Below are 144,179 nucleotides of genomic sequence, written 5' to 3' on the forward strand. Positions count from 1 at the left end.
ATAAATGCAACTGATTTCATATGGAGTGCTGTAGCTCTGATGAGACTGCTCTCTACAAAAACAGGGTGCCCTTTATCTAGGGCAGTGGTCATCAACCCTGCCCTACAGGGCCCACTAACAGGCCAGGTTTTATGTATTACCATGGGGAGATGCAGTCTAGAATACTGCAATCACTGAGCAGAAAATGATATCACCTGTGATGTATTTCAGTTATCTTGCAAACCTGGCCTGTTAGTGGGCCCTGTAGAGCAGGGTTGATGACCACTGATCTAGGGGACCCAATGTTTAAAGGGTTAGTTCACTTCTTCAGAACAAATAAAAAGGTGAATTAACACCATACCTTCCCCACCCCCCTGGTCCTTGCTGTACTTACCTCCGGTGGGTGATGAGCCATCAGTGCCCACGCAGCCAGTGCAGTGGTCCGTGATTTAAAATTCACACTCTTTTCCCTCTTCTCTGTGCAGCGCTTCTGAGATGGATTAGAGTGATGCTCTGTACCGAGGCTGACCAATCAGAATAGCTCTGATCCACTACGGAGGTGCTACACAGAGAAGAGGCAGAGCAGCACAAATTTCACATCCCTAAACAACTTTACTGGCTGCATGGGCATGGACAGCTTATCACCAATGGGCGGAAAGTACACTGGGGCCTGGGGTGGGGAGTTTTAGGATATTTGTTCACTTTTTAAGACATTAAAAAGTAAACTAACACTTTTAGCTTTACATGTAAAAGGTATAATGAAAACACCAATTCAAAGACTCCAAAAGTGTTGTATATTAGTGTTTGCTCATACCAAGACAACAAGAACAGCCAACCACTCTCCCTCCCTCCCTGCGTATAATAAAGCACAGTATTGCTAGTATCGCAGCCCCCCCCCCCGTTATACTTACCTGACCCCTCGAAAGTCCTGCACGCGTCCATGTGATCCTCTTCGGTTCCCAGCTTGGCCGTTGATTGGCTAGGCTGGACGGATTGATTGGCTGGCGCTGCTGTCAATCACAGCGGATGACGCAGCGCGCCGGGGGCGGGGCCGAGTGATAGAGTCGGCAGCTATGCCCGCCGCTGTATCACGGAAGCGCGCTCGCAAAAGCTTTCCACCATGCCAGCTCGCTCGCATAAAGGTGGAAAGCTTTTGCGAGGAGGAGCCGAGACAGCCGCCGAGGGACCCCAGAAGACAGGGTTAGGGGACACTCTGTGCAAAACGAGCCACACAGTGGAGGTAAGTATAACATGTTTGTTATTAAAAAAAAAAAAAAATGTTTGCCTTTAGTGTTCCCTTAATGCAGCCATGATCACATGGCTTGTCTACATACTTTATTATTGGAGAGAGCAAGCCTTTAACCAGTTTCTTATTGCATCATGCATGGTAGTCTCATACACATGATTTTGACTGAAGTAAAAGACATCACCAACAGTAAAAATGCATATAGTCCTAAATGTTTCCCATAGTACATGTCACTTTGATTTTGCCACAGTGCAGTGCACAGAGGTATAGCTGCTTAAACATCCCTAATATTCCAGTTCATATTCTATTACACAAATTTGCCACTCATACATTATTTTATGTAATCTAGTCAGAAAAAAATAATGGCACATAAATGACATAAGCAATGAAGGCAAAGGGTAGAGGGGTGTCCCTGTTTGCCCCACAGTGGTTGACAGACTGTAGTGTAATGGGTTTGTAGAGCAAAAGGTAGAAATATGGCCTTATCTAAATGCCCTAGGGCAGAAAGTGGTAGAGCAACCCAAAATGCCCACTCAGTTTTCATATAAACTTCAACATTCCAACAGACCAATGACACCGGGTGGCACGAAGCCTTGGCTGGTAAAGTAGAAGCCATGCAAGACTGCCATGTGGTGGCATCTTCATAGTGCAACAATTCACTTTCCTTGGTTTATCATCTTCTCAAAGATTCCAATACACCTTTTAGCTGCCGCATGGTTTACAAAATATTTGTACCGTAGGTATAAACCTTAATGGCAGGATGGCAGCTATCTCTGCCATCTCAATCACCTTTGCTAACTAAGCTCTGGTATATGTCTTCCTACAGTAGCCTGGCAGATTTCTATTTCTAAAGCTGCATTTCCTCCATATATATTCTACCTAATGTTCTTTGTGTGCGCTGCTAGAGAGCAGAAATGAGCAATTCTTCCTGTTTAGCATGTGTAGGCCCTGTGGGCGTGGCAGTCCGTGTTGGATCTGGTGTTAAGCACTCCTGGCTGCTCATCCCTGTGGGTGTCAAGTCCATGAGCTCACCCGAAGAGCTGAGAGGAAAAGAGGCAGACACAGATATGCCCGAGGATGGATCAGCTGAACCAGCAAAGAGACGGGGAGGCTTCGGCACCAGATTTGGCTCAAACTGTGCTCTTAGAAGTATCTCCTGATCGCTTACCGACTTGGCCATTTCGCGGTCTGTTCCTTCTGACACCATCATATTGTAAAGGTCTTGCAAAGACCCACTTTTATTGTCTAAATTGAACAGACTGTCTATAAATTCTGCAAATTCTAATACTTGTGGGCTGGGTACTTCTGTGAGGCGGCCATTTTGTAAAGACAGCTCCTCCTGTGCAGGCGTTTGCACCCTTGTGGTCTCTGCTCCTGCTACGATTTCTTCCTCCCAGTGTGGCAGGTCGCCTGGAGATGACCGACCACTGTTATGAACAATTTCAGTATGTTGGCTTTCCTGTGAGTGTTTAGAAAGGGCATCTGCCCCCAAAAGCTCTGTACGAGAGCTTAGAGATGGGTTTTCCTCTGGAATGGTGGGATCAATGAAAAAACAGTGAGACTCATCACGTTCCAGTACAGCTCTTAAACTGGGGGAACCACGAATGCTTCGGAACCCAGAGGAACGCCTTGAATCAAAACTGTATACAGACTCATTGTCTGACAGGCTCTCCATTGTAGCCAATGGAGCTCTACGGTCCTGCAGGGAAACTGCGAGGCAGTCCTTGGTGCTCATCAACAATAACTCAACAGGATCCTTCAATATTGGGGACAGAAGTCGAGAGTCGTAGAATCCTTCAAGACTAATCTCAGATTGTTTACTCCTACAGTAGTGGAAAAAGAAAAACGAGTCTCTTTTTAATGCAAATGCAAGATTAAGGAACTGAAAAGAATAGCCACCAAAGTCAGTATATACATTACATTGTACATAGCATTGATTGCAATCTAGGCAAAGAGGCTACATGCTAACTTTTTAACAAACCTCCCAGGCCAGGGTTCCACTGCATTTTTTTTTTTAAATTCTAAATGGTTCTATCATTAGAATACCTTAAAACAGCAATGCAAACATGTAACATATAGATACACACACACACACACACACACACACACACACACATATATAATTATATATATATATATATATATATATATATATATATATATATATATATATATATATATATATATATATATATATTTGCGCAATACAGAGCCAAATGCACTTGCATTTATGAATGTACACCTATATAATAAAACTCAAGTGACAATATAATATGTTAAAAATATATCTAAAGCTCTTTTTTTAATTTAAACATTTTGGATAGAGTAGAGAAAAGTTAAAAACGCTTTAATTTTACCATTTGTGCCCCATTTGAGAGAGTTTCATTACTTCCTGTCCTGTGGACAAAACAGGAAGTAAGAAAATCACCCCAAAACTATATAAAAAATTCCACATGTGTTCCCTCATTAGGCCTCATGCACACTGGATGTTTTTACTGCTGCTGTTTTTGGCTTCAGGCGTTTTTTTCTACAGTCAATAAACTCTCCAGCATGTTATCCTACACGTCCATGCACACAAAGGCTGTTATTAACTGTTTTTGGCTGTAAAAAAACAAACAAAACTAGTGGGTTCTGAGAGAAGATGTTTAGCTATAAAAAATGCTCTAATGTCAAAAAATGCAGGAAAACGAGGCTCATCTGCATTTTTTAACATTTTGATCTCCAAAAAAAACAAAACGCTTACAAATACTACAAAATGCTGATTAACGCTAAAAGTGATTGAAAAGCTAACTGCACAGCTACTGGCGTTTTTATAATGTCATTATAACGTCCAGTGTGCGTGAGGCCTGAATGTTTTGGTTTCCTCGCTTTCAGTCCTGGTGACAACCGTCACCAGGATAAACCCTGTGAATCTTCCCAACACATTTCAATAAAAATTAGAAAAGGTTTTTAATTGCTCCCCCCACGCTGTACGAAACAAGCAAAAAAAAAAACCTTTTGGCTTTAGAAACACTTTGGCCCGGATTCACAAAGCACTTGCGCCAACGTATCTCCAGATACGCTGCGTAAGTGCAAATATGCGCCGTCGTATATGTGCGCCGGACCCACATACTAAGATATGCCTAAAAACAGGCTTCATCCCACCAACGTAACTTGCCTATGCCGGCGTAAAGTGGGCGCATATTTACGCTGGACGCATTTGGCGCTCCCATTGATTTTCCATTCAAATATGCAAATGAGGGAGATACGGCGATTCACGAACGTACGTGCGCGTAAGTTATACGCACGTCGTAAAGTTATGCCCCATAAAGGAGGTGTAACTCAGCAGCATCCATGCAAAGGTCTGCACCAGGGAACACAAGCCGGCGTATTTTCCGTTGGACGTGAATATGGCTGAGCGTAGGTTACGTTCACGCCGTAGGCAGTGATTTGACGTATCTTAGGGAGTATTTCCGACGTGATTCTGCGCATGCGCACTGGGATGCATCCACGGGACGGCGCTTGCGCCGTTCATTATACGTATCTGTCTGGCACTCGGCCCATCATTTGCATGGGGTCACGCCTCATTTGCATGGCTCACGCCCACTTCCACCTACGCCGGCTTACGCCTAGGAAACCCAGCGCAGTTTTTGGAGCATTGGATTTGTGAATTCAGTGCTTTCCTCTCTGCGCTGCGTCGGCGGAGCGTACAAGAGATACACTACGGCGGCAAAAATGTGCGCCGCTGTCTGTGAATCCGGGCCTTTGTTTTTATTCTCAGTTGTAAAATTTAGCTCCCATAGGATGTCTTCAGCTATGGGTTTTGCATGCAATCTGTGTAAGAGAATAAGGTACAAAACCATTGCCCAGCTCCTGTAGCATACTAGTTCTGATCTAGCAATTCAGTGGAAATGTTACACACTGCAACTAATAAGCAGTGAACAAGTGCATCAAGGCCTAATAACACGTCTTGCTTTACAACACATTCTCTTTATATGACCAGTTTAGCTGAAATAGTTGATATCCAAGCTAGGAAATGCCATTCATAAATGCAAGTGTCACTCCCTCCAATGAAATAGCTTTTCCTCTGATTGTGAACCAGCAAAAATGATCTCAGGATAACAAAAACTGCCCAGGTACTCTTAGGCCTGGTTCACACCTATGCAGGTTACAGTTTGCATATTCCAGGGGCATTTTGCGTTTTTCAATACACGTTTTTGATCCATTGAAGTCTATGGAACCAAAAAAAAGAAAAAAGTCCCTGGCCCTTTCCATAAATTGCACAGATGTGAACGTGACCCATAGGAAATCATGTTAAATGTGTTTCTGCAAAACTGAAAATGCACTAAAAAATGCATAGGTGTGAACCAGGCCTTATAGCAGAACTCAAGAAAAATAGCGAATTACCCATTTGAAATATTTACGTGAACTGTAAAGGATTTAAGATTCCCTTCAGTAAATTCTGAGATTCACATGCTTCTACCTCTGTTCAGGAAGGAGGGTGAATCTACTATCTACTAGTTCAGCTTTATGGTCCAGGCATCGTTATGTGATACATAGGGGGTTATTTACGAAAGGCAAATCCACTTTGCACTACAAGCGCACTACAAGTACCCTTGAAAGTGCAATCACTGTAGATCTAAGAGGAAGCTCTGAAATGAGGGGAAGCTCTGCTGATTTTATCATCCAATCATGTGCAAGCTAAAAAGCTGTTTTTTATTTTCCTTGCATGTCCTCCTCAGATCTACAGCGAATGCACTTGCAGTGCCTTTATAATGCAAAGTGGATTTGCCTTTCGTAAATAACACCCATAGTTACATTGGTCCTGCTTGTATCAATGTAACTATGTATATGCTATAACTGGGTAATGCCCCTGGAAGCAGGAAATCACGGAAGCAGACATTGCTACTTCAGTGAGATCTCCACTTGCTTCCAGGTCCCTCACCAAATGGCTGCTTTCATGCATTGTGAACACAGGAGGTAGGCCACTCAGAATGGGCACCGTTCAGAGAATGCTTTGCATTCGCCAAACTAATGTAAAGCATTCTTTGATAAGACGAGGTGAAGAGGCAGTGTCTACTTCAGTGATTTCCAGCTTCCAGGGGCATTGGTCCGGTATAGTATATGCATAGTTACATTTGTTCAAGCTGGACCAACATAACTATGGATAACATGCCAATATTTGGAATTATTTTTGTAGTGAAAAATCAGGTCCGATTCAGCCAGCTTTCTGTTTACCAGCTCTGCTTGCCTATTTCTGAGCCCCACTAATGTTTAAGAGAAGTATGGCTTTCGATCCGATCCCAGCTGCAGCTGTCCCCCGCCGTCTCTAAGACCAAGAACTGAGCAATCAAAAAACGCTGCTCACTCAGTTCTCGGTCTTCAGCCTTTAGAAAGCTGGTGACTGCCAGTTACCGGCTCTCTGCTCCTCCAGTGCTCACTGAAGCACCAGGCTGTGGCAGGGGTGAGAGCGGCTGGCTCAGTCTCCCAACGGCTCATTGGGAGGCCGAGCCAGCTTCCGGGTTCAGGCATCTGGGTTGATCCGACTGTAAAGTTGGAATCTTTCTCCAGCCTGGACTGGAAGAGAGACGTCAGCCAACAACGGCTTTAGTCCTCTGTCGGATAAAAACAGGTCACAGGAGTGCAGAACAAACTGCCCTCTTGTGATCCCTAGAAGAAGCGTAGCCAAAACAGCTTTGGCTATACTTGTTCTTTTATGAGGCCGCACAGGACAGTGATGGGCGAATAGCAAGTAAGGCAGAGCTATTAAACTCTGTTCCCTTGGTCTCCAAGATTCTGCTCTATCCTGGTTCTCCTCCTACATATCACAGCACTCCTTCAGTGTTCCCTACAACTCTGTCTCCTCCTCTCCATTTCCTCTTTCTGTAGCAGTCCCTAAAGGCTCTGTTTTTAGACTCCTTCTCGTCTCTATCTACACCTCTTCTTGTAGTCACTTGATAACCTCCCACGGCCTTCAAATACCATGGCTACGTCGATGACACCCAAATTTATCTGTCTACACCTCACCTCACTCCTTCAGCCTCCTCTCTCATTACTAACTTACTACCTGACATCAGCATGGATGTTGTACCACTTCTCCACGACTTTTCCATAAAGGTCAAAACCGCAACCATCAATCCCTCCCCTCACACCAGGGTACTAGGTGTAATCCTAGACTCTGACCTGTCCTTTCAGCCCCAAATTCAATCGTTGTCAAAAGCTTGTAAAATTCACCTCCGTAACAACTCTAAAATTCACCACTTTTTAACTAATGAAACCACCAAGCTCCTCATTCACTCCCTTGTTATCTCTTGCCTTGACTATTGCAACTACCTTCTCATAGGCCTACCTCTCCATAGGCTATCCCTTCTTCAGTCTATCATGAATGCGCCTGCCAGACTCATTAACCTTACCAACCGCTCAGTGTCTGCCACCCCTCTCCGCCAATCCCTACACTGGCTTCCAACCGCCCAGGAAATTAAATTCAAAATACTAACAACAAAATACAAAGCCATTCACAACTCTGCCCCGAGCTACATCACCAATCTTGTCTCCAAATATCACCAAAACCATAATTTTTCTGCTCCTCTCAAGACCTCCTGCTCTCAAGCTCCCTTGTCTCCCTCTCCCATGCTCATCTCCAGGACTTCTCCAGAGCCTCTCCCTCTTTGAAACGCTTTACCTCAGTCTGCCTTTAGGAGATCCCTGAAAACTCATCTCTTCAGGGAACTCTTACATGCCTCCAACTAACATTTTATCACTTCCATCAGCTCAACCCCAAAGTTAAAACCTTTTGTACCACTTGTCCCACCCTATTAGATTATAAACTTCTATTAGCAGGGCCCTCTTAACCCTCTTGTATTTTATTGTATTGTAACTAGATTTTATTGTATTGTAACTATACTCTCTCTTTTATATTGTAAAGCGCAGCTGGCTATAGAAATCCTGTATAATAATAAAAAAACACAAATGGGGGTTTTAGTTTATTATTACATATCTGGGTGCCCCAGAAATCTAGGCTTATGGAGCTACCAGCAGAAAGTTTGATTAGACATTCAGGTCTTTGAAAGTGCCTTCGCTATATAGTAGGTTTGGGTTTCATGGCTTTTATTTAACCACATGATCACTTGAAAGTACTATTATCCCCCTACATTTTCACCATGATAAGCTGGCCATGGAAACATCCAGCATTATGATTCACAATCAGGTGATTCAAGCTGGCATGTTTATTACAATCATTTAAAATTTTTAAGGAGCTGGACCATGTCTTTGCATCTAACTACCCACAAATGTCTTTAGCCATTCTTTCCTGAAAAATAATCAGTGCGTATGGGATCCATACTACACTAGTTCATCTCTGGAGAAAAAGCAATTTCATAGTGTACCAAACTAGATACAACTAGTGAATAAACAATACAAGAAACATTACAAACTGATATGATATGTTTCGGGGGGAAAAAAAGACTGAAAAAACTCACAGATGAGATTACAAATCACGACACAAACAGGCCATGGTAATGCAAGAAAAAGGGACAGAACAGTTGTCCAATACACAGGCGAGCAAAGAGAAATCAGATCACACCACACAGGTTCCTAAATAACAAATACAAGAAACATGCGTAAGGAAATGTGAGACAGATGGACGAAGATTAAGGAGTGGAATACATTGAAGCAATTTCTGGAAAATAACCTGCAATAGGTTCCATACGTCCCAACATTCCCTACATTAAAACCCATTTTAGATCATGCCAGCCAACACCAATTTATCCCTCAACCATGCATTCACATTCACACAACATGACAAGTTATGGATGAAACACAGAAGTTACTTGGGAGTATGTTATTTTTTATGAAATGTAATTCAAGTATTTTGACAGGTGTCAGGGCAGCAATACTGGACAAGTATAAACAATGATGAAATATGGACCCTGCTTGTCTTCAGAGGTAATATGGTAAGTGGCCATGACCAGAAGTATTCTAACTGAAAATCTTCATGGCCACCACTCAACATCCCACTGCTTACTTGGTACTGCTGTTCCTCCTGTTGGCATTTGTCCCGGGCATGATGGCAGGTATCACCTCCAGCATTGGAGGAGACAGATGGGGTGGTTGGTGGAAGATCAGCTCAGGGTTTAGGTCAACTTCTGTTGGACTAACCATCACTTTTGCAGCAGAGAGCAGAGCTGTCTTGCCTTTGTTATAATTCTCCAGAACCTGGTAAGGAAAATAATCATACTAGTAAACTCTAGAAGCACAATAAGAACGAAAAGACATAACACTTGTTTTTGTGGGTGTACAAAACAGGTAAAAATTACTGAACTGTGCAGACCCTCCTGGCCCACTATATGCCAGATAAGGTGAATTTAAAGTTCTAAAGGCTAAAGGTCTTTGAACTTTATGCATTCTGTGTAGTGCCTCCCCTCCAGTCTCCCCCCCCCCCCCCCTCCATCCTTACCTGAGCCCTTGGCTGTATGGGGGCTATCTCTCCTCATTGGTAGAGACAGAAACCCATTGGCTCCCACTGCTGGCAATCACAGTCAGTGAGACAAAGAGGAGAGACTGGGGGGGGGGGGTAGACCCACGGCTGTGTGTCTTATGGACGCATAAAGCGGCAACTCAGGAGCGAGCATGCAGCGGTGCCCCTAGGGCAAGCAGCTTTCTCTATGGGCACTGCGCGAGGGGGAGGAGCCAGGAGTACCATTGGAGGCCCCAAAAGGAAGAGGATCGGGGCTGCTCTGTGCAAAACCACTGCACAGAGCAGGCAAGTATAACATGTTTGTTATTTAAAAAAACAAAACAAAGCTTTAATATCACTTTAAAGCAAAAAAGGCCAAGTTTTCTCATTGATCCTGACTGCTATGAGGATGCACATAGCGGCACAGTGGAACAAGCACCAACATTTAGTGGTCCTCAGAAAGATCAACTGCATCTGAAAAAGGGCATTTAAAAGTGGAAATGAAGGGTGACTCCTTCTCGGGCCCAGCCAATCAAAATGGCCAAAGACTGGACCTCGTAAATAAAAATGGTTGAAGATGTCAGCAGCAGGTGGGGGAGCTCCAGGACACTTCAGCACTGAATTGGAGATATGTATATTTCCACTTTAACTAATGTTTCTTTTGATACCCTGTATCACTTTCGATAATAGGAAAAACTTTCGTCTGGCCTCTGTCAAAGGTGTATGATCAAAAAAGGTTGGCCGATCGTCTGTCTAATGACGGAGAGCGCTGGCCAGTGCGTTCCAGCTGGGACACACACACACAATAGAATACAAACCCATGCACGATCATAAAAGCTTGGTCTATGCATTGGGAGTGCATATATGTGGCACCTTGGAAGAAAGCCCACATTTGCGAAGCTTCTTGTTTGTGTGATGCGGCAAGAACAAGTTAATATTCTGCAAATTTTCTCACTGTGGTTCCCATTACCATAAAAAAAGACATTAGAGCAATGGGCTTAAACATTCTATACACTACATCTATAAGTCACCTGATCCTAAAATGGAAAGCTCTGTAAATCACTTCTTCTTTCCTCACAGTACCTTTTCTTTCATCCTGCCTTCAATGTTCCTACAACATGATTACCTGGTGTGAGACACATGAGATCTGCTCTTTGGGAAATATGTTAATGTTCAAATTATGTCAACTCCTTTATCATTTGTATGATGGTTTGTTTGTGAAACCCCAAAAAACAAAAGTAAAAAAAAAGAACTATAAGGCCTGGTGACATTTCAAATGATTATTTTGCTTAGATTTATGTTCGTGCTTTTACATTTGGGGAGGTGGGTTAATATATTACGAATAATACTGGGAGGATAAGAGGCTTTCTTGATAACCAACAGGGCTGGCACCGTTACTGTGAAAAAATACTGTATCTCAATAGTTTTTAAAGGCTAAGTTTACCTTTAGGAATTTAGGGGGTTATACTGATACGCCGTCGTATCCCTGTTTCTATCTATGGAACTGATCCACAGAATCAGTTTACCATAGATAGGCAGAAGATCCGACATGTGTAATTGAATTACACTGTCGGATCTTAAGGATGCAATTCTAGGCCGGCTGCTAGGTGGCGAGGCCATTGCGGCCGGCCTAGAATATGCAAATGAACACTTACGGCGATCCACGAACGTTCCGACGGGCCCGTCGCGCTAAATCTACGTCGTTTACGTCGAGTTACGCCGTGTAAAAATAGGGCTGAGTCCTATTTGACTAAGCCCTATTAAGTATGGCCGTCGTTCCCGCGTCGAAATTTTAAACTCTACGTCGTTTGCGTAAGACGTTCGTGAATGGCGCTGGACGCCATTTACGTTAACGTCTAAGCAAATGACGTCGGAGCAACGTCTGTTAGCGCAATGCACGTCGGGTAAGTTACCCGACGGAGCATGCGCAGTACGTCCGGCGCGGGAGCGCGCATAATTTAAATGGGACTCGCCCCATTAGATTCGGCACGCCTTGCGCCGGACACATTTAAGTTACACCGCCGCAAATTTCAAGGTAAGTGCTTTGTGGATCAGGCACTTAGGTAGAAATTTTGCGGCGGTGTAACTTAAATCGGAAGATTTAAGTTACGCAGGATATTTGTGGATCTGGCCCTTAGGGTTCAACAGGTAACATATTCCTAAGCACCAGACATCTCTTACCTTATTGAGTCCTTCCATCACAACGTGAGGGAGATGTTCATGCAGCATGGCTGGAGAGATGATCACTTCCTCAAATGCTTTGTTGTCCCCCCAAATGGCAAAGTATGTTGGTTCCTCTTGATCCCAGAAACTTCACAAGGTAAAGGTAAGCCCAGTATTACAGGAAATGTGTGTATGGTAAATATCAGTAATCACAGCTTTTAATAATATTCTGTATGACAATCCCAAAACACTTACCAACATCGTTCCTCAGGATGGTTGTGCACTACATGAATGATCCGTCCAGGTGGGTAGAGAGGTGTGCTGGCAGACAGCGCTATGGTCAGATCACTAGGGTGAGTCCAGAGCCGGTTATTGGGCACAGTTATCCCCTCACACTCATCAGGAAGTTCTGATTTAGGTATACATTTTGTACCCCCCAGGATGATCCGCCACTATACAAACAGCAAGAAAGAAGAGAAGCACTTATGACCAGCTGTAAGGTGAATGTGGTTCTTTTGTTAGGCTGGCGACATCTGGGACTGTTCACCAACTGATCTGTGAACATATTCTCTTAAGCCCTGTACACACGCTTGGTTTTCCTGGTGGTAAAAAGTCCGCCGGGAAAACCGAGGAGAAAGCCGAGAACCCGGCAGGAAAACTACCATGATGGCTTTGGCCGGGCATCCCAGCCGTGTGTATGCTCCATCGGCACTGCCTTGCAGTGTTTCCCATAGGAAAGTATTAGTATATCTGGTGGAAAAAAAACACCTGGAATCCCAACGGGAAAATAGAAAGCAGGTTCTCTATTTTCCCGCTGGGATTCCCGGCTGTTTTCCTGTCGGGAAAACTGCGAGGAAGCATACACACGTCTGGTTTTCCTGGCCAAAAGCTCTCTTGGCAGTTTTCCTGGCAGGAAAACCGGTCATGTGTACGGGGCTTTAGGCTTCATTCACACGAGTGTACCGATCCGTACACCCATACGAAGGGCCATCTTCACCCTGCATGGATCTCCAAGCACACCCCGAGTGTACATCTGTGTGGGACTGATGCATGGATCAGAAAGCAGTCTGTCTGCATTGTAATCTGTGCATTGGTTCAACATGGATGTACATGGAACCCCTGTACATCCCGGGTGGGTGAAGATAGGCTTTCTCATGGTTGTATGGAACAGTATGCCCATGTAAATGAGGCCTTAATATGCAACAATATACTCGGTTATATGATGCAAGTCACATCATTTCTGCCTTCACATGCACAAAAAATGTATAACACCCCTGCAATTTTTTCTCTTCATATTGGTGAATGGCTAATGTGGGTTTATAACATTTTTAATCCTACTTGCAAACCATTTCTATCGAGTTGAGAAAAGCTTTTTTGCTGCTTTGCAATTGCAATTGTTTTGACCAGATTTTTTATAATATATAATATAATATATATATATATATATATATATATTATTTAAAGATTCGCCAGCACTCGTTTTGTTTATAACGGTTTATTGTGCTTTGGGGGGAGTTTTGTTGGAGGTTAAGGGGGGGACTTTGTTCTTTTGTGGAGATGGTTTGTCTTTTTTTGTAAACCATGCTACACCTGAATAAAAAAAAATATTTGATTAAAAAAAAATGTAATTGGTAGAAAAGTGTGATTATCACATGCACAACATTGAAATTACCCACTTGGCTTGCTGACTGCCCTACAGCAGTTTTACTGTTACAGGGTGGCAGCTCTGTGTCGGATTATGTATATATACGCAATTCTGCACTTCCACCTGCAGGGGGCGTGCGCGCCACACCAGCAGGCCGCTTCTGCTGCGATTTTTCACAGCAGAAGCTGATCTGTGAGTGCTGGGCACTCCATGTCCACCGGCACCTGCCTATCATCGGGCAGAGCCTCAGAACGGATCTCTGTCTATGTAAACAAGGCAGATCTCCTTTCTGACAGGGGGGAAAGGATGCATTTTGTTTTCCTGCAAAATCTAAAATCTATCTCTTCCCCTAGTAAAAGCAGAACATACAGTACACAAAAACACTGGCTAGGCACCCAATTAACCCTTTGATCGCCCTAGATGTTTAACCCCCTTCCCAGCCAGTGACAGCGTATATTTTTAGCACTGATCACTGTATTGGTGTCAGTGGTTCCCACAAATAGCCAGTTTGTGTCTGATAGTCCGCTGCAATATCGCAGTCCCACTATAAGTCGCTGATTGTCCGCCATTACTAATATGAAAAAATAAATACATATATAAATATATACCATAGTTTGTAGACGCTATAACTTTTGTGGAAACCAATCAATATAGGCTTATTGATTTGCTTTTGATTTTTTTTTACCAAAAACATGTAGCAAAATATATATTGCCCAAAATTTTTTAAAGAATTTGTTTTACAACATAGAATCTTATGGCTCATAATAAATTTGCTTGGTTAGTTGAAGCCAATAACACAGAGCTTCTCTCCTGCATGGCTTATATCCTTGACTTGCTCCTGAAAAGTGTATATAAGTGTAGTAGTTCCACAAACATGCTTACTACTGGGAAAGAATGATCACTCATTGGAAAATATGCAGCTAGACAGCTAACCTTTGGCTTGTTGCTCCTCTGCAGAACATCTAGAAGATGCCTACGGAAACCTTCGAGCTGAGATAATCCAATCCTATGGAAAATTGAAAACAGCTGTGAGGGCAATGAATCATGTACAAAAACAGACCACACAAAGGCCAAATTGCATATTTTACCTAGGAACCAAGTCCTTTCCAAGCACTACAGATGTCACAAACTCCTTTGAATATTCCATGGCATCCTCACTGAAAAGAAAACATTCAATTAAATTAATCAACATACTTCATAGTCATAACCGACATTTCATGTGCAAATATTTGGCAGGTACCTTAGGAGGCCCCCTGGTGGAGAGTATGCAAAACACTTCAGGGAAGGGTACTGCGGGCGCAGGAGAAATGAAAGAATGGCAGCAGTTCCAGCTCCAAGGGAATGTCCCACCACTATTAGGCCATAGTGTTTTGTGCCACGTCCCTGTTCGTAAAACAGTAATAAGCTATAAACAACCACCAATAAAAATACTGTTTGTAAGACCCCCCACTTCAACATAGAAAAACCAAGACAAAATATGAAATACAATTCGGTAAAGAGAATACCTAGGATTTGTGTATATACTTTATTACAGTGTATATACATCATTTCTTGAATAGGTTAGCGGCTTCAAAAATATAAAAGATTTTAAATAGTAAAGTAAATATTACATAAGAAATTTTATATTTACTTTTTCAGACATTTGGTTGGAGCTTTAAAGCAGTTGTAAACCCCGCTTTGTTATTTTTACCTACAGGTAAGCCTATAATATGGCTTACCGGTAGTTAAAAGGAATATCTCCTAAATGTGCACCGTTTAGGTGATAATCACCCTGTATGCAGCCACTGACATCAGCGTCGCATGCGCTCTGAGGCCAGGTTCACACCTATGCGAATTGAGTGTGGCTTAAACCGCATCCAAATCGCAGAACATTTCAAAATACATTGTTTTCATTGAAGCTGGTTCACATATGTGCGATGCATTCGCACTGCGCATAGGTCTTGCGATGCGGCTCAGGTGCGAATTCAGTCCCATTATCTTCTATGGGTACGCAGCTGAATTCGCAGATGTGTTAATTTCTCTTCAGGATTTGTCTCATTCAGCTCAATACACTTCCCCCCTCCCCCTCCCCTCTCCCAGGTCTCCGAATTCGCAGCTAATCTGCAGCTAAAACGCAATGGATCTGCTGAACACTTCTCTTATCTCTCTGCAGAGATAAGAGAGCTGAAATTCGCACCGCACTAGTGTGAGCCCAGCCTGAAGGTCTGACATACCTTCTTACCAGAACCCAGGGCCCCCGCGCTCATGTGTAGGAGTGACATCATCACGGGTCCGGCCACAGTGCCGAAGCCCGCGATCTTGGAAGAAAGTACGGGAGAAGAAGTCAGCCCTCTCTTCCATGAGCAGGCGCCACTGGAAGCGATTCGTTCTAAGGTATTTTATAATGTGCTAGTATGCCATTGTCTTGCAGATCTTTTTTTTTTTTCAGTGGTTTACTACTGCTTTAAGCGTCCTCTTACACGTTTACGAGGTTAATCTCAAAAGTATACTCAAAAGTGTACAAAGTTCAAAAGCTTAAAGCAGACTTTAAAGCAGAGCTCAATCCACATTTTGCACCTTTGGGGGGGGGGGGTGGAGGAGAGTGAGCGAGTACCTGGTTTTGACAGGTACCCGTTCCCACTTCTGGCTGATTTCACCGCAATGAAGTTCAGCCCCCCACCCTCCTTTCCCTGGTACCAGACCATTCACAAAGCGCAGCGAGTTTCACGCATGCACAGCAGGGAATCGGCTGTGAAGCTTACCCTTACAAGAAACGGTGGTGCATGTGATCGGCACAGGGCCAATCAGAACTGTCCAGACAGAGGGTCAGCCATGGCCGGCATGTGGTAATATTCTTTTAGGGGGGAGGTGGTGTTAAACAGTAACACCCCCCCCCCATTGGTCAGTGGGTGGGTCTGGTGCACTTACCCCATCTATGCAGTGCTTCTCCCGGGCTCTCTGCGGCTCTCCCGTTCTGCTCTCCACAGGCGACGGCTCTGGCTTCCGTTTCCTCCATCCTTCTCGGCAGCCAATCGGGAGTATTCTCTTTTCGACCAATCAGAAAACAGGTCTCACACCACTTCTGATTGGATGGATTGAGGATCAGTGTTACAACAGTAAATATTAATTCGCTGTTGTAACACCTAGGTGGGCACATGGTGCAATGCTCTGCACCACGAACCCACTATTTGAAGCCTATCGGGTGCTTAAAAAAAAAAAAAAACACAGCCGCTGTAATTCAGGCACCGGACACCTGAATAGGGGGTGCCAGCAGCAGCCGTGGATAGATTCATGCTATGCATGAATCTATCCATTAGTCATATAGGGGGTGGCGTGGAGAAAGGGGTGGAAGCCTGGGCGCCCCTAATGGACGGGCCGCCACTGGGGTCAATAGTCATGCAGCCTCATAGGACATCAGGGGAGAATGAAAACTCCACCTACAAGCTTTAACCAGTGCTCGGCCAGACACTGATAGAAGTCACAAGACTGCTATATACTGCTGATGAAAAAAAAAGGTATTTAGTTGTTTATATTTACTAAAATAATTGCATTTCCATGTTCTGTGTACTGTGGGTGATCAGATATAGTGAATGCAGGGTCCTGGGTTTAGTACCACTTTAACAATAACCCAATTTAATAAAATCTGATACAAATTTATTTCCGTACTGGATTTGTAATTTCAAAATCAGTCTACCGTACCAGATCTCGGCCAAATGCTTGGGAAAGAACCATTTCTTGCTCCAACTTCTTCTTAATGTACTCAGCAGAAAGAACCATCCCCTGATGGAAAAACACGCACATGAAATAATTACATAACTTAAAGAGAATAGCACATCATAAATCTCCAATTTACAGTTCACAGGACAATTACCAAGAAATGTACAATGCAATATGCATGACCTCACTCAAATAAGACCGATACAGGGATTGTGAAATGACCCTGCAAATATGATCTGTAGGGATTGTAGGAATATCTGTGTGTACCATCTAATCACACACAAGTGCAACAGCCTGAGGGTGTACAGGTAGTGGGAATTATGGAAAGGAACTTTAACTTTTGTTATCGTGTGTGAAGATAATCAAAGTGGGCCCTTTTTCCTACAAATAATATGCAAACAAGAATCTGGCTAAGCACTTAAACTGGAACATCAGCCACACAAGTAAATATACATTACAATGAAAATACATATACCGTATACACGCGAGTATAAACCGACCCGAATATAAGCAGAGGCACCTAATTTTACCACAAAAAACTGGGAAAATGTATTGACTCGAGTATAAGCGTAGGGTGTCCATATGCATGCCTCACTTTGCCTCACTGTGTCCATGTGCATGCCTCACTGTGCCCATGACTAGACTGACGTTTAACATGGGAGTCTATAGAAGGGGTGCCCGGCTTTGAAAAATCGGTGCTCCCCAGCCGTGGGTCCCCCAGACAACAAATTTTGCATACTTATAGACAGGGCTGTGGAGTCAGTAGATAAATGTTTCGACTCCTAAATGTTCCGACAATCTAAATTTAGTAGGAGTCGGAGTTGGGGTCGGTGCATTGTTTGCTGACTCCGACTCCGACTCCAGGTACCCAAAATTTCCTCCGACTCCGACTCCAGGTACCAAAATTTTCCTCCGACTCCACAGCCCTGCTTATAGAGGAGAAATGGGGCTACATGTGTGCCAAGTTTGGGGTCCCCAAAGTCCGGAAGATCAAGCGCAAAAAGGTGACTCGAGTATAAGCCGAGGGGGGCATTTTCAGCAAATGTGCTGAAAAACTCGGCTTATACTCGAGTATGTACGGTATTTTTAATAAAAAACTGTGTTTACCTCTCACGTGTATATATAAAAAAAAATTATATATATATATATATTATATAAATAAATAAAAGGAAAAACATGTATAAATTGCATATAAAAGTGTATCTGACTATAGTGCTTAAAACAATATACGAATAACCATCAGATAAAGAACACACAGCATATTATATGAAAAATGCATATAAATCATGAAAAATCATAAACATGAGTCCCTGAAGAGAAAAAGTCCATAAAAATCCAATATAGTCGATCTTCGTGACAATCGTGTGCAATCTCATCCACTAGAACAGATCTTGGCTTAAAGTAGATGTAAACCCTCACATACACCCAGTGAAGTGAACAGCCTCAGATGATACACAGGGATGAAACAAATCCCCCTACATAAGCATTACATGTATATCTGCTGTCTTCAGATTTATATACTGTGTAGAAAGTGCAGGTCGTGTTAGAATTTTCTCTTCCTGTTGAAGCAGGGGGAGGGGAGGCTTGCCATACACTGTGAGATAGCTGATTGGAGAAAAGTCCCACACCCCCTCTCCTCATAGACAGAGACTTGCAGAGCTGCGCTGTGAATGGACCAGCTATTTGCTAATCTATTTATAGCACCCGCCCTGACACAAAGTTCAGGCTGGTTTTATCACAGTTGACAGAGAACTTGTCAGAAGTTATCATGCTGATAACAGAAGAACGGAGCAGGAGAAAGACACGGGACACCATGCTTTAGAGAGAAATACAAAAACACTGCAGATATATGTGCCCAGCTCAATTTTCATGAATCAGGTTTACATTCACTTTATTAACAAAAACACACCGCAGTGCCCTTCACCCCACCTATGGGTGTCCTCATACCTGCTTGAATAGCTCCCACTAGCAAGAAGAGGTCAATAGCGCTTTGCAGTAGTGCTGCTTCCATTGGCTAAAAACTCAAAGTCCACACAGGCCTCCTGGAGCATGGGCTGGATTGCTATTGTGACCACTGTAACCCTTCAAGCTCTGCTAGTGGAACAGAAAACAGGTATTTTAAAAATCTGAATCCACAGCAAGTGGCTGGGGATTCGGATTCAGGCTAGGTTCACAGGCTCTGCAAGGCACATTTGCTCAGGTACAGCCCATTCATTTGAATGGGTTGTCTTTTGAATGGGCTGCCGTGTCTGGGTTTCATGCAGGAAAAAGGTAAATGCACCATTTCTAAACCGCAGTGGGCGAGAAATTTTTCCAGCAGCCCCTGCGCCCGCAAACGCGCTACGCTTCTAGTGTGTGGGGTACCATTAAGAATGAATGGCAAACTTGTGCTTCTGTAAAGAGCAGTGCATTTAGGCTGAGGGTGGTTGCAGGTGTAGGAACAACTGTGATTTCCAAACCCGTATAATAGTGCAACACACACACACACACACACCTCTTTCACAGCATTACACTGACAACTACATTACAAGGTGCACTTAAAGTTCAATTTTCCAGCTGGTTACCTTGTGGCCTAACCATGTTCCATGGTGTCCTTCCACTGGTAGGCGCTCGGCATCTCCTGTGAGGTCTGTCAAGGCATCCTAAGTAAACAAACAGTCAATGAATTTCTTTAAGGTCTTATGCCAGAATTTAAAAAAAAAATAAAAAATAATTTCAGGTCATGATGTACTTTTGTTGTTACCTTTGGAGAGAGTGTTCCACGTATGCTTATCACAACTCTCTTCTTGTCATGATCTACAGCCACGAAGAACGGAGTTTCATAAACCTAAAAAAGCAGATTGATGTGACATGACTAATTAAAAGTCTTGCTTCAAAACACTCGTCACTGATTGCAGCTTTTATTGGCAGGGCAAAGTGTAAGAAAACTATGTTGGGAGGCAGCAGCTAGGCAAAGCCCAGGTTACACAAATATATTGGCTCTGGAGAGTAAGCCACGTATTGTCTTGTGATTACGCTTTACATTACTTTGATTTAAAAAAAATGTAGGATCACAAAGTTTTGTAAAAAAAAAAAAAAAAATATATATATTTTAACAGTTTAATAGAGGGTACCTGGGGAGTACAAAAAAGTCATGTTAATTTTTAAAATCTTTTGCGCCCATCATGGGAAGCTATGAATGCTTGAGGCAAGCTATAAGCTACTAAAGCTCCGTGATAGAGAAGCAGCACACAGATTAGCCCCTCATTCTGCTCTCTCCTTATAATAGTTACTTGTTGGCATGTGAACGGACACTGGCTCATTGCATTGCTTCTCACTTTCCCCATTTTGAGTTTTGCTGTACAGGGACTGCAAGAAGCTGATACTAAGCCAAATACAGACTTGAACCTGTCATGCCGCATACACACCATCACTTTATGTGTTGAAAAAAAAAAACATTTTCTGTGAAGTAAAAAACTACGTTTTTGAAACTTCAATTTTCAAAAACGATGTTGCCTACACACGATCGTTTTTTCACAATGCTCTTGCAAAGCGAGGTTACGTTCACCACTTTTTTCCATTGAAGCTCGCTTCATAACTAGCTTCTGGGCATGCGCAGGTGTAAAAACGTTGTTTTAAACGTCGTTTTTTGCTACACACGGTCAATTTCTGTGAAGTGAAAAACAACGTTTTGAAAAACGACACATAAAATTGAAGCTTCAATTTTTTTTGTCGTTTTTCACAAGACATAAAACAACGTTTTCCCCCACACACGGTCATTTAAAGTGACGTTTTTAAAAACGTCGTTTTTTTTCATTACATAAAGTGATAGTGTGTACGCGGCATCATACTTTCAGCAGGTACCGACCAAACTTTGATCCCTATATAGACAGGCTGATTGTATTCAAGTCCATCCATCGAATGACATGGGTAAACCAGCCTGTCAAATATTTTGCATGCGATTACTGCTGGCAACTATGGGCCAGATTCTCGTACAGCGGCGTATCTTTGTGCGGGCGTAACGTATCCGATTTACGTTACGCCTCCGCAACTTAGACGGGCAAGTGCAGTATTCTCAAAGCACTTGCTCTGTAAGTTGCGTAAATCGGCCCACCTAATTCAAATTTGGATCAGGGGGGCGTGTTTTATGTAAATAACTTGTGACCCGACGTGATTGACGTTTTTCACGAACGGCGCATGCGCCGTCCGTGGACATATCCCAGTGTGCATTGCTCCAAATACGCCACAAGGACGTATTGGTTTCGACGTGAACGTAAATTACGTCCAGCCCCATTCACGGACGACTTACGCAAACGACGTAAAATTTACAAATTTCGTCGCGGGAACGACGGCCATACTTAACATTGGTTCGCTGCATGTACGCCTCATATAGCAGGGGTAACTTTACGCCGGGAAAAGCCTAACGTAAACGGCGTATCTGTACTGCGTTGGACGGGCGTACGTTCGTGAATTTGCGTACCTAGCTGATTTACATATTTCGCCGCGTAAATCAGCGTACGCGCCCCTAGCGGCCAGCGTAAATTTGCAGTTACGATCCGACGGCGTAAGAGACTTACGCCGGTCGGATCTAATAGAAATCTATGCGTAACTGATTCTAAGAATCAGGCGCATAGATACGACCGCCCAGACTCAGAGATACGACGGCGTATCTGGAGATACGCCGTCGTATCTCGTTTGTGAATCTGGGCCTATAGCTGTAACAAGTAATTATTGTGTTCTGCTGGCTGGGAAGGCTCCCCGCTGGCATAACACAATATCGTTGCAGGAGGCATTCCCCCCATCAACACTGACAGATGGGGGAATCAAGCGATTTGCTTTCCTCCCACCAGTGGTGGAAGGAAAAAAAATCTATTAATCTATGCGCTACTTTACACTGCTTGCTTTTTAACATGTAATTGTTAAATTGCAATTGTTAAAACTGTACAATTTTCTTTAACTAAATTCCCTCCACCCCTCCGGGTGCATCCTACTAAGATGTATACCTTTAGCTCTGATCCATGATCTCCACCAAAAAAACAGCCTCTTCATACTGTGCATGTGTGCATTGAGTCAGTCATTCCTATGGAAAAGCTGCACTTCAAGCGACCACTGGAGGCCGCCATGAGTACAACTTTCCCATAGGAAGTATTGGGCTTGCGACAGGCATGCAAATTACAAGGCAGCAATTTTCTGGAGAAAGGCTGTGTGGCTCTGAGCGGGGCTGTACTGTAAAGATCACTGGATCTGGGCTAAAGGTAAGTATTTGACCTAGTGGGATGCACTTAGGGGGTGGAAGGAATTTATTTATTGCACAAAGGCACAGTTGTCCATTAATACAGTATTAATGGAGATAAAGCTTAACTAACTTGTGTCTTTTATACCTGCCTTGGATTCAGTCACATGGTACGAAGCACAAAAAGTCAAAGAACTAACCGCATCATGACATGACGTATATACAATGTCCACCATGTTCATGTTCTCATCCAAAAAATGGCGCTTTATTGCAATTGCATTGCAACCGCAGCAATTGTCCTCCTCAATGGTAACTCCAGGGGCAAAGCGAGGACGGGAAGAACAGGGGCAGCAGCAGCTACTAATAGGCGCACGGAGAAAAAAAAACAACAAAGAGGAAACAAAAGCAGATACAAATAGTGTGTACATCAGAAAGGACAATCGTAGTTGACACAAATATATCCAACGTAAAAAAAAAGCTCAATAAGAAATAAAACAAAGAGCAAACGAATATAAAACAAGCAAAGTTACAAATGTTAACAGCAAGAAACACATAAAGGAAGCACAGTCTCAAGAAATGACTGGACTACTCACGAGCATGCACCCGCCAATCGACAGATGCCACATGTTGGCTTTCTAATGAGGTACATGGGCCAGCCATAAGCTGCCAGTGCAAAGAGCATGTAATAACAAACCTCCTTGTAGCGTTGCATCTCTTGCTGAGAGAGGGAAGAGAAAGGCTTCAATGAGTGGAAAAGTCTCTAGAAAAATACATCTATAAAATCAAAGTATCAATACTCACAGTATTTTTTAGATCCAGGTATTTCGTTTTTCTGGTGACTGGCATGCCAGAAAGGAAAGCCAATATGTCATTATTAGCCTGAAAGCGGAGAATGGTGATCGTCAGATGACATGTTTCACTCCACAAACAACAAAAAAATAACAGTACACCACATTAGACCTATTTTGTCAAAAGTGTGTCAGATAACAAATGTTATTAACCACTTAACCCCCGGACCATATTGCTGGTCAAAGACCAGAGAGAGCACTTTTTGCGATTCGGCACTGCGTCGCTTTAACTGACAATTGCACGGTCGTGCGACGTGGCCCTCAAACAAAATTGGCGTCCTTTTTTTCCCACAAATAGATCGCGGGCACCCGGCAGACATCGAGTACGCGGGACCCGCGGTCACACTCACGGAGCTCGCTTGCCTGCAATGCCGCGTCTTTAAGGGGACGTACGGGTACGTCCATATGCACAGCCTAGCTATTCTGCCGACGTATATAGTCGTGCAGCGGTCGGCTGGTGGTTAAGGAGTGTACATGTGAAATTGGTGATCTGATGGAGATGTTGTCTCTTTCAGTATCTAATCCCACACTGGGTGAATAAAGGTTTTGATTGGCTGTCGCTTTGCTACAGAAAAAAAAAGCCCGAGTTTTTCCACAAACACGTTCATAATTGAGGCCCATCTTTTCAAGAATACCAGAAAATCTCACTGGACTTGCCTCGTCCAATACTGCGTTTCTTTTTGCCCTTTGCCTCTGGCGTAACAGGACTAACCCAGCGATGATATCAGAAGGAACGATATCCAGATCTCGAAAAAACTCTGCAAACAAATAGGCAATCTCCGAATAGGCGTCCTGGGAAAAGAGACATATTTGGGTCACACGCTGGAAGCGTAATGGTGTATAACACAACACTTACTGATTAACCTACTTGAAGTGTGACACTTCCTAATACTGCCTGTACAGAAATATACTGAACTAGATGTCGCTTCTATGCTATTTTACCTCCAATGTGCTCATTTAAACCAACAGCACTTATATAATAAGACAAAGGAACGCCTTCTACTACCAGTTCTCAATCTGTTTCTCCAATGATGAGAGTAGGGAATAAAGACATCATCATTAAAGCGGGAGTTCACCCATTTAAAAAAAAAAAATAAATCTCCCCTTAGCTTCCTGCTCGTTCGGTCTAGGGGAATCGGCTATTTATATTAAAATAGGTGCAGTACTTACCCGTTTTCGAGCTGCATCTTCTTCCGTCGCTTCCGGGTATGGGTCTTCGGGAGCGGGCGTTCCTTCTTGATTGACATTCTTCCGAGAGGCTTCCGACGGTCGCATCCATCGCGTCACTCGTAGCCGAAAGAAGCCGAACGTCGGTGCGGCTCTATACTGCGCCTGCGCACCGACGTTCGGCTTCTTTCGGAAAATCGTGACGCGATGGATGCGACCGTCGGAAGCCTCTCGGAAACCTGTCAATCAAGAAGGACCGCCCATTCCCGAAGCCCATACCCGGAAGCGACGGAGAGGATGCGTCTCGTAAACGGGTAAGTACTGCACATATTTTAAAATAAATTGCCGATTCCCCTAGTAATAACGAGCAGGAAGCGAAGGGGGAAAAGTGCCCTCTAAGGGTGAACCCCCGCTTTAAGGAGTTTAGAACTGAAGATAATTAAAGCTGAAATCTAAGGCCCCATGCACACGAGAAGCAAATGCAAACACATGTAAACTCAAGTTTTCAAAGGCAAAAAAACGGTGTTTAAAACTGCGAATTTTGTGGCGTTTTGCCGCGTTTAGCGGCGTTTTACCGCGTTTGCAGCTATCAGCGTTCATAACAAAGACATTGTAGACCCTCCCAAAGCTTTGAAATGCAAAAACGTTTGCGTCTGAACCCAAAATTTTGCGTCTGAAAAAACAAGCCTAAACCCAACTGCTTTAAAACGCAAAAAAACGTAAATGTGTGCATGGACACATAGGATAACATTAAATGTGTTCAGGGGCAGTTGAAAAAAATGCCCAAATGCCTCTGAACTCGAGTTTACCAGCGTCTCGTGTGCATGGGGCCTAAGACTTCAGCCACTTTGTACAATGTGCTAGCTTACTAGAAGTTAAATCCAACAAGGTTCATGCCACCTTGTGGACCTCTCTTTAATTTACTATTTTTATGGAGTGCCGGCAGCATAGCTTTCACTTTACTTTTGTCCAAAGTACAAACACGCATGCTCGGACGCAATGCTCACCAAACACAACATTAGCAGAAGGTGCCCAAAGGGTGGCGCTAAAGAGCTGAAAAACGTATGTCACTACGTTCGTGTTTGTTGGCCAACAATTGTGCGCCATTTGTATGCAAGACAAGTTCCTGGTCAACCCCCCTATCAGACAAAAGTCTGACGCTTTGTCTGCGGAAAATCAGATCGTGTGTATGAGGCTTAAGACTGTAATGCCGCGTACACAATGTCGTTTTTTTTGTGATGAAAAAAAACGTCATTTTTTTTGCATGAAAAAAAACGAAGTTTTTCAAACTTCATTTTAAAAAACGACGTTGCCTACACACCATCGTTTTTTCAAAATGCTTTAGTAAAGCGTGGTTACGTACAGCACGTACGGCGGCACTCTGTTCCATTGAAGCTTGCGTCATAACTTGCTTCTGAGCATGCGCGGGTTTAAAAACGTCGCTTAAAACGTCATTTTAGCCTACACACGGTCATTTTTTATGAAGCATACGAAGTTTTCCCCACACACGGTCATTGTAAATGACGTTTTTAAAAATGTCGTTTTTTTTTCCATCACAAAAAACGACCGTGTGTACGCGGCATAACTCTCATGCCGCGTACACACAATCATTTTTCGGCATGAAAAAAAAAAATGACATTTTTAAAAACGTCATTTAAAATGATCGTGTGTTGGCTTCACATTTTCGGCTTCTGAACATTGTTTAAAAAAATTTAGTTTTTCGGGTAGTAAAAAATTATCGTGTGTGGGCTAAAATGACGTTTTAAACCTGCGCATGCTCAGAAGCAAGTTATGAGACGGGAGCGCTCGTTCAGGTAAAACTACCGTTCATAATGGAGTAAGCACATTCATCACGCTGTAACAGACAGAAAAGCGCAAATCGTCTTTTACTAACACGGAATCAGCTAAAGCAGCTCAAAGGCGAATAGAACTTCCCCTTTAGAGTGCCGTCGTACGTGTTGTACGTCACCGCGCTTTGTTCATCATTTTTTAAAAACGATGGTGTGTGGGCAACGCCGTTTTTAATGATGAAGTTGGAAAAACTTTGTTTTTTGTACATGCTGAAAAACAACGTTTTTTTTCATGCCAAAAAATGATCGCGTGTACGCGGCATAATTTCTACTGATGGGGAACTGGGATGCAATCACCATTCAGTGATATATGAGACCATAGGCGTGCGCACAGGGTGTGCCGGGTGTGCCCAGGCACACCCTAATCACCCTGTGCAGCACAAATTCCCCCTACTGCCCTAGCTCCTCCCCTTCTCCCGTCACAGCGCTTCCAACTCAGGGTTGCCAACTTTCAATAAATTTACAAACAGTTTGTAAAATCCATAATTGTTGCATCTGTCCATGAATGTCAGTTACGGACATGCAGCCTACATGTCCGTAATGGACGTTCAAGGACAGATGAAAAAAGTACAGATTTTATAAACTGTTTGTAAATTTACTGAAAGTTGGCAACCCTGTTCCAACCTCCCTCCTCTCCTGCCGGCTGTTGCCGTGGGGATATTTCAGAATGGCCCCTTCGGCCAGTAAGTATGTAATTTACTGGCCCCTTCCCTTTCTGAATGAAGATTGTGAGTGATTGGTAGTGTGTGTTTGAGCTTTGGGGTGCACACCTTAATACAATAGGCTGCGCACACCTATGTATGAGGCATATTTTAAAACTCCTTTCACCACTAAGTGTATGTTATGATTTTCTGCACTGCCTTACTGGGTAACATAACAAAGGGCAAATGTTGCAATCCAAATACCAATACCCCTCAAATGTTTAAACATTGGAAATGGGGTTCTTGGTCTGCAGAGGGTTATTTGCAAATCTTTCCAAGCAGTCCTTAAAGGGGTTGTAAATGATTTTTTTTGTTCCCCTAAATAGCTTCCTTTACCTTAGTGCAGTCCTCCTTCACTTACCTCATCCTTCCATTTTGCTTTTAAATGTCCTTATTTCTTCTGAGAAATCCTCACTTCCTGTTCTTCTGTCTGTAACTCCACACAGTAATGCAAGGCTTTCTCCCTGTAGTGGAGAAAGCCTCTTGAGGGGGCGAGCAGGAGTGTCAGGACGCCCACTAACACACAGCTCCTTTCTCTATCTGCAAAGTAGAGAGTGTCCTGACTTGCCCCCTCAAGAGGCTTTCTCCACACCAGGGAGAAAGCCTGGCATTACTGTGTGGAGTTACAGACAGAAGAACAGGAAGTGAGGATTTCTCAGAAGAAATAAGGACATTTAAAAGCAAAATCGAAGGATGAGGTAAGTGAAGGAGGACTGCACTAAGGAAAAGGAAGCTATTAATCCTCTTGTATTTTATTGTATTGTAACTGTAGTGTCTCCCTTTAATATTGTAAAACGCTGCGTAAACTGTTGGCACTATATAAATCCCTGTATAATAATAATAAAAATAATATTTAGGGAATTTTTTTTTTCCTTCACAACCCCTTTAAGACTTTAGGAGGGCCGAATTGTGGCCAACGAAGACAGCAAATGTCCCAGGCCCAGCATCGGTGACAATAAATATGGCATCAAGGTTGATCTCAGTATGAGTAGTGGCCCCCATTAGGAGGAGGAATAGTATCCCATCATTGGTATCAGTGAAATAAATAGTGCCCCCTTGTTGATGTCAGTGGGAGGAATAGTGTCTCATATCAGTTGGAGGAATAGTGCTCAAGGGCCGGATAAAGGCTAGTAAAGGGCCACATCTGGCCCTCGGGCCACAGCTTGGAGACCCCTGACCTAGACTATTCCAAACACCACTTTTGTGCTAATAACCCATAAGTCTTCTTTTTCCTATGGTGGCTTATTTGCATACATTTCCTACAAAGCACCATCTAAATTTTCCCTAAATGCATTTAGTAATCCGATGAAGAAAATAAATGCTCTAAAACATAATTTCTATATGCATTTTGAAGCATTCACAAAATTGAATGTGCAATTTCATGTGATGTGGAAGAATCAGAACCCTGCACTAGGCTATACAGAGGCAGCAGTAACCAATCTGTTAAAGTAATCATGGCGTTTGTAAGCTTACAGACTGAGAGTCCTTAGTGCGAGTGCAGCACAGGAAGACTTTCAGACGACGAGTCCAGCTGCTGGCTTGGCCTTCTTCCAGACGGTGCCTATGAGAGAAGGGATTATTCAGGTGGGTATACTGAAGAATGAGCTACACTGTGCACAAGACAATGGAACTGTAAGCCTATAGGGAACGCTAAAACATTTAAAGGGTGAATACAAGTTTTTTTCTCACCGCAAGTTGTATGTGCGCAAATTCCTTTGCCTTCTCTTTGTTGCTCGTAACTTCACAAATGTTCTTCCAGTTGGATCAAATACACAAAGTACTGTGATGCACACACTGAGTATGACTACCCAGTTACATACCACCATCCCTGCAAAAAACAAAGACTATGAGCAGTCTGCAGGGAAAAAAACCCTTGTGGGAGAAGAATTATTCAATAAAAACACAAGGAAAAAGATGAAACAGTTCAGTGAAGATATACCCACATATCATAAAATAAATACAGTGGAACCTTAGATTATGAGCATAATCCGTTCCAGGAGAATGCTCGTAATCCAAATCACTTGCATACCAAAGCGAGTTTCCCCATAGAAGTCAATGGAAATGAAAATAATTTGTTCTACATTGACTTCTATGGCATGCAATACCGCATGTGGCCAGAGGTGGCACCGGAGAGCCTCTGAAAGGCTCTGGGACAGTTCGGCTGAACTCGGAAATTTTTTCCAAAGCGGCTCTGGCGCCCCACCTCTGGCCAAATGCGGTACTGCACACCGCTGTGGCTTGAATCCTGCTCATTTTGCCAGCAAACCGAGTCAGGATTTATAAAAAAAAAATGCTTGTTAACCGCGTTACTCGCACTCTGAGGTTTCACTGTACAGGAACTGTGTAAAGTAACTTTGTACTATCATTCGATTTTCACAAAATTCCAAATCAAGCGCAATTTACCACCTACAGATTGTACAAGCTGCCACGTGCTTACTGAATTATCTAGAACACATCAGATCTTCCTTTTGGGAACTAAAAGCCAGTTCAAAGTCATATAAATCTCCTTTCTTCCTCATTCTGCTGCTCGGTGTGAACCTCAGCAAGTCGTCTTCACCATGTTGAGATGCCTAAATGCCATGTGATTGGCTGATTAGCAATTTGTGTTACCGAGCAATTGAACAGTACCTAATGAAGTGGCCGGCGAGTGTATATTGCTTTTATGTATGTTATTTATCAATACAAAAAGGAATATTTTAATGTAACATGGTGTGCCTCCAAAGTCCTAAATGGTAGCTTTTGTTCTCAATTTTGATGTGTACAGGGATAGGGCATTCATTTCCCAACCCCCCCTCCATTTTTGTTTTTGCCATTTTAAAAGTCAGTTTATTTACCCATCTAGAACCATAGGACAACATATCTTCCTGAATGTTGTAGTGCATTATTATACTGCATGTGACATGAAGCTTCACCTACTAGTATGCATGCAGCCATTACAACAACAGATTAGGCTATGGGAGAATTAGGTATAGCTTACACCAGGGTTTCTCAACTCCAGTCCTCAAGGTGCCCCAACAGGTCATGTTTTCAGGATTTCCCTCAGATGAAACGACTGTGGTAGTTACTTAGGCCCCTTTCACACTGGGGCAGGAGCCGCGTTGGCGGTATAGCGCCGCAAAAAATAGCAGCGCTATACCGCCGGATTTGTCAAGGGATTCGGCCGCTAGCAGTGCGGTATTAACCCACGCTAGCGGCCGCTAAAGGGTTAATACCGCCCGCAATGCGCCTCTGCAGAGGCGCATTACGGGCGGTATTGCCGCGGTTTCCCATTGTTTTAAATGGGAAGGAGCGATGAAGGAGCGGTATACATACCGCTCCTCTCACCGCTCTAAAGATGCTGCTGACAGGAGATTTTTTTCTCTCCCGCCAGCGCATCGCCTCAGTGTAAAAGCCCTCCGGCTTTCACATTGAGGTTGCTGGGCAGGAGTTTTTCAGGCGGCATAGCAGCGCTATTTTTAGCGCTGTACCGCCTGAAAAACTCCTCAGTGTGAAAGGGGTCTAAGGCAGTGAAACTGATCAAATCACCTGTGCAAAATAATGGCGAGCCTGAAAACATGACCTGTCACCTGAGGCCAGTCACTTCACTGGGTATATGTAAGCATTTACAACCACTTTAAATACAGCTAGTATGAAGAGGAGTTGATCATCAAACTATTACTTATATGTAACATAGAAAAGCAAACAGGCTGTTACAAGGCTATGCTGTACTATAGCAGGTGCCTGAATAACAAGCTGGCTGAACAGAGTTACATATATTTTGCCAATAAATGAAAGAGGAAGTAAACCCTGATGGATTTTACTTCCTCTTTGTTTCCCTGCAAAGGTAAAGCATAATGGGCTAGTATGCATCGCATACTAGCCCATTATGTGAAACTTACCTGCAGGAGAAGTCCGCGATGTCCCGGTCTTCCTTGCTGGCAGCGAGCGTACATTCTTCACCCCTCTTCTTCTAGGGACCGCGAACTCCGGCTCTGTGACTGTCTGGAGTCACGTGACGTCACTTCTGTGCATGGGGCGTGGGAGCCGCCAGTCACAGCATGACCCCAGCTTGAAACGGCACAGCGTGCCCTTTCAAGACGGCGCATGCACAGAAGAAGGCGTCATTCTGGGAATGTAGGTTTAGGAGATATTTCAAGCACCTACAGGTAAGCCTTAATCTAGGCTTACTTGTAGGTTAAAGTGTTTGTAAAAGGGGTTAAAAAAAAGCATACTAGCATACTAGCTCATTATGCATTACTTACCTTAGAATCGAAGCCCCCGAAGCCATCCTCGTCCCCCCCTCCGGCCGCAGACATCTCTTCACAGATACCTGGAAGGTTACTTCCGGGTATCGCCGCTCGGGCGCTGTGTTTGGCAAAAAGTGTAGCTGCTGACTTTTAAGAAAATCGGACATTCACCTGTCCTACGGTCCAGCAATGCGGGCGCACAAAGCCTCGCTCCTCTCCCCCTCCTCTCTGCGGCACCGGCATTGTAACTGTGGGTGCCCGGCTGTGATTTCACAGCCGGGCACGCACTGCGCATGCACAGGCTGCCCTGTGAATGGCCGGGCAATCTTCTGAGACCTGTTACGTGTCCCATAAGATTGCAGGGAGAGTGGGAGATAAACTTCCTTCCGGCACCACAGAGCCCCAGGAGGAAGTGGGAGCTGGAACCCTCTAAAAAGAGGGTATCCGCTCCCCCTCCCCCCCAAGAAATTACATGCAAAATGTGGCATGTATGGGGGTCACCGTCACTTGAAGCGGAAGTTCGATTTCTGGGTGGAACTCCCCCTTAAATCGGAGCTTCACCCTAAAGTGGAACTTCCGCTCATCGGAAACCCTCCCCCCCTCCGGTGTCACATTTGACACCTTTCAGGGGGAGGGGGGTGCAGATACCTGTCTAAGACAGGTATTTGCACCCACTTCCGGGAGTTCTCTCTGCGGGTATTCTGCGGGTAGTGCGTTATCTCCCACCCGTTGTGTTCTGGGAAACATTCGGCTCCCAGAACACAGCGGGACCAGTGAGGACAGCGCTGCGCAATTCACGCATGCGCCGTAGGGAACCGGGCAGTGAAGCCGGAGCGCTTCACTTCCTGATTCCCTCAACGAGGATGGCGGTGGGAGCAGCAGATAGACAAGTGATCGCTCGTCTTCTGCTGCAGATGTCGCTGGACTCCAGGACAGGTAAGTGTCCATTTATTAAAAGTCAGCAGCTGCAGTATTTGTAGCTGCTGGCTTTTAATATTTTTTAACCACTTGAGACCCGCGCTATAGACGAAAGATGTCCACAGCGCGGCTCTCAAGTGCCGGGTGGAAGTCCCTGGACGTCCTGCTATTTACATTCCCCGCGCGTGCTGCTGGGGGGCGCGCAGCGGGGAAACACTGTGCCCGGCGCATCGCTGAGAACCCGATGCGCATGCCTGGTGGCCGCGATGTCCGCCAGGTACCCGCGATCGGCGGTGACAGCAGGGACGTGGAGCTCTGTGTTTAAACACAGAGCTCCACGTCCTGTCAGGGAGAGAGGAGACCGATGCTGTGTCCCTTGTACATAGGGACACAGATCAGTCACCTCCCCAGTAAGTTCCCCTCCACACACAGTTAGAATCACTCCCAGTTTACACATTTAACCCCTTCCTCGCCCCCTAGAGTTAACCCATTCACTGCCAGTCACATTTATATCGTAATCAATGCATTTTTTAGCACTGTTCGCTGTGTAAATGTGAATGGTCCCAAAATAGTGTCAAAAGTGTCCGATATGTCCGCTGCAATATCGCAGGCCTGACAAAAAAAAAAAAAAAAACGCAGATCGCCGCTATTACTAGTAAAAAATAAAAAATAAATCATAAATCTATCCCCTATTTTTTAGGCGCTATAACTTTTGCGCAAACCAATTAATATACGCTTATTGCGATTTTTTTTTTACAAAAAATATGTAGAAGAATACGTATCGGCCTAAACTGAGGAAAAAAATATATATATATTTTTTTTAAATTGGGATATTATTATAACAAAAAGTAAAAAAAATATTTTTTTTTAAAAAGAAATTCTGTTTTTTTTGTATATAGCGCAAAAAATAAAAACCGCAGAGGTGATCAAATACCACCAAAAGAAAGCTCTATTTGTGGGGAAAAAAATGATACAAATATAATTTGGGTACAGTGTTGTATGACCTCACAATTGTCATTCAAAATGCGTCAGCGCTGAAAGCTGAAAATTGGTCTGGGCACGAAAGGGGGTTTAAGTGCCCAGTAATGAAGTGGTTAAACGGTGGAGCTCCGTTATAAGTCAGTTCCAAAATATATATCTCAGTTGCTTGTTTGTCTGGAGTTCAGACATGAAACTATGATTTTCCCCTGAACAGGTTCACTTGGCTCTCCTTCTTTCTAGCCCCAAAGAACACAGAACAAGCAAAAGCTAGAATCATTTTTCCTATGTATTTCTTTAATCTTCCACTGTAATTATAAGAGAAGAATGAGAAGGAGTTGGAACCTAATTTCTCTGTAAGTTTCTTTCTCCCTGTGTGTTCCAGTTACTGGCGCCACCTGGGACAGGTAACTCGCTAAACCTTGCCAAATGAGGACACAGGGGAAAAAAAAACAAAAACTGGCAGAGGTGTTAACCCTACGCTATCCAACATGAACACAAAGGGATAAAAAGCTTTGGGTAGATTTCTACAGGGTAGGAAAGATAGACTCTGCTTAGTGACAGGATTGGTGGTCAGTGTGCCCCAGTATTTGGACATGTTCAGACATCTGGATTTGTCTTCTTCACATAGTAACTGTCAGTTTTAACCACTTAAGACCCGGACCTTTAGGCAGCTAAAGGACCTGGCCAGTTTTTGCTAATCGGCACTGCGTCGCTTTAACTGACAATTGCGCGGTCGTGGGACGTGGCTCCCAAACAAAATTGGCGTCCTTTTTTTCCCACAAACAGAGCTTTATTTTGGTGGTATTTGATCACCTCTGCGGTTTTTATTTTTTGCGCTATAAACAAAAATAGAGCGACAATTTTGAAAAAAAATCTATATTTTTTACTTTTTGCTATAATAAATATCCCCCAAAAATATATAAAAAAAAATATTTTTCCTCAGTTTAGGCCGATACGTATTCTTCTACATATTTTTAGTAAAAAAAAAATAGCAAAAAGTGTTTATCGATTGGTTTGCGCAAAATTTATAGCGTTTACAAAATAGGGGATAGTTTAATTGCATTTTTATAATTTTTTTTTTTTTACTACGAATGGCGGCGATCAGCGATTTTTTTCGTGACTGCGACATTATGGCGGACACTTCGGACAATGTTGACACATTTTTGGGACCATTGTCATTTTCACAGCAAAAAAACGCATTAAAAATGCATTGTTTACTGTGAAAATGACAATTACAGTTTGGGAGTTAACCACAAGGGGGCGCTGAAGGGGTTATGTGTGACCTCATTTGTGTTTCTAACTGTAGGGGGGTGTGGCTGTAGGTGTGACATCATCGATTGTGTTTCCCTATAAAAGGGAACACACGATCGATGACGGCGCCACAGTGAAGAACGGGGTAGCTGTGTTTACACACAGCTCTCCCCGTTCTTCAGCTCCGGGGACCGATCGCGGGACTCCAGCGGCGTTCGAGTCCGCGGGTCCCGCGGCCACGGAGCTTCGGACCGGGTCGCGGGCGCGCGCCCGCAACCCACGGCTAGGCACTTAAAGAGGACATACCTGTACGTGCTTGCGCCCAGCTGTGCCATTCTGCCGACGTATATGTGCAGGAGGCGGTCCTTAAGTGGTTAATATACACTTATTGGGATTTTTTTTTTTTTTTGCAGAATACATTTTGCCCTAAATTCATAAAGAAATTACTTTTTTTTTCTTTGCGATATGTTTTATAACAAGCAGAGGCACCCTTATAACAAGTAGAGGCACGGCTTGTGCTGTCTGTTGCCCCCTTTTTTAGGACTCTGTTGGTAAGCCATGCCCGACAGTAATGCCTCGTACACACGATCGGATTTTCTTTTGACTGATGTTGGCTCAAACTTGAATTGCATACACACGGCCGCACAAATGTTGTCGTTAATTCATATCGCCAAGAACGTGGTCACGTACAACGGCACTATAAATTGCACCACCCTCTGGGCTCCTTCTGATAATTTTGTGTTAGTATAAGTTTGGTGAGAGACGATTCACGCTTTTCAGCCTTGTGCTTTTCAGTCCGTTACAGCGTGACAAATGTGCTATCTCCATTACAAACGCTACTTTTACCAGACCGAGCGCTTTAGTCTAGTACTTGATTCAGAGCATCCGTGGAATTTTGTGCGTCGGAATTGTCTACACACGATCAGAATTTACGAGAACGGATTTTGTTGTCGGACCAGTTCTCAAATTTTTGTTGTCGAAAATTCCGACAGCAAATGTCCAATGGAGCCTACACATGGTCGGAATTTCCGACAACAAGCTCCCATCGAACATTTGTTGGCAGAAATTCAGAGAGTGTGTACGCGGCATAACACTCCAAGATTGCATACATTGTTGTACTTATATGTTTTGTATTATTTTATAAATATTCTTTACCTTTGAAATTATAAGATTGTAATTCCTTTTAGATGTTTGTGGGCCAATCTGGGGCCACTAAGATTACAAGAATTCTTTCCTTTTTGATCCTGCAAAGTAGCCTTTGTAAGAGAGCGATCGGAGGAAATGCATGCAGTGCACCACCAGGCTTCGGTGACTCAGATCTGCAAAGCGGCAACTTGGTCCTCAGTCCACACATTTTCCAAAATCTATCAAGAAATATTTTCAGACAGTACCAATCTTCACCCCTCTTGGCGGGCTTTGTGTGCCAACCTTCAGGGATATGGGTTTTCTATTTAAAGGAGACCTCTCCCCTGGTCCTTGTAAAAGGCTTTGACCAGGACTTTAAGTCTGAATACAAAAAGTGCCGGACACCAGAGCCCAATCCTCCGAAGAGAGACATTACAGGCGACGCCTCTTGCAAGAGGCCCGGATCCACTCCAGTTTTGGCATAGCTTCTTAGCCTCTTGGATGGATCCCAAAAAAGGCAAAGCTCCTTAGCCCCGAAGGGTCTGTTTTTAGCAGAACTTCCTTAGCACTTCTCGACATGTACTACACCTTAGACACTGGTGAAAAAACTGAGGTACTTCCTGGATGGGAGGGGCTATATGGAGGGGAACTGACTTTAATTGGTTGTGCCAGTGTCCCATCACCTCTGATGAGCATATAACCCATCATGTAAAGACTTAGGCTCTGTGTCCCGTGGTGTACGATAAAGAAAAATGTACTTTTTTATATTTTATTTGTTTACCTGGGGCAGAACTTTGTAGTAGCCCTGGACACCCCCCCAGCCTTAGAAAATAATCCTAAATAATCAGTAAAAAATAACCATATCTGCCATATAAGATACCGGGTTTCACTTACCAAGTGTAACATTTTTCGCTGTGACATCATTGCAGGATGTGTAATACTGAGCCAACCAGACAATACCCACGATTGCGTAAACAAACTCAATCACCAGAATTGCTACAGGGGAAAAAAGAATATATCAGTGAAACCGCAGTCTGCTTTACTTATGGCAAATTAAAAAGATGTAGTGCTCACTTACCAAGCCGCACATATAACACATACTGCATGGAGTCCCTGGGCTCGGTGTACAGAATTCCTCCTCTCATACTCAGCCAGATGATGGCTACCTCTGCAATCATACAGCTGAGCAGAATGCCCAGGTACCCCCGTCCATGATCCACCAGGTTCAGGGAACATGTTTCATGGGGGTTATAGGTCAGACCGAAGAGGACCACAGAGAGGATTACAAACCTGGAAGAAAGGAAAGAACACAATATTCATATAGCTGGATTTAGTGGAACATGAAGATTTAGATTCAGATGAAGATTTGGATTTAGTAGAACAAAAACATGATGAATCAGCAAAATAAAATACCTGCAATCTCCATGATGTAAAAAAGCTATTAAAGCGGAGTTCCGGCCACAATTTCACTTTTTAAATATAAATACCCCTGTAATACACAAGCTTAACCACTTTAGCCCCGGGCCTGTTTTTCAGAGTCGGTGTTTACGAGACAAAACCATTTTTTTTTGCTAGAAAATTACTTAAAACCCCCAAACATTATATATATATTTTTTTAACACCCTAGAGAATAAAATGGAAGTCATTGCAATACTTTTTGTCACACCGTATTTGCGCAGCGGTCTTACAAGCGCACTTTTTTTGGAAAAAATTCACTTTTTTAAATGAAAAAATAAGACAACAATAAATTTGGCCCAATTTTTTTATATATTGTGAAAGATAATGTTACGCCGAGTAAAATGATACCCAACATGTCACGCTTAAAAATTGCGCCCGCTCGTGGCATGGCGTCAAACTTTTACCCTTAAAAATCTTGATAGGCGACGTTTAAAAAATTCTACAGGTTGCATTTTTTGAGTTACAGAGTAGGCCTAAGGCTAAAATTAATGCTCTCGCTCTAACGATCGCGGCGATACCTCACTTGTGTGGTTTGAATACCGTTTTCATATGTCGGCGCTACTCGCGTATACGTTCGCTTCTACTCGCGAGCTCGTCGGGACGGGGCGCTTTAAAAAAAAATTTTTTTGCTTTTCGCATTTATTTTTATTTATTTTAGAATTTTTAACACTGAAAAAAAAAAAAAAAAAAAAAATTATCACTTTTATTCCTATTACAAGGAATGTAAACATCCCTTGTAATAGAAAAAAGCATGACAGGTCCTCTTAAATATGAGATCTGGGGTCAAAAAGACCTCAGATCTCATATTTGGGCTTAAATGCAAAAAAAAATAAATAAATTTGGAAATGTCATTTTTTCAAATGACAAAAAAAAAAAATGTTTCTTTAAGACGCTGGGCGGGACTGACGTTTTGACGTCACTTCCACCCAGCGGAGCTATGGGGACGGGCGAAGGAGATTTTTCCTTCAGTCTCGTCCCCAGTCACCATCCGGATGGTCGCGATCTCCTCCGCCGCTACCGACGGCTCCGGTAAGCGGCGGAGGGCGCGGGAGAGCGGCGGGAGGGGGGGGGCCCCTCTCCCGCCACCGATAACGGCGATCTCGCGGCGAATTCGCCGCGGAGACCGCCATTATCGTTAACACGGCCGCCCACAGAAGAGATGAATATCTCGATTGTGGCAGCAGCTGCTACCGTTACCGAGATATTCATCTCTAAAGTGAGGACGTATAACGACGGTGGGCGGTCGGCAAGTGGTTAATGTATTCTAGTAAAGTTAGTCTGTAAACTGAGGTCCGTTTTGTTAGGTTGTTACAGCATTTAGACACTTTATAAAATAGAAATGGACTGGGGCCATCTTAAGTGTGGGCATCATGAAGCCAGACTGTATGACTTCCTGGATTTCAGCCTTGCAGATGCTGCACAAGCAGTGTAATAGGTTTCAGATCAGGTTTTAGCACCTGTACTGTCCAAGTCACATGATTCTTCGAGACTGGGGAATGCACAGACTCCTGGACAGTTACACCCACTACATTCCCAGGAGTCTGTGCGGTGTAGGTTAGGAAGCTTAAGCACCTAGGTGCAGGAAGAGGGAAGATTAACTATTCTGCCTAGCAACAACACTTTGAAGGCATCTAAAAAAAAAAAAATTCTTAAAGGACTAATGACATTTTTTTAAAACTACTGATGTAATGTTATATTTATGGGTGGAACTCCGCTTTAATGTTTCTATTGGCAATAAAGTTACACTTAACAAATACATTGCCAAGAGTAGTATTAATAGCTTTTTTTTACACCATGGAGACTGCAGGTATTTCCTCTACAACCTGGAAGCTGATTTTTTGGGATAACTCTGAATGTTTACAGACAGGACTAAATCCAGTCATAGACGGATTGAAAATTTACTGGTTCAACGGGTGCCAGCCAACTCTCAATCCATGTATGGGCAGGCTGGTTGTACAGAAGTCGATCTATTGATCAACTTCAGTGCAACCCGCCTGGGCGGATTTTTCTCATGCGATCACTGCTGGTGGCTATAGCCTTTAGCAGTGACCATTGTATTCTGACGGCTGGGAAACCTCCTTCTGTCAGAATACAATAGATCTGTGTTGATGAGGAACTCAAGCAAACTTAGTTTTTCGTGGTTAAGCGTGACCTCGTTCAGATGGCGGTTAGTCCGTGGTTCAACTGCCTGGTTTTACTGCCCCTGGCCACATATGTGACCGAAGCCTAAAGCCTCGTACACATGATACGAATGTTGGCCAACCGAGCGTCTGATTTTTGTCAAACGTGCGTGTGCCAGGATCTTGTCTTGCATACTAACGGTACACAATTGTCATGCCACAAACACGACTGTGACGATGTACAGCTCTTGAGCGCCACCCTTTGAGCCCCTTCTGCCAATTTTGTGTATAAACAAAAAAGAAGCGACAATTTAAAAAAAAAAAAAAAATAATATATATTTTTTACTTTTTGCTATACTAAATATCCCCAAAAATATTTTTAAAAAACAAATGTCTTCATCAATTTAGGCCTATATATATTCTTCTACATATTTTTGGTAAAAAAAATTAATAAAAAAAACCCTGCAATAAGTGTATATTGATTGATTTGTGCAAAAGTCATAGCGTCTACAAACTATGGGAAAGATTTATGGCATTTTTTTTACTAGTAATGCCGATGATCTTAGCGGTACTGCGACATTGCGGCAGACAGATCTGACACCACTGACATTTATACAATGATCAGAGCTATACAAATACACTGATTACTGTGTAAATGTCACTGGCAGGGAAGAGGTTAACACTAGGGAGTGATCAAGGGGTTAAATGTGTTCCCTGGTTAGTGTTTCTTAGGCTACTTTCACACTGAGGCGCTTTACAGGGGCTATAGCACTAAAAATATCGACTGCAAAGCAGCTCTCCTGTCACTCCAGTGTGAAAGCCCGAGGCCTATCTCACTGGAGTGGTGCGTTTGCGGGACAGCAAGCAGCCTCTTTGAGGCGCTTTAGGAGCTGTGCATACACCACTCCTAAAGTGCCCCTGTCTATTAAAATCAATGCAAAGCGCCGCGGGAACAACACTATTAACCCTATATTCGGCCGCTAGCAGGGGCTAAAAGCATTCTGCTAGTGGCCGAAAAAGCACCTCTAAAACAACGAAATAGCGCCTCTAAAACTAGTAGCGCTTTACCGCAGACGCCCCCTCGCCTCAGTGTAAAAGTGCCCTAACTGTATGGGGCTATGACTGACTGGGGGAGGAAACGTATCGTTGTTCCTACTTACTAAGAACAAACGATATGTCTCCTCTCCCCTGACAGAACATGGATTTGTGCATTTACACACAGAAATCCCTGTTCAGCTCTCGGCCACGTGCATCGGGTCCCCTGCCGTACTGCTGGTGCGTGCCTCTGACTGCTCTTAAAGGGGAAGACGTACCCATACGGTCATGTGCCACTTTGCCAACAATTTTTGGCGTGAGCCGGCCGGAAATTGGTTGAACAGACCCCTGTTTTGTATAAAAGGGGGAAGCCATTTTTGCTATCTATGTACATAGGTTGTGTTTTTGTGTGCACTACTGTTCCTATTGAACAGCCTGGACAGAATAAATAAAAAAATATTAGCTTAGTGTGTTAATTGCAGTCACTCCGAAACGCGTAGGTATTGTGTATGCTATCGGCATCACTTGCTGACATTGATTATGCTTTATAATATATACATGAGCTGATGCTGGTTATGCCTATATGCTGGTTCAGTATTTCTATTATTTTTATATACATTTTTGTCTATGTAAATCCCTTTTTTATACTATTTAAAATCATTTTTTTAATCAAATTGTTTCAGTCTGTGCCCTTAAAGTCCCACCCTGAGGGGAACTCTGTATTTTCACACAAGAGGCATTCCATGGACAATCTACACATCCATGTGGGAAGTTGTAATATATAACAGTCACAACAAAAATGATCATCATAAAATGTAAGGCCCCCTGCACACAGCCCCAAAGAGAGCCACACAGCACACACTGCAATCTATTTCTCTGCCAGGAGTGACAGGTGGGCAGATCAATGACAGGCTGGCTGAAGAAATGTCTGTAAGGGTACAATGACAAATCCTATTGTTTACATCTGTACAGGGAACTAATCCCTGTCCTGATCGCAGAGGGTCATGTTCGGGGCAGTGACTAACCACTTAAGCCCCGGAACATTTTGTTGCTAAAGGACCAGGCCCCTATTTGCGATTCGGCACTGCGTCGCTTTAACTGACAATTGCGCGCTCATGCGACGTGGCTTCCAAACCAAATTGGCGTCCTTTTTTCCCCCACAAATAGAGCTTTCTTTTGATGGTATTTGATCATCTCTACGGTTTTTATTTTTTGCGCTATAAACAAAAATAGAGCGTCAACTTTGAGAAAAAAAATCGATATTTTTTACTTTTTTTTTTGCTATAATAAATATCCCCCAAAAATATATACAAAAAAAAAATTTCCTCAGTTTAGGCCAATACATATTCTTCTACATATTTTTGGTAAAAGCGCTTATTGATTGGTTTGCGCAAAAGTTATAGTGTCTACAAAATAGGGGATAGTTTTATGACACCAGTATCGCACCAGTAATGGCGGCAATCAGCGATTTTTGACTGCAACATTATGGCGGACACATCAGACACTTTTGACACTATTTTGGGACCATTGTCATTTTTACAGCGACCAGTGCTATAAAAATACACTGATTAGTGTGAAAATGACACTGGCAGTGAAGGGGTTAACCTGTAGGGGGCGCTAAAAGGGTTAAGTGTTCCCTAGGGAGTGATTACTACTGTGTGGGGGCGTGGCTTGATGTGTGACGTCACTGATCGTCGTTCCCTATGACAGGGAACAGACGATCACTGACAGTCTCACCAGGAAAAGCAGGGAGAGGTTTGTTTACAATTAGCTCTCCCCGTTCTTCAGCTCTGTGACCCGATTGCGGGACACCGTCGGTAAACGGATCCGCAGGTCCCGCGGGCGCGGTCACAGAGCTCAGAACCGGGTCACGAGTGCGCCGCCAGCGCCCTTGTGCACAGCCGTGCCATTCTGTCGACGTATATCGTCGTGCGACGATCCTTAAAGGGGTTTTCCACCCATTTTGTAAGTTTATTAAAAGTCAGCAGCTACAAAAAGTGTAGCTGCTGGCTTTTAATAAACCGACACTTACCTGCTCCACGGCTCCAGCGACGCGTCGGACGGGGCTCCGCTCCTCGCCCCCCCTCGCCGGCCGGCGTCTTCATGCTCAGTGTGGGCACCCGGCCGTGACAGCTTTCGGCTTCAAGGCCGGGCACCCACTGCGCATGCGCGAGCGGACCGGCGAGGCGCCGTCTGATTGGACAGGCGATCGCCGAGGACCTGTCACGTGTCCTGGGCGATCGCCTACAGCAACCCCTTCCTGTAGGTGATTAAGCTTAATCGCCTAGGCAATTAGGCTTAATCGTCTACCCGGAAGGAGGAAGTGGGACAGGAAGTCCCACTCCTCCTGAAGCCCCCACTCCCCCCCCCAAAAAATTACATGCCAAATGTGGCATGTAAGGGGGTGAGGAGTGGGATAAGCGGAAGTTCCAAATTTGGGTGGAACTCCGCTTTAAGTGGTTAAATCCTGGTACACATATAAACAATTTGAGTAGCTTATATACTTGTACATGCCCAGATGTATGCCGTACAGCCGTGTTGTAGCCATGTGCAAGAGGCCCAACAATGAACACTGACTGGCAGCAATTTCATGCTATTAAATATTGACATACAAGTATGTGCCATCCAAACATAGACACAAGAGCAAAGACCAAACTGACACACAAGGCCATCATTGTACAGTGCAAAAAGGCTAAAAAGTTAATAAAAAAATGATTCACTTCTGTAAATCTCAGTGACCTTCACTAAATTTGGTTTTGCCATTTCCCGTTTGCATCATTAGAATACATTCTACCAACCAACAGTGTACCCAAGTGTAATTTTCTCATAGCGCGGTCCTTAATGAAGAATATACTACGCCAGGTATATAAGAAAACAAAGGAGCGAGGTTTGATGCAATAGAATAGAACAGAACTATTTAGAACTATAACCAGGGCTTTTTTTTTTGCGGGAACGTGGGGGAACGCAGTTCCGGCACCTCCAGAACTGAATGTATGTAAACGTAAGGGGTGCCGTGGTGTGTTGGAGGGTCTATTGAAGCTGGCTGCTGGGAAATCTATTGTTGCTGGAGGGGATCTATTTTTGCGAAGAAAGGGAGTCTATTGTTGCTAGGGAGTTCTTTCTTTTGCTTGTGAGGGGTCTATTGTTGCTGGGGCAGGTCTTATGTTGCTGGGAGGTCAGTCATTGCTGGGAGGGATGTACTGTTGAGGGACGGGTCTTTGTTGCTGGCTGCTGGGGAACCTATTGTTGGTGGGGAAAATCTATTGTTGTGGGTGGGGGATTTATTGTTCTGGAGGTGGGTCTTTTGCTGCAGGAGGGCCAATCGTTGCTGGGAGGGATCTACTGTTGAGGGAGGAGTCTAATGTTGCTGGCTGCTGAAGGGTCTATTGATGCTGGCGGTTGGTGGATCTATTGTCGCTGGGGTGTCCATCGCTGCTAGATCTATTTTACTGCCTTTCTTGTTATCATTAACAAAATCCATACAAAATACTTAGCACCACAAAATGATACTTGGCTCTGTTTTCGCTAAAGGGGGGTGGTACCGGGAGGTGGGTAAGGGGTGGAACCAAAGAACGGTGCTCGGAGGTGGGTAGGGGGTGGAGTCAGGAAGGGAGGAGTTCCTGCACCTATTCTCTGTGAAAAAAAGCCCTAACTATAACCATTGGGTTGTCCACACAACCAACAAGTAATGGATACATTTAAAAAAAAAAACAGGGAAATGTAACAAACTTACAAAGAGCAGAGCCAGAAATAACCCCGTGCAAATGATCATTTATCCATAAAATGCTCATGAGTGTCCATCACTCAGTTCTTACATCTTTCTATGGAAGAACTAAACTGGTACTTAAGCTCCACCCACCTGCAACAGTTCCGCCCACTCTCCTGCACCCTCTGCTTGCTGCCTTATAAAGCACATTCACAGCACTGGCAGACAGGGGTGGCCCATCTATTAGGGGCGCAGAGGCCCCCCCCCATTCATGTGTACGGCCCCCTTGGAGGACGCCGGATCCATGAATTTCAAAGGGGGGCGGGTGTCTCTAATAGGCCTTAAAAGCGTGGGCTAGAGACACAGAGCACTGCGGTTCCCACACCGAGAAGGAAGCTGGTGAGGAATACACTGGGAGCTTTTCTAGATATCAGAGACAACAGAAGGCACCTTCGATAACCTTTTAAGTTTAGAAAGGGTTTAACGCAAGTTCACTTAAAGTGGGGTTCCACCCAAAAACTGAACTTCCGCTTTAAGCTTGGTGACCCCTTGACATGCCACATTTGGCGTGTCATTTTTTTGGGGGAGCAGCAAGTACCCTGTTTTTAGAGGCACCCAGCTCCCACTTCCTCCTGGGGCTCCTCGGTGCCAGAAGGAAGATCACCCCCCCCTGCAATTTTCTGGGACACGTCACAGGTCCCAGAAGATTGCCCAGCCATTCACAGCGCGCCTCGCACCCAGCTGTGAAGCCACAGCCGGGTGCACACATTTAGAATGCCAGAGCCGCGGAGAGGGCTTTGTTCGCCCGCATCGCTGGACCGTGGGACAGGTGAGTGTCTGATTATTAAAGCGGAGTTCCGGCCACAATTTCACTTTTTAAATATAAATACCCCTGTAATACACAAGCTTAATGTATTCTAGTAAAGTTAGTCTGTAAACTAAGGTCCGTTTTGTTAGGTTGTTACAGCATTTAGACACTTTATAAAATAGAAATTGACTGGGGCCATCTTAAGTGTGGGCATCATGAAGCCAGACTGTATGACTTCCTGGATTTCAGCCTTGCAAATCTCGCACATGCTCAGTGCTGCACAAGCGGTGTCAGATCAGGTTTCAGCACCTGTGCTGTCCAAGTCACATGATTCTTTGAGACTGGGGAGTGCACAGACTCCTGGAAAGTTACACCCACTACATTCCCGGGAGTCTGTGCGGTGTAGGTTATGAAGCATTAAAGGGGAGGTTCACCCTAAAAACGACTTTCTAGTATTACATTGGCCGTTCGGCTCCTTTCGGCAATCGTGACGCAGCTTACGCGACGGGGGGAGCTCGTTTTTGGTCATCACGTCAATCAACCACATGTTAGGAATGCCCACTCCCGCAGGACTCGCAACCCGGAAGCCACGGGTGAATTAGCTGTACCAAGGTATGTACAGCATAAAAAAAACATAATAGGCATAATTGTATTGTAATGTGGGGGGCCAATGTAATAATAGAAAGTAGTTTTTAGGGTGAACCTCCCCTTTAAGCACCTAGGTGCAGGAAGTGGGAAGATTAACTATTCTGCCTAGCAACAACACTTTGAAGGCATCTAAAAAAAAAAAAAAAATTCGTAAAGGACTAATGACATTTTTTTTAAACTACTGATGTAATGTTATATTTATGGGTGGAACTCCACTTTAAAGTCAGCAGCTACACTTTTTGTAGCTGCTGACTTTTAAATGGGTGGAACTACGCTTTAACATAGAAAAGTCAGATTTCTCATTTGTACCCTATAATAAAGTTTACCTGTAGGTACAGTGAATATCTCCTAAACTTGTGCCGTTTAGGAGATATTCACATCGGCAGGAGCCAATTACATCACCGTGGATGTGCCATTCACTATGTATTCAGGGCACACTGAGTGTGCCATCAATCCAGAGAGTGCTGTGCTGTGATCGTGACTCCCACGCACATGTGTTGAGAGTGACTTCATTGCAGCCTGGCCATTTAAATAGACGGACAGTGTGAACCCGGAAGGAAAACCGGGTGAAGATAGAAGCACCTGAAACGGAGACAGCATGTCGCTGGAGGGCTTCGATTGACAGGTAAGTTTGCCATAATGTGCTAGTTATGCCATGATCCATATACGTGACCATTTATTCAAATTTTGTTAGCAGAGTTACTACTTTAGAAGTGTATGTATGAGTAGAAATTACTCAGACAATTAAAATGTGCTTAGTGTTTGTACTCTGAATAAATTAATTAACCTGTTGATGCTGCCAAATTCTTTCATGAAGTCACTCCCTTCTTCAGGGTCATAAAACTGATAGAGTGAAAGTCCGAACTCCCAAAGTATGTGACGTCTTAAAAGAGAAGTTGAGGATTTTTTTTCAGAGTCATATTTACCTAGCCCCACTGGCTCCAAGGCTGAGAATTGAGCTATCAAACACCACTGATCGCTCAGTTCTCTGAGAGCAGAGAGTTGTCGACTGTCAGTCAACGGCTCTCTGCTCTGACCCCCCGCGCTCACTGGAGTGCTGAGTTGTGGACGGGACAGGAGCGACTGGCTCAGGCTCTCAGTGGCTCGCTTAGAGCCGGATGCCGGTCCAGGGAACTGGGCAGATCCTGCCCATATGGTTGCAATCTTTCCCAGCCTGGATAGGTTCTGTGGAGGCATCCGACATCGAGCTTCAGCCCGCTGTCTGCTGAAAATGGGTCACAAGAGTGCAGAATGTGATCAACAGGAGTGCAGCCAAACGAGCTTTGACATCGGCTGTACTATAATTAAACACTTCCTCCTATCTGTGCCCATTGAAAGTACAGAGCAGCAATCATTATCATAAGACCCCTTAATAATGTCTTATTGGGGGTGGGGTCATGCTGCTGCACGATCCCAGGTCGGCTGTGGCTTTTTATGTAAGTGCATTGCTTTCACATTTTGTTCTATTAAACTACTATACTATTATGCCGCGTACACACGATCATTTTTCGTCATGAAAAAAACAACGATTTAAAAAAATGTCATTTTAAATGATCGTGTGTGGGCTTCACATAATTTTTCGGGTTCTGATGTTTTTCGAACATGCTGCATTTTTTAACGACGTTGTAAACAAAAAAATTATCGTGTGTGTGGGCTAAAACGACGTTAAAAACACGCACATGCTCAGAAGCAAGTTATGAGATGGGAGCGCTCGTTCTGGTAAAACTACCGTTTGTAATGGAGTAAGCACATTCATCACGCTGTAACAGACAGAAAAGTGCGAATCGTCTTTTACTAACACGATATCAGCTAAAGCAGCCCCAAGGGTGGCGCCATCCGAATAGAACTTCCCCTTTATAGTGCCGTTGTACGTGTTGTATGTCCCCGCGCTTTGCTAGAGCATTTATTTTTAAACGATGGTGTGTGGGCAACGTCGTTTTAATGATGAATTTGGAAAAATAACGTTTTTTCTACATGCCGAATAACGTTTTTTTCATGCCGAAAAATGATCGTGTGTACGGGGCATTATGATTATTCCTGGCTCCTGGTGAGCTTTATCCATCTATTTCAGCTCGGTTTCGTCTGGAGCTGCCAATGGATGCAGAGGATTGTGAAGTTTTGCACCCACATTGGGAAGTTCTGACATTAGTCACAGGCATACATGCGTTTGTAAAGGTAGCCATCCGTTCTGGTGAGTGTTGACTTCACGGGGAATGGTGACTGTCTTTGAACACCTAAAGGGGTTGTAAAGGTAAAAAAAAAATTCCCTAAATAGCTTCCTTTACCTTAGGCCCCTTTCACACTGGGGCAGGACATACCGTCGGAATTGCCGCGGAATTCGGCCGCTAGCGGTGCGGTATTAACCCCTGCTAACGGCCGAAAAACGGTCTACTTCTACTTTCTTATGCCGCGTACACACGATCGAAAATTCCGACAACAAAACCGTGGATTTTTTTCCGACGGATTGTTCGCTCAAACTTGTCTTGCATACACATGATCACACAAATGTTTATCGGAAATTCCGATCGCCAAGAACGCGGTCACGTACAACACTACGACAAGCTGAGAAATATGAAGTTCAATGATTCCGAGCATGCCTCAAATTGATTCCGAGCAGGCGTAGGATTTTTGTGCGTCGGAATTGCATACAGACGATCGGAATTTCCGACGAGAACTTTTGTTGTCGGAAAAAATTGAGAACCAGCTCTCAAACATTTGTTGTCGGAAATTCCAACAGCAAATGTCCGATGGAGCGTACACACAGTCGGATTTTGCGGCAAACAAGCTCACAGTGAACATTTGTTGTCGGAAATTCTGACCGTGTGTACGCGGCATTACTTTTATTCATCCAGGACACTGTAACTGCTAAACTTTCAGCAAAGAATCCTGCTGCCCCAGCTCTATTACACTGATCATAGCGGGTCATTCGCTGTGTATCTTCTCAATTCACAAAAAGTCTTGCATTCATTTCATTCCATACTAGGTGTTCTGAGATTGGAAGAGGGCAGATGGCTGATGGTCATCTGCAACTCTTCCATTGAAGAATGCCTTTCGTGTTCCAGTGTTTTACAGAAATTACTGCCAAATATGAACTTATAGAAATCTAAATAGTGCAAGCTTTGTCGACAAAAACCCTACTCCTGTCTGTTTTAGACCCCCTGGTATTCCCTCTCTACGGGCTGCCATTTTGCCTCTCACGTAGCATAGTAAAGATGACAAAAACATCCTGCATGTCAAAGCTTTCTCCGACATTATTCTTGAAATCATGTGTTATGACAGTCACTATGTTCACATGCTTGTGGAATGTAAAGGTTCACTTTCAAGGATGAGTGTACGTCAAGAGAAATTGTACCCAACCCCACCTTCTTGCTCTATTTCAGGAAATGTCTATGTGCGGGTGTGGCCAGAGGAAAGGAAGATTTCAACTGGAAGCTCTAAATCAGGGATCCTCAAACTATGGCCCTCCAGCTGTTGCGGAACTACAAATCCCATGAGGCAGGGTTCGACAAATTTGCTTGGAATCTAGGAGCCAGCTAAAAAAGTTAGGAGCCAGAAAACGCGCCTCGTCCCGACGAGCTTGCGCGCAGAAGCGAACACATATGTGAGCAGCGCCCGCATATGTAAACGGTGTTCAAACCACACATGTGAGGTATTATCGTGATTGGTAGAGCGAGAGCAAAAATTCTAGCCCCAGACCTCCTCTGTAACTCAAAACATGCAACCTGTAGATTTTTTTAAACGTCGCCTATGAAGATTTTAAAGGGTAAAAGTTTGTCGGCATTCCACGAGCGGACGCAATTTTGAAGCGTGACATGTTGGGTATGAATTTACTTGCGTAACATTATCTTTCACAATATAAAAAAAAATGGGGATAACTTTACTGTTGTCTTATTTTTTTAATTAAAAAAAGTGTAATTTTTTCCCAAAAAAAGTGCGCTTGTAAGACCGCTGCGCAAATACGGCATGACAGAAATTATTGCAACGATCGCCATTTTATTCTCTAGGGTGTTAGGATAAAAAATATATATAATGTTTGGGGGTTCTAATTAGAGGGAAGAAGATGGCAGTGAAAAATAGTGAAAAATTACATTAGAATTGCTGTTTAACTTGTAATGCTTAACTTGTAATACCAACGGCCACCACCAGATGGCGCCAGCTTACACATCTGGTGGTAATAACTTGTAATACCAACGGCTCACCACCAGATGGCGCCAGCTCCCCTTCCAAGCCAAGTCGCCAGGACCCTATTTCTAGTCGCCATGGCGCCCGGGATTTGTCGAGCCCTGCCATGAGGCATTGCAAAACTCTGACATTCACAGACATGACTAGGCATGATGGGAATTGTAGTTCCTGAACACCTGGAGGGCCGTAGTTTGAAGACCCCTGCTCTAAATATTCTTAAAGGTACGTTTGTCTTTTTCAGGCAAGTACATCATCTGTGGTAGGGGTGGGTGTGTGGGCTAGACAGGGGGATGACCTCTCTATAAAACACTTAAAAGAGTAGCTTGTGTTTTTATATATATATATATATATATATATATATATATATATATATATATATATATATATATGTATATGTATATATCTCACAAAAGTGAGTACACCCCTCACATTTTTGTAAATATGTTATTCTATCTTTTCATGTGACAACACTGAAAAAATGACACTTTGCTACAATGTAAAGTAGTGAGTGTACAGCTTGTATAACAGTGTAAATTTTCTGTCTCCTCAAAATAACTCAACAAACAGGTATTAATGTGTAAACTGCTGGCAACAAAAGTGAGTACACCCCTAAGTGAAAATGTCCAAATTGTGCCAAAAGTGTCAATATTTTGCGTGGCCACCATTATTTTCCAGCACTGCCTTAACCCTCTTGGGTATGGAGTTCACCAGAGCTTCACAGGTTGGCACTGGAGTCCTCTTCCACTCCTCCATGACGACATCACGGAGCTGGTGGATGTTGGAGACCTTGCGCTCCTCCACCTTCCATTTGAGGATGCCCCATAGATGCTCAATAGGGTTTAGGTCTGGAGACATGCTTGGCCAGTCCACCACCTTTACCCTCGGCTTCTTTAGCAAGGCAGTGGTCATCTTGGAGGTGTGTTTGGGGTCGTAATGTTGGAATACTGCCCTGCGGCCCAGTCTCCGAAGGGAGGGGGATCATGCTCTGCTTCATGTCAACATGTCACATGTTGGCATTCATGGTTCCCTCAATGAACTGTAGCTCCCCAGTGCCGGCAGCACTCATGCAGCCCCAGACCATGAGACTCCCATCACCATGCTTGACTGTAGGCAAGACACACTTGTCTTTGTACTCCTCACCTGGTTGCCGCCACACATGCTTAACACCATCTAAACCAAATACGTTTAGCTTGGTCTCATCAGACCACAGGACATGGTTCCAGTAATCCATGTCCTTAGTCTGCTGGTCTTCAACAAACTGTTTCTTGTGCATCATCTTTAGCAGTGGTTTCCTTCTGGGATGACAGCCATGCAGACCAATTTGATGCAGTGTGTGGCGTGTGGTCTGAGCCCTGACAGGCTGACCCCCCACCTTCAACCTCTACAGCAATACTGGCAGCACTCATACATCTATTTCCCAAAGACAACCTCTGGATATGATGCCAAGTACATGCACTCAACTTCCTTGGTCGACCATGGTGAGGCCTGTTCTGAGTGGAACCTGACCTGTTAAACCGCTGTATGGTCTTGGCCACCGTGCTGCAGCTCAGTTTCAGGGTCTTGGCAATCTTCTTATAGCCTAGGCCTTCTTTATGTAGAGCAACAATTCTTTTTTTCAGCTCCTCCGATAGTTTTTTTGCCATGAGGTGCCATGTTGAACTTCCAGTGACCAGTATGAGAGAGTGAGAGCGATAAAACCAAACTTAACACACCTGTTCCCTATTCACACCTGAGACCTTGTAACACTAACGAGTCACATGACACCGGGGAGGAAAAATGGCTAATTGGGCCCAATTTGGAAATTTTTACTTAGGGTTGTACTTACTTTTGTTGCCAGCTGTTTAGACATTTATGGCTGTGTGTTGAGTTATTTTGAGGGGACAGCAAATTTACACTGTTATCCAAGCTGTACACTCACTACTTTTTACATTGTAGCAAAGTGTAATTTCTTCAGTGCTGTCACGTGAAAAGATATAACAAAACATTTACAAAAATGTCTCCCAGCGGCTCATCACTTTAGCTTGTGGTCGGCTGAAAAAGGGTCACAGGAGTGCAGAACTAACTGCACTCCTGTGATCCATTGGAGCAAAAAAGCTTTGCCCATGCTTTTCCTTTAAAGGAGAAGTACAGCCAAAGCTTGCTTGCAGAGCAACCAGCTCTCTACTCACGGAGCTCTGAGAACCGAGAGACTGGCAGTGATTGATTGCTCTCTTCTCAGTCATAGAGCTGGAGGGGGACAGATGATGCATCAGACCGATGCTGCATCCACCTAGGCAAGTATCATTTAAAAAAAAAGAAAATTCCTGTAGTTCTCTTTTAATGCTGCCATACACTAATTTGCCTAATTCCTGCTGAATTGGTTGAAATTTGACCCATAGGTGCTCCCGTTGGCATCGCCTAGCTCGAAAAATGTTGACTGTTTTATTTAACTTTTGACAACAGTGCTGGGTGGAAAATTGTCAGCCAAACAGCGGCCCCATCCAATCACATGCAGCCACTTTTCTTGCATTTTGACAGCAGGTATAAGAATACAATAACCAGTAGGAGAGATCTGCCCATTCATGATGTTGAGCGTGAATAGAGGAATCTGCTAGTTTTCTTTCATTTAGCCCACAGGCTGAAAGAAGGAAATCTACGCATTTATGGAGACACCCTTATCTCTTAAAGGTAAGGCAAGATTAGGGAGCTCAAACTTATGTGCAATACCAAAATATTTGAACAGTGAAACCTTGGTTTAAGAGTAACTTGGTTTGAGAGCATTTTGATTTGCGAGCAACTTTTTTTTTTAAATTCTGACTCGGTTTCCGAGCGTTGACTCGCAAGACGAGCAGAATTCAAGCTAAATATGCCTGCAGTACCTTATTTGGCCTGAGGTACGGGGGCGCAGGAAACGAGCAAAAGTGTCCTTGGGCCTTTTGGGCACTCTCTGGCGCCCCCCACCTCTGGCCGCATTCGGTATTGCATCCCATTGAAGTTAATGCGGAACAAATTATTTTCGTTTCCATTGACTTCAAAGCGAAAACTCGCTTTGATATGCAAGGACTTTGGATTACGAGCATACTTCTGGAACAGATTATGCTTGTAATCTGAGGTTCAACTGTAGTAAATAAATCTCTGGATAATAGTATAATTTGAATAATATCACCATACCACTTACCAGGTGCTGTGAAGTACAAAAAGGAAGATTCCTGGCAGCACCAAATCATCGCTGCCCACAGACCAGCGCCGGCGGAATACAACAATCCCCGGCATGGTGAGCAGCCAGCACTGTGTCACCGCGGCCTGCCTTTACTGTCTGCAAAAAAAGGGAAACAAATGATCAAATATGACAAAAATTTATACCATGTGGATAAGATAAATTCAACTAGATGCAAACTACTGCACTGAACATCAAGGTTTTTTTTTTATTATTTGCACAAAAATTCATAATCTTTAACAGGTTTATTGATCTATTACACAAATGTACTAATCGCTCAAAAAACTCTCTTCTCAGGAATTCTTTCTGAAAAACAGAAAACCAAACTGAAGCCAACAGATAAAACGGTTGGCCATTATGAACTAAAGTGCTGCAAGTGGAGGGTAATCAATAATACATAGTAGACATTACATCATCAGCATAGACACTAGAAGATCTGTTTGCTCTGCAGAGCTTACAATCTGAGCCGGTTCATCTGTCTGCTGCTTTGCATCTAGCATGAATATGAATATGGGGTCCTTGTTTCTGCTGCCCTAGGCCATGCCTTGAACAATAGTGAATGTACAGTTCACTTACTAGCTCTGACGCCACAGCCTAACAAGTGGCTTCTGTTCCCACTCTGCTCCGCAACCACCAACGTCCATTCCTTCCCCTCCTCAGCTTGTTTCTGTCTATGCACACACCTGCTATAGAGCATAGCTCTGTCTCGTGTCGTCCTGTGTTACACTGAACCTCACCCGCTTTGACTTTAACTGGAAATACTTTGCTTTTTAAATACTGAAATCTTGTGAAACCACAATGCAGAGCCACAGAACGACTTATCACTTTCATAATCTTCTTCTGTAACCACAATTAGCTACTAGTGATCCCCACATCCTCTCCTGCAGGCGGCTCCTTTATAGAACTTGCATTTCCCGGACTTCCTCGTTACAAGATTTACATAAAAACTGCTCGAGAAGTCACATATCTGTTCAAATAAATCTTTATTCCAGTGTTATTTAAAAAAATGTAATACAAGGTAAAATGGTAACAAACAAGGAGGGCGGTGGGAAAGGGAGGAGAATCACGAAATTAGGAATTGCATTGGTCATTATAGTGAAATACATAATACATCTAAGGTCAGTGGTCTCCAAACTGCAGCCCGAGGGCCAGATTGCTTGCTTTTATCTGGCCCTTGGGGCACCATTTCATCCACTGATAGCAACAATGAGGCAAACCCCCCCCCGCCCCAAGACCAGCGAAGGGGTACACATCCTCCCCTATGATCCAAACCATTGGTCTCCAAACTGCGGCCCGGGGCCCAGATGCGGCACTTTGCTTGCTTTTATCAGGCCCTTGGGGCATTTCATCCACTAATACCAACATTAATTCCCCCCTACACACACTGAGACCATTGAGGGGGCACAATTCCTCACAATTACACCAACAATGGGGCACAATTCCTCCCAATGACACCAACAATTGGGCAAAAGGACACCAATGATGGGGTACAATTCCTCCCACTGATGTTGGGCCCTTTTCTACTCCCAATGGCCACAGTCCGGCCCTCCTAATGTCTTAGAGACAGTAAACTGGCCCCCTGTTTGGAAAGTTTGGAGACCCCTGATCCAAACGATAGGGCACAATTCCTCCCAATGATACCAACAATTGGGTCCAATGACATCAATGATAGGAAACAATTCCTCTCATGACACCAACGATGGGGCACAAGTCCTTCCATGGACACCAAAGTTGAGGCATTGTTATTTTCCCGCTGACGTCAGGACATCTTGTCCGTTTTTATCAGATCTCATCCGATCCGATAGGATGGATGGCGAACGTATCGCCATACGTCTGATTTTAGCGGATCGGATGGGGCCTACAATCTGAAACACAGTAAACCGTCCCCCTGTTTAGAAAGTTTGGAAACTTCGTATCTAGGTGGACACAATACAAAAAGCATCAACATATCAAAAGTGAGAAGTTACAACCTGAAGGACGTAGAAGAAAAAAGAAAAAAAGACAGGTAAAATAAACCCCTGAAAATGTTGTAAAGGTAACAGACTTCATGGTTTTGTTGGGATTTAGAGCTTTTCAAGTCCCTGTGAGACAGCCAGCAGGACCAAGTCGAGAAGACTTCCTTGAATTTACTTTGGTCAGATGCCACCTGGGTCTCCATAGTCATTATGTCCTTTACACAGGGCTGGTGCTACCACTAGGCAAACTAGGAAGCCACCTAGAGCGCACTGCTGCCTAGGGGCGCCCAGTTACTGGTGTTCCTACTCTCTTCTCTCTACAGCAAGCAACTAAGTCTCAGCATCAGCAACTCCCGAATGAATGGAAGCAAACAAACATTCATTGATGGGCACTGGTAGGCTGCATTGTTGGGTGCTGGTGAGGCTGCATTTGATGGGCTCTGGTGAGGCTGCATATGATGGGCGCTTGTGAGGTGGCATTTGAAGGGCGCTGGTGAGGCGGCATTTGATGGGCGCTTCATTAAAAAAGGTGGGGTAAACATGGGCAGGGCAAAGGCGGTGGGGTCAGGGGTGGAGCCAAAGGGGAAGCTTCAGCAGCGCTGCCCGTTCATTTCAATGGGCAGGGGCGGTGGAGGAGCAGTGTATACACCATTCCCGCACCGCCCCAAAGATGGTTTGCAGGAATTTTTTTCCCGTCCTGCAGGCGCACCACCCCAGTGTAAAAGCTTAGGCTTTCACACTGGGGTGGCTTGAGAGACGCTTTTTAGGCAATATATTTAGCGCTAAAACGCCTGAAAAGCGCCCCAGTGTGAAAGGGGTATAAGTCTTTAAACTTGCCCAACAACCTCAGTCATAAGACAAATGAAATAACACTTTGGTAAATAACCAAGTAACCACTAGCATATCTTGAGCCAAAAACTTTTCCCTCATTGTGGAGACATTTCTTCTGGCTTCCTGTTGAATCTCTTCAACAGGAAAGAAATAAATGGAGTTGTTTAACTATTCCGCACTTTCTTCAAACCTAAAAAAGGATTTGGCTTAAGATACACTCTATTATTTTTTATTGAAGCAACTAATGCAGCCATTCTCAACCAGGGTTCTGTGGAACTCTAGGGTTCCTCAAGAGGTTGCTAGGGGTTCCTCGACTTGTGGCTGGCTGCAGGGCCGATCCTAGGCAGGGTGCACGGGGTGCTCCGCACCCAGGCGCCACACAGGTGGGGGCGCCAAAGCTCCAAAGTGCTCCCCTCCCTCCTCCTTGTCTGTGTCCACGGGCAGAGCGAATGTAGTGGGTGCTGCGGTTCTCCATCCCGCTTGCTCTCTCCGCTGGCAACTGACAAGAGCGAATACCTCCCGCTGTCCCCGGAATCCAGGCTGGGTACCACAGCGGAGCCTAATACCGGAACACGTTCCGGCACTAGGCTCCACTAATTAATTCTGTCTAGTGTGCATAGAGCAGTCTGCCCCGCCCCCTCTGCCGGCTCTTCTCCCATAGGCGGTGTGATGAGAGGCTTCTGGGTTGGCCGGAGCTGCTGCCAATCATCCCGTGCATTTCCAGAAATGCTTTCCGAATGCCACCCTCCAAGTAACCAAAGATGCCACATATGCCCCGCCCCCTGTAATGTGCTTCTGCTCCCAGCGCGCCCGAGCTACAGGGATCTATTGGACAAGTACTGATCTATGGGGACACCTGATGTGGGGGGCTCTGATGGGGTACATCTGCTGTGGGGGGGCTCTGATGGGGGACACCTGCTGTGGGGGGCTCTGATGGGGGGCAACTGCTGTGGGGGGCTCTGATGGGGGGAAACTGCTGGGGGGGGGGCTCTGATGGGGGGGGAAACTGCTGGGGGGGGGCTCTGATGGGGGACACCTGCATGGAGGCTCTGATGGGGGGCAACTGCTGGGGGGGACCAGGATGGGGGACAATAATGAAGACTTCTTAGGGGAGCATCTCTGTGTTTGAGTCGTAGCCATAAAAACATGTGTAATGGGGAGGAGTTCGTAAGATGACCACGCCCATGTGGGGGGGGGGGGGGGCGCCAGAAATATTTCTGCACCCAGGCGTCTGTGACCCTAGGATCGGCCCTGGCTGGCTGACCTCCCAACTGGATACAGTCACATCCAACACCACTTAACAGAACCAGCAGCTATTTGAAAGGGTGGCACTGTGACTACCATGGTAAGGGTTGCATTTTTCCTAGTGACCACTTTTGCAAATGATCCCAAATTAATTTGATTTAGCAAGGGTACCCTCGAGACCTGAAAATTACTTTAGGGGTTCTTCTGGAGTAAAAAGGTTGACAACCGCAGAACTCATAACTGTAGTTTAGGCTCCTAACAGAATATTTACTTTGAGCTCTGTTATTAACCATGAACAAATATGGGCAGTTACCCGGTTTGTTGTAATGCAATATTTACATTGCCAGCAGACAAGATCTGTATATTCCTGTCTTAAAAGACATTTTCACTAGAACTATTGTCTTTATGTTTAGTATTACAATACAAAAGGTAGACAAAACAGGAAGCCATCAAACACTTTATTCTTGTTTTGGATAGTCGTGAAGGCGCTGAACTACACATTATGTCCTAACCTATGTGCAGACCCCTCCAAATCAATGAGTTCAAGTGCTTTCAGCACAAAATGGTAATGTTACAGCCCCTAATGCCACACAGAAAAAGTCTATTCAGACAAAACGTACGTTGGTTGGGCAGGAAATTGCGGTGACGTCAATACGCTCCTGAGAGTGCTAGGGCGATTTTTGTTTCCAATGCCTGTGATTACAGTCTTGTAAGTAGTTTTTTAAATAAATGCTTGTATTTAATTTGGACGCTGCGCAATGAGTTTCCCTTTTTTCCTATGATCCTTGATTCAATCGGCTTCTGAGGATATCCTGTGACTACATCTTTGGCTCGCCTTCACCAACGATCCCCTGCTGGGAGGCTGGATAAATCTAGCTGATCTGCACCTAATGTGAGGGCTAAAAGCACTCACAGATGCGAGTTTAGATCTTCGGATCTGGTAAAGAGACAATTTTGCCTGATCTATTTAAGCATTGGATGATGCACTTGTTTTAACCACTTGCCAACCGCCGCACGACGATGTACGTCATCACAATGGCACGGGCAGGAAAATGGGCGTACCTGTATGTCCCTTTAAATTTGCCGCACAGCGGCGCGTGTGCCTCGTGAGTGCGCCCGTGGGTCCCGGGAAGCCCGCGATTGCGGCCGGGAAAGCAAGAACAGGGGGATGCCTTTGTAAACAAGGCATTCCCCTGTTCTGCCTATTGACACGTCAGGAATCTACTGTTCCCTGTGATCGGGAACAGTGATTACCGACATGTCACTGGTAGCTCCTCCCCCTAACCGTTAGAATCACTCCCTGGAACACACTTAAAGGGGTTGTAAAGGTAAATGTTTTTGTTCACCTTAATGCATCCTATGCATTAAGGTGAAAAAACATCCGACGGTACGAGCCCCCCCCCCTGAACCCCCGTTTTACTTACCTGACCCCTCGAAAGTCCTGCACGCATCCAAGTGATCCTCTTCGGTTCCCAGCCTGGCGCTGCTGTCAATCACGGCGGATGACGTGGCGCGCCGGGGGGCGGGGCCGAGTGATACAGCCGGCGGCTATGCCCGCCGCTGTATCACGGGAGCGCGCTCGCAAAAGCTTTCCACCATGCGACCTTGCTCGCATGAAGGTGGAAAGCTTTTGCGAGGAGGAGCCGAGACAGCCGCCGAGGGACCCCAGAAGACACGGTTAGGGGACACTCTGTGCAAAACGAGCTGCACAGTGGAGGCAAGTATAACATGTTTGTTATTTTTTTTTTAAAGTTTGCCTTTAGTGTTCCTTTCATTTCAGTGACACCTAGTGGTTAACCCTTTACTACCAGTGTCATTTTCACAGTAATCAGTGCATTTTTATAGCGCTGATCGCTGTAAAAATGCCAATGGTCCCAAAAATGTGTTAAAAGTGTCCGATGTGTCCGCCATAAAGTCGCAGTCACGATAAAAATCACAGATCGCTGCCATTACTAGAAAAAAAAAAAATAATAATAAAAATGCCATAAAACTATCCCCTATTTTGTAGACGCTATAACTTTTGCGAAAAACAATCAATATACGTTATTGCGATTTTATTTAACAAAAATATGTAGAAGAATACATATCGGCCTAAACTGAGAAAAAAGTTGCTTTTTAAAAAAAAATTGGCAATATTTATTATAACAAAAAGTACAAAATATTGCTTTTTTTGTTTATAGTGCAACAAATTTACACCACAGAGGTGATCAAATACCACGAAAAGAAAGCTCTATTTGTGGGAAAAAAAGGACGTCAACTTTGTTTGGGAGCCAAGTCGCACGACCGCGCAATTGTCAGTTAAAGCAACGCAGTGTAAAATTGCAAAACGTGCTCTGGTTTTTGGCCAGCCAAATGGTCCGGGGGTGAAGTGGTTAAGGACGTTTGCTCTTTATCACTATGGACTTTGTTTATATGATTATATTTGAAGGTTGATGTACATATTTAGACAGTGCAACACGTTTTTCTATATAATGCTGCAGCATACAAAGACATTTTAGATAATTGTGTGCTTAAGGCCTCGTACACACGACGGGACATGTCCAATGAAAACGGTCCGCGGACCGTTTTCATCGGACATGTCCGCTGGCGGATTTTGGTCTGATGGCTGTACACACCATCAGACCAAATTTCCCACGGACAGCGAACGCGGTGACGTGGCCGCGCCGCCGCCGCAACGACGTGCGCGACCCTGGAAGGTCAATGCTTCCACGCATGCGTCGAATCACTTCGACGCATGCGAGGGCTTTCGGCCGAGCGGACATGTCCGGTGAGTCGTACAGACGACCGAACATGTCCGACGGACAGGCTTCCAGCGGACATGTTTCTTAGCATGCTAAGAAAACATTTGTCCGCTTGAAACCTGTCCGATCCGCCGGAAAATTGTCCGGTCGGCCGTACAGACGACCGAACATATCCGCAGACCAGTTTCAGCGGACATGTTCTGTCGTGTGTATGAGGCCTCAAACCTTGTGGTAACAGTTTGGGGAAGGCACTTTTCTGTTCCAGGATGACTGTGCCAGCATTTGATGAGTTGGGTGTGGAGGAACTCAAGTGGCTTGTACAGAGCCCTGACCTCAGCCCTATTACTTAGGACTTCCTTTCATCCCAAAGGTGACTGAGAGACAGGCCTCCCCATTCAACATCAGTACCTGACCTCACAAATGTGATTTTGGCTGAATAGCATTAAATTACCACTCTAAAATCTTGTCAAAAGCCTTCACAAAAGAGTGAAGGATGTTATATCAGCAAAGATGGTGGATGGTGGAGGGAAACCTCACACCCATGGTTTTGGAACGAGAGGTCCAAACAAGTTCTTATAGGTGTCATGGTCTGGCGTCAACAAACATTTGACCATATAGTGGATTTCCCGCCCTTTCTGTCCAGACACAGTGGTCACAAAGGCAGTAAGTGGAATTGAAATCTCCAAAATCAGGTCCTTCAACTTACTCCACCTATCATTAGTTATATCTTACTATTTGTATGATTCTACATTTATTTTACTTTGTGAAGAATTCAGTAGGAAGAAGCAAAGACAGATGTTGTCACTAAACTGCCAAAGAAATAAAAGTAGGGAATGGTGACTCAACCTACCCATCACATAAATATCAGTAGACAGCCATTTATAAAGATGTCTGTTAGTGTAATCATAGAGTAGAGTGCTTTCTAGTCAGGAAATGTGCTTTCACTAACAAATGGAAAGTCTCAAAAAGTAAATCTGTCCGCTTATTAGGAGGATTTTAATCTTTCAGAAAAACACGAGCAGACCCTTGCAAGATTCTTGGTTCATGATTCAGGCAAGACCCTTCCTGAATACCCCGTACACACGATCGGAAATTCCTACAAGAAAAGTCCAATGTGAGCTTTTGGTCAGAAATTCCGACAGAAATAGTCAGATGGAGCATACACACGATCAGAAATTCCGACAAGAAAAGTCCAATGTGAGCTTTTGGTCAGAAATTCCGACAGAAAAAGTCAGATGGAGCATACACACGATCGGAAATTCTGACAAGAAAAGTCCAATGTGAGCTTTTGGTCGGAAATTCTGACAGAAAAAGTCAGATGGAGCATACACACGATCGGAAATTCTGACAAGAAAAGTCCAATGTGAGCTTTTGGTCAGAAATTCTGACAGAAAAGTCAGATGGAGCATACACACGATGGGAAATTCTGACAAGAAAAGTCCAATGTGAGCTTTTGGTCAGAAATTCTGACAGAAAAAGTCAGATGGAGCATACACACAATGGGAAATTCTGACAAGAAAAGTCCAATGTGAGCTTTTGGTCAGAAATTCTGACAGAAAAAGTCAGATGGAGCATACACACGATAGGAAATTCTGACAAGAAAAGTCCAATGTGAGCTTTTGGTCAGAAATTCCGACAGAAAAAGTCAGATGGAGCATACACACGATCGGAAATTCCGACAAGAAAAGTCCAATGTGAGCTTTTGGTCGGAAATTCCGACAGAAAAAGTCAGATGGAGCATACACACGACTGGAAATTCCGACAAGAAAAGTCCAATGTGAGCTTTTGGTCAGAAATTCTGACAGAAAAAGTCAGATGGAGCATACACACGATCGGAAATTCCGACAAGAAAAGTCCAATGTGAGCTTTTGGTCAGAAATTCTGACAGAAAGTCAGATGGAGCATACACACGATCGGAAATTCCGACAAGAAAATTCCAATGTGAGCTTTTGGTCGGAAATTCCGACAGAAAAAGTCAGATGGAGCATACACACGATCGGAAATTGCGACAAGAAAAGTCCAATGTGAGCTTTTGGTCAGAAATTCCGACCATGTGTAGGCTCCATCTGACTTTTTCTGTCGGAATTTCCGCCAGCAAAAATTTGAAAGCTGGTTCTCAATTTTTTAGACGGGAAAAGTTCTTGGTCGGAAATTCCAATCGTCTGTATGCAATTCCGATGCGCAAAAAAAACATGCATATTCAGTGGCGGTGAGAGAGGGGGAGGCGCTCCTGCCTCTATGGACGCACCGCCACTGTGTGTGACACAAACAATTGCAACGACCACCATTTAAATCTCTAGGATCTCAGCTAAAAAAGTAATTTTCTAGAAAAAATAAATAAAATAATGCAGATTTTTACTTAAAAAGTAAAAAGTGTCAGAATAGGCCTGGTCTTCAAGTGGGTAACCCCCAGTTTTCTAATTCAGACAAGATGAAGGGCTATCACTATTGTTATTTCTTCACTGCCATCAAAATAAAACAGCTCATTTGAGACTGTGATTGGTTAGTCAAGGAATAGCAGCTTTCTTAATTAGGTCATCTCTGTGCCCTTTCTCTTCCACTTAAAATGTAATTTGTTAGGTGAACACACATGTACACGGCTTGAAAGCCTGAATAGCTTACAGTACATTGCTCCTTCCTTTCCCATTTTGAATGCCGCTGAACAGGAGATTGCAGGAAGCTAATACAAGTACAGATGGAAATAATGTTTAAAAACACATTATTATAGAACTTGCAAATGTATTTTTATAGCTTCATAAGCTTATACTTTAGGTTGCAGCACTAAACAGTACTATAGATGTACATTTAAAGTAGATCTAAACCCGAGAACAAAAATGTAATACATTGCACAGTGACAGTCCATAGATGTGATGGCTGCATTCATTTTTATTTTTCAGGCCAAGAACAACATATACAGAAAATAACCGTTGATCTTACCAGAAATGCATTGTCCTATTTATGGCCACATATACTATAATCCCAATTTAGTAATAGATGTTTTTATAGAGCTATAACTGCAAAGCCAGGCAAGGTCTAATGTGATGCAATTTTTGCTATCAACGAGATTAATAAAAGCACCCCCTGGCATAATCTATAGTGGAGACCAGTAGCACTATTCCTCCTACCGACACCATCGATGGGGCACTATTCTTCCCATTGATACCAACCATGGGGCACTATTCCTATTAGACACCTTCTATGGGGCACTATTTCTTCCACTGACACCATCAATGGGGCACCATACCCCCAATGACACCACTGATGAGGCACTATTCCTCCCACTGACACCATCGATGGGGCATTATTCCTCCCACTCACACCATAGATGGGGCACTGTTCCTCCTACTGACACCATCGATGAGGCACTATACCTCCCACTGACACCATCGATGGGGCACTATACCTCCCACTGACACCATCGATGAGGCACTATTCTTCCCACTGACACCATCGATGAGGCACTATTCCTCCCACTGACACCATCAATGGGGTACTATTCCTCCCACTGACACCATCGATGGGGCACTATTCCTCCCACTGACACCATCGGTGGGGCACTATTCCTCCGACTGACACCATCGATGTGATACTATTCCTCCGACTGACGCCATCAATGGGGCACTATTCCTCTGACACCATTCCTATTACTGACACCTTCTATGGGGCACTATTTCTTCCACCGACACCATCTATGGGGCACCATACCCCCCAATGACACCATTGATGAGGCACTATACCTCCCACTGACACCATCGATGGGGCACTATACCTCCCACTGACACCATCGATGAGGCACTATACCTCCCACTGACACCATCGATGGGGCACTATACCTCCCACTGACACCATCGATGGGACACTATTCCTCCGACTGACGCCATCAATGGGGCACTATTCCTCTGATTAATGCCATCAATGGGGCACTATTCCTCCCACTGACACCATCGATAGGGCACTATACCTCCCACTGACACCATCGACGGGGCACTATACCTCCCACTGACACCATCGATGAGGCACTATTCCTCCCACCGACATCGATGGGGTACTATACCTCCCACTGACACCATCGACGAGGCACTATTCCTCCCACTGACACCATCGGTGGGGCACTATTCCTCCCACTGACACCATCGATGTGATACTATTCCTCCGACTGACGCCATCAATGGGGCACTATTCCTCTGACACCATTCCTATTACTGACACCTTCTATGGGGCACTATTTCTTCCACTGACACCATCTATGGGGCACCATACCCCCCAATGACACCATTGATGAGGCACTATACCTACCACTGACACCATCGATGGGGCACTATACCTCCCACTGACACCATCGATGAGGCACTATACCTCCCACTGACACCATCGATGGGGCACTATACCTCCCACTGACACCATCGATGGGACACTATTCCTCCGACTGACGCCATCAATGGGGCACTATTCCTCTGATTAATGCCATCAATGGGGCACTATTCCTCCCACTGACACCATCGACGGGGCACTATACCTCCCACTGACACCATCGATGAGGCACTATTCCTCCCACCGACATCGATGGGGTACTATACCTCCCACTGACACCATCGACGAGGCACTATTCCTCCCACTGACGACATCGATGGGGCACTATTCCTCCCACTGACACCATCGGTGGGGCACTATTCCTCCCACTGACGACATCGATGGGGCACTATTCCTCCCACTGACACCATCGGTGGGGCACTATTCCTCCCACGACACCATCGATTAGACACAATTCCTCCCACTGACACCATCGATGGGGCACTATTCCTCCCACTGACACCATCGATGGGGCACTATTCCACCCAATGACACCATCGATGGGGCACTATTCCTCCCACTGACACCATCGATGGGGCACTATTCCTCCCACTGACACCATCGATGGGGCACTATTCCTCCCACTGACACCATCGATGGGGCACTATCCCTCTTATTAAAACCAATGATGGGGCACTATTCCTCCTATTAAAACCAATGATGGGGCAGTGTTTATTCCCACTTATGCCAGGACATTTTCTTCTCACACTGGCCACAGTTAGGCCCCCCTAAACCCTGAGCGACAGTAAAGTAGCCCTTTGTTTAAAGGCCCCCTGGTGTAGACCATAACATACCTGCAATAATGTACACAAGCAGGCACTGACAAACCTCAGCGTCCTCTACCATGCCTGGAAATCCCTGTACAAAAGTATTCAGTAAAATAGAGCAGCCGTCAGGCACATGTTTTTTCTGTAAGCCTGTGGTTGGAAGTCTCAGTATGCCAGCACTTGTCGTTTCTCAAGGGCTGAAGGCTGCAAATGTCTTTGAGAGACTGCGCTACCGGATATATTCAAATCAGCGTCAATTCCCGTCTACATCGCCCATAGTGTAAGCTCCTGACCAAAGATCTGTCTAGTACCTGCTACGACCTCCCATCTGTCCTTCTTTCCGCTCTCGCTCTGCTTTGTCTGGACTATTGACTTTCAAATCAATATTGACAGTTTGATCTTTGCTTGGTGAAGCAGTGTAAATAGGTAAACTGCCCTGACTTCTGCAGCAAGCTTAACCGTTTCCTATCATATTCCCCAAACGAGTCCTCCTGGTATTTCTATAGATGTCACTTACACACCATGTGCAAGGCGATAATGTCTCTGCCGGGGATAACGTCAGAAATGCAGCTCATTCCAGCATTATGGGGATAATCTCGGATTAAGTTGGATCACTCTGGGAAACAAAACATATGGTATTTACGATGAACAGCACTCATTGTACTACTGGTACATGTAGAGCAATATATACATGTACAGATCATTCTAATCCAAGACTGGGTCCCAGAAGTCAGAAAGCCAACGCTCCTTTAACCACTTCCTTACTGGGCACTTAAACCCCCTTCCTGACCAGAGGACTTTTTGCGATTCGGCACTGCGTCGCTTTAACTGACAATTGCGCGGTCGTGCGACGTGGCTCCCAAACAAAATGGACGTCCTTTTTTCCCCACAAATAGAGCTTTCTTTTGGTGGTATTTGATCACCTCTGCGGTTTTTATTTTTTGCGCTATAAACAAAAATAGAGCGACAATTTTAAAAAAAATATGTTTTACTTGTTGCTATAATAAATAGCTAAATTTTTTTTTTACGTTTTTTTTTTATCCTCAGTCTAGGCCGATACGTATTCTACATATTTTTAGTAAAAAAAAAAAAAAAAACGCAATAAGCGACTGGTTTGCGCAAAAGTTATAGCGCCTACAAAATAAGGGACAGAATTATTTTTTTTTATTATTTTTTTTTTTTACTAGTAATGGCGGCGATCTGCGATTTTTATTGCGACTGCGACATTATGGCGGACACATCGGACACTTTTGGCGCCATTCACATTTATAATGCAATCAGTGCTATAAATATGCACTAATTACTGTATAAATGTGACTGGCAGGGAAGGGGTTAACACTAGGGGGTGAGGAAGGGGTTAAATGTGTACCCTAATATTAGTGTTCTAACTGTGGGGGAAGGGGGGGTGACTGGGGGAGGTGACTGATCTGTGTCCCTATGTACAAGAGACACAGATCGGTCTCCTCTCTCCCTGACAGCACCGCTGTCTGCGAGAGCCGGGAATGAGAGATGATCTCATATGTAAACATATGAGATCATCTCTCATTGGCCGCACAGATCGCCTAGGAAACGGCCGCTCCGATTGGCCGTTCACGGCGATCTGTGACTGGCTGTGTCCAAGGGACATGGCCAGCACAGCAGTTCCCCGCTGCGCGCTCGGGAGCGCGCGCGGGGAACGAGCAAAGGGGCGGCCGTAAAAAGACGGCCTGTTAGAGATTGGGAGCCGCGCTGCGGCCGTACAAAGTCGTACGCCATCAGCTAGTGGTTAACCACTTAAGGACCTTGGGTGTTTTTCAGATTCGGCGTTTACAAGACTAAAACATTTTTTTTTGCTAGAAAATTACTTAAAACCCCCAAACATTATATATCTTTTTTTCTAACACCCTAGAGAATAAAATGGCGGTCATTGCAATACTTTTTGTCACACCGTATTTGCGCAGCGGTCTTACAAGCGCACTTTTTTGGGAAAAAAATCACTTGTTTGAATTAAAAAAATAAAACAACAGTAAAGTTAGCCCACTTTTTTATATATTGTGAAAGATAAAGTTACGCCGAGTAAAATGATACCCAACATGTCACGCTTCAAAATCCACTGCTACCCTCGGGTCCGGTAAGCGGCGGAAACGACCGGAGCATGGCGGGAGGGGGGTAGGCACCTCTCCCGCCACCAATAAAAGTCTTGCAGCGAATCCACCGCTGAGATCACTTTTATGTCAAAGAAAAACGCACAAGCGTTCCCAGAAATACCAGGGTTATGGCAGCTAGCTGCTGCCATAACCCCAGTATTAAGCATCGAAGTACCGACGTATGGGTACGGCGATTTGCGCAAAGTGGTTAAAAACCGCTTGCAGACTGCCTACCACAGATTTCCAGCAGCAGAGCGGCCCCGCTGCATGTATGTACGTGATCCAGATCTCCTGGGTAGGGGGACTGCTGCCCCAGCTGTGCTGTCATTTTGCTGAAACACAAGCCAAGTAGCGGGTCCCAGCCAATGATTTTTGTCCAGAACCTGATGATCGGCTGAGCGCATGAGAGAAGAGAGCTCTGTGTTGGTATACAACATAGAGCTCTCTACAGAAAGCAGCAATGTGCCATTTTTTCCTCACTGTAGAAACCGGCACATCGCTTAGTAAAAACAGTACATAGTAAACATTGTTAGGCAGATAGTTAACCCCTTCATTGCCCCTAATCATAACCCCTTCCCAGCAAGTGTCATTAGTACAATGACAGTGTATGTTATTAGCACGGATCACTGTATTAGTGTCGGTAACGTCAGTGTCAGTTAGAGCTGCAAGATTAATCGTTAAACAATCGTGATCTCTATTCAAACCCCCCCCCCCCTCACATCTCTGTGCAGAATTTCCCAATTCATTCATGCAACAAGTGTAGAGAGTTCTCTACTCACTAAGCTGTCAAGGGAAAACTGGGCAGCCTACCAAGACTTTGACATTGTCTGTGCTAGAAGATAACTATAAACATTGTAACTTTTTGTTCTTAGATCAAAGGAATGAACTTGTGTGTGTAGATGAGTGAAGTTTAACCACTTAAAAGACTAAGGGCCAGATCCACAGCCGCCGAGCGCAACTTAACTTTTCAGAGTTAAGTTACACTGCCGCAAATCTCCCAAGTTAGGTGCCTATCCACAAAGCACTTACCTTGAAATTTGCGGCGGTGTAACTTAACTCCGTCCGGCGCAAGGCGTTCCTAATACAAATGGGCGATTCCCATTTAAATTAGGCGCACTCCCGCGCCGGACGTACTGCGCATGCTCCGTCGGGTAACTTACCCGACGTGCATTGCGCTAACTGACGTCGCTCCGACGTCATTTGCTTAGACGTTAACGTAAATGGCGTCCAGCGCCATTCACGAACGTCTTACACAAACGACGTAGAGTTGAAAATTTTGACGTGGGAACGACGGCCATACTTAATAGGGCTTAGTCAAATAGGACTCAGCCCTATTTTTACGCGGTGTAACTCGACGTAAATGACGTAGATTTAGCGCGACGGGCCCGTCGGAACGTTCGTGGATCGCCGTAAGTGTTCATTTGCATATTCTAGGCCGGCCGCAATGGCCTCGCCACCTAGCGGCCGGCCTAGAATTGCATCCTTAAGATCCGACAGTGTAATTCAATTACACATGTCGGATCTTCTGCCTATCTATGGTAAACTGATTCTGTGGATCAGTTCCATAGATAGAAACAGGGATACGACGGCGTATCAGTAGATACGCCGGCGTATCCCTTTTGTGGATTACCCCCTAAAACTTTTTCTGACACTTGTTTTTTTACAGGATAAAATATGTATTTTCTGCTAGAAAATTACTTGGAACCCCCAAACATTATATACATATTTTTTTTTTTAGTAGAGACCCTAGGGAATAAAATGGCGATTGTTGCAATATTTTATGCCACACTGTATTTGCGCAGCGGTCTTTCAAAAAAAAAATTGGGGGGAAAAAATACACTTCAACGAATAAAAAATTAAATAAACATTTTTTTTTGTATATTGTGAAAGATGATGTTACGCCTCGAGAATCGTGATCTTTATTCTAAGCAAAAAAAATAAATAAAATCGTGATTTTCATTTTAGCCAGAATAATGCAGCTCTAGTGTCAGTTAACCCCCGACACCGTCCGTGTGAGATTGCCCGCTGCAATATCACAATCCCACTATAAAGTGCTGAATGCCGCCATTACTAGTATATAAAAAAAATGAATACAAATTCCAGTATACATCCCATAGTTTGTAGACGCTATAACTTTCACGCAAACCAATCAATATACACTTATTGGGATAATATTATTATTTTTTTTTTTTACCAAAAGACATGTAGCACAATGCATTTTGACCAAAAGTGATTCAGAAATTAGATTTAAAAACTTTTTTTTGGATATGTTGTATAGCAGAAAAAAGTTTTTTTACGTTTTTACGTTGTTTTTTTTACGTTTATATAATAAAAATAAAAACACGGGTGAACAAATACCACCAAAAGAAAGCTCTATAAATGTAGTTTGGGTACATCATTGCATTAACAGAAAGGGGGGTGAATGGCAAATGTATGCTTGTGCCACATCCAGTATATATATATATATGAAAAGAAAAGGGGTTGGACTTTTAAGGCACTGATAGTATTAATTCCAAATATACAGGATATTGAGGTAAAAATAGAGTTTTTATTCACAATTATACAAATTTATCTAAAAAAAAAAAATATTGACTTAAAATATACAGTTCCAAAGATTGTCACCATATAGGTAAATACATGAAAACCTTTTTTACCCCCGAGGCGTTTCGGAGTAATCTTCTTCAGGGAGGTGTAGAGAAGGACAATTAATTCATGTATTATACATGTAGTAGAAGGATGATGAATATTTCATTGGATACGATTTTTTAAAAGCATTGAAAATATAAACAGCATGCTGGGTTCAGTCAATGAGGTTGCCAGTCAAGCAAGAAATGGGTATCAGAATATACAATTAATGCAGGTTTGAGACGGACCTTTATAAGGAACAGGTGTTCATCCCAATAGGGAGAAATTATTCCAAAGATCGAGAAGCCGGTGGATCAACCAGAAAAGATATACTCAAGACATAGTCAACCTCACACCATGACAATCCAGCAAATAATGCTCAAAGCTGACTGACTAAACTTGTGCACTCTCTAATTTAAATATGACCCACCCTTCCTGTCAAAGCCACACCCCTTGCTGTTTAAGACCCACCCTGAAATTTTCGAGTGGGGACACTAGTTCTGAGGGTCTGGGAGCAATGGATTCCCTTGATTTGCATAGATTTCCTCTCACTTCCTGTTTGGCTATGGGGCAGGAAGTGAAGGGAAATCTCTGCAATGGGACAGGAATGGTAAAAAATAAACTGACAGGGGCTATAACCCTCCCTTACTCTATTCAAAATGAAAACAAATATCTATAGTTCTACTTTAAGCACACATTTCTGAGAATTTTATGGAGAGGACTAAGAAGATATAACCATGCCAATGGTGCAGAAGAAAACATATAGCACAGTGAGGAAGGTTTGTGGTCCAGGATGATAGAACAGTCAAAAGTAGAAGCAGCGCCCCGCCCCCCCAAAGTTGCGGAATGCCGGCCGCCTGCATACCGGAAGCAGTGCGACCGCTTTATGGAGGCGCTAGACTAATTTGCCTCTAAGCCCAGTCCCCCCATAAGACTGGCGCTAGCGCAAGCCGTGGGGACTCTTTCCGTGCTGCCCCCCTGCAAAGTGCTGCCCGAGGCCTGGGCCTTGTTGGCCTAGACCAGGATACAGCGTTGGCTGCTACTGTATGAGACTCTGACTACCGTGTTTCCCCGAAAATAAGACCTACCCCGAAAATAAGACCTAGCGTTATTTTCCAGGAAGGCTGCAATATAAGCCCTACCCCGAAAATAAGCCCTAGTTTAAAATGTTTGTAAAATCCTATAATCCAGTAATCCAGTTCCTCTATTACAGTAGTATATAATGTACAATGTGCTTGTTTCTGTAATATATTTGCGGAAAAGAGAGCTCCGGCGGGTCACAGAAGCGCAGAACGGCACTATAACAAAGGTATTTGGCACAATTATATTACAGAAACACACACATTGTACATTATATACTGTAATAGAGTGGATTATAGGATTTTACAAGCATTTTAACTTGGTTCACACTGGGGATTCCTGTCAGGCAGGGGGAGAGAAGACAGCACATTACATGGTAAGACCTACCCCAAAAATAAGCCCTACTGTGTCTTTTGTTGCCAAAATTAATATAAGACCCGGGCTTATTTTCAGGTAAACACGGTATCTGAGAGGTAAGAGGAAACCACATCTGAGCAACAGAAACTTCATAGGATGGGTTTTAAATAGGGGGAGGTGTTTGTAGTCCAAATCAGCCTAGGGTGACAACACTGCTCCTCCGTCATAGATATAGTACAGTCAGTGAGTGTTGTTGTCAGTCCAGGACAGCAAGTGTGTTACACGGCTGAAAATAAATGCAATAAAGCCTGAAGAAGGCAAACTACCACCGCAGCCAAGGACTGCTAAACTGCAATATAATACATCTTTTGATTTTTCTAATTATTGCGGCTCCACAAAGTCGGCATCACACCGATTTGAACAATGCCATTGCAGACAATAGGGTGCGACTTGTCATGCGATTTGACCTGTCAAATCGCATGACAAGTCACTTTAATGTAAACAAAGTCCTACTCGGATCACCAAACTTTTACAAAATGTTAAAAATACAATAGATGTAAATATGTAAACGCGAGTTGTGAAAGCAGCAAACGGCAAAGCCTTGTCCTAAAAATAAATGCCGCGCACAGTAAAAGAAGCAAAGCCTGCCTCATTACGAGCCATTTAACTACAATTGTCCGTTCGCTCCGGGAAACATTCATGCAGAAAGATCAGGATGGGCAACCTTCAGCACTGTGATTAGAGGAACGTCATGAGATGCAAATGATCCTGCTGCAAAATTGGTCAGCTGGATAACAAATCTGTGCCGGGTCCAACTGATGAGAATGCGCTACAATGATTCCCAATGGACTGGAAAATCCAACCCAGTAAAGTCATTCTTCCAATGCAGATCACAGAATGACAGGAAAAATCTGATAGGCTGTCATGAGCAACACAGACAGTGCACATTTCAGGCAGCATTTCTTGTTCATCATGGTGTGGAAAAAAAAAATAAAAACTTGTCTTGGACATAGAGCTGCACAATTAAATCGTTAAAAAATCGTGATCTCGATTCCACCCCCCTGATGATCTCCAATGCAGAGTTTGCCGATTCTTTCATATAACAAGTGGAGAGACTTTGGCCCAGATTCACGTCCAGTGGCGTATCTCTGCGGCGGCGTAACGTATCCGATTTACGTTACGCCGCCGCAACTTAGACGGGCAAGTGCTGTATCCTCAAAGCACTTGCTCCGTAAGTTGCGGCGGCGTAGCGTAAATCGGCCGGCGTAAGCCCGCCTAATTCAAATTTGTATCAGGGGGGCGTGTTCATGTAAAACTACTGTGACCCGACGTGATTGACGTTTTTGCGGAACGGCGCATGCGCCGTCCGTGGAATTTCCCAGTGTGCATTGCTCCAAAGTACGCCGCGAGGACGTCATTGGTTTCGACGTGAACGTAAATGACTTCCAGCCCCATTCACGGACGACTTACGCAAACAACGTAACTTTTTCAAATTTCGACGCAGGAACGACGGCCATACTTAACATTGGCTGCGCCTCATATAGCAGGGGCAACTTTACGCCGGGAAATGCCTAACGTAAACGTCGTAACTTTACTGCGTCGGACGCGCGTACGTTCGGGAATTCGCGTATCTAGCCAATTTGCATACTTGACGCGGAATTCGACGGAAGCGCCACCTAGCGGTCAAAAAAAAAAATGCAGTTCAGATCCGACGGTGTAAGAGACTTACGCCTGTCGGATCTAATGGATATCTTTGCGTAACTGATTCTAAGTATCAGGCGCATAGATACGACAGGTCGGATTCGGACATACGACGGCGTACATGGCGCTACGCCGTCATAAATCCTCTGAGAATCCGGGCCTTTATCTGCTCACTCAGCTGTTAAAAGAAAATATCTGGGCAGTCTGCCAAGTTTTTAACATGAGACATTGTAACTAATGCTTCCTTCTTGGATCAAATGGATACACTTCTTTGTGTAAAGAAAAAATCCAGCAGTCTGCCAAGTGTGTAACAACATGAAACATTGTAACTAACTTCCTTCTTAGAGCAAACTTCTGTGTGTAAATTCAGGAAGTTTAATCACTTAAATTCCAAATCTTTTTCTGACACTTGTTTCTTCAGTTAAAAATCAATATTTCTTGCTAGAAAATTACTTGGAACCCTCAAACATTATATATATATTTTTTAGCAGAGACCCTAGAGAATAAAATGACAATTGCTGCAATATTTTATGTCACAATGTATTTGCCCAGCGGTCTTTCAAATGCATTTTTTTGGGGAAAAAATACACTTCAATGAATACAAAAAGAAAAACTGGGAAAACTTATTGACTCGAGTATAAGCCTAGGGTGAGAATGCAGCAGCTACTGTAAGCGGAAAAGAGGGTCAACAATGCCCATTTGCAGCTTCACTGTGCCCATTTGCAACCTTACTGTGCCCATTCTCACTGTGCCCATTCTGACTGTGCCCACTGTAGCCTTAGGCCTCGTATACACGATAGGTTAAACAGAGGACACCGGTCTGATGGACCGCTTTAATCGGTCAAAACCGATCATGTGTGGGCCCCATAGGTTATTTAACCATCGGTTAAAAAAAAAAACAACTTGCTTTAAATTTAACCGATGGATTCCTAACCGATGGGAAAAAAACGATCGTTAGTAGGCACAACCATCGGTTAAAAATCCACGCATGCTCAGAATCAAGTCGACGCATTCTTGGAAGCATTGAACTTCGTTTTTTTCAGCACGTCGTCGTGTTTTAAGTCACCGCGTTCTGACATGATCGGCTTTTTAACCAATGGTGTGTTGGCGCAACTAGCCATCAGTCAGCTTCATCGGTTAACCCATGAAAACGGTCCATCGGTCAGTTCTCATCGGATGGACTGATCGTGTGTACGCGGCTTTATTGTGCCCATTGTAGCCTTACTGTGCCCATTGCAGTCTCAGTGTACCTGTATTCTTGACAGGATGCGGGCATCCATTTTTCAAAAGTCGTGGCTTCCTCCTGGTCCCGTTCCGTGGTAGTCAGTGTACCTGTCGGGGTCGAGGGCGTCCATTTTTCAAAAGTCGCGGCTTTCTCCTGGTCCATGATAGGTGTTTGACACTGTGTTCCGCTACCGCCTATCACAGAGGTCCTCTCATCCTCTGACTCTGGGGTAGATTCAGAAAGAAGTTACGCTGGCGTATCTATTGATACGCCGCATAACTTCCTAGGATGCTCCTGCATATCTTTTTTCTGTATTCAAAAAACAAAATACGCCGGAATTTGGCTAAGACCTGACTGGCGGAAGTCTCTTACGCCGTCGTATCTTAGTTGCATATTTACGCTGGCCGCTAGGTGGCGCTTCCATCGATTTACGTGAGGAATATGCAAATTAGGTAGATACGCCGATTCAGAAGCGTACGTCCGCCCGGTGCATTTTTTTACGTCATTTACGTTAGGCTTTTTCCGGCGTAAAGTTATCCCTGCTATATTAAGCGTATCCTATGTTAAGTATGGACTTCGGGCCAGCGTAGAATTTTCCGTCGATTACGTCGTTTGCGTAAGTCGTTTCGCGAATAGGGCTGTGGGTAATTTACGTTCACGTCAAAAGCATTGGCTTTTTGCGGGTTAATTTGGAGCATGCGCACTGGGTTACGTTCACGGACGGCGCATGCGCTGTTAGTCAAAAACTTAAATTACGTGGGGTCAGCTTTCATTACCATACAACACGCCCACTACAAGGATAATTTGAATTCCGCGGGCTTACGCCGGACCACATACGCTACGCCGCCTTAACTTAGGGCGCAGGTTCTTTCTGAATACAGAACCTGCCTCACTAAGTTACGGCTGCGTAGCGCATCTGAGATACGCTACGCCCGCAGAAATTTACGCCAAACTACCTGAATCTACCCCACTGTGTTCAGTGTTCCGCCAATCACGGACCTTCTTTCATCCTCGGACAAGAAGACGTTCATGATAGGCGGAACACTGAACACAGTGTCTGCTGGGAAAGTCCAAGGATGAGAGTACCTCCGTGATAGGCGGTAGCAGAACACAGTGTCAAACGCCTATCACAGACCAGGGGGAAGCTGCGACTTTTGAAAAATGGACGCCCGTGACCCGACAGGTACACTGACTCGAGTATAAGCCGAGGGGGGTATTTTCAGCCCTAAAAAAAGGGCTGAAAAACTCGGCTTATACTCGAGTATATACGGTAATAAAAAAAAAGTTAGCCCAATTGTTTTTAGTTTTAATGTGAGAGATGTTACGCCACGAGAATCGTGAGAGAATCGCAATCTATCTTCAAAGCAAAAAAATTGTGATGCTCATTTTAGCCAGAATCGTGCAGCTCTACTTGGACAGTCTGTTGTGCTGCCAGCATCCAATCAGATTTTACCCAGCGCAGTGTTGGGAAATTAAAGATTAATGTGATTGGCTGCTGTAAGCAATGCAAGATTAGGCAATTATTCCCAAGACACTTTGGTAAATGAGGCCCACCCGTCTGAAATGTCAATACTTCTGTATGGAGATCATTATTGATCGTCTCTCCTTGATTAAGCACAGACATTGTCTGCATTCCTTATGTGTGAGGCCCACTGAGAGAAATACGATTTTAGCCACTGGTGTGGGAATTGCATGAACTCCAGGCAAACAGCTAAACACATAGGCCTAGATTCACGTACGGCCGATCTACGTTGCGCGGGCGTAGCGTACTGTATTTACGCTACGCCGCCACAACTTAGAGAGGCAGGTGCTGTATTCACAAAGCGCTTGCCTCCTAAGTTACGGCGGCGTATCGTAAATGGGCCGGCGTAAGCGCGCGTAATTCAAAGTAGTGTTGTATTTAAATGAGGCTTGACCCCATGTAGATGCATGGCCGAACGAACGGCGCATGCGCGCGCATGCTCAGTATCACGTCGTATTTACGCCCAAAGATACGTCGGCTCAATACCTGTGACGTGAACGTAATTTACGCACAGCCCTATTCGCGTACGACTTACGCAAACAACGTAAAAACATACGCTTGTTCCGACGTCCATACTTTACATGGGATGCGCCACCTAGAGACCAGCTTTATCTTTACGCCGGCGTATCTCTAACGTAAACGGCGTAACTAATTGCAACGGGCGCACGTACGTTTGTGAATCGCCGTATCTAGTCATTTGCATATTCTATGCCGAACTCAACGGAAGCGCCACCTAGCGGCCAGCGTAAATATGCACCCTAAGATACGACGGCGTAGGAGACTTACGCCGCTCGTATCTTAGCCTAATTTAAGCGTATCTGGTTCCAGAATACACTTAAATTTACGACGGCGCAGATTCGGACTTACGACGGCGTATCTACTGATACGCCGACGTAAGTCTCTGAGAATCTGGCCCATACAGTATAAGCCTCCATTCACACCGGTGCAACTTGTCATGCGATTTGACAGATATAAATCGCATGACAAGTCGCACCCTACTGTTGGCAATGGAACTGTTCAAATCAGTGTGACGTCGACTTTGCAGTGCCGCACAGATTCGAAAAAGAACTTTCTGCAGTTTTTGGCGATTTCATGTGCGACTTGCATAGACACCTGTGTGAACGGGGGCAAAAGCCTCGAAAACACGATCGGATTTCCCCCCCGGTAATTGTGTGATGGCAGGATGTTGTCGGATAATACGACCGTTTGTATGCTCCAGCAGACAATTGTTGTCGGAGTTTCCGACAACAAATGTGGGATAACATGCTTTAAATTTTTCCGACAACAAATGTGTTATGTTGGATTATACGAAAAAAAATCCAAAGTACAAACACACATGCTCACCATAACACAACATTAGCAGAAGTTGCCCAAAGGGTGGCGCTAAAGAGCTGAAAAACCACATAATTTCGTATTTGTTGGCCAACAATTATTTGCCGTTTGTATGCAAGACAAGTTCCTGGCCAACGCCCTTCGGACAAAAGTCCTACGCTTTGTCCGATGGAAATCCGATCGTGTGTACGAGGCTTTAGTCTGCAATCACATTTTGCGTATTATGGAGAGCTGCACCGAATGGAGATTTTGGTTCTAAAACCCAAAATGTAGGATGTACTTGGCCGAAAACTGAAAATTATAGTTTTAAAATATATTTTTTATATATATATAATTGTATTATATTCCATTTTTATTTATTATTTTTTTTATTAATATCATTAATCTAAATATTGAATATGAGCATATTTTCGGCCATTATTGGCACTTTTAGTGCAAGAAAAGCTCAAGAAAAATGTATCCCTTTAAATTCTATGGCCCGGATTCACAAAGCACTTACATCGACGAATCTCCAGATACGCCGCGTAAGTGTAAGTATGCGCCGTCGTATCCATGCGCCGTGCCCATAAACTGAGATACACCTGAAAATAGGCTTCATCCGACCGATGTAACTTTCCTACGCCGTCGTATCGTGGGCGCATATTTACGCTGGGCACATTTGCCGCTCCCATTGATTTTCTATGCACATATGCAAATGAGGGAGATACGCCGATTCACGAATGTACTTGCGCCCGACGCATTATATACACGGTTTGCATAAGTCGTACGTCCGGTGTAAAGTTATTCCCCATATAGGAGGCGCAACTCATGCAAAGATATGGACCAGGGAACACAAGCTGTTGTATCTTTTGTCGTTTACGTTGTACGTGAATATGACTAGGCGTAGGTTACGTTCACGTCGTAGGCAGCGATTCGACGTATCTTAGGCAGTTGTTTTTCGACGCGATTCTGAACATGCGCACTGGGATGCGGCCACGGGACGGCGCATGCGCCGTTCATTTTAAGTACTTCTATGATGCTTGGCCCATCATTTGCATGGGGTCACGCCTCATTAGCATGGCTCACGCCCACTTCCACCTACGCTGGCTTACGCCGAGGAAACCCAGCGTATCTTTAAGGCCTCGTACACACGACCGAACATGTCTGTTGAAACTGGTCCGCTGACCAGTTTCAGCAGACATGTTTGGTCGTCTGTACGGCCGACCGGACAAATGTCCGGCGGATCGGACAGGTTCCCAGCGGACAAATGTTTCTTAGCATGCTAAGAAACATGTCCACTGGAACTATGTCCGTCGGACATGTTCGGTCGTCTGTACAGACTCACTAGACATGTCCGAACGGCCACCATCCCTCGCATGCGTCGAAGTGATTCGACGCATGCGTGGAAGCATTGACCTTCCAGGGTCGTGCACGTCGCCGCGTCATTGTCGCGGCGACGGCGCGGCCACGTCACCGCGCTGTCTGTCCGCGCAGATTTCTGTCTGATGGTGTGTACAACCATCAGACAGAAATCTCCGGGCGGACATGTCCGCTGAAAACGGTCCGGCGGACCGATTTCAGCTGACAGTCCGTCCGTGTGTACGAGGCCTTACAGCGAGTGGGAGCAAGTGCTTTGTGAATCCAGTGCTTGCCTCTGTGCGCTGTGCCGGCGTAGCGTAAAAGAGATACGCTACGGCGGCATAAATGTGCGCCAATGTATGTGAATCCGGGCCTATGTATGTCTTCACACTGGTCTGTTGCGCTTCCGTTGTGGTGTTAAAAATCCCGCTTGCTGCATTGTTGGTCAGTTAAAAAAAACGCACTATAAAATCTTGTACTATGACCTTATCCATAACAAAAACCGTTTGTAAACATACAAAAAAAAACACACTAAAAACGCATCTCCCCATTGAAATGCATTGAAAATACAGCAAGAACACATCAATAACGCACCCATGTTGAATTTTTGATGCAGGTTTTGAGTCACATGACTTATGGAAAACACACCATAAGCACAGTAAAATAGCAGTAAAATGCGGGTGAAATCGCAGCAAAACTGCATGAATTTTCGGCACATTTTTCTCTTATTGGCTAAATGGCGTTAACACCATTTTCAACCGATCTGTTTCAGCCACCAGAGTTTTGGTGCCTCTCTAGTTTTGGGATCTCGAGCAGAAACGATACGCTTCTGCGCACAATCCCAAATCGCACTGCAATCTCAAAATGCACGTTTGGTCGCCATTCACTTTCAATGACACAATAAGGCCGGGTTCACGCGGAGCGGCTCACAGCAGAGGTCAGGTGCGTCCTCATTCACCGCTTCAGGTCCAATTTCAGTGCGAATTTTTGGCTGAATTTGGACCTGAAAACCACAAGACACACAGTGCAATTCGCACTGAAGCTGCTCCGGAGATGTGTGAAGTGGCTCCATAGAGCTGGTCACAGTCTCCTGACATGCGCATTGGATGCAGGGAAACCCAGCCTTAATCACGGGGCAATAGCGGCAAACCGCAATACGCAAGCTTGTTGCTTCTATTGGGTGACAAGCTTTGTTCATCGCAGTTTGCCACGATTGCATTGCTAAGAAAGCACACTGTGTTCTGGGGTCCCACGGCGGCTCCCACAGCTCCTCCTCGCAATAGCTAACCCCCTCTGGGAAGCTCTCACCCGAGGGGGTTACCTTGCTGGCGCACTCTCTTGTCATACACTTGGCAGCGCCCCCCCGAGTCATTCGATTTGATTGACAGCAGCGGAAGCCAATGCCTGCGATGCCATCAATCTATCCAATCAACGCCAAGACTCCGCGAAGAAGAGGACACCGGGGGATGCGCAGAGCAGGTGAACAAGCTCAGGTAAGTAAAACGGGGGGTGGCGACCATGACAGCCAGGTGTTTGTTCACCTTAATGCATAGGATGGTGAAAAAACACGAACCTTTACTACCCCTTAAATTAACATTTACAGGTCTTGTCCTTCCGCCAATCTGTGACTGGGCAGTGAAAGGAGAAGCAGGACATTGATGATCTCATCTCACAGTCACTCTGCATTCTCCTCCTGTCAGCAAGTTTCTTGCACAGCTGATTGGCTTCCTCTGCTGCTTTTCCTTCCTACAATCTGCTGTACAGGGACTACAAAAAGGATGGATTTAGAGATTTACACTGCTTGCACATCTCCTGATACATTGTTGTATACAGGGCTGCATTCATGTGCTTCTTGTGTATCTGCCTGGACTTAAGTAGGGCTTATCTTCACATGTGGTAATTGTGTCTCTAATAAGATCGCACATAATCTGTTTATGTCCATCTGTAATTAAAAGAGGAGATTATGCAAGGTAAGCATGGCTTAGGATAACCATAGAGAGATCCGTGGCCGGGAAGAGATCTGCTCACCCATGGAGGACTTCCTGAGACACGACACTGCGCTCTATACATTATACACACACACTATACATGATACACACACACTGCGCTCTATACATGATACACACACACTGCACTCTATACATGATACACACACACTGCACTCTATACATGATACACACACTCTATACATGATACACACACACTGCGCTCTATACATTATACACACACACACCGCACTCTATACATGATACACACACACACCGCGCTCTATACATGATACACACACACCGCACTCTATACATGATAAACACACTCTATACATGATACACACACACTGCGCTCTATACATTATACACACACACCGCACTCTATACATGATACACACACACACCGCGCTCTATACATGATACACACACACCGCACTCTATACATGATAAACACACTCTATACATTATACACACACACCGCACTCTATACATGATACACACACTGCACTCTATACATGATACACACACACTGCGCTCTATACATGATACACACACTGCACTCTATACATGATGCACACACCGCACTCTATACATGATACACACACACCGCGCTCTATACATGATACACACACACCGCGCTCTATACATGATACACACACACCGCGCTCTATACATGATAAACACACTCTATACATGATACACACACACTGCGCTCTATACATTATACACACACACACCGCACTCTATACATGATACACACACTGCGCTCTATACATGATACACACACTGCGCTCTATACATGATACACACACTGCACTCTATACATGATATACACACTGCACTCTATACATGATACACACACACCGCACTCTATACATGATACACACACTGCGCTCTATACATGATACACACACTCTATACATGATATACACACACTGCACTCTATACATGATATACACACTGCGCTCTATACATGATATACACACTGCGCTCTATACATGATACACACACACTGCACTCTATACATGATACACACACACCGCACTCTATACATGATATACACACACCGCACCCTATACATGATATACACACACCACACTCTATACATGATATACACACACTGCGCTCTATACATGATACACACACACTGCACTCTATACATGATATACACACACTGCACTCTATACATGATATACACACACTGCACTCTATACATGATACACACACACTGCGCTCTATACATGATATACACACACTGCACTCTATACATGATACACACACACACACTGCACTCTATACATGATATACACACACTGCACTCTATACATGATATACACACACCGCACCCTATACATGATATACACACACTGCACTCTATACATGATACACACACACACTGCGCTCTATACATGATACACACACACTGCACTCTATACATGATATACACACACCGCACTCTATACATGATATACACACACCACACTCTATACATGATATACACACACCACACTCTATACATGATATACACACACCACACTCTATACATGATATACACACACCACACTCTATACATGATATACACACACACTGCACATATATTTGGGGAAGTGACTGTCCCTATTCATGCCTATATAGTCCAGTGAGAGAAATTAGGGCATGCGCACCACCTACAACAGTGTGCACTGCCACATGCTAAACGTACGGGGCATGCATCAAAACGCATGGTTCTTATAAGTTTTCCTTCACAGGAGGACCAAAAATACTCCCCCCAACAAGTGTTCTGGCATTAGGGTCCACGTGGAGCAACGCAGCACAATGCAGGGGGTGTGAATGGACCCTAATGCAGGGCTAATCTTCAGGAGAACTAATTGTAATAAGATTAAAGATAATCTCTTTATTTGCGGCTGTAATTAAAGGAGCGGGCTATGTGAGGTAAAGGTGGCCTGTGTTAGAAGCGGACAGGCAGATATGTCAGAAGCGGACAGGCAGATATGTCAGCAGGACTGATAGGTTCACGCTATTGTGGGTGCGGGAATGTGTGTAAATCGCACGTGTTCCCGCACCTGCAGCCAAAATGCACCGCTGTTCAGCAGACAAGCAAGGGTGTCATTATTAACCTAATTGCACTCCAATGCATTAGAAAATTAGCACATTTTCCCCATGGAACTGCATGGTGCCAAAGCACTATGCAGTCTCACAAAAGGGTCTCACAAAAGGGCCCTTTTCCCTGCATTTTCCCACGTTAAAATTCAGGATGCACTTGGCCAAAAACCAAAACCAAAATGGACAGTTTTTTTCACAATTCTTAAATTTGATTAATAAGGCTGCCGTTTTTGCACTCAAGTTAATGGGAAGCGGTTTTGCATTGAAGTCAATAAGGGGGCGTTTTTGTATTGAAGTCAATGGAATACGATGTTGCATTGAAGTCAATGGGACATGATTTTGCATTGAAGTCAATGGGATGTGATTTTGCATAAAGGTCGATAGGGGGCGTTTTTATATTGAAGTCAAGGGAAGCGATTGTGTATTGAAGTCAATAGGACAAAGCATGCATTATCGCCACCTTTTTTTCTTCTATAAGCAAAACGCCTCCCATTCATTCCAGGGTGACTTTTCACATGGGGCGGTGAAGTCGGGCCTGACATGCGGGTATGAAATCATGCGCGTTCAGTTGAACTCGCTCAATTTCATTCCCGCTGTCAATGTGATCCTTGGCTTAAAGCGATTCAAAAGCGCCGCAAAACTGGACTTTTTACCCTTTTTGGGGGGTAAAAGGCATCCCGCTAGCTGCCGAAAACCGGCGCAAGACACTGCTTAAACAGCGCTAAAGCGAGCAGCGCTTTAGTGATAACGGCCAGCGCTTTCAGTGTGAAAGTAGCCTATAGGTGCGCTAATATGCTTTAGGGCTGCGTTACAATTCAACGCCTGTCTGAAAGAGCCCTTCATTCCTTTAAAGAGTTTGTAAACCCACTTTTTGGACTTCTACCTATAAGTAAGTCTTATTCTAGGCTTACCTATAGGTAGTGGAAAAATATCCTAAACGTGCGCCGTTTAAGAAGTATTTCACTTGTAGCCCACCGAAAATCCCAACGGCGCATTCGCGCAGAAGAAACAAAACAAAGTGACGTTTCTTCCCTAGCCTGTGCCGTTGATCGTGGCTCCCGTGCGCATGCTCAGGAGTGACATCACGCGGCTCCGGTGACTCACAGAGCTGGAAGGAAGAGGGGCCAGAAGATGGATGCGGCCTACACTGGAGACATCGCTGGATTCTTTTGCAGGTAAGTGGCACATAATGCGCTAGTATGCGATGCATCCCCCCTACAGTAAGAAACACAAATCAGGGCACAAATAACCCCTTTAGTGCCCCCTAGTGGTTAACTCCTTTGCTGCCATTTTCACAGTAATCAGTGCATTTTTATAGACTTTTATACACTTTTCGCTGTGAAAATGACAATGGTCCCAAAAATGTGTCAAAAGTGTCCGATGTGTCCACCATGATGTCGCAGTCACGAAAAAAAAAAAATCACCACCATTACTAGTAAAAAAAAAAAAATATTAATAAAAATGCCATAAAACTATCCCCTATTTTGTAAACGCTATAACTTTTGCGCTAACCAATCAATAAACGCTTATTGCGATTTTTTTTTTTTACAAAGATATGTAGAAGAATACGTATCGGCCTAAACTGAGAAAAAAAATATTTTTTTTTATATATTTTTTGGGGATATTTATTATAGCAAAAAGTAAAAAATATTGCTTTTTTTTTTTTACAAAATTGTCGCTCTATTTTTGTTTATGGAGTAACAAATAAAAACCGCAGAGGTGATCAAATACCACCAAAAGAAAGCCCTGTTAGGCTTGAAAAATCTGTGTTTTCTTCACTTCAGTTGCATTGACGTGTTAATGTGCATATTAACACAACACACAGCACATGTATACATATTGTGGTGTGAAGGCGGCACATAGAAAAGCACGGTTGCAGTGACCTGCGTTTATCCAATGCAGAAAGTCGCAGGTCATTGGACGTGGTGTGAATGAGCCCCAAGACATGCAGGATATCTGGATCTTAGGCCAGCGACACCTGAACACCAAGAAGAGTCGCAATGTTTGGGAGGGGTCCAGCTTCTTTTCAACCTCTCACGCTCTGACAAGTATACTTGGCAGCCAAACAGGAATGTGGTATTGCAAGATCCGGTAAGCCACATGAAATAGTGTTCTTCCTTGTGCCCACAACACTGTGAGTGCCCGGGCAGAAAACCCAGGAGCAGCTTTCTTATGATGCCATCACACAGGTGTCATCTGTCTTCATTTCAGATCAGTTTCCATCCATTTATGCATCATTATTATTTTTATTATAAGGCTCCATACATCTGCTGGAGGGCAGACGGTGAGCTCTATGCGAGTCTGACAACTGCTGTGTCTGGGTGGTGCACCGATTCGTACAAACCAGGGCCGTCTTTAATGTTCATTGAACCCTGGGAAAAAATTCTCTTGGAGCCCCCCCCCCCCCCCCCCCCCCATCATGTAATTTTGCTCTCCGCCTGCTCTGAGACATACAATAAATATCAGCTAGACTTAAAATCAGTTTACTGTATCAGGCAGTGATTGCGATTGGATGCCAGAGGTTACAGCATATCATTACCACTCATTGACTGGTTGCTAGAGGTTACAGCACACATTACGGCTCACTGATTAGTTGCTAGAGGTTACAGCACATGATTTCTTCTTGTTGACTGGTTGCTAGAGATTGCTGTACAGTAATACTGATCACTGATTGGTTGCTAGAGGTTACAGCACATCATCGCTTCACTGCAGAGGGGGATGATATACATATGATTGCACCTTTATTTACATATGAATGTTGCCGCTATTTACATATGAATGCTCTCGTTATTTACATATGAATGATGGTTATTTACATGTAAACACAGGGGGCCAGATCCACGTACCTCGACGCATATATAGGCCGGCGTAGCGTATCTCAGATACACTACGCCGCCGTAACTTAGAGCGGAGGTTCCTTATCCACAAAGAATTTGCGCCGTAAGTTACGACGGTGTAGTGTAAATGTGTCGGCGTTAGGGGCGCGAAATTCAAATGACTAAGATGTAGGCGTGTTTTATGTTAATTCATCTTGACCCCGCGTAAATGACGTTTTTTTTTTTAACGGCGCCGTTGTGGGGGTATCCCAGTGCGCATGCTCGAAATCACGTTGCAAATAGTCAATGCTTTCGACGTGAACGTAATTTACGCAAAGCCCTATTCGCGAACGTTTTACGGAAACAACGGAAAATTTGACGCTGTCCCGACATCCATACTTAACATTGGCTACGCCTCATAGAGCAGGGGTAATGTTACGCTGAAAAAAGCCTTACGTAAACTACGTAAAAAAAATGCGCTGGGCGGACGTACGTTTGAGAATCGGCGTATCTAGCTAATTTGCATACTCTATGCGGAAATCAACGGAAGCGCCACCTAGCGGTCAGCGTAAAAATATGCACCTAAGATCCGACGGCGTACTAAGACGTAAGTCAGTCGGATCTAGCCCACATTCAGGCGTATCTTGTTTTGTGGATACACAACAAATATACGTCGGCGCATCGTAGAACTTACGCCGCGTATCAATAGATACGCCGCCGTAAGTTCTTTGTGGATCTGGCCCAGGGTCTGCAGGTGAGTCATCTGTACACAATAATAGGGCAGAGCTGGACAGCATTAGTAGCAGCACTTCACACTGAGATATCAAGACACAGCAACGGACTAAAACTTCAAAGGACAAGGGAATTTAAACTGGGATAGTTGGCGAATGTGAGGCAGCTGATTTGGGCCCCACAAAAATGACAGGGCCCAGGGCAGCTTCCCCTTTTGCCCTGCCTTAAAGACGGCTCTGGTACAAACCCTCAGGGCAGTATGCACCCAGGAATGCATGAAGTCTGCCTTCCGGGCATTTGTCCCTGCGTATATACCACCTTAAAGGCCACGTTGACCTTTTTTTTCATAATTCCAGCTCCCCTATGCACCAATATAGCATTCATGTACTTGTAGCAAAAAATAAAAACCGCAGAGGTGATCAAATACCACCAAAATAAATCTCTATTTGTGGGAAAAAAAGGACGTCAATTTTGTTTGGGTACAACGTCGCACGACTGCGCAATTGTCAGTTAACGCGACTCAGTGTTGGCCTGGTCTTTGAGCAGCCAAATCTTCCGGGGCTGATGTGGTTAAAAATTATGATTTAAAATCGAGTTGATTTAATCAAGCCTTTTTTTCTAGTGATTCAAATCAAGTCCACCCTGCCACATAAGCAGGAGGACTCGAATGTAAACGGTCCCTTTAGAGCTGCCCGCCCATAGACATCCATTGTGGAAAAACACACAGATAGATCCAGACTGAACGCTCGTATAAAAGAGCCCTTAGGTCAATTCAAGAGTAAATGACACAAGCTATAACCTGCACGGCTCAGACGTCAACTTCCTATCAACCAGCAATCACTTAACACGCCCGTCATGTTCAGCATTCCCTCCAGCAAAAGGAAAAATACAACCATCTCCCAAACACACCTTTCTTCTTTTACTACGGCATTTATTTATCAGAGGACCTTCCCGAAAGCAAAATGATACAAAGATTTCATCTGTTCCAGTTGTTTTCTGGACTTTGTGCTGCGATAAAGTCCATCTGACAGTCATGTTTACAGATGTAGAAACGTTAGGCCTAGATTGACTCTGTGAGAAACCTGCAATCTGTGCCACACTTCCCACACTGCATGAAAATCACACTGCCCCTGCGGTCTGCAGTAGGTGTCAGTACAATCTAAATGATATCCCAAACGCCAGTGTTTGACTGCACCGGATCACATTGTACACAACGCTGTGAGTGATCCGGTTGTAGCGAGGTTACACAATCTGGGCATGAATGACTTTACTGCAATGCTATGCGATTGGAGCCAGGGCTGGACTGGGACAAAAATTTGGCCCTGGACTTCATCCAGACTGGCCCACTTTGACAGGTCTCTCCCATGGCGGCCGGACAACTCCCGCACCCCTCCCCCCCCCAAACCCCCTCATCCCCTTCACTAGCCACTAGCCCTTCTACTTTATTAGAGTAGAACGGCTGGTACTGGTACTCTTATAGGCAGTACCAGTGGGGAAGCTAGACATTATTTCACCCGGGGCAAAGAATCAGTTCCGTGCCTCCCTTATGGGACAAGATTAGGCAGAAACCCCCATGCTCCTCTGTCGTCCCCCCTGCTTCTTTGTTCCCCCCAGGTGAGCGCTGTGGGCATGGAGAGGAGGTGAGCGCTGCGGGAAGCGAGAGACAGAGGAGCGGAGGGGGGCGGCGGTCCGCTGTCACTGAAACCGGCCCACCGGGAAACCCCCTGTAGTCCCAATGGCCAGTCCATCCCTGATTGGAGCCCATTCAAAATTGAATGGACTCCAATAGCACTGCACTGAATCGCATTTTAATTGCATGCCCAATGCAGTTCACTTGTATCTGGTGTGAATGGACCCTTACACTTTCAGATTGAGGAGGCGGTGGTAAAAACATGTGGTTGAGCCTCTTTTTTTTACCACTCCACCTTAAGCTGCAAAATCTATGGACAGGGGTATACACATGCGGTGGCAATAATTATGGCTGGTGTCATAGCTGAGGACAGGTGCAGTACCATGGCAGGTGAGGATCAAACAGGCCAAGATTGCAGCTTCCTTGGCTGGAAAGGATAGGAGGCTTTAGTTCCACTTTAAAGTGAAACTTCAGGCCAAAGTTAAAAAGAGGCAACATTTTTATGCAGAAAAGACAAGCTTTGTCTTTTTTGCATTAAAGTGGTTGTAAACCTTAGACATGAAATATGAACAAAGCATATCCCTCTATAGTGTGTACTCGTCTCAATCCAGAGCACTAAGTGTAATTTCTGTCCGCTGCTTCCTTCCTCTGCTATCAGCATGAGTCACTTCGGATAAGTTTTCCTGACACCAAAAGAAACATGGTGACAGGGAGGGACCTCCAGCTGATGGATAGACTCAGCTCTGTCCCTGTGAGCTGTGTGAAGGGGGGGGGGGTGTCTCTTCCCTCCAATCAGCTGTCTGAGCTCTCCAGTGGAGAGAGTAACTTTAGCTCTCCACCCCTTTTTTTTCTGAATTCTCAGGTAAGCTTATAAATTTTGGACTTTGAACAATGTAGAGAAGGGAAGACAGCAGATAAACAGGTACAACTTAGGATTTGTTTCATCTCTGTGTATCACCTGATGATAGCCCCTTCACTGACTATATATAAGGCTGGATTCACATCTATGCAATTTCAGTGCATTTTGCAGATTTGCACTACAGTCCATTTACCAGGGTTTCCTACGTTCTGTGGTGCAACGCGCACTAAAAATGGATAGGTGTGAATCAGGCCTAAGGGTTTACAACACTTTAATGTTACCTACCTGCTTGTCCACCCTTATACAGTGAGCTGATATGGCCATGTTGCATCTGACTGAACTCCTCCATATGAGCAGAAGTGATGTCATCACCACCCAGCTAAAGAAAGCGGCTGGTGATCGAGACCCGGAAGCCGGTCACATGAAGATGTCAATGGCTCAGGCAGGGCTTCTGATAAGGCAGTACAGCCAGTCGTCCTGTACCAGGCCCCATCAGTTCAAAAGGGGGGCCCAGGCACCTGCTGAGCAGGAGCAATGGCTGTACTGCCTTATTGCCAACACTTAAGGCTCCCCCTGCAGCTCTGCTGGCTTCTCCTCCATTTGCTTCCTCAAGATGCACTGCAGGGCGATTGCTATCGATGTTCTCACCCCCTGATATCTGTGTCCCCCTGTGCGCCCCCTCCCCTCCAGCACTGCCAGCTTCCCTTCTCACCTGCTAGCATCTGCTGAGGGCACAAGGGGATGTTTCAGGATGGAGAGTGGGGGTGCGCGGTAAATATTTCCTATTTACCAGCCCCTTCCTTTCCTGAAGGGATACAGTGAGCGATTGGTAGCGATCACTCACTGCACCCATTCATTACTGAAGCTCAGCACAGAGCACTTCTCATGCAATCTCTGTCCTTTGTTCCTTTCTCTGTCTTAAATGTGAGACATCAGGGGTCTGTTTGGACCCCTGATATTTCACCAAAGTCCCCCTCAACAAGGCTGAGATGCCGAATCCCTGAAGCCGAGGCAACTATGGTTCTGCTTTAAAGTGTTACTAAACCCAGGACCCTGCATTCACTATATCTGGTCCCCCACAGTCCCCCGAACATGGAAATGCAATTATTATAGGAAATATAAACTGCTAAATACTAGGGTTGTCCTGATACCACTTTTTTAGGACTGAGTACAAGTACCGATACTTTTTTTTTAAATGTGTCCCAAAATGCAGCCTTATCCACAAAGGCAGCCATGTGTCCCCAAATGCAGCCTTGTCTAGTTAAAGCTTGTAGGAGGAGTTTTCATTCTCCTCTGATTGTGCTATGAGGCTACATGACCCCTGACCTGATGGTCACTATTCTCCATCCTCACATCACTATTCCCGATCCACACATCACTATTCCCGATCCACACATCACTATTCTCCATCCACACACATCACTATTCCCCATCCTCACATCACTATTCCCCATCCTCACACATCACTATTCGCCATCCTCACACATCACTATTCCCCATCCACACATCACTATTCCCCATCCTCACACATCACTATTCCCCATCCTCACACATCACTATTCCCCATCCACACATCACTATTCCCCATCCTCACACATCACTATTCCCCATCCTCACACATCACTATTCCCCATCCTCGCACATCACTATTCCCCATCCTCACACATCACTATTCTCCACCCTCACACATCACTATTCTCCACCCTCACACATCACTATTCTCCATCCTCACACATCACTATTCCCCATCCTCACATCACTATTCCCCATCCTCGCACATCACTATTCCCCATCCTCGCACATCACTATTCCCCATCCTTGCACATCACTATTCTCCACCCTCACACATCACTATTCTCCACCCTCACACATCACTATTCTCCATCCACACACATCACTATTCCCCATCCTCACACATCACTATTCCCCATCCTCACACATCACTATTCCCCATCCTCACACATCACTATTCCCCATCCACACACATCACTATTCTCCATCCACACACATCACTATTCTCCATCCTCACACATCACTATTCTCCATCCTCACATCACTATTCTCCATCCTCACATCACTATTCCCCATCCTCACACATCACTATTCCCCATCTACACACATCACTATTCTCCATCACATCACTATTCTCCATCCTCACACATCACTATTCTCCATCCTCACACATCACTATTCTCCATCCTCACACATCACTATTCTCCATCCTCACACATCACTATTCTCCATCCTCACACATCATTATTCCCCATCTACACATCACTATTCTCCATCCTCACACATCACTATTCTCCATTCACACATCACTATTCCCCATCCTCACACATCACTATTCTCCATCCTCACATCACTATTCCCCATCTACACACATCACTATTCTCCATCCTCACACATTACTATTCTCCATCCTCAGATCACTATTCTCCATCCACACATCACTATTCTCCATCCACACATCACTATTCCCCATCCTCACATCACTATTCTCCATCCTCACACATTACTATTCTCCATCCTCAGATCACTATTCTCCATCCACACATCACTATTCTCCATCCTCACACATCACTATTCCCCATCCTCGCACATCACTATTCCCCATCCACACATCACTATTCTCCATCACATCACTATTCCCCATCCTCACACATCACTATTCTCCATCCTCACACATCACTATTCTCCATCCTCACACATCACTATTCCCCATCCACACATCACTATTCTCCACCCTCACACATCACTATTCTCCATCCACACATCACTATTCTCCATCCTCACACATCACTATTCTCCATCCTCACACATCACTATTCTCCATCCTCACACATCACTATTCTCCATCCTCACACATCACTATTCTCCATCCTCACACATCACTATTCTCCATCCTCACACATCACTATTCTCCATCCTCACACATCACTATTCCCCATCCACACATCACTATTCTCCATCCTCACACATCACTATTCCCCATCCTCACATCACTATTCCCCCATCACATCACTGTTCCCCATCCTCACACATCACTATTCTCCATCCTCACATCACTATTCCCCATCCACACATCACTATTCTCCATCCACACATCACTATTCTCCATCCACACATCACTATTCTCCATCCTCACATCACTATTCTCCATCCTCACACATCACTATTCCCCATCCACACACATCACTATTCTCCATCCTCACACATCACTATTCTCCATCCTCACACATCACTATTCTCCATCCACACATCACTATTCTCCATCCTCACACATCACTATTCTCCATCCACACATCACTATTCCCCATCCTCACACACATCACTATTCTCCATCCTCACACATCACTATTCTCCATCCTCACATCACTATTCTCCATCCTCACATCACTATTCCCCATCCTCACACATCACTATTCCCCATCCACACATCACTATTCTCCATCCTCACACATCACTATTCTCCATCCTCACACATCACTATTCTCCATCCACACACATCACTATTCTCCATCCTCACACATCACTATTCTCCATCCTCACATCACTATTCTCCATCCTCACACATCACTATTCCCCCATCCTCACATCACTATTCTCCATCCTCACACATCACTATTCCCCATCCACACACATCACTATTCTCCATCCTCACACATCACTATTCTCCATCCTCACATCACTATTCTCCATCCTCACACATCACTATTCCCCCATCCTCACATCACTATTCTCCATCCTCACACATCACTATTCTCCATCCACACACATCACTATTCTCCATCCTCACACATCACTATTCTCCATCCTCACATCACTATTCTCCATCCTCACACATCACTATTCCCCCATCCTCACATCACTATTCTCCATCCTCACACATCACTATTCTCCATCCTCACACATCACTATTCTCCATCCACACACATCACTATTCTCCATCCTCACACATCACTATTCTCCATCACTGTGCCCCCCATCCTCACACATCACTATTCTCCATCTTCACACATCACTATTCCCCATCACATCACTATTCCCCATCCACACATCACTATTCTCCATCCTCACATCACTATTCCCCATCCTCACATCACTATTCTCCATCCTCACACATCACTATTCTCCATCCTCACATCACTATTCCCCATCCACACATCACTATTCCCCATCCACACATCACTATTCCCCATCCTCACACATCACTATTCCCCATCCTCACACATCACTATTCTCCATCCTCACACATCACTATTCTCCATCCACACATCACTATTCTCCATCCTCACACATCACTATTCTCCATCCTCACACATCACTATTCTCCATACACACACATCACTATTCTCCATCCTCACATCACTATTCTCCATCCTCACACATCACTATTCCCCATCCTCACACATCACTATTCCCCATCCACACATCACTATTCTCCATCCTCACACATCACTATTCTCCATCCACACATCACTATTCTCCATCCTCACACATCACTATTCTCCATTCTCACACATCACTATTCTCCATCCTCACACATCACTATTCCCCATCCTCACATCACTATTCTCCATCACATCACTATTCCCCATCCTCACACATCACTATTCTCCATCCTCACACATCACTATTCTCCATCCTCACACATCACTATTCCCCATCCACACATCACTATTCTCCATCCTCACACATCACTATTCTCCATCTTCACATATCACTATTCTCCATCACCGTGCCCCCCATTCACACACAGCATAGAGATGGTACATGAGGCATCTGGTCATCCCGGGGATGTCAGGGTGACAGCTGTCATCCGGGCACACACAGGTGACACGCGCTGGGTGTAGTGATGATGTCATTAGTCCGTGATGATGTCACCAGTCAGCGGTGTGCACAGCTGTCCAGCTCTCCTGTCATCCCAGCCAGGCCCCCCCAGTATTCCCTGTATAGAGAAGGGAAGCTCCCAGCTGCAGGAGCCCCTCCTGGAAGACCCTCCGGCACCCACCCGGTCCCTCTCACCTCTCGGAGGCTCCATGCCACCTACTCCTTCTCTCCTTCTTTCCGTGAACCCGGCGCAGCAGCACGTCCGCACCGGGGCGGGATCTGGCGTCACTTCCGGAACCTCCTCTGGCACCGGCGGTAACCATGGTAACTGCGCGGCCCGGCGTGACGGAGCCGGGGAATCTCAGTGACACCTTGTTAGGAGGATGGAGGGGCTCCCCGCTCTGATCGCACCGGAGATCGCCTGAGCAAAGTCAGCGGATAGATGACTCCGGACCGAGGATGGAGACAGCCCCGAGGCTCTATGGAGGTGTGTGCATGACGGTCCACTCCTTGTCTGGATCGAGCTACGTCTACATTAGTGCCGATCGATGGACGAACGAAGGAACGCCTCTGGACCCGGCTACCGAAGATCAGCAACGATAATGGACGCATGCTGATTTACTAAATCTAGAGAGTGGGAAATCTGGTGCAATCGGTTTCCATTTTTTTATTTTTTATTTTTTTGCTTAAATGATCAAGATGAGGTTATTAGAAGCACCAGATTTTGCACGCTCTGGTTTTCGTAAATCAACTCCACTTTTCGCATCCCAAGATGGTTTATGTGATCAGCCATTGATTTGTACAATATGAGGCCCCATTCGCACCTGCGCCTTCCAGGAATGCATGAAAAACGCACATTGGGGGGGGAGATGAAAAGAAGTGGTGGGTGGTCCGGCGCAGATGGCTAAAAATGAATATATGGAACCCCTACTAATGCCACCATTGATTGGGGAATATGGTAATTATTGGATAGAAACAGTAGGTGTGGCGCTGTTCTTAAAAGCAATCCTATGCCCAGGAATGTAAGTGCTCCAATAAGTCACTCTAACTCAGTGGCGGCTGTTGCTCCAAATTTTTGGGGGGCGCAAACAAACTTAAAAATTCAGAAACCCCCCCATCAAATGTGCCCCCCTCGAATGTTCCCACTGTGCCCCCCTCGAATGCTCCTACTGTGCCCCCCTCGAATGCTCCTACTGTGCCCCCCTCGAATGCTCCTACTGTGCCCCTTTTGAATGCTCCCACTGTGCCCCCATCGAATGCTCCCACTGTGCCCCCCTCGAATGTTCCCACTGTGCCCCCATTGAATGTTCCCACTGTGCCCCCATTGAATGTTCCCACTGTGCTCCCCTCGAATGTTCCCACTGTGCTCCCCTCGAATGTTCCCACTGTGCTCCCCTCGAATGTTCCCACTGTGCTCCCCTCGAATGTTCCCACTGTGCTCCCCTCGAATGTTCCCACTGTGCTCCCATTGAATGTTCCCACTGTGCTCCCCTCGAATGTTCCCACTGTGCTCCCCTCGAATGTTCCCACTGTGCTCCCCTCGAATGTTCCCACTGTGCTCCCCTCGAATGTTCCCACTGTGCTCCCCTCGAATGTTCCCACTGTGCTCCCCTCGAATGTTCCCACTGTGCTCCCCTCGAATGTTGCCACTGTGCCCCCCTCAAATGTTGCCACTGTGCCCCCCTCAAATGTTGCCACTGTGCCCCCCTCAAATGTTCCCACTGTGCCTCTTTCATTCGCTCCCACTGTGCCCCCCTCGAATGTTCCCACTGTGCCCCCCTCGAATGTTCCCACTGTGACCCCCTCGAATGTTCCCACTGTGCCCCTTTCGAATGCTCCCACTGTGCACCTTTCATTCGCTCCCACTGTGCCCCCCTCGAATGCGTCCACTGTGCCCCATTTCCGCTGTGCCCCCATCAAATGCTCCCACTGTGCCCATCAAACACTGCCACTGTGCCTCATTATACGCAGCCACATGCTCCTTTGATGTCTTCGCCCATCCTCTCCTATGATTGGATGCCTGATAGGTGTCCAATCACAGTTTCTCTAGTTTCAGCCAATCAGGTGATGGGTAACAGACCCGAGCACCTGGTTGGTAGAGAGGCTGTTCAGTGTTAGGAAAGCGAATATTCAGCTGGGTGAACTGAGAGCGCCAAGCATGGCACTTGCTGTTTTTATTTTTTGACGCTTATTAGAGCCTATGGCTCTAATCGGGGGCTTCAAAAACACCCCCCACCACTCTAATTCAGGTGCCTAAATCGGGGGTGGCAGCAGCGACCATGCATTGCATGAACCTATCTATTGGTGATAGAGAAGAGGTGGCGCCCGTGCGCCCTTATGGACGCACTGCTCTAACCAGTGACTTATATATAACTTAATGAATAAACTCTCCTTTGTGCAAATAGAAGTGACTGGTGCTTTAAATTCAGCTAGTTATCCAACAAATGAATTAGTTCAAATACATATAGCAGGGGTGTCCAAACTTTTTTCAATGAGGGCCAGATTTGATGAAGTGAACATGCGTGAGGGCCGACCATTTTTGCCCGACATTCTTTGAACCATTAAAATTTGGTCTAAGTGTGTTGGTTCAATGCACTAATACACGGCCCAACAAGAATTCTCCTGCCTTTGTGGCTGTGTGTGGTGAAGAGTTGAGCTTGGGGGTGTTATTTGTATCTATCTATCTACAGTATATATCTATATAAATTATATATCTATATAGATATATGTCTTTTGTGGCCCCAACGAATCCCTGAGCGCCGCTCAAGACTAAGGATGAGCTCGGGAGTGTTATTTTATGTATACCTTATTTATCGCGTATAACACGCGTCTTCACTTAAAGAGGAGTTCAACCCAAATTTGGAACTTCCTCTTAACCCACTCCTCTCCCCCTTACATGCCACATTTGGCATGTAATTTTTTTGGGGGGGGGGGAGTGGGGGCTTCAGCACGAGTGGGACTTCCTGTCCCACTTTCTCCTTCCTGTAGGAGACTAAGCTTAATCGCCTTCAGGAAGTGGCTGCTGTAGGCGATCGCCTAGGACACGTCACAGGTCCTAGGCGATCTCCTGGACAATTACATGGCGCAGGGCCGCGCCGCTCGCGCATGCGCAGTGGGTGCCCGGCCGTGAAGCCGAAAGCTGTCACGGCCGGGTGCCCACACTGAAAATTAAGACGCCGGCCGGGGAGGGGGGGAGAGGAGCCGAGCCCCGGCTGGAGCAGGTAAGTGCCTGTTTATTAAAAGCCAGCAGCTACACTTTTTGTTGCTGCTGACTTTTAATAAACATACAAATGGCTGGAACTCCCCTTTAAGAAGGGAAGTTTCAGGGGATTTTTTTTTTTAAATAAAGACCTGTGAAGCAAAATAAGGGTCAGTGCCCATCAATGCAGCTTCCCCCTTGCCATGAATGCAGATTCCCCATTGCCATGAATGCAGATTCCCCATTGCCATGAATGCAGATTCCCCATTGCCATGAATGCAGCTTCCCCATTGCCATGAATGCAGCTTCCCCATTGCCATGAATGCAGCCTCCCCACTGCCATGAATGCAGCCTCCCCATTGCCATGAATGCAGCCTCCCCACTGCCATGAATGCAGCCTCCCCACTGCCATGAATGCAGCCTCCCTATTGCCCTCAGTGCAGCCTGATCCATGCCCATTTTCAGCCTCGGAGGGGGCGGGATGAGCGCTAACATATTACATGCAGGAGAATTTCCTGTTTTCTCAGCGGCCTCTTTAATACCAAGTCCTGCCTTCTATGATAGACAGAACAGTCGTCCAATGGCAGCCCAGGAGACAGAACTTCCTACTACAGATGCCACTGAGTAAACGCTTGTTATGTCCCCTCTGAGGTAGCGCCGGTAAATACAGTATATATCTTTAGTAGCCCGGGGGCCGCAAAACATATATATATCCAAATTACCAGGGGGGCCACATTAAACCGGAACAAGGGCCGCATTCGACCCGCGGGCCGGACTTTGAACATGCCTGACATATACTGACAAAAGTGAAAGCTCGAATAAAGTGACTGGTGCTTTTGTGAAAAATTGATACACAAAATTCTTTGAAATAAACGCAAGGTATTATTTAAAAAAATTGACAGGTGCTCTTCAATCGTGTTTTCTTTGTGCTGGTGATTCATATAGTGCTCCCCTGTAGGTATTACACTCACCGGAAATTTTCACCCCTTGGAGGGGTATTTCACATTCACAGTTTGCCACTGTGTGGCAGATCCCAGATCCACGTCTTGGAGACCTCTCCTTACTTTTCTCTTTTAAATGTTCATCTGTTTCTTCCACATGTAGAGAAAAGATGCTCCCATAGCGTGTGACACTCAATAAAACTTTTGGAAAATGGTATGGTGCTATGGGAGCATCTTTTCTCTACATGTGGATGAAACCGATGAACACGTAAAGGGGTTGAAAATAAAACATTAACCTTTACAACCCCTTTAAGGCAGGGGTCTTCAAACTACGGCCCTCCAGTTGTTTAGGAACTACAATTCCCATCATGCCTAGTCATGTCTGTGAATGTCAGAGTTTTACAATGCCTGATGGGATGTGTAGTTCCGAAACAGCTGGAGGGCTGTAGTTTGAGGATCCCTGACTTTAGGGCTCATGCACACAGGGGGCCAGATTCAGAAAGAGATACGACGGCGTATCTCCTGATACGCCGTTGTATCTCTGAGTTCGGCCAGTCGTATCTATGCGACTGATTCAGAGAATCAGTTACGCATAGATCTCCCTAAGATCCGCCAGGTGTAAGTGTCTTACACCGTCGGATCTTAGGCTGCAATTCCAGGCTGGCCGCTAGGTGGCGCTTCCGTATTTTTATGCGAGGAATATGCAAATGAGTAGTTATGCCGATTCAGAAACGAACGACCGCCCGGCGCTTTTTTTTATGTTGTTTGCGTTCGGCTTTTTCTGGCGTATAGTTACCCCTGCTATATGAGGGGTTGCTAATTTTCGAGCATGCGCACTGGGATGTTTTCAAGAACAGCGCATGCGCCGTTAAAAAAAAACACGTCCAATACGCGGGGTCAAGCATAATTTAAATAAAACACGCCCCCTATATCCCCATTTGAATTACGCGGCCTTACGCCGCAACACATACGTTACGCCACCGTAACTAAGGGCGCAAGTTCTTTCTGAATAAAGAACTTGCGCCCAAAGTTAGAGCGGCGTAACGTATCGTAGATACGTTACGCCGGCTGGACAGATACGCGGAGGTATCTGAATCCGACCCAAGATGTTTTACAAATTTTTTTTTTTTTAAACTTGCCAAAACTGAGGAAAAAAATATTTTTTATATATTTTTGGGGGATATTTATTATAGCAAAAAGTAAAAAATATTGCTTTTTTTTCAAAATTGTCACTCTTCTTTTGTTTATAGTGCAAAAAATTTAAAACGCAGAGGTGATCATATACCACCAAAAGAAAGATCTATTTGTGGGGAAATTTAAAAAATATATATTTATTTGGGTACAGTGTTGCATGGCCGCGCAATTGTCATTCAAAGTGTAAAAAGCGCTGAAAGCTGAAAAATGGCCTGGGCAGGAAGGGGGTGAAAGTGCCCAGTATTGAGGTGGTTAAGAACTGTCACACAGCACGTGCAGAGCTTTTAGCTTTCATCATGACGATGGATCTACACCAAGGGACATTGTTTTTTTTACTTTTAATAAAGGAATGGTCTAAAAAATGTCTGTGTCTTTATTTATTTTTGACACTTTTTTGGTGAATGAATAGGGGTGCTATGTGGTAACTAGGTTTACATCTTGGGTTGCACTGCCGATACCGAGCATTTGTAGTAGTTACAAGCACTGATCTCCCTGTATAACTTTTCTGATAGCTGCTTCTCCTCCGCTCTATCCCATGACTGTCAGGGAGATCAGTGCTTAACCCCCCCACCACCACCGCTGGTTGTTCCCCTCTGTGATCCCCATGTCCTCCTCTGGGGCCCCCTGCGTCCTCCCTGGCTCTCCAACTCCTCCTCCAGTGCCCCCATGTCTTCCTTTGGGTTCCCATGTGTCCTTCTCGGCTCTTCGGCTCCTCCTCCGGTGCCCCTATGTCCTCCTTCGGGTTCCCATGTGTCCTTCTCGGCTCTTCGGCTCCTCCTCCGGTGCCCCTATGTCCCCCTTCGGGTTCCCATGTGTCCTTCTCGGCTCTCCGGCTCCTCCTCCCGTGCCCCCATGTCCTCCCCTGCGTCCTCCTGGCTCTCCGGTGCCCCCATGTCCTCCTTCGGGTTCCCATGTGTCCTTCTCGGCTCTTCGGCTCCTCCTCCGGTGCCCCTATGTCCTCCTTCGGGTTCCCATGTGTCCTTCTCGGCTCCATGGCTCCTCCTCCGGTGCCCCCATGTCCTCCTTCGGGTTCCCATGTGTCCTTTCCGGCTCCTCCTCCGGTGCCCCCATGTCCTCCTCCGGGGGCCCCTTGCGTCCTCCTGGCTCTCCGACTTCTCCTCCATCGCCCCCATGTCCTCCTTCGGGTTCCCATGTGTCCTTTCCGGCTCCTCCTCCGGTGCCCCCATGTCCTCCTCTGGGTCCCCCCCCCCCTCCCAACTCTGCGGCTCCTCCACCGGTCTCCCCCTGCCCTGGATCTTTCAGGATGGAGACATCTGTCATTTACCGGTTCCTTCCTTTTCTGAATGAACAGTGTCAGTGATCAGTGACTCTGTCCATTCATCCTAACTGAGGCTCGGTTCACACAATTGTGAACCCGCATTTAATTTGCAATAGTAGGAGATTTTGACTGGCTCTCTATGGAGCCGATTCACATATCTCCGCAGCTGTGCGTCTTATGGTTTATTTCAGGTCTGAATTCAGCCCAAAATTCGGGCTGAAACAGTGAACCAGCACGCACTGGATCCCTGCTGTGAGTTGGATGCTACTGTGCCATTTTAACTGGTAATTGTACGGTCATGCAAAGCTGTACCCAAATTAAATTCATATAATTTTTTTCAACACAAATAGAACTTCTTTGGTGGTTTTTTATGGATTTTTATTTTATTTAACAAACAAAAAAAGTCCCCAAATTTTGGGGGAAAAAATCGAATTTCTTCAAAAATGTATGCCCAAATTTATTCTGCTACATGAATTTGGTAAAAAAAAAAAAAAACAACAACCTACACGGTTAAGGAGATATTTGCAGTAAGGGCTGCACCGATGTCTACGACGCATGCTTGCCATAGACAACAGCGCAGGTGCACTGAGCATGCCATTTTTGTGAATGGGGCAATGGGGGGTCAATGCCGTAATCCTGTGCATGCGCGGGGATCTGCCAGTCCCGCGCGCGGGAGTGACGTCATCACCGCTCCGGCCATTCACACTGCCGGAGTGGCGATACAAGGAAGAAGATCGTAGGAGACATGGCGGCGGCAGCTGAGGGGACCCAGGAGAACTTCGGGAGCTTCGATCTCAGGTAAGTCAATCATAATGAGCTAGTATGCTATGCATACTAGCTCATTATGACTTTCTCTTGCAGGGTTTAAAAAATAGAAAAAAAAGGTTGAGGGTTTACTTCCTCTTTAAAGGCTTGTTTAAAAAATAAATAACAAACATGTTATACTTACCTCCTTTGTGCAGTTGATTTTGCACAGAGCAGCCTGGATCCTCCTCTTCTCGGGCCCCACTTTGCCGCTCTTGGCCCCTCCCTTCTATCGAGTGCCCCCCATAGCCAGCAGCTTCCTATGGGGGTGTCCTGCCGAAAATGTCCCCCCGGCGGATTAGGACCCACCTGTACTGCGCAGGTGCTGTGCTTGTGCAGTACGAACCTCAACCGAGCCTCCGAATATAGCCAAACATGAAGAGCTCTACACGGCGCATGCGCAATGACTATCACATATGCCGCACGCTCCCAATGCTAGTGCTACTCTGCAAGGGGCGGGGGTGATTTTAACAATAAAGTACACGTCTTAGCAGGGCGGGTTGATGGGCGGGTTTTGCAATGGCAATGTTGATGGGCGGATTTGCACATTTAATTTAGATGGCCAACACGCCCCGCTAAGACGTGTACTTTATTGTTAAAATCACCCCCGCCCCTTGCAGAGTAGCACTAGCATTGGGAGCATGCGGCATATGTGCAGGGGCGGACTGACCATTGAGGCTCTCGGGCACTACCTGAGGGCCCCATGCCACTAGGGGGCCCCATCAGGGTTGCCAGGCTCATTAAAACCAGAGACAGTATGTAAAAATCTGTGTTTTTTTTACATCTGTGTCTGATATGTCCAAAATCGACGTGCTTTTGATGTGAAAATCCTGAGATTTTAGCTGCCCCGTCTCTGTAATGCCTCCTGGCTTGGTGGCCATCTGTAAGCCCGAGGGCCCCATCAGTTGTCAGTCTGCCCCTGCATATGTGATAGTCATTGCGCATGCGCCATGTAGAGCTGACCTCAGCTCTACATGTTCGGCTATTTTTGGAGACTCTGCGCCGCGTCTGCGCAGTACAAGGGGGTCCTTATCCGCCGGGTGGAACTTATTTGGCAGAACAGGGGCAATTGGAACTGAGTCACAGCTCTGTGTGTCCATTCAGACACAGAGCCCCACCCCCTCTCTTCCCTGATTGGCTGACTGACTTTCATTGACAGCCACGGGAGGCAATGGCGTGGCTGCTGTCTCTCAGCCAATCAGGAGGAGTGTCCCAGACGGCTTAGACATCGCTGGAGAGAGATGGAGCTCAGGTAAGTAATTAGGGGGTGCTGAGGGGGCTTCTACACACAAAGGGCCATATTCTTAGATATCTCCGGCGGCGTAACGTATGTCCTTTACGTTACTCCGCCGCAAGTTTAACTGGCAAGTGCCTGATTCCCAAACCACTTACCTGTAAACTTGCGGCGGCGTAGCGTAAAGTCCACCCGCGCAAGCACTCCTAATTCAAATGATCCTGGTAGGGGGGGGTTAATTTAAATTAGGCGCGCTCCCGCGCCGATCGTAATGCGCATGCTCCGTCGGGTAAATTACCCGACGTGCATTGCGCTAAATGACGTCTCACGAACGTCATTTGTTTTGACGGTAACGTAAATGGCGTCCATCGCCATTCACGGACGACTTACGCAAACAACGTTAAACTTTCAAATATCGACGCGGGAACGACGGCCATACTTAACATTGAGTACGCCACCTAGGGGGCATCTTTATCTTTACGCCGCGTATCGCTTACGGAAACGACGTAAAATCACTACGACGGGCAAGTGTAAGTTAGAGAATCGGCGTGACTAGTCATTTGCATATTCTACGCTGAGCGCAAAGGAAACGCCACCTAGCGGTCAGCGTAGATATTGCAGCCTAAGATACAACGGCGCAGGCCGTCGTATCTTAGGCATGTTTAAGTGTATCTCAGTTTGAGAATACACTTAAACATAGGACGGCCTTAGAATCGGACTTACGTCGGTGTATCTGCTGATACGTCGGCGTAAATTCTTTAAGAATATGGCCCATAATGTTTTTTATCTTACTGCATAGAATGAATTAAGAAAAAAAACCTTCTGCCTTTACAACCACTTTAAGGCAGCTGATTTGTTATGAATGAGCTGCCAATGCACATAACCCTTTTCTTTATCAGCAAACAACAACATGGAGTATGTGCATTGTGATGCATTGCAATGTGTTGTGCGATGTGCTCTGATGTACATGCGTTGGGGTGCCATTCGCAATGCCTGTAACGTGGACATCTTGCCACAATGCACAAGTGCGAATGGGCCCTAACCTTGCTTACAACCTTTGTGTTGCAGTATTGAACGTTGTCATTAATTCTGAATGGTAGCCCAGGGCACACATCCAGTGGATCTATACACCCCATGAGATGCGAATGCTTTGTACACAGTGTTGCACTGTGATGCCAAAAATACTACTGGTGCGTTTTTACGTATTGAGGTGTCCCGACAGTCTATTCATAGTGAATGTGTTGCCTGCGCACAACGTGCGTCAATGCACACAAAGGTGTGAGTTGGCCTTTATGTCTTATTAGTGTTTTTCAGCATTGATTGACTGATCCATAAATGTTATACATTCAGAGTTTTATGTATCCGAGTTCTCGGAACCTTCAGTGTTATTATTTATAGAAAATAAATGGATATTCAGGTTTCACACATCATTACAGTTATGTCTGTTGCGGTCTCCAGCCTTCTGGGATGGTATTGGGGCCAGATTCACACCTATGCCTTTTAATCAATGGAATGACATGTTGGCACACATCGATGTACATCAATGCTCTAGGATGTGTGTTGACACGCAATACAACACCTTTTAATGTATTTTCATTCATTTGACGGCTTATTTATACCAATCTGCACGTGAAAACTATTAGCCAGATTCAGGTAGCGTTAAGCCGGCGTATCAGTAGATACGCCGTCGTAACTCTGAATCTGCGCCGTCGTATATTTAAGTGTATTCTCAAATTGAGATACACTTAAATCTAGCTAAGATACGACCGCCGGGCCGGCGTATCTTAGCTGTCTATTTACGCCGGCCGCTAGAATGCGTAAATCAGCGAGATACGCCTATTCACGAACGTACGCTTGCCCATCGCAGTAAAGATACGTCGTTTACGTAAGGCGTTTTCAGGCCTAAAGATATTCCACCAAAAAGATGGCGCAGCCAATGTTAAGTATGGACGTCGGAACCGCGTCAAATTTTGAAATTTTTACGTCAATTGCGTAAGTCTTTCGTGAATGGGGCTGGGCGTAATTTACATTCACGTCGAAACCAATAAGTCTTTGCTGCGTAATTTGGAGCATGCGCACTGGGATACAACGGACGGCGCATGCACCGTTCGTTCAAAACGTCATTTACGTGGGGGCATGGCTTATTTGCATAAAACACGCCCACCTCTTCACAATTTGAATTAGGCGCGCTTACGCCGGCACATTTACGATACGCCGCCGTAACTTAGGACGCAAGTGCTTTGTGAATACAGCACTTGCCTCTCTAACTTACGGAGGCGTAGCGTATATGAGATACGCTGCGCCTGCCTAACGGTAGGCTCGGATATCTGAATCCAGCTATATTTGTTTAAGCCTGAAGGTCGATGCCCATTTTGTACAGGCGGTGCTTTGCTTTTCTATAATTATTTTCCTTTTTTTTTTTTTACTTTATTGAGAGGTTGAGAGTGTAAAATCTTGTTCAACTCTGCATAGAAACCAATCGCCTTCCGTTTTTTTTTTTTTTTTGTAAAAGCTTACTTGAACAAGCTGGAGTTATGCCGCATACACACGAATGGAGTTTCCATCGGAAAAATTTTGGATGTTTTTTCTGACGGAATTCCGCTCAAGTTTGCTTTGCATACACACGGTCAAACAAAAGTTCTCTGAACTTTCGACTGTCAAGAACGCGGTGACGTACAACACTACGACAAGCCAAGAAAATGAAGGTCAGTGTTTCCGAGCATGCGTCTAATTGTTTCCAAGCATGCGTCGGAATTTTGCGCTTCGGAATTGCTACAGATGATCGGATTTTCCGATAGGAATTTTTTCCGTCAGAACCTGCTCTCAATCTTTTGTTGGCGGAAACTTCGACAGCAAAATTCCGATGGAGCATACACACGGTCGGAGTTTCCATCCAAAAGCTCACATCGGACTTTTGTTGTCGGAATTCCCAATTGTGTGTATGCGGCATTAGAAGTAGTGTTGCTCACGAATATTCGCATTGCGAATATTCGACTCGAATATAGCATATTCGAGAAATCGCGCTATATTTCGAATTTCGCGGTGAATATTCGCAATTCCGAATATTCGCATTTTTTCAATTTGATTTTTAAAACAGATCACATCCTATCGACGTCTAAAAGCATTGCTGGTATGATTAGAGACCCTGGGCCGAGTAGCTAAGCTGAGGCGATCCTATTATGTTGCCAAATTGAAAAAAAAAAATTGCGATTTTTCGCTATTGCGAATGCGAAAATGATTGCGAATTTTCGATAACTGTGGTAGGAGAACTCTGATTGTCTCTGATGCAAAAGGGGGGGGCTTTGTGTATGTGTATGTGTATGTTATGAATATTTGTATGTTTGATATTATTATTTTTTGTAAGAAGGAAAAAATTGCGCATACCTTAAAAAAGGGGAGAATACAGCAGCAACTCAAAAATGTTATACAACATAAATTAATACAAGACAGAAAATGGAGTCGCTCTACAAGAATAAAAAATATGTCTAGTGACAAGACATGTGGGCAAATTATAAAATAAGCAAGCGCAAATAACTTGTGAAATACACAGTGAAACAAATATATAAAGAAATATAGTCCCAATAATAGAAAAATAATCTTTCATAAAAATGTCTTTGATATGTGAAGTGAAAAAAAGTCCAAAGCATGCAGCATGAACGTGTTCAATCTTTAAGGTGTTTGATTGACAAACGGCTGTGACAGATGGATAGAGTAAAGAATCACCACCAATGCAAAACACTTTTTATTTTCTATTGTAAAATATCAAGAATATTCTGAGCCAATCAGAGTGCTCCTTCCGCATTTGCCGAATATTCGCAATTATTTTGTATTGTAAAATATCAAGAATATTCTGAGCCAATCAGAGTGCTCCTTCTGCATTTGCCGAATATTCGCAATTATTTTGTATTGTAAAATATCAAGAATATTCTGAGCCAATCAGAGTGCTCCTTCTGCATTTGCCGAATATTCGCAATTATTTTGTATTGTAAAATATCAAGAATATTCTGAGCCAATCAGAGTGCTCCTTCCGCATTTGCCGAATATTCGCAATTATTTTGTATTGTAAAATATCACGAATATTCTGAGCCAATCAGAGTGCTCCTACAGCATTTCTCGAAATTGCGCAATAAATATCGCATTCGCATGTTGCGATATTTCGATAAAATATCACGAATATTCTGAGCCAATCAGAGCGCTCCTCCAGCATTTCTCGAAATTGCGCAATAAATATCGCATTCGCATGTTGCGATATTTCGATAAAATATCACGAATATTCTGAGCCAATCAGAGTGCTCCTACCGCAGTTATCAAAAAATCGCAATTATTTTCGCATTCGCAATAGCGAAAAATCGCAATCATTTACTTTCGATAAAATATCACGAATATTCGAATTTAGCGAATATATCTCGAATATTCGAATATATATTCGAGATATATCGCGAAATCGAATATGGCATATTCTGCTCAACACTAATTAGAAGCTGAGTGGCTACCATGTACAGCTGCACCAGAGTCTGAGTGCTCCAGTTTTAATGTGAGAATGTGGGAGAAATGACTGTGCTAAACCAAAGTCCAAAATACATGTGAAAACAAAGTGTAGTGCTAAAATTTCGTTTAACAATATAACATTGTAACATTGAAAATATTTATATATAAAAAAGTGATGTTTAGACACAACGGGGCAGATCCACGTACCTGCGCGTAAGAATCCGCCGGGCACAGCGTATCTAAGATACACTACGCCGCCGCAACTTATTTTTTTTCGAATCCTCAACGAATTTGCGCCGTAAGATACGGCGGCGTAGTGTATCTTTGGCGGCGAAAGGGCGCGGAATTCAAATGGATGTAATCGGGGCGTGTTTTATGTAAATACGTAGTGACCCGACGCAAACGATGTTTTTTTTTAACTGCACATGCGCCGTCCATTGGGGTATCCCAGTGCGCATGCTCCAAATTAAACCGGAACCAGCCAATGCTTACGACGATAACGTCATTCTACGCAAATCCCTATTCGCGAACGACTTACGCAAACAACGTAAAAAATTCAAAATTGGACGCGGGAACGACGGCCATACTTAACATTGAGTACGCCACCATATAGCAGCTTTAACTATACGCCGGAAAAAGCCGAACGAAAACGACGTAAAAAAATGCGCCGGCCGTACGTACGTTCGTGGATCGCCGTAAATAGCTAATTTGCATACTCAACGCGGAATTCTACGGAAACGCCACCTAGCGGCCACCGAAATAGTGCACCTTAAGATCCGACGGCGTACTAAGAAGTACGCCTGTCGGATCCCTCCGAGATGCCGTCGTATCTTGTTTTGTAGATACAAAACAAAGATACGACGCGGGAATTTTAAAATTACGCCGGCGTATCAATAGATATGCCGGCGTAATCCTTTTGTGGATCTGCCCCAACATGTACAAAATTAGGATGTAGTCCAAAAGAAATAAGAATTCAATTAAAAATACCAATGTGGTGAACTTCCGCTAGGTAAATGTCCACCCAATAGTTAACTTGGGGATGATCCTGATGTGGTGAAAGAAAGATGGAAGCTGGCCGTAGGTCTGTCAGAAACACAAGATATCTTTCTATCAAAGAGATATAAATATGCACTTTTACCAGACCAGGTGGACCTACTTGCTGACGGCAGTGGGGCAATGGAGCTTTTATTGGCCAAAGGCCTGGGAGTCCGATGCTGTACCGATGGATCTGGAACCCGGAAGCGGATTAATCCAGGGAAAGTGGACACATTTGTCAACAAAGATGGATCAGTGGAACTGGAACCTGGACTGGGACCCAATGATGGATTTATTCATACAAAAAGTACAAACTAGACATGTGCGTTCCCGTTCGGATTTTCGTACGAATTTGTTAGTTTTCGTACATTCGAATCAATTCGAACATCAGAAAAGCTGAAAGAACCAAAATACTAAAATTACGGAATTACGAATAAGCAAAATAACGAACAAGCGAAAATACGAACGTATGATTGGACAATCTTACTAAAATACGAAACACCGAAAAAGCAAAAGAACGAAAATGACATCTATAACAAACGATTTGCATTCCGTATTTTAAATCCTTTGTCTGTTCGTATTTTCATTCGTATGTTCGTATTTTCATATTTGTGTTTTGTAAATCCGTTTCTTTGTCTGTTCGTAAATTTGTGTACTCATATCGTTCTTTCGAATGGGCACTGGGCAGTGTAGTTAGTGAGTGATTACTTAATATCATCTTATCTCTTTTGTGCTGAGTCACATTGTACAGTGTAAAGCCTCGTACACACGATCGGACTTTAAACAAACGTTTCCGTGGATTTTTGTCTGAAGGGAGTTGGCCGGACTTTTGAAACTGAAAAAGTTTGTCCGATAGAGCGTACACGCGGTCGGATTTTTTGGAAATGCTCATTTTGATGTTTGTTGGCAAAAAGTCCGACCGTGTGTACAGGGCTTAAGAGAAAGTATATCTTAATATGGATTAGCCGCGTGTTGCGATGTATTTACGAAAGTGCAAAATTACGAATCCATTAAACGAAAATTATTATCTAACAAAATTACGAATTTCGAATCAACAAAAAAAAATTTGACAGAATTACGAATCATTCGGTATAAACAAAAATAAAACTGTTAGGAAAATACGAACGGGTCTGAATAGGAAAACTTGCGTCTTACAAAATACCAACGGGTCCGAATAGGAAAACTTGCGTCTTACGAAATACCAACGGGTCCGAATAGGAAAACTTGAGTCTTACGAAATTACGAAAGCCAGGTGGCTAGCATGTTTGGATTTTGTGTGAAAGAAACCCCTGCATGGGCAACTAATGTGCATGTGAACTTTCCATTTATTTAATAAAGGTGGGCTGCCATGCCCTAAAATACAGTTTTGGACTGGCGCAACTCATTGTAAACACACCTACCACTTGAGTATATTCTCCCCAATACCACACTAGGTACAAAAGTAATGTTTTTTTTCATTCAATCCAGGGGGCTGAAAAAAAATGAGAGGTCTCCATCTCTTCCCTGTTTGTGCCTTTTTGTCTGACAGATGAACGCCCCCCCCCCCCACACCCGTCAGAATACACTAATTAGCGCTCCAACCATCGACTTCCAGAGCTGATCGGTTGTTTCTCTTCGACAAAAGCCAATCCTAAGACCTAATTCTGTCGGAAGGACAACTGTACACACTTTCCAAATGCCAGCCAATTCCTGTTGAACCGATGGATACTGTCCATTCATGTAAAGGGGACCTCCCAGCGAAAGGACTTCAGACAACACATATACATCTATACATACAGTATATACAGTACATTTCTATTACCACTAACAAATACCCTATTTTATTTAACAAAAAACAATTAACACATCTTCAGCATTATCAACAAAGTGCTTCAGGCGAGGTGCTGTCTTCTTACATTCCTATGAAAGAAGCAGGTTAAACTACATATTTACACTGTGTACCTACTGTACAACATTCCCCTCCGGAGAAGTGATTTTCCAGTGAGCAAAATACTTAAAGTGGTTGTAAACCGCATAAACAATTTTTTTTCTTCAAACCTGCAAGGCAAAAGGCATAAACAGCTAGTATGCACCGCATACTAGCTGATTATGAAATACTTACCTCGGAACGAGGTGAAGAACACTTACCCGGTCCACGCCGAGCGAGATGTCATCTTGCTCCGGCGTGTCTTCCGGGTATCGCCGCTCCAGCGCTGTGATTGGCTGGAGCGGCAATGACGTCACTCCCGCGCGTGCGCGCAAGAGATTTTAAATCGGCAGGGTCCGGCGGATGCCGGTCCTTTCGCCGGGGATTCGCCCCTGCGCATGCGCCGCTGCAATCAGCGGCGCATTGCGAGGGGAATATCTCCTAAACCATACAGGTTTAGGAGATATTCTTTATACCTACAGGTAAGCCTTATTATAGGCTTACCTGTAGGTAAAAGTGAAAAAGTGGGTTTACAACCACTTTAAACTCAATATAGAACTTTTAACAAGTGCTCTAGGGGCAAAGTAACTCTGTAGCAAGCAGGATACCAATCCTGGACAATGGCTGTCCATAAAAAAACAATATTGACCAACTCTTCTTGGGTTGCTTGGTAATCTATCTGGTAATCTATCTGGTTATCAAAGTTTGGTAGTATCAAATGGGATCCCCTGCAGGTGGGCAGCCTACTAGACAAAAGGTTGTTAAAACAAAAAAGACAAAAGGTCCCACCATAAGGACTCAAAACAAACAGTAACTTTCAGTGGTATAACAGGGATCCAAGAAACTAGCAGTAGGGTTGCAACGTTGTAGATCATGTACCGCGTGTTCACAAGTAGAAGACAGGGTCTGGGACCTGAACCATTCTCACATCTGGAGAATTGATGGAGAGCTCCTGGTCTTGTTTCCCTAACTTTCTGATGATCACCTGGTCCTTATGGATTAAACTGCAGCTCTTTTTAATGTTAATGAAGTCCTCCCAGAATTCAGTGGACCCAGGTTTTTGAAAGGGTTTTGGTATATGGAGGTATTCCCATATTTCCTCATTACACCAGTCCTCTCTCTTGGCCTTGATCTGGTCCATGATGGTATGGCGTACATATGGATACTCTTATCCAAAGTCTAGAGCCACCCTTTTTTGTACAGTCCTCTGTAGTCTAGAGAATCAGGGCCGTTCATCCTTTACTCTATTCCAGGGGTAGGCAACCTGGGGCTCTCCAGCTGTTGCAGAACTACATCATTCCTCTAGGAGTAATTGTAACTGCCAACCCTGCAATGCCTCATGGGAAATGTAGTTCTACAACAGCTGAAGGGCCCCAGGTTGCCTAACCCTGGAATTGAGTAAAGAATGAATGGCCCCGATTCTCTAGACTACAGAGGACTGTACAAAGAAGGGTGGCTTTAGACTTTGGGTAAGAATATCCATATTCTCTGGAAGCACATATACGGGTTTGAAGCCCTTTTTATCAAGTGAAAATGGGCTTTATCTTGGGCAACTGCCTTAAACCAAATACGAGGGGGCGATAACTCAAAGCAGCAACTTTGATACTCTTGGCCGAACTCCATTCTTAATGCACACTATAATCTCTCATGGTTGTGTTCCTGATTGGCCACATTATGATCATTTACTTGTTTGAACAAAGTCTTTGACTCTGTAGGTATAGTTTCGGCATCACTGACAATTCTTGTACCTTCGAACTTTGATGGTGTTCCCAAGACCACTATGATTAGGACCCTCCTAAAGTGTCCCATTCAGGTAAATCTTTTTCACTCAACTCCATAATAAATTTGTATCACTTTCCTGATCTCCTGACTCAGTCTCCCTTAACAGCTCCTCAGAAATGCTGAGCAATAGCATTACTATTGCAGCAGGCTTTTCCACTGTGTTTTTCTCAGTGATCAGCCTCTCCTCCATTGAAGATGATGTTTTTCCAATCCCTGGGATAGGACCCTGGCAGCAGCTGATCTCTGCAAAATCTACATTGGCTCCACACTCTCACTTCTGCTGTTGGTATTTGGCAGGTTCCATGTATATTACACAGATGTTCAGCCTCTCGGGAAGTGCCTAGAGCTATGCTACCCTGATGAAACAACCGCACACCTGTGACCGTAATGTGCTAGGTCTTTTCTGGTTCTGATTCTGTCCCTCTGCTCCAGAACTCTGGAGGTTGAGAACATTTCCGGCAGCATTCACACACGTTCCTCCATCTTGCTACACCCTTCATGTGGGTCTCTCTCCTCTGCACCTCTTAAGACTGGACAAATTTGGGCTAACTTTATTATCCATAAAAACTTCTTCTATGCCCCTTTCTGACTTCATTTTACCAAGCTAAGCGATACGCACACCAGTGGCGTACCAACGTGGGGGGGGGGGGGGTCCACACCGCTTAGAGGTGTCACCTAGGGCCAGCTGCTGGATTGCCTCCACTGTTCACTAACACAGGAGAGTGGAGCAGGAAGCAAGAAGCAGAATGGGAGAGAGAGAAACAGCAGCGCTGAATAGACAGCAAGAGCTGCTGGAGTTATCTTTCCAAGTTAACTCCAAGGATCTGCCCCGAGTGCCAAATGCTCTAGGTGCGCCCCTGATGCCAACTGTCATTCTACTGTCCAGCTGAACTGTTCCAGTAGCCAGCATTAGCACGTTCATAGAATACAGGATTGACAATTGATGGATCTTGAAGTAAGGGAAAGGTTGGATCTTAGCCATAATGTAAGGGAGAGGTAGGTCCCAGTAACAAAGAGAAGTCACAGAGAAGCACAGATGAAGCTTTTTGGCTAATATAGGTAGTAGTAGGCATTGTGTGGGGCCTGCTCTTAACTAGAACTTCTACTTTTAAAAGTTTAAAATGGAGTACAGGTTAATTTCAAGAGGACAAACCTTATCTGATCAGCAGCTTTTTAGAATTGCGTCAGATACCTACTGTTGTAAACTAGCAACTTTGGAATCTGTATATAGCAGCGATTGTTGTTCAGGTTGGGTTTCAAGACCAGAGTGTTGAGCATTTTTTTTAAATATGCTAACCTGTTAACTTCAGACAAACATATTTTTTTCAAATTTTGTACAAAGTGGGGAAATCATAGAACCCCCTGTCAAGTTTTTCTTGCATTCTTTGTTTCTATTTTTCCCCAGTCAAGACAGGAAATGATGGGGAATATTACCAGTAGGAAAACAGTCTACAACAAACCCAATTATTCAGTTTGGGGAAGACTTAAAGAGTAACTCCACTTTTGTTGAGAAAAAAACATTCCTCTTTAGGTGATCAATGTGCATTTTAAGGATTTTAACCAACTTTGTTGCAGATTGCAAATGATCCTTTCTGTCAGGGACTTCTTGCCCCGTGACAACCACTTTCATCATTTCTTGTCTTGTTGTCACAGGCTGTTTAAGAGATTGGAAGTGAAGTGAAATCCCTCCTCAGTAAGGCCACAGACAAAAATTAAGATTTTACAGTAGTATTTACTTTTTCTGAATCAATCCAAAAACTAACAAAAACATTAAAGTCACACTTCAGCCCAAACTTAATTTTTCTTGGATTTCAGTTTTGGACATTCCCCTGTCTTGTCCTACAGACAGTGAGTCAGGAAATAATTTTTCCAAACAACACACAGGCAGCAATACATAACCGGACAGAGATTTAAATCTAATCCTGGGCCAAACCCCTCCCACTGAAAGATATTCCTCCCCCCAACTAATTTCTATTTAGCACCCTCTAGTGTACAGTGTTTGTTAGGAAAATGTAGCTGACTCACAGTAGCTTAGGTGAATTTGGGTAATTTCTGCGGGTTCAGATTCAGGTCAGCTGGCAGGCTGGGATTCTAGTACCTCCCCCTGGCTTCTGGAAGCTTCTGGAAAGTTTCGGAACTTAGTGGGAGGGGGTATGGAATGAGAAGCCTGAATAATCAAGGGATCTCTGCCAATCCCTGGGCAAGGGTGACCCAAAAGGTAGGGGGATGGCCCAGAAATATGAAAGAGCCTGGCCAGTATGGGGTGTTGCTGGTTGGATGGGAAGTTAAGCTAAGTGTCGTGAGGCCCGAGAGGGGATCCTGGGGCTAAGGGGCTCTGCCTCCAGGCTGAGGCAGGAAGTAGAGGTAGCTGAAGAGAGGGATCTTTACCACCCTTTTAATCTAATCCAGGAAACACCATGTCTAGCATGGGAAGACTTGTACAGCAGGGGGGCCTGAACAGCAATCTTAACCAAGCCAGCAGGAACCAAGGGGACAGTGTAAGTACCTCTACCTGATCACCCCCAGGGCCAATTAAGGAGAAGGCTGCCAGACACATTTAGCAAGCTTTCAATAGGTGTGACATCTAACCTAAATCCCTTGCTCTGGGACGTAGAGCTCCTGAAAGCAGTTGGGACTTTGTGAGTTTCACCAAGGGGACATAGAGCCCCTGAAAGAGTAAATTTGTTATTGACTCCTTAAAGACATTATTCCGGAGGGAGTACAGTCCAGAATCTGATTTTATTTTGTACATAGAGAAGAAGTTTGTTCTCCAATTGTTTTACCAATTTCAAGTTGGGCATCCCTCACCCCTATCCAAGTTGATTTACATCAATAAAACAACCCAAAAAGCAAAACCCATGGACTGGTCACTCACTCTGCATGGAAGTTGGAAAATATGTGTTGACTGGCGGTGGGTAGCGCTACAGCTAGGTTCCAGGAAAAAAATAATTCTGAATACAAATTCTTACTTAAATCTACAGTCATGTGACAGACTGGGTCACTCTCTTTTAAACAGCAGTGTTGGAGGGCCCTTCTTTATATGTTCATGTTGTTCACTGATAAGAGTGCTAACAATTGGGAGGGGACCTCATAGAATACTGAAGACTTTAATCATCAATGCATGACATCATGACACAAGGGACTGCAACAAGAGCGGTCACCGGATCTGGACTGCAGCAGAGCATGACCTGCCTTCAATATCAGAAATTATGCCAGAGAGGGATGCCCACTTGACTTCCGTTACATAGTTACCGGTACATAGTTAATCTGGTTAAAAAAAAAGACACTAGTCCATCCAGTTCAACCAATACATAACAAAAAAAAAAAAAAAACATGCACTACTGATGATGGGATAACTGTACCCCAGCAACTTATCAAGACACAGATGCATTACATTTCTAAATGCATGTTTGTACCATAAAGTTGACAATAACATCCTACATAAGCTCCAGGTTAAGAGGCTTGCAAGAGGAGCTAAGTGTCAAAAAAAAGTCATCAGATATTTATGGTCATAGAAGCATAACTAGACGGCGACCTTGTGCACTTGACAACATATGCACAAGCATGAGTTCACATCCACCAACAAGTACATGTTTATGGGCATAGAAGCCTAACCTTGTTTAACCTAAGCGACCTTGCACACATCATAGTGTACATGTGTGGGCACATCTGCCACAGATATTGGAGCCAAGAGGGCTATTTAAACCTGAGTTGTGCATAGCATCGTTGCTGAATGGTCTTTCAGCCTGTACTTCTGTGACTCTTGATCTTGAATCTTAAGCTGATCTTGTTATTGACCTGGCTTTCACCAGATCTGCTTTTGGATTATCCTCATCTGCCTATAATTGCTGCTTATCTCTGTTACTGACCTCAACTCGGATTTCTGACCAGGATTCGGCCTTTTGCTTTGGTACCTCACTGTCTGCACGCTTCCAAGCTCTACTTGTTACTGAGTCTAATACAGTCTACAATTTGGTGCCTTCCTTTTGCTCAGCTGTTACCGGACCCGGTTTGTGGCTTAACGTGGAGTTTCCATCCCCAAATTTTTTCTTCATTATTGTGCTCATTAGACCTAAAAAAGAAAAAAAAAATGTTTTACTCATCTGGAAATGCCTGTTGCTATGCAGTCCCACGAAATCTGCCTTTGGAATCACCTAGGATCCTGACATCATCTCCCTCTAATGCTCCTGGGAAATGTGTGACATCATTTCCCAGGATGCAGTGCGCTACCCAATTATCACTCCCCATCCAAGACTTCCAGGAAGTAAGTGCTTGTGGGCTTCACAATGCCCACAAGCAAAAAGACAACGGTGTGGACATAGTTTTATAAACTATCTTTTTTCAATAACTATGCGGAGCGGCGGCGGATTGTAAAATAGTAAGTAACCGGATTTATATTATAAAAACGCATGATGAAAGGACATACATTTAAAAAATGTAAATTGTGGTTGGAACCCCGCTTTAAATCTGATCATAATTGAACATGGTGTATCCGCAGTGTTCCACCAGCTGCAGCTCTGCTCATCCAATACCAATGCTTCCAAGTTCTTCTTCATTGTTTGCACTCTATCACTTGTGCCCTTCCATCACCCTTGCAGACCTTGTCTTGTCTTGCAGGGGGTCTTGGACAGGAATTGTTCGAGAGACTACCCTCATCATCAATTTCATTCACTACCTTCCCAAAAATCAGACAAGGCAATTCACGTAACTAGCAATTCAGTTGACTGAATACAGTTGGAATAGACATATAACTCCCCTTCATCAGTTACCCATAATAATTACATGGCATTGCAACAATGCAAGGCAATAGCATTTCTCTTTATTATTTGTAGGATTTTATTAAGCTATGCTGTGGTGTCTCATGCCTTTAGCTTGTAACAGTTCCCAAATGGACGTAAATGGTTTACTAGCAGTTCTGTTTCACGCTTCTGATCACATGATTGCTGTGATAGCCTGTGATTGGCTATCACAGTGATCACTCTGTAAAACCTGCCCCTGTACTCTCTCTCTTCTCTGAATAGAGAAAAAGATACATCAGGAAACATTTATTAATCCTGTCCCAAGATGAAGCAATGCGAAACAGGAGCAGTGAAATGATTTGTGAGGCAGATTTATTACAGGGCTAAAGTCTGAGTCATAAATTTCTCCTGTCTAATCCAAAGCCACAGTTGCTTCTGAATGAAACCTGACCCTGACAGCGTCTTAAAGTGGTTGTAACACTAAAAAAGGCTTCCTATAAGGCATAATCTATAGCACAGTGCTTGTGCCATGTAATTTGTCCCTTGCTATGTTATAATATACATGGTTGATCATGCCTGTTCCTGTGTCTGTGCTGGCCACAGTAATGATGTCTGCTGAGCCATGATACCGTGGTCATTTTACGTGCCTCTCTCATCCTGCTCTTTGCTGTGAGTCCCCCCCTCCCTGTCAGCTGGAGGGGCTCTCAACCCCGCCGCCCCTCCCGCCATTATTCAGCTGCAATATGCATGCAAAATACTTGTATCCCCTCTGGATTGAGCAGGTATTAAAGTGAAGTTTCCATCTCAAATTTTGTTTTTCATTATTGTGCTCATTAGACCTTAAAAATAAAAAAAGTAAAAAAATGTTTTTTTTACTCATCTGGAAATGCCTGTTGCTATGCGGTCCCACGAAATCTGCCTTTGGAATCACCTAGGATTCTGACATCTCCCTCTAATGCTCCTGGGAAATATGTGTTATTTCCCAGGATGCAGTGCGCTACCCAATGATCACTCCCCATCCAAGACTTACAGGAAGTAAGTGCTTGTGGGCTTCACAATACCCACAAGCAAAATGACAACGGTGTGGACATAGTTTATAAAACTATATTTTTTGAATAACAATGCGTAGCGGTGGCGGATTGTAAAATAGTAAGTGACCGGATTTATATTATAAAAACGCATGATGAAAGGACATACATTTAAAAAATGCTAATTGTGCTTAAACTATAGTATGTGTGTTTTTATAAAATGAAAAGGCTAAATACCTTTTCCCACACCACCACTGTGCAGTCACTGTGACTGGCCAGCTGATGTCACAGGGGAATCTCAGTGACATCAGTTCGGGGGTGGGGGATCAGCTGCAGTGTGAGAAAAGGTATTTAGCCTTTTTAATTTAAAAAAACACACAAACACTGTAGTTAGTAACTGCATAGACCAGAGGGGATACCAGTAAAGTCACAGTGTGACTTTACAAACGCTTTAATTATGCGTCCTGTTTCCAGTAGAAATCTGTCTTATCTTCAGTAATAAATCTGTCTTTGAATTTTGCAAGCTGCTCCGCTTGGCTGTCCAGGAATATAGATGCACAGGACTGTAACCCTTTCACAGAGAATTTGGTGAAGGGGAGGCAGCCTGATTTTGTGACTGTGTCGCTAATTTACTTATATTAAATATACTTATACTTGCTTATAATAATTGTCCCTCAAGGTGTTTTCCTAATACATGGATTATGGCCACTTCAGCAGGGATTGACTGAATTTCGATCCATGTATGGGCAAGCTGGCTTTCCCTCCTGTGGCTACTGGTCCCAGCATCACATCTTCAGGCACTGCCAACCCACCTGGCTGCAGCTGCCTCTTTCACTAGCCCTCCAGGCTTACTTTCCTCCACAGCCCTCCAGAATGACTCACACCAGCCCACCCAGCTGACTCTGAAGGAGACAACAGCGAAGGGATGAAGACTTGGCACAACACAGTCTTCGTGGAGAACTGGCTACATATGGCAGTCTCTCCCCTTGTAAGTCCCTAGTAGTGCTGCTCTACTCACTATGTCCTCACACTTGCGCCCGTGCCTCCAAGAAGGGCCTCCTCGTGTGTTGTGGCAGGATACTTCCAGCACCTGAGCTCCGGCCCAAAGACACCCCCCCCCCGACTAATGCAGGGGTGGGGAACCTTTTTTCTGCCAAGGGCCATTTGGATTTTTGTAACATCATTCGGGGGCCGTACAAAATTATCAACTTAAAAATTAGCCTGTTATATTTGGTCAAACATTTTTTCAGGGGGGGGGGGGCGCTTCGGCAGCAGCGATACACAGTCGCATTTAACCCTTTCTTCGACCGCTAGCGGGGATTAAACGTGCCCCCCCTTGCATCACTGGACCCCTTTACATTACACAGCACCCTGCATCACTGGACCCCTTTACATTACACAGCACCCTGCATCACTGGACCCCTTTACATTACATAGCACCTTGCACCTCTGGACCCCTTTACATTACACAGCACCCTGCATCACTGGACCCCTTTACATTACACAGCACCTTGCACCTCTGGACCCCTTTACATTACACAGCACCCTGCATCACTGGACCCCTTTACATTACACAGCACCCTGCATCACTGGACCCCTTTACATTACACAGCACCTTGCACCTATGGACCCCTTTACATTACACAGCACCCTGCATCACTGGACCCCTTTACATTACACAGCACCCTGCATCACTGGACCCCTTTACATTACACAGCACCCTGCATCACTGGACCCCTTTACATTACACAGCACCTTGCACCTCTGGACCCCTTTACATTACACAGCACCCTGCATCACTGGACCCCTTTACATTACACAGCACCCTGCATCACTGGACCCCGTTATATTACACAGCACCCTGCATCACTGGACCCCTTTATATTACACAGCACCCTGCATCACTGGACCCCTTTATATTACACAGCACCCTGCATCACTGGACCCCTTTATATTACACAGCACCCTGCATCACTGGACCCCTTTATATTACACAGCACCCTGCATCACTGGACCCCTTTATATTACACAGCACCCTACATCACTGGATCCCTTTACATTACACAGCACCCTGTACCTAGGGACCCTTTACATTACACAGCACCCTGCATCACTGGACCCCTTTATATTACACAGCACCCTGCATCACTGGACCCCTTTATATTACACAGCACCGTGCATCACTGGATCCCTTTACATTACACAGCACCCTGTACCTAGGGACCCTTTACATTACACAGCACCCTGCATCACTGGACCCTTTACACTACACAGCACCCTGCATCACTAGACCCCTTTACATTACACAGCACCCTGCACTGTGCAGGACATTAATACATGAGTTACCATGATCATTGACCAGTGCAGGACATTTACCTAGGGTTGCCACCTGTACAGGATTGACCCGGACAGTACGGGGTTTGAATCATGTGTCCGGGTCTCCTTCCGCCTTCAACCCGGACACATGATTCAAACTGTACTGTGGCTTAATATGCAGCATGTGGGGGGGGGGGGGTAAATGTCCTGCACTGGTCATGGTAAGTTATGTATTAATGTCCTGTGCACTGTGCAGGACATTTACCCCCCCCGCCGCTATGCTGCATATTAAAAAAAAATACGCCGTATGTCATGATCCGGTCAGCATATTTATGGCTTACTTGCTGCTGTAGAAATGGTTCCTCGTCGGTGGCGCTGGCTCATCCTCGCTATGCTCCTCCCAGCCATGAATGGTAATCCCCGCCTGCGGTGAGTGACGTCACGCCGCCGGGACGGGCACCGCCGCCGGGCGGGGCTGTAAACCAAGGGGAGCAGCTCATCAGCTGCAGTGCAATCATCCTATTGGCTGGAGGCTGGCGCCGGCTAATGGGGGTAGTATTGCTAAACACACCGACAATGAATGAATGATCGCCATGATCATTCATTCATTGTCAGTGTGTTTAGCAATACATTTACTCCGCTCCATAGTGACAATCGGCGGCGCTGTTTTACAAACCCATGGGGGGCCGGATGGAATGATTTCGCGGGCCGCAAGCGGCCCGCGGGCCGCAGGTTCCCCACCCCTGGACTAATGGGTACCCCCAGAGGACCACCGACAGTCTCCACAGCACTATATATACATATCTTCCACCAACTGCTCCTGTTGGCATGGCCCATGCCTATTTATGATGTAAGCCTTGCCCTCTGGCAGCCTTTTACTGGGGATTGGCTTAGGCCCTCATAAATATTCCGAACAGCTCCTCCAAACCTCCACCCACTAGCGCTAGAAGTTTCTACAACCTTGTAGACCAGGGGGAGGCACAAGAGGAGCTGTCAGGAAGAGTCATCCAGCCCTGACTCACTGAACCCTGGCCCATATTTACAGCTCAGGCTTAGCCCTGAGCCAAACTAAATTTTCCTACACTAACAAACTTACAATACAAACCTACACTACCAACTAGTACACACTAGAGTTTGCTACATAAACATTCTCAGTTGTTGCCATTCCCTTTTATGCTAAATTTTGGGACTTAACATGCAGCCCTTAAGATGTAACCAAACAAATCAAATGTATAAAAAAATTATCTGATTTTATTATGTACACGTCATAAAATATTAGCCCACTTGGGCATTCAAAACCTTGGAATATTGGTTTTCAACGGGCAAGTGGGATAATATTTTATGATCTGTACATTACATACTATATATTTGATTTTTTGGTTTTATTCTCTGTGCTGCACATACATGTCACGTAATTTTGTGTCTAAGTGGAGTTTAATGGCCTGTGTAATGACTGTGGGGTCAGCTAACCAACTGGAATTTATTCTCCACAAATGGATCAAGGCACAGTAAAGCCGCCACAAACAGAAATGTAGCAGGGGTACCAAACATGCATTCAGAGTCGGGAATCCCAGAGCTATTGTATTCTGCCAGCAGGGAGCCTTTTCCACTGGCAGAATACAATAAGCAGTGTTGCCTGCCCTAGCTGGGTACACTGATCGTTTGCTAAAAACCCAACAGGCTGATTACTGTGCTCTTCTACACAACAAGGGGCTTTGAGTTCCTGCCTGCAAAGCGCCATTGCTAAATCTGACTGTGCCTGAGTGTCAGATTCATTTCAGTGATGCAGCTGGAGTCCACAAGCAAGTAAAGTACAGGAGGAGTGTCAAGGAGGCTGTATATAGACTGGGCTAGATTCACAGAGAGATACGACGGTGTATCTCCTGATACGCCGTCGTATCTCTGACTTAGGCCCGTCGTATCTATGCGACTGATTCATAGAATCAGTTACGCATAGATATGCCTAAGATCCGACAGGTGTAACTGTGTTACACCGTCAGATCTTAACTGCATTTTAAAAATGGCCGCGGGGGGCGTTCGTGGACCCGACGCAGTGTTGTTACGACGTTTCCGTAGCGGTTTTCCCGGCGTATACTTACCCCTGCCTATATGAGGCGCAGCCAATGTTAAGTATAGCCATCGTTCCCGCGTCGATTTTTGTTTTTTTTTACGTCGTTTGTGTACGCCGATTCAGAAACCCGCACGCCGCAAGTTACGCTCACGCACGCCGGCAAATTTCGCGGACGACGCATGCTCATTTAAATCGGCGCGGGGACGCGCCTGATTTAAATAGTTCACTCCCCCTAGCCGCGGAATTTGAATTCCGCCGGGGGTTTTACGATCCGCCGCTGCAAGTTTGGAGGTAAGTGGTTTGTGAATTACCCACTAGCCCATGGGTGCTCAACCTGTGGCTCTCCAGCTGTTTCAGAACTACAATTCCCATGAGACATTGCAAGCTACTGACTGTTACAAGCATGACTCCCAAAGGCAGAGGCATGATGGGACTTGAAGTTCTGCAACAGCTGGAGAGCCACAGGTTGAGCACCCATGCACTAGCCTCTCAATCTTGCGGCAGCGGATCTTAAATCATATAGATCACGCGGATCTAAAGATCCGCTGATCTATGTGAATCTAGCCCGATGTGTCTAAAGATGTTGCTAAATTTCTATTGCTGAAGTCAACTGGGCATTCCATAACCTCCCATCCCCATCCAAGTTATTAACTCTCAATAAACCGCAAAATGAAAATTAGCTGTGACTGGCTGTGCAGGGTGGGGTATCCCAGTTTATATGCAGCCCCTAAGGGGGTGCGCTACATTTAAAACCCACAATCTATCTCCTTATATTTGAATTGATGATTGTCGATGAATGCTATTACTCATTATTGGGAAGAATATACCTCGGACTCAAGTTAACCCCTGGAATGGGATAGTTTCTAAGTTACCCTTTGGGGCTCTTTCACTGCCGCTTTTGGTGCTCTGAGAAATATTCACAATGCTCAGGTCTTGTCCACTGAACTTTCAATGGCCCAGGCAGAATTTGTGTATAGGCAATTGCGCTATTTAGCTCCAGTGCATGAGGATCCCCGGTTTACTGTAGGTGTGATACAAAGGCACAAATGCACCATCCAGCCCTGCTGCTGGCACCCTGTAAACCAGTGGTTCTCAACCTGTATAGTGCCGTGACCCCTTGATAAAATTTTCCAAGTTGTGGGGACCCCTAAGGCCCCATACACACGAGAGGATTTATCCGCAGATACGGTCCAGCGGACCGTATCCGCGGATAAATCCTCTCGAGGATTTCAGAGGATTTCTATGCGATGGCGTGTACACACCATCGCATTGAAATCCGCGCTGAAATCCTCTGCCGATGACGTGTCGCGCCGTCGCCGCTATTATGACGCGGCGACGGGCGCGACGCTGTCATATAAGGAATTCCACGCATGCGTCAAATCATTACGACGCGTGCGGGGAATCCCTTTAGACGGATGGATCCGGTAAGTCTGTACAGACGAGCGGATCCATCCGTTGGAATGGATTCCAGCAGATGGATTTGTTGAGCATGTCAGCAAATATCCATCTGCTGGAAATCCATCCCAGGGGAGATTTATCCGCGGATAAATATCCGACGGAGTGTACACACCATAGAATCTATCCGCAGAAACCCATTTGATGGGATTTATCTGCGGATAGATTCTATGGTGTGTATGGGGCCTGACAGTAAATTTATTTTCATAGCGTGGGTTGTCAGCTCCCAAGGCAAGACAAGTAATTTGCGCCCCTAACCCACGGACATTTAGCGCTCCCTGAGTCTCTTCCACTCGTACAATATTAAAACCCCTTATGGTACATTTTAGGATGTACCCCTCTTTCTCATTGTTCTTATTTCTTTCCCTTTTATCTCTCTCTATCTTAATTTATTCCTTCTCTTACCTCTTGGTGGGGGGGGGGGGGGAGTAATGGGATGAGTGGCAGGGTTTTTTGACTTTTAATGGGAACTCTAATCACAGGTAGTGTTACCCACTGTGTCTCCGGCTTCACTGTGTCTCCGACTTTGTGGTGTCTCGTAGCAGTGACACCTCTACCGAAATCAGGAGATTGGGTCTCCTCCAGGGCCTCCCACTTCCCATGCCTCGCCAGTCACCTGACGTCTAGTCTCTGTCCTCAGCCATGCCATGAACTGAATGGGCGGCTGCAAATAGGCAGAGTGGACAGCCGCGGGCTCCAGAAACAGCCCTGCTGGGTGGCCGCAAAAAAGGCTGGAAGAGCGGTGCGGGCTTCAGAAACAGCCCAGGATTTGGTGACCCCTGGCAAATCATCATTCGACCCCCGAGGGGGTCCCGACCCCCAGGTTGAGAACCACTGCTGTAAACCCAAGAGGTCTGAGCTCCAGGCATTCGTCCCTGGGTTCATACTTATCTAAACATTAGTACAGTGCATTAATGTGGCATCCAACTGCAGCAGTTTTCAGCCTATTATAGAGTTTAACCACTTGAGATCCGCGCTATAGACGAAATACGTCCGCAGCGCGGCTCTCAAGTGCCAAGTGGCCGTTTAAAAACGGCCTTTATGTGCATTACCCGCGCGCGCCACTGGGTGGCGCGCGGCGGGTAAAAACTGTCCCGACGCATCGCCGAAGACCCGATGCGTGTACCGGGCGGCTGCGATGTCCGCCGGGTACACGCGATCGTCGGTGACACGGTAGGTGACAGCAGGGACGTGGAGCTCTGTGTGTAAACACAGAGCTCCACGTGCTGTGAGAGGAGAGGAGACCGATCTGTGTCTCTTGTACATAGGGACACAGCATCGGTCCCCTCCCCCAGTCACCCCCCTCCCCCCACACAGTTATAACACACTCAGGCTACACAGTTAACCCCTTCCTCACCCCCTAGTGTTAACCCCTTCACTGCCAGTCACATTTATACAGTAATTAGTGCATTTTTATATCACTGATCGCCGTATAAATGTGAATGGCGCCAAATTTGTGTCAAAAGTGTCCGATACGTCCGCCGCAATATCCCAGTCCCAATAAAAATCGCAGATCGCCGCCATTACTAGTAAAAAAAAAAATAATAAAAAAAATCATAATTCTGTTCCCCATTTTGTAGGCGCTATAACTTTTGCGCAAACCAGTCGCTTATTGTGATTTTTTTTTTTTTTTTACAAAAATACGTCGAAAAATACGTATCGGCCTTAACTGAGAAAAAAAATAGTTTTTTAAAAAAAAATTGGGATATTTATTATAGCAACAAGCAAAAAAAATATATATATTTTTTAAATTGTTGCTCTTTTTTTGTTTATAGCGCAAAAAATAAAAACCGCAGAGGTGATCAAATACCACCAAAAGAAAGCTCTATTTGTGGGGAAAAAAGGACGCCAATTTTGTTTGGGAGCCACGTCGCACGACCGCGCAATTGTCAGTTAAAGCGACGCAGTGCCGGACGCTGAGATTTCGCCTGGGAACGAAGGGGGTTTATGTGCCCAGTAAGCAAGTGGTTAAAAGGCTGCTGGTAACAAGGCTGGATGGTTCAAACATACAGCTAAATGCTAAATTCGCAGTGTGCAAGGTGCCTAATGGTCCTTTCATATGAATCATGTCTGGGAAGAGGGCGGGCCAAACTATATTTAGTGCTCATTCACACCAGCAACATGCTTAAATTAGCTTTTTTCATAGTGTAGGTTGGTATCCATTGTGTACAGTGGTGCCTTGCATAGTTTACAACACAAAGCACTGGTTACTTTATATTTTTAACTTTCTTCAAATGTCACAAATTATATTATATTCATTCCTACACACCGCAGCAGAGATGTGTGTGACTGGCGCTGACACAAGGTGGGGTGTTTTCTATGTGCCCCAGCGGTGAGCCAGTATTGATGTGTGCAGATTAATGCATATGGTATGAAAGAGGGAGAGAAAAAGAGGTGGGATGGGGTACGAGTGTGAGGGCAAGAGGGGGAAGGAAACAGGGTAAGGGAAAAGAGAGGGTGGGATAAGAACAGGTTTGGTGTGGGGGGGGGGGGATCCTAAAAAACAATGTGGCAGATCCACAAAGAGCGTACGCCGGCGTATCTACTGATACGCCAGCATACTTTCATATTTCCCGCGTCGTATCTTTGTTTTGAGGATTCAAAACAAGATACAACGGCATCTGGGTTAGATCCGACAGGCGTACGTCTTCGTAGGCCTTCGGATCTTAGATGCAATACTTTGGCGTCCGCTGGGTGACGTTCCCGTCGTTTTCCGCGTCGAGTATGCAAATTAGCTATTTCCGACGATCCACGAACGTACGAGCGGCCGTCGCATTTTTTTACGTCATCTCTAGTCATCTTTTTTCGGCGTATAGTTAAAGCTGCTATTTGGTGGCGTACTCAATGTTAAGTTGCTCTTGGGAACTGGATACCCTCAGCTTGTTGGTAAGCGCTTAGACGCGAGTTTCACAACTCGCATTCGGCGCTCTATAAGTATTTATTCCAATCCAATCCAATCCAATCCAAGTATGGCCGTCGTTCCCGCGTATAATTTGAATTTTTTTTTTTGTTTGCGTAAGTCGTCTGTGAATCGGGATGGACGTAATTAACGTCCATGTAAAAAAAAAATTACGTCCTTGCGACGTCATTTAGCGCAATGCACGGCAGGAAATTTAGGGACGGCGCGGGGACGCGCTTCATTTAAATGAAACACGCCCCCTACTCGCCGATTTTAAATACGCGCCGTTACGCCGCGAATTCTTTGTGGATTCAAAGCTTCAAAAAGTAAGTTACAGCGGCGTAGCGTATCTCACATACGCTGCACCCATGCAATTGTATGTGAATCTGCCCCAATTACTTTAAGTGCACACTCCTACCCCAGCATTTGCAGGAGGGCAAAATTGAAGCATCCTCTGTCCAAACCTGCGGCCTGCTCTAGCTCCTGACTCCTACCCTCTACTTGCCAGGCACTAAAAGGTATAGGAGCACAGCACACTGATGAGTACATTTTGATGTAAGGAGGCATTCTGGTGGGGGACAATTGATGCAGGGGGGCATTCTGTTAGACATTTGAAGTAATCGGCACTCTAATGGGGGCAACTGATGTTAGGGCACAATTGATGGAAGGAGGCACTATGATGGGAACAGTTGATTAAGGGGCACTCTAAAGGCCCGTACACACGATGGGATTTTCAGACAACAACGGTCCGACGGACGTGTTTTATCGGACAATCCCACAGTCTGTATGCTCCATCGGACAATTGTTGTCGGAATTTCCGACAACAAATGCTGGCTGTGCATGCTCTAAAATTTTCCCAACAAAACATTTGTTCTGTCAGATCATCCAGTCGTGTGTGCACAAATCAATCGTCCGCCTCCGCAAATATCCGACTTTGCAGACGGAAGAAAACCCTATTTTTTCTTCCGTATGCAGAGCGGATCGGATGAACACGGACATACGGTCCGTGTTCATCCGATCCCCCCATAGGGGAGAGCGAAGAAAAGACAGGGAGGTCCCTGCACAGTGTGCGGGGACCACCCTGTCATCCGCCGGCTCATCGGGGATCAACGGAGCGATCCCCGCTGAGCAAGCGGAGCATACGGAGGCAGGTCATTACTGATCCGCCCCGTGTGAAAGGGGCATAAGTGAACTTCTCTCCTTTTTATCTGCTTTCAGGTGTGATTTTTATATTGCCCACCCCTGTTACTTGCCCCAGGTGAGTATAAAGGAGCATCGCATACTTGAAACAATCTTATTTATCCACAATTTTGAAAGGGTGCCAAGAATTTTGACCTGCCCATTTTTGGAGTTTTGTGTGACATTATGTCCAACTTGCTTTTTTTCTCTCCCTTTTTGTTTTGTTCCAATACACACAAAGGGGATAAACATGTGTATAGCAAAACATGTGTTACTGCAATACTTTTCTGTGAGAAATACTTGATTTTCTGGAAAAAATTCTGGGGTGCCAACAATTTCGGCCATGACTGTATATGCATCCCCTTTAAGATGCAGCATTTTGGACGCATGCACGCACACCCGCCGCAAGCTTCATGAGTCCGACCGCTGGTCCCGCGGCCTTGAAGTCCGCGGGGATACCCGCGATCGTCTCATGGTGAGGAAGAACCGGGAAATGCTAATGTAAACAAGCATTTCCCCATTCTTCCCAGTGACAGGACACTGATCACAGCTTCCTGTAATTGGGAGCGGTGATCAGTGTCGTGTCACACACAGCCCATCCCCCCTACAGTTAAAACAGTGGCGGTGCGTCGATAGTGGGCGCAGGAGCGCCGCCCCCTCTCTCCTGCACCGACACTGAAGTCAACAATACATAGATTCATGCATTGCATGAATCTATGTATTGTCGCCGTTGCCTCTGCCACCCACTATTCATCTGAATAATAGCAGTTAGTTGGTTTTGGAAGTGTCTATCAGAGCCAGCGGCTCTGATAGACTGGGCTGTAGTCGGCTTCCAAATAGTTAACCAGGGACACACAGGGTGTGCGTTCCCTGGTTAACACTGACACGCGTCTCAGCCTATCAGGTTCACCAGGTCTGGTTACCGGTAACCTGATTGGCTGAAGCGACATCGAGTGCATTGCTGGCTGATGATTGGCCAGCATGCACTATGACCCGCATGCTTGGCCAATCACAGCTTGCAAAAAACAAGCGTATCTACCTAATTAGCATATTCATCGCGTAACTATACGGAAGCGCCACCTAGCGGCCAGCGTAAATATGCAGCCTAAGATATGACGGTGTAACTTACACCAGTCGGATCTTAGGGAAATCTATGCGTAACCGATTCTCTGAATCAGGCGCATAGATACGACGGCCCGCACTCAGAAATACGACAGCGTATCAGGAGATACGCCGTCTTATCTCGTTTCTGAATCCGGGCCACGGACTGAGCACAGCCTCTGCGTTGCCAAAGGTAGAAGTCCAAAGCAGGGAGGCAGATATTTGAATGGGGAGAGAGGAAAGGGGGGCAGACTGCAAAGGCACTGAGGTGGAAGAGTCTGTGATTGCTAGGGGCACTGTAATATAAAGGGGACTGCACTGTGAAGGGGCACTGATATCATTACAGTCTCCTTTTATAGTGCAGTCCCCTTTATATCACAGCCTCCTTTACATTAGTGTCCCCTTTACAGCGCATTCCCCTTTACATTACAGCCCCCCTTTACAGAGCAGTGAAGGGGGGGGGGGTTGTGATTTGAAACAGGGGTGGACTGACAACTCATGGGGCACCCAGGCAATAGGAGATTATGGGCCCCCCGGGCAATAGGAGATTATGGGGCCCCAGGCAATAGATTATGGGGCCACACATTATACACACACACATACAGTATACATACACAGTATACACACACAGACACACAATATACACACACAGAATACACATACACACACACTGAAAAGGTACTGGAGACGCAGGGCAGCTATAATCTTGGGATTTAAAAAAACCCCACAGATTTTGACATACTGTCCCTGGTTTTACTGAGGCTGGCAACCCTGATGGGGGCCCCTAGTGGCATGGGGCCCTCGGGCAGTGCCCAAATGGTCAGTCCGCCCCTGAGTTGAAGGGAACTGAGGACAGACTCCATGAATATCTCATCCCCCTGACCCATAAATCACCCCCCCCCCCACAGTCCCTGGGAAAATTGGCTGCCATTAAACCGGTCCCTGGTGCCAAAAAGGTTGGGGATTGCTGCTCTAAGTCTTGGTTCACACTGGGGTGATTTCCGTCACACAGAACCTCATGACACATTTTTTTTAATGGTATCTATTCACATCAATGCAATTCAGCACAGCGTGACTTTGGAAAAGGGTCCTGTACTACTTTAATTTGATTCCAATGCAATTTTGGGCCCATAGAATATGCAAAACACATTTAAAATGCAACCAAGTTGCAAACAAGTTACACTACATCATTCATCACACTTAAATATTGGATTGCAGTACTGTGTTAACCTAGCCTTGAAGCCCTGCAGTAGCTCTAATTCTGCTTTGAAAATTGTAACTATAAATCTGTGTATGTAAACAATGTAGCCACCAAGCTGGATGGATTTCCTACAATAAAATACTTTTGTTTTTTATGTATCGTTTTGAGACATTCATTGAGTACAATGTGAGCACCCCCTAGTGGACTTCTATATAATATTTTTTCTTTTTTTTTGTCATAGTTACAGTGACATCTACAGTTGAGTTTATAGAACACACCATATTCATATTAAATGCATTCTAGTTAATTCTTAATTTTTCTGAAAGATAATTTTTTAATGATTGGGCTAGGTTCACATTGGTGCAGTTGATTTTGATCCAATTTTCAAAGTGATTTTCTAGTGCGGATGCAGTTTGACTTGATGCAATATTGATATGGTCTTAAATACATGTTTACTACAACTCATCACTGCTGGGACGCGGCGCTCGTTTTGTTTGGAAACACCTTGTCATTGGAAATGTGAGTTTTTTACTTTACTTTTATAATAAACTTTGTATGCGGAGCTGTACTATTGCCTTCCTCTTGTTCTTTCTCCCTAAACCCCTTCCGAGCACCCTACACCCAGTGGATGCCCAGGTGGTAACGAAAACCAGAGGAAGTGCACCTATCAAGAACCCTGACCAGATCGCACGAACTCGCTGTTAGTAGGAGATAGGCCCACTGCTCACGGCCTCCATGTGAGTGCATGTGCATGTGATTCATTACCTTTCTCACCTACAGTTACAATATTATGCCATGTTTGCCCTTGTTTTTCACTTTTGACATGACCATCTGATGTGGAGATCATTACGTCACCTCTACTTCTGCTGAGCGTGCTACGGCCCTGAGGTGAGCCTTTTATACCACTTGAGGTGTGTGCACCGAAGCCTGCTGCCCCATCACTGGATAAGCTCCTGGGCCCCTATCATCGCTCACCGCGCACTTTAAGACTGTATCTGTTCATATTTTTTGGACATCTGAGTCTTCATTTTAATATGTTTTCATTTATTTATTTGTGTCCCTCTTCTGGGACATCACTTGGATTGTGTTGTATTTGGACTTTTGCACCACTTTTCACATCACCATTTTGTGTTTTTTGTGTATTTTGATAATAGCAGCTTGGATTCACATGTTTTCCATGTAAAACTATGTCTACTATGTATTTGTAGCAATTAGTAATATATGTTATTTGTCGCTCACTTATTTACCAGACTCCCCACCCTTTTAAGTTAGGTTGCATTTCAGCTATTGTCCAATAGTGGGGCATTTAGCTTTTCTATTTGCTTTTCTATTTTGTTTTGCTTTTGCACTTCCCTCTTCCCCACACAGCGCAGTCACTATCATATATCTCAGGGATGAGTCATTGGCTGTTAGGAGCTGACACCCACCGGCGTCCTAACAACCAGTGATTCATCCCTGCTTTGGTAATGGACGCATGATCCGGGGGGAACCTTGCCTTCTTACCGATTACAAGCCTCAAGGCATTTATTTCCCCTGTTTTGACCAGCTATCAATTTACCAGTTCTATACCTCCAATTGAGGTACACTATTGTGGGTTGTGATCTTTACCAATTAGAATTCCCCCTCCCTCGGACCCAGAGTAGTGCTGTTGTCCTGTATAAGACATCCATCCATTTTTGCATGTCCCCCTTAGCCGTCGTTGGGGAACCTCGGTGGTGTTTTGACTCCATCTTTGGTCCTGGAAATTCTCCTGCCGAAGCGGTAGAATTCCACGAAACTTGTTGAGAACAATGATTTCTTTATCGTACATCATGGGACAGAGAGCAGCCACAATAATTACTATGTGGGTTATATGCCACCTATAGGTTGAATGGACACTGTTCTACTAAAGACAGGAAGTCTCCCCTATATAACCCCTCCCATACAGGGAGTACCTCCTTTTTTTCGACAGTGTCTAAGGTGTTGGTCATGGTTAATGATGTGCTAAGAGTAAGCTCCGCAAAGAAGATCCTTCACAGTATCAAGGGGCTATGCTATCGGATCCGTTCAAAGTGCCGAAAAGGGCCAAAGTGAATGGTACCCGAGCCTCGAGGAAGAAGAACGAGGTTGTCTGCCTGTAATGCTCCTCTTTTGAGGGCTGGACCCTGGGATCCAGCACCTTGGTCACATATACTATGTCAAAGGTTGCTCTGGCAAGGTACTGTACAGGTCCAAGGGACAGGACCCCATAAAGGGGACCCAAGTCCTTGAAGGTACGTCATGACATGGCCCGCCGTGATGGGTGAAGATTGGGTCTGTCTGTGCTTTCCAGCAGTATCCTACGGCGGGAATGATAAGTTAGGAAGATCCTAAGGAGCTTAGGTTCATTTATGGACTTATTTCTTTTTTTTGAGTAGACTATGTCTTGCCTGTTGTCTCCACTAGAGGGTGTGAAAGTGCATCCCTGAGAGTTTAACATTACCATGCTTCTCCAGTGCGTGCTTAGTGTCAGCATCACAGCTTGTGGAACAGCCTCGCTCTGATCACAGCCAACTGGAAGAGGAATGGGGGATCTCCTGCCTGCAGGTATCCTCCTGGAAGAGCTTCTTTGTCCCCCCCAGCCATCCCGATCGCGGGACCTCACTTTACGTTTACACGGGAAATAACCCTTTTTATGAAAAAAAGAGAGGTGTTTAAGGATCCAGCCGATAAAAGACCGGAATCTTTACTTAGGGCCTCATTTGCTATAGCAGGCGCAGTAGCAGCAACAGGTATTTGTCAAGCCCTAAAGGACGAAATTAAGGAGGTTATCAAAGAGGTACCTCCTCGAGGAGAAGAGGCTAAAGCATTGCTCAGCTGAGTCGCCATGTAAAAGGCTATTGGCTGGTTTTCCCTTTCATGGGGAACATTTGTTCGGGAAAGATTTGGATAAGTACATCCAAAAAATTTTAAGTGGTAAGAGTACCCTTCTGCCAGGTAAGAGAAGGAGCAGGCGTCCTTCATTCAAACGTGCTTCCTCTCCAGCGCCAGGGGCATCAGCCTCCAGGCAGTCGCGAAGGCCTCCACTGTCAGGGTCAAAGGGTAGACCTCAAGGCCAAGCACAAAGCCAGAAGAAGCCTTGGGGGCAGAAGCCTACAACAGGGAAAAGGGAAGTAGAGTGTACACCGCTCCAAGGCTGTCTGCAAATTAAAGATCTCTTGGTACTACTGTGGCAACAGGACTGGGTGCCTGCCGAAGTCCGCAACCTAGAAAATCCATGCAGCAAGGAGGCTGAAGAAAAATGTGTTGGTTTATTGTAGAATCAAAGGTTTAAAAAACATGACACACGAGGGATCCACACTGTTCAGCAGATGCGTTTCACACAAAGTGCTTAATCATTGCCTACAAAACAGGGTCCCAAGGCCTCTTTATGAAGGGGCACCCCGGCTAGATCGAGTGGGGGGAAGACTTCTGTGGTTTTCAGGGGTTTGGTAAGAAGAGATGTCTTAGGGTGTAATCATAGAGACCCCCTCAGAATAGCAGGGCATGGGGTTTTATTCAAATCTCTTCATGGTACCAAAACCGAATGGAGATGTCAGACCCAGTGGTGTAGCGGGGGTTGTCAGCGCCTGGTCAAGGCAAGAAAATTGTGCCCCCCTAACATATGGACTTTTAGCACTACCTGAGTCCCTTCCCTTCCTACAATAGTACTGACCAGCCAAATTCCTGCAATGACCACTACACTAACCTCTACACTGACCTACGTGATTCCTAGACTGATCATTACCCTTACCTAACTGTCCACCGCACTGACCTACCCGATTCCAGTGCTGACCACTACACTGACTAACCTGATTCCTATACTGACCTACCTGTCCACTACATTGACCACTACACTTTACTGTCCACTACACTAAACTGTCCACTACAATAGACACTACACTGTACACACTACACTAAACTGATCACTATAATACACACTACACCACACGCTACACTGACCACTACAACACACACTACACTACACTGACCACTTCAACACACACTACACTACACTGACCACTTCAACACACACTACACTACACCGACCACTGCAAAACACACTACACTAGACTGACCACTGCAACACAGACTACACTACACTGACCACTGCAACACACACTACACTACACTGACCACTGCAAAACACACTACACTACACTGACCACTGCAACACAGACTACACTACACTGACCACTTCAACACACACTACACTACACCGACCACTGCAAAACACACTACACTACACTGACCACTGCAACACAGACTACACTACACTGACCACTGCAACACACACTACACTAACCACTGCACTACACACTACACTACACTGACCACTGCAACTCACACTACACTGACCACTGCAACACAGACTACACTACACTGACCACTGCAACACAGACACTACACTGACCACTGCAACACAGACTACACTACACTGACAACTGCAACACACACACACACTACACTGACCACTGCAACACAGACTACTCTACAATGACCACTGCCACACACAATACACTACACTGACCACTGCAACACAGACTACACTACACTGACCACTGCAACACACACACTACACTGACAACTGGAAGCCTACAGACATGGAGGTAACCAGCAACATCCAGAATGTTCGCTGGTGTAGCACGGAAGTGCACCAGTGACCATGCTGGGGAGAAGGACGGAATCCCTGTCTGAAGGTGTGCACCCAATGGCTGCAGCCAGGCTATGGGCAGAGACGCGGCCGTGTCTAGTAGATGGTATGTGCGTGTGGTACAGTACCTGCAGACAGTACGGGAGGATGTGGGGGCTGGTGTTCTGACAAGAAAAGCCGCGGCGGCCGGCCTAGGCCCAGCTGGTGTCCGAGGGCCCGGGTCCGAGGAGCCTTGTATCACGAGAGCCGCGCTGAAGGTGTCCGGTGCGCTAAAATGACGTCAGCGCCGAGCGGTAGGTGGAACAGGAAAGCCACACAGGCACATGACCCCATTCACCCAATCACAGGGGCAGCCGGAGACTAAACATGGCGGCTGGCGCGCAGGCCGTGGGGACACAGGAAATAAAAATTTTGGGGGACATGGACAGAGCCAGAATTGCGCCCCCTAAAATTTTGGGCACAGGGCCACGGCCCCCCCCACGCTATGCCACTGGTCAGACCCATTCTAGATCTCAAAGATCTGAATCGGATCCTAAACATCCGCTCTTTTCACATGGAATCGATCCGGTCAGTCATATCCAAAGATGCATAAGAGCTTACAATCTTAAAAGGAGGTACAGGCGGTACAAAACATAATAACTGGGGGGATAGATAGTTGGAGAAAGTAAATGTTTAGTTTTTACATAGAGATGAAATAGGCTTCTCTGAAGAGATGTGTTTGCATTGATCATGTAAAGGTGGACAGAGTAGGAGATACAGTGCCTTGAAAAAGTATTCATACCCCTGGGAATTTTCCACATTTTGTGATGTTAAAACCAAAAACATAAATGTATTCTATTGGGATTTTATGTGATAGACCAACACAAAGGTGGCACATAATTGTGAAGTGGTAAGGAAAATAGTAAATGATTTTCAAACTTTTTTACAAATAAATATCTGAAGTTTGGTATACATTTGTACTCAGTCCCCTTTACTCTGTTACCCCAAACAAAAATCTAGTGAAACCAATTGCCTTCAGGAGTCCACCTGTGTGCAATTTAATCTTAGTATAAATCCAGCAGTTCTGTGACGCCCTCAAAGGTTTGTTAGAGAACCTTAGCGAGCAAACGGCATCATGAAGACCAAGGAACACACCAGACAGGTCAGGGATAAAGTTGTAGCAAAGTTTAAAGCAGGCTTAGGTTATAAAAACAATCACAGCAAACATGTGGAAAAAGGTACTCTGGTCAGATGAGACCAAAATTTTACTTTTTGGACAAAAAGAAAAACACTATGGCCCAGATTCACGTAGAGGGCGCATCTTTTGGCCGGCGTAGCGCATCTCATATGCGCTATGCTGACGTAACAGGCAAAACCAGTATTCACAAAGCACTTGCTCCGTAAGTTACGGCAGCGTATCGTAAATGGGCCGGCGTAAGCCCGCCTAATTCAAAGTAGGAAGTACTCCCTAAGATACGCCGGCTCAATTCATAAGACGTGAACTTAACCTACGCCCAGCCCCATTCACGTACAACTTATGCAAACGACGTAAAATCCGACGGCAGTTTCGACGTCCATACCCTAACATGACTTACACCTGCTATTTGGTGGTTTATCTTTACGCCGGACATACGCCTTACGTAAACGGCGTAGCTTACTGGGCGCAAGTACGTTTGTGAATCGGCGTATCTATATTCAACGCATAAATCAATGGAAGCGCCCCTAGCGGCCAGCGTAAACATGCGCCCAAGATACAACGGCATAGGAGACTTACGTCGGTCAGATGGAGCCGAAATTCAGGCGTATCGCCTTTGCAGAATCAAGCGCATAGATACGACGGCGCATCCATGGACTTACGCGGCGTACCATTAGATACGTCGGCGTAAGTCTTTGTGAATCCGGGCCTATGTGTGGCGGAAAACTAACACTGCACATCACCCTGAACACACCATCCCCACTGTGAAACATGGTGGTGGCAGCATTATGTTGTGGGGATGCTTTTCTTCAGCAGGGAGAGGGAAGCTGGTCAGAGTTGATGGGAAAATGGATGTAGACAAATACAGGGCAAACTTAGAAGAAAACTTGTTAGTCTGGAAATAACTTGAGACTGGGGCGGAGGTTCGCCTTCCAGCAGGACAACGACCCTAAACATACAGCCAGAGCTACAATGGAATGGTTTTGATCAAAGCATATTCATGTGTTAAAATGGCCCAGTCAAAGTCTAGACCTAAATCCAATTGAGACTCTGTGGTAAGACTTAAACATTTCTGTTCACAATCTCCATTCAATCTGACAGAGTTTGAGCTATTTTGCAAAGAAGAATGGGCAAAAATGTCACTCTCTAGATGTGCAAAGCTGGTTGAGACATTCCGAAAAAGACTTGCAGCTGTAATTGCAGTGAAAGGTGGGGCTGAATACAAATGCATGGCACACTTTTCACATATTTATTTGTAAAACATTTTTTTAAATAAATAGAAAAAAATTAAAACCATTTATAATTTTTCTTAAACTTCACAATTATGTGCCACTTTTTGTTGGTCTATCACATAAAATACCAATAAAATACATTTAGGTTTTTGGTTGTAACATGACAAGATTTGAATACCTTTTCAAGGCACTGTAAGGCCCCGTACACACGTTAGGCTGTCAGAAAACTCGTCGAGCCAAATGTTCCCATTGCCCAACGAGGAAATAGAGAACATGCTTTCTTTTTGGCTCGACGAGTTTCCTGACGGGTTTCTCGGCGAAAAGTGTACACACGACCGGTTTTCTCGGCAGAATACGTCTCCCATCGAGTTTCTTGCTGAATTCTGCCGAGAAAACCGGTCGTGTGTACGGGGCCTAACAGAACAAACTGAGGTAAAGCGTTCCAGAGTATGGAAGGAGCAGACAAATAACATGCATTAAATATCTTACATGCATATATAATCTTGTGGGAAGATTTTTGATTTTAAAGGAGAAGTCCAGCCTCAGCTTTTTAGGCTGGGCTTCTCCTCTGGGTCACAGGAGTGCAATTCGTTTTGCACTCCTGTGACCCTTTTCAGCAGAGAGCGGTCTGAAGTCCGCTCTCCGTTGACATCACTGCCATCAGTCGGGGCAGCGCGTCATCACGACTTCCAAGTCAGGATCCGCCAGCTGCCCTGATTGATGTCAGTCTCAGCATCTCAGCAAGCCACTGAGATGCTGAGACAGCCTCTCCCCTCCCCTCTACTGCTCAGCACTCCAATGAGCGTGGAGAAGCAGAGAGGAAAGACACTGACTGACAGTCAGCCTCTTTCCTCTCAAGGGTCTGTGAGAACCGAGCCATCGGCAATGTTCGTTGGCTCGGTTCTCAGTGCACAGAGGGCGGGGGACAGATGGAGCATCGGTCGGATGCTCCATCCACCGAGGTAAGTATGAATATAAAATACACATTTAACCCATACTTCTCTTTTAAAGGAATGGTCAGGTGGCAGGGTCTATTTAATAATAATAATAATAATAATAATAATAATAATAATAATAAAAAAAACAGATTATATTTAACCACTTCAATACCGGGCTTTTATACCCACCTCCATGCCGGGCCTATTCTGGCACTTCTCTCCTACATGTACAAATCATCATTCTTTTGCTAGAAAATTACTCAGAACCCCCAAACATTATATATGTTTTTTAGCAGACACCATAGGGAATAAAATGGCAGTCATTGCAACTTTTTATCTTGCACTGTATTTGCGCAATAATTTTTCAAATGCCTTTTTTTTTGGAAAAAAAATGGTTTCATGAATTAAAAAATAACAAAACAGTAAAGTTAGCCCAATTTCTTTGTAAAATATGAAAGATGATGTTACGCCGAGTAAATAGATACCTAACATGTGACGCTTTAAAATTGCGCACACTCATGGAATGGCGCCAAAGTTCGTTACATCAAAATCTCCATAGGCGACGTTTGAAAATGTTTACAGGTTACCAGTTTAGAGTTACAGAGAAGGCCTAGTGCTAGAATTGTTGCTCTCGCTCTAACGCACGCGGCGATACCTCATGTGTGGTTTGAACGACGTTTACATACGTAGGTGGGACTTACGTGTGCATTCGCTTCTGTGCGCAAGCTACCGGGGACAGGGGCGTTTTAATTTTATTTATTTTTTACACTTTTTTTTTTGATTGCTTTTATTCCAATTACAAGGAATGTAAATATCCCTTGCAATAGGACTAGTGTGTGACATTTCCTCTTTAAGGAGAGATGCGGGTCAATAAGTCCCAAAATCTCTCCTCCAGGCTGGAAAGAACTTACGGGTACCCGGGCGTGACTTCATCACATCACGCCTGGGCCTCCAATGGTCATAGAGATGATTGGTGACCAACTGGTCACCAGTCATCTCTAGGCTTCCTATCCGGCGCATGGCAATCTTTTCTCCGGGCCCTCGATGGCACAGGAGAGCCCGGAGAAGCACCGGATGGCGGTGGGAGGGGGGTGTTCCCTCCCGCCGCCTATAAGAACGATCAAGCGGCGGGAACCTCTGCCTGCTACCTGGAGCTGTGCTCTGGCTGTGCTCTGGCTGTGCTGACAGTATCTCTGCCTGTACAAACTATGGACAGTATTCCTGCCTGCTGCCTGGATGATTGCTTTTGTTGTCGCCGACCTCATCCCTGCCTGCTGCCTGGACCGATGCTCTCCTCTGTTGACCACTGCACTTCTAAAACCACAGGTAATCTTTTGTTATTTGGTATGTACCTGCTATGTGTTAGATATATGAAGGGCCTTCAAAAATGTGATCGGTAGTCAAAAAATGATATGTGCAATTAATGCTGCTAGAATGCCTGGAAGTGCTACTTGGATGTTGGGCCTCTGTATGTGGCCAGGCTGTGTAAAAGTCCCACACATTTGGTATCGCCATACTCATGAGGAGTAGCAGAATGCATTTTGGGGTGTCATTTTTGCTATGTATATGCTATGTGTTAGAAATATCTTATAAATGGATGCCGCTACTGCGATGGAGGTGGCTGTGGCGACTTCTTACGAGACGCTGCTGAACTTTTTCTATAGGGGGGAGGTTCCCACGGTGGGTGGAATGGCTGTGCTCAAATCGGCTAAGCGGGTGCTTGAGATTTGTATGAAACATGTACAGGATGGTCCCTTACACTTATCACCTAACGCCCCACTATGGTTTAATCCCAGGCTAACAATTTTTTTTCCTGTTGGATGATGGTCATAGATGGGTCAAATTTGGTCTTTTCTATCTGCACTGACTATTTGATAAGGGGGAACGCAAAACATTTGCGCAATTAAAGAGAGAGATGGGTGTTCCTGACTCATGTTTTTTCCATTACACCAGGCTGAAGCACGCTGCTCATGCTCAATTTGGTGCGGGGCCTGTTATTTTGGAAAACACTAAGTTGGAAGTATTGATTGTATAACCTGAACACACCAAACAAATTTCTGTTTATTATGCTGTACTCATGGGAAGGAAGCAGCCGAGGGAGGAAAAAAATTGAGACTCAAATGGACTGCTGTGATTCCTGAATTGACTGAAACTCAGTGGGAGGGGGTTTTGATGTCTTATCTACCTACAGTAATTTCTGCTAGGGACAAACTAATACAGCTGAGGTACCTGCACCAAATGTATTACACACCACACAGATTATATAGGATGGGCAGAAGAGATGACCCTGTTTGTCATAAGTGCCTGGTGGCTGAAGGTACTTTTATTCACATGGTGTGGGAGTGTAACAGGATACGCCCATTGTGGTCGCAGGTAACCCAGTTTATCGTGGATACTTTTGATCTCCCGAACATATGTAGTCCACTTTTGGGCCTCCTAGGTATTATAGAGGATGAAGTAATGAGTAATAATATGCGAACATTCTTGAGGCTGCTCTTTTACTATGTCAGGAAGTTGATTGTCCTAAACTGGGTGAAGAGGGATTATCTTACTCTATCTGCTTGGAAAGGCCTGGTTAATGCAAATGTCACACTGTATAATATGACTTATGAGGCAAGAGGCAGTAGGAAAAAATTTCATAAAGTATGGGGTAGATGGGTGGACTCCAAGGACACTACTCCTGGGGATGCTTAAGGGGAACTCATCTTTGGTTGAATTGAACGTTGCTCAATGTGAATTGATAGGGGGGAGTACTGTGGGATTTGGGGAGACGACGACACACTGGTTTAGGAGGTGCTCACCTCCATGGTTTATGTTCTTGTTCCTTTTTTGTTTTTAATTTTTTGGTCTATTTTCCTTGACCTGTTTTTTTTTCCTTTTCAGTGCTCTGTGTCTATTTTCCATAATATAAGTTGATGTAATGTACTGTACACCTAGGACTGGAGTGCGATGTTTTGTAGTTTCAATACGGCAGGAAAATGCTATTTGCACTTTCATAACTATCCATGTTAGGATTGTTTCTGAAATAATACTGTATGTGGAGATAGAGAAACAGGGGATTTTTTCTCCCTACATTTTAGGGATGTTTAAAATTATGTTTGTACCTTGTGTGCTCTGTTATCTTCTTTTTATCTTCTTTAAAATAAGGAAAAGAAATATCTTATAAATGGACAACTTTGTGTAAAAAAAACCCTCTGGAAAAAAATTAACCATTCAAAAGACTCATAATGCTTCATAGATTATACGTTGGGGTGTGTGCTTTCCAAAATGGGGTCATTTTGTGGGCAATTCCATTGTCCTGGTGCTCCAGGGCCTTCAAAAGTGTAATAGGTGGTTGAGAAAGGATATGTGCAATTTATGCTTGTAGAACGCCTGAAAGTGCTACTTTAATGTTGGGCCTCTCTATGTGGCCACGCTGTGTAAAATTCCCACACATTTGGTATCACCATACTCAAGAGGAGTAGCAGAATGTATTTTGGGGTGTAGTTGCAATTATGCATATGCTGTGTGAGAGAAATAACCTGTTAATATGACCAGTTTGTGTACAAAAAAAATATATATATATCTTAATTTTCCTGAGAATTATGGGAAAAAAATACAACTTCAAAAAACTTGCCATGCCTCTTAGTAAATACATTGGACTGTCTACTTTCCAAAAAGGGGTACTTTGGGGGTATTTTAATTTTTTCTGGCTTGTTATTGTCCCAAGAAATGAGATCGTCCTTCAGTACATTAGGTGTGATCAAATGTGATACATTTTCAGTGATTGGCACCATAGTTTGTAGACTCTATAACTTTCACAAAGACCAAATAATATACACTAATTTGGGTTATTTTTACCAAAGATATGTAGCAGTATTTTTCCACAAATTTTTTGAAGAAAAATTACTTATTTGCAAAAGTTCACAATATAAACAAAAAAAAAGTGTTTTTTTTTATTTTATTTTTGCTGTTTTTTTACTTATAGCGCAAAAAATAAAAAAACCCAGTGGCGATTACCACCACCAAAAGAAAGCTCTATTTGTGAGAATAAAATTATAAACATTTTGTTTTGTGCCTGGTATGGAAGTGGTTAAATATGTCTTCCTCTCTTCATCTACATTACCTTGGGTGATAGTGGAGGATCAGTAGTTTACAAAAGGAAAATAACATTGTGCTTTTATGTAGCACTTACCCCCGAAGGAGCCGATGGTTATAGATTGGGATGGCGTATTACCTCTGTGAGCGTCTAGGGGTAGATGATGATGAGAACAGTAATGATGGAATGTCCAAACAGCAGGTGTCTTTTCTTGTGCTTTATTTTACCCAACACGGCAAAATACAAACTTGAGGTAGACAGCAGGGATAGATGAGGAGAAGAAATAGCAGACTCAGGCCCAACAACACAGAAGCAATCCTGCTTCTAACGACACTTCACTTTCATCGCCACTCCAGCCGGAGTGGGTATAGTGTACCTGGCCAGGCCTCTCACATATCAGGATATAGGATATCACTCGGAACTTTGAGAGAGAAACAGCTCTCTGCCACAGATCTGGCCTCAGAACTTAGGTTATGGAGACTATTCTCCTCAGTAAACTTCTTCGGGCCTGGATCTCGCTCAGGTAGTTTCAATCAGGTTCCCGACTGACAGGTGGCCAACATCCACCCCCTCAGTGTTCGTTTACCTCGTTCCCCCGGTGGATTGTCTAGGCCATGTTGGACCGCCAGCCTCTCATTGGCGCTCCTGAGACGGACTCCCCACCGAACAGCTATCTCGCTTGGGATCTCCTCAGAGTTGGGGACCCAGTCGATTACTGGGGCCCCGCCACAGCTTCAGATGTTCCGGGCCGACATGATCCCGGGAACCAGGAACACCGCGTGGCACGCGCACCCCGGCCTGGTAGGCCATATCGCCGGGGAGCAGTGACGTGTGGTCACCCTGAAGGTGAGTGCCACACCCGGAACAAGACTCCCGCCCAAAGGCATCTGCTCCAGAAGTACCTTCCCCCAGCATGCTCCGCGAGGGAAAACCCTTCCTGATTGCCTGCTGGCAAGAGGCACCCCAGCCTGGTCTCCACTGCTGCCATCTGCCGCCCCGAGGTGGAAAAGCACCTCAGGAACACAGAATGAACCGACAGTACAGCCCAGCTGAAACTGAGGCCCAATTTGTACAAATCACTTGGATGAGAGCTAACTAAGGGCTCTTTCACATGGAGCGGACCGTTTCTGGGTCCGCTCCGTGTGTCTCCGTCGGCTCAGCGGGGATCCCCGCTGAGCTGTCGGCGGATAGGGCGGTCCCCGCACACAGTGCAGTGACCGCCCTGTCTCAGCTCCGCTCTGCCCTATGGGGAACCGGATGCAGACGGACCATCTGTCCGTCTGCATCAGTTCCGTTCCGCCGGACGGAAGAAAAATAGGGTTTTCTTCCGTCCGAAAAACGGATCCCGACGGACGCGGACGCTAGCGAATGCTCCATCCGCTAACGGACGCGATCCCATAGGGATGTATTACAAGTCCGTTAACGGACTTGTAAAAATGGACAGGAGGTGCGGACGTCTGAAAGGGGCCTAACTCTCTCATCCCCCTTAAATTTTATTATAGCACCTGTACTGAAAGTACACAGGCGCTACATTTACTTTTGTGCTTTTGATATACGGGGTTAAGTGCTCAGTGTACATGGGTATAGTAAAGGTACCTAAATCCTAAGATATAACAGGATTTAAACAAAAAGCGGACATAACACTATGCTAAAACCACAAACTTTTTTTTTTTTTTTACAAAATATAAAACATTACAAAAATGTGCTTATCACTTAGAACAAAATAATATATAAAAAACTCTGGAAGGCTGTATTATATCCACACAGCAGTGCCACTTGCACAATATAAATGTTTTTAGCTTGAAAAAAAAATGCAGCCACCACATCTAAGGAATAGGACTGGTAATATATTACTTTTTTGATTCAGATATCCTTTAACTCTAATTACAGCTCTAGAAATGTGTGCACAGAAAGACCCCAGGATAAGAGTAATGATAGCAAGAATCTTGCACCACAGGACATCATAAAGATTTTTCTCAAAGGAACCCTTTTATTTTTTGCTACACCCCTTCTGGATAAGTCGGCTAATATGTGATTTAATCACTTAAATAAACAGAGAAATCTCAGGAGACAACAGAATCATAAACCACTATTATAGCATGCAATAAACACATAATGATATCTTATTACAATATGATTATTCCAGATTTATGGGCAAAACATCACTTGGTGTAGGCGTTTGCAAAGCAAAATATCATATACATAAACACGGATACCAAACGGCACTTGAAAAAAGTAACACAGAAGGGGAATTTATTTTATGACCAGGAGGCTGAAATTAATTAATTCGATATGTGACTTTTTTTTCACTTTTCCGCCCTTATACCATGTACTTGTTGTTTTCATTAAATGTTATACTTGTGTATTCCTTGTCTAGGTACAAATCGGATGCGCAAAAATTAGTAGAGCATGGAGCACAGATATTGAAAAAATATATGTAATTTAACCTGAGGGAACAATCACATTGCTAATGGCCCAGAAACTCATTAAAGCAGATTGTCATTTCCTGGGAAGTGCAGCAGCAGTGTGATGAATTGACACCTGGGAATCGTGAAATGTGTATTACATTTCACATAGCACTGTCTAAGTACCCAGTAAACACAAATAAGAAATTTAGATGGAGATCACATAGAACAATTCTATCTAATACAAAAGTGAACTTTCTGTTCATTAAACAGGTTTTTCCTATTAATAAGAAAAGTGAGATTGTCGTCTCAGGCATAGCCCTCTAGGGGCTACATGAGACAAGTTTTTCAATTTGGATAACATAAATAAAACAATACCAGTGTAGTGGTTTGCTCATTTACTGACCATGCTCAGATGCAGGCTCAGGCCCCCTAAAATAGTTTTCCCGTAACTTACTGGGTTCTTAGACATGCCCAAAGATTGAAGATATGTTTCTCTGCTTCCCTTCCTTAGTGTATCAGAGAGGTCACACCTGATGAGGCATAGGTAGTAGGGATGAGCTTCGTATTCGAGTCAAACTCATGGTCGACTCGAACATCGTATGTTCGATCGTTCGTCAAATTACGAACGTTTTGGGCCGTTCGCGCCCAATTCGAGTGGCGTGTCACGGCCCATAATTCACTGCGGTATCGCAGTGCATTGCTGGCTGATGATTGGCCAAGCATGCACTATGACCCGCATGCTTGGCCAATCACAGCGCGCAAAAACGGAGAGCCATAATTGGCCAAAGACAGGGTGGCTTTGGCCAATTAGGGCTCAGGGGGTTTAGTACACGCCCCACACTATATAATGCTGCCTGGAAGTCGGCCTTGTGTAGTGTGTTGGTCCCGTGGGCGCATCTAGTGCGCATGCTCAGAATCACCTCAGAACTACTCCCTAAGATACGCCGGATCACTGCCTACGACGTGAACGTAACCTACGCCTAGTCATATTCACGTACAACGTAAACGACAAAAGATACGACGGCTTGTGTTCCCTGGTCCATACCTTTGCATGGGTTGCGCCTCATATATGGGGAATAACTTTACGCCAGACATA

The 144,179-nt window shown here is 44.9% G+C and overlaps 1 protein-coding gene across 2 annotated transcripts; it reads right to left on the reverse strand.

Moving 5' to 3' along the window:
• Window positions 1-1,541: 1,541 nt before the first annotated feature.
• On the reverse strand, window positions 1,542-93,146 carry DAGLA (diacylglycerol lipase alpha). Of its 2 annotated transcripts, none has more exons than XM_040328429.1 (20): window positions 92,947-93,146; window positions 52,557-52,694; window positions 36,521-36,732; window positions 36,337-36,438; window positions 28,631-28,769; window positions 28,415-28,502; window positions 23,881-24,015; window positions 23,177-23,254; window positions 22,969-23,093; window positions 22,576-22,735; window positions 19,907-19,990; window positions 19,728-19,805; window positions 17,146-17,226; window positions 14,708-14,850; window positions 14,556-14,624; window positions 14,401-14,473; window positions 12,078-12,274; window positions 11,841-11,970; window positions 9,228-9,418; window positions 1,542-3,048 (listed from the first exon to the last, which is right to left on the reverse strand). In XM_040328429.1, the coding sequence occupies exons 2-20, from the start codon at window positions 52,649-52,651 to the stop codon at window positions 2,127-2,129; spliced, it is 3,102 nt and encodes a 1,033-aa protein (XP_040184363.1). In that variant the 5' UTR covers window positions 52,652-52,694; window positions 92,947-93,146; the 3' UTR covers window positions 1,542-2,126. The 2 variants fall into 2 exon arrangements, with proteins under 2 accessions (XP_040184363.1, XP_040184364.1); XM_040328430.1 differs by lacking the exon at window positions 92,947-93,146 and adding an exon at window positions 64,512-65,079.
• Window positions 93,147-144,179: the final 51,033 nt, after the last annotated feature.

Source organism: Rana temporaria, chromosome 11, assembly GCF_905171775.1.
Source record: "Rana temporaria chromosome 11, aRanTem1.1, whole genome shotgun sequence".
In the NCBI taxonomy this organism is placed as follows: Eukaryota; Metazoa; Chordata; class Amphibia; order Anura; family Ranidae; genus Rana; species Rana temporaria.

Excerpts from the sequence above, each read along its gene's own strand:
- DAGLA (XM_040328429.1), bottom strand. The coding sequence starts at position 52,651 with ATGCCGGGGATTGTTGTATTCCGCCGGCGCTGGTCTGTGGGCAGCGAT. Across the intron at positions 22,736-22,968 it reads CGATTGGCGGGTGCATGCTC|TAGCTGCTGCTGCCCCTGTT; the intron begins GTGAGTAGTCCA and ends TGCGCCTATTAG. Across the intron at positions 17,227-19,727 it reads GAACATGGTTAGGCCACAAG|GGGATGGTTCTTTCTGCTGA; the intron begins GTAACCAGCTGG and ends TTTTTCCATCAG.